Raw genomic sequence first — 144,179 nt, forward strand, 5'->3', positions numbered from 1 at the left:
CTTCCCCAAAACAGGATATGGCTAGCATTTCTAAAGCTGTTTCTGGATGTAGTTCTTGTTTGCACTGCTGTTTATATATTATTGATGCATGAATAAAGTCCTAATGCTCTAGAGTTCACTGACAGAAAAATGGCAGGTAAGTTGTTATCAGTTTCCACTACATTGGACATTGCACTTAGAAGTCTGGCAGGATTTGTTAAGCAAAGGCAGAAAGTTTAATATCTACTTAACTGAGAATAAGCTGTACTGTACACAATGGGGTTTATTCAGTCATTACATTTGCCTAGGATTATGCTGTAAACTACACCATTTTCAGAGAACACATGAATTAGCTGAACAACCTGGTACACTGAGGAATTATAAAGTGGGTTTCAGCCTATGAAATGCTAATGCTGATTTGACATGGGCCAAACTCTTTATATTATTACCGGGCTTAAGATTTGTGTGACAGTTTTGGCTCTACAGTACAATTGAAATAGTTCTCAAACTGATGTTCAGCAAATGACTTGTACCTCTCTGGCAAGCAGATGGTCAAAGCTGGATAATCAAGCCTGCCCTAGTTAAAAGGAAACAAGTTTTAAGATTTTAACTATTATAAAGTGATTCCTTCTAAGAGATTATTGACTATTAAAACTATTAAGGCATCATGGGGAGATCTTCAAAGATTTGAATCTAGTGTTGCTTCATGACCCCAGGGGTATCAAACTCATGTCGTCATGGCAATATGTCACGTGATCACAACTTTTTTCCCCTTCACTAAACTGGGCGTGGGCATGTCCAGCACATGAAGCATCTAGCCCACAGCTGCGAGTTTGACAGCCCTGATCTACCCTCATTCCCCAGCTATCAGTGGGCCCTGCCCTTTGCCCTTCAAAAGCAGTTTTTGTAATAAGAACCTCATCACAAACTATTCTCAATGTCACGCAAAGCTGGATCTGCCGGTTTCTCTTTCAGACCAGTATTAATCCTTTTGTGAACTCATAAGGACGGTGGGTTTTCAAGGCTCTCCGAAAGAACATAATGGCAAAGCACAAACCGTTTCCATCAGGAGGAGGAAAACCCAGAGCTCTAAAAGCAAACATACTCCCAACAGTCTTCCTAGGATGGATCCTGTTTACCATTCCTGATCTCGAGTAGCAGGAATTGAAAGAGAAATATTTTGAAATGAAGTTTTCAGGACGGAAGCTAAGTAAAGTAGCTGTGCCCAGAAGCACCTCACATTTTATTGCAGGCTCCACTGGTAGATTAATGTAATCAACTGATTATGTCGTAAACTTCCAAAGAGTCCAGTCCACTTCATCAGAAAAATGATGGGTTTATTACTGTGCATTTGATTAAGTGATAATAACTTGGAGAAGCATTAAAAAGATTGGCTTTTAAGGTGCCATAAGACTCTTGGCTATTTTTACTGCAACATATTAACATAGCTTCTCTGGCAACCATCCCATGGGAAAGTCCTTTGGGGCCCACCAATCAGTTGATTTATAAATAAGTTGATAAACCCCAAGCACTCTTCAAACCTTATGGCCCACTTCAAAACATCTTTGAAACCAAGCGAGCCTAAATCTGATCAGTGCCTAAATTGGGAGCCACCTTGGATTCACATGTAAACTGCCTTTACCTCTACCTATCCTAAACTTGGATACTTAATCTCTCCCACTCTTAATTCATTCAGTCATTTTTAATAACTTTTAAAAACAATCAGATTGGTCAACTCTTATCAAGCAAGATCCTTGTGGGCTGTAATGAAGAATGACGGAGCCATTTAATAAAGCCTTCGCTTTCCTAATCTTCTTTGGCCTTTGCCTGATTGCCTGTTGTAAAATGGTTCCCAAGTACAAGGCCCAGCACATTGATTTGGGGACTACATGAGGTAACCACATTATATCACACTGACAGTGAACAATACATAGAAAATGAAAGGCCGGACAGTCTTGTGGACAAATTGTTTCTCTACTTTGACCGGCATCACTTGATGAATATGAATGCAATATCGTAATTTCTTACTTGAACTTTCTGGCTAAGAATGGCACATTGGCCTTAAATGCATAGCTTGTTTTAACAATACTTCATTCTACAAACACAACCCTTGAAATTTATAGAATATGCTGGCTTGTGGTTCTAAGTTTCAAGCAGAAGCAAATGGTGTAATGCATCTCTACAGCCCCAGAAACAGAGCTAGGCTGAAAAAGAGGTCAATGGTGGTGGCCAATGGTGGTGGCCAGTTTCTCCTACATGTTGCTGTATCAATCTTATTTTCAATTCTGGTTGAGTATTGACATGGCTCTGCTCACCTAATTTGGCAGGAAAAAAAAAACAATTGCAGGTAAGATGGTAATTTCTATCATCCTGAAGTCTGATATATTATTCAGCCCAACAGTCAGAGACAGAAGCTCATCTATTCTTATTTGGAGAGTGGAAAAATATTGTATGTGTCGGTGTGTTATTTGTATTACATAAGCCAGCTGCTGGCCTTGGATTTACAGCTCTCACTATACTCCAGTTAAAGTTATAAATTAAATTATAAAACTAGAGAGATTAGCTAATCTCATGCAGACTTCAACTTTCACATACACTGTGGCCTGTGTATGTGGCTTTACAAAAAAAAAATCATCCTTAATTTTAAATAAGCACGCAAAATCAAGGCAGCATTTTGCTCTAGTAAACAGATTCTCTTACATTTGACATCAAACATTAATCAAGGAACACAAAAACAAAACAAAAATTTATGGAAGAGGAATGATTTTTATACTATACACACATACAGGGAAATGAGCCATAATTAGAAAACAATTCCAGAAATGAAACACTATTATCAGTAAGTTGTTAATTAATCGTGATTATTGAAAACCCTGATTTGGCTCCATTTCTGGAGTAAATAGAGGACAGGATATTATCCTTGTGTGCTTTCAACTGCTGCATTAGGTACGACTCCTTACCACATCCCCTACCCAGAAGGAAAAGAATCTCACAGGCTGGCTGCTACAACAGCTTTCAATTATTCCTCTTCCCACACTTTGAAACCTCCAAAGCACAAAGCAAGAAGTATTGGGTCTGGCCTAATAAGCCCTTTCTCGCAGTGGCAATCCAGGAATGTCTTTACCAGAAAAGAGAGAAGATGACATGAGCATCAGAAATGTTTCTCTCCACTCATAGCAAAGCAGTTCCTTGAATAGAGGACAGAGGAACTGCCCCACAAAAGGATGTTCATTTGTAATCAAATTAGGAATTAAAGGTACTCTATGCAAGCTTAGACTATAGTCCTGATAGGACATCGTCTGGAATAGTTCAATCAGCATCCAATATGATTTCTCTGAAGAAAGCCAGTTGAGATCTACAGGGATTAATGGTTTTACATGTTTAACTTCAACTATCTTAAAAGAGTTAACGGACCTACAGTACAGCTATGCCTCACACTGTCCCCTTTTTCAGTGTGGCACCTGACATATTATATCCTTGTCCTGTGCATACATTCTTTTTATATAGAGATATGCGTATGTGTCTTATACTACAGATCCAACAGCGACACCAAATTCATTTTGGATTCACATCCGCAAGCTATCTTAAGCTATTCATAGAGGGTATATGAAAATGTCTCATTGTCCTCTTTAAATACAACTGCTTCTCCAAAATAGTGCAGGCAGAATGATCAGGCCAAGTGTTTGCCCTTTCAGGGGACCCAGGGCAAGACAAGATCTTGCATCTACATTTCCAAGCAAAGGGAGAGAAGGAGAGAAGAAGGGCAAGGAAATGTATCTAGGGGACCGGAATGCTTAGGAGAAGGGAAAGTGGGTGGGGGGAGGCATGGTCTGGCCAGATTTCTCAGTATTGCCTTTATATCACCTCCCAGCTTGAGGGTCGGGGGGTGGTTCACAGATTGCTAAAGAGTTCGTTTTTCTTGCTCCAGTCCATTTGCGGTGCTCGTTTGCTGGTACGTTTCTGGTGGGCGCGCTCTTTGGCTACTGCCAGTGGGATGTCCAGGTCAAGAATGGGATCGGATGTGGTGCTGAGTTTGTCCTCTTTCTCATGAGAGTACAGCTGTAAGAACGAAAGGGTGCAAAAACAGACAATAGAGTACCCAACAGTTATCAGCTATTCTGCTGAAACAGCATCTGTCTTATGCATGACCCCAAAAAAGCCCAGGCACTTATTGCCAGGTGCATTTACATGACACAACCCTCTATAGCTTGGAGTAGGCATGAGTATGAAGCCTATGAAGGGACCTAGCAGGCAGATTATTTTCATCTCCTAGTATTAAAGGGCCTGGGATATTTTGGTTTGCTGCAGGATGGGAACAGATTAACTGTAAAACGGTTACTTTTTATATTGTACAGAACTTATTGTGAACTTATGAAAAAGGGAGCAGCCAAGTGACACTGGAAAAACTGCAGCAGAAGCAAATGTGGCTTGTGGTCCTTTTCTGCTGTCCTGCTCTGTGACCATAGGCTGGAGGGTCAGAGAGCAGTGAGGTAGGTCACTGTTCTTTAATTTCCTGTCTGGGTTCAGGAACTCACACAGCCACGACTATAAGACATGACCGGTTAATGCTTTATCTTAATACCCACATCCTTTCAAAGGTCGCTGTAACCCTGATTCATGTTTCATTTAGCATGCAAACACATCTATGGATTGCTATTAAATTGTTAATTTTGTTTTTTTTTTAAAAATACTTTAAATGCAGGTAGCTTTAGGCTGATCAAAGGAAATCGAAGTAAAAGTCAGTTTGGTCTTAGTGTTTAAGCCACACAGCAATGCCCAAGTTGTTCTGCAAGATCACAACACCAACATAATTTGCAAAAAGATTCCTATCCACTTTGGGAGCCTGCAGAGAAAAAGCCTGTAAGGCTAGGCTAAATAACTCTCTTTTAGGCATTCATAGAATTCAGCCTCATCCACTTTCAGGATCCTAAAAGCCACACTCACACAGTATTAGAATATGCCAGATTTGGGGTTTTCCACTGGATATATGCAGAAACGGCTTGGGTGACTCTGCCTAGTATCAAATTTGCTTTAGTAGTCCCCCTTTTTTTTAACAAAATATAATTCTCAAAGAAAAGTAGAGATATGCAGTTCCAGTTTGACATCATATCCACAATCTAAATTGGAACCTCACGCTATTGCTCCTGAAATCTCTCCCTGGACACAACTAGATCCTTCAATTAGTGTTGGGTACAAATAGCAAATCACTTCCCTTCACCTGTTTTCAGTAGGAACACCTTACAGTTCCTAATCCATTACTAAATCGCCAATAACTATTTCTCACCAAATAAAAAGTAGAAGTATTAACAAACTTCTTTTTTAAAAAAAAATATGGGTAATGTAATCTTCCCAAGCAGCCACAAAAATAAACTGCAGAAGTTTTCATTGTTATCACTGAGTAATGGTGGTGCCACGATTAGAATGCGGTACTGCAGGCTGACTCTGCCCACAGCCAGGAGTTTGATCCTGATCAGTTCAAGGGTTGACTCAGCCTTCCATCTTTCCAAGGTTGGTAAAATGAGGAGACAGATTGTTGGGGGCAATAGGCTGACTCTGTAAACTAATCAGAGAGGGCTGTAAAGCACTATGAAGCAATAAATAGGTCTAAGTGCTAGTGCTGACTTATTAAGAGAAAAAATGTTTCTTCTACCAAGCAAACTGGGACCTAGCTTCTCCATCACTGCAAAATAGTACCATAGGCATCCGTCTGGTCTTTGAGACAGTCAAAGGAATATTTACCTATACCTCTCATTGGATTATCCACACATCACTCATCACTCCCATTTGCCTACTACACCCAGACTGTGTTCATACCTCAATGGAAGGTTCACTCAGAGTTGAAGAAGGAGACACGGTCATAGGGCTAGAAGGGCTTTCAGAATTAATCTCCGTTTGTTCATCTCTAAGGTTCTCCTAGAAGTAAGAAAGAAAAAACTTAAAATTTAATGGCAGGAGGGGGCTCTTTAAGTAGTAGGCACAGCATTATTTCAAATTAAAGGCACACATTTTATTGCAATCCTTTCTTTCCAGCCAGTCATGATGATCTCATAGTCCTACTTCCCAACTGAATTGTTAACTGCTATCCCACAGTGGCTTCCCATATGGGACTGGTCTGTCTGTCTGTCTAGTAATCACACTGTGTCCATTCTTCTTAAAACCATTGTTTGCTGTATCATTTAAATACTCCCCCGAGCTGCTGGCAACAAAGCCAGAAAAATTCTTGTTAACATACAATACAAGGATAACAAGTTGATTCAAAAGAAATTTTCTTACAGAATTCTGAGTTGTGGGGGCAGTAGCAAATCCTCACTTTCCCTGGGAACTTTTAGTAGGGGGAGTGTTTCTTTATTTGACAAGGAATCTGTGTGGGCTATCTTTTTTCTGGTGACCAATCACTTGGAGGGCATTAGAAACAATACAAAATTAGAAAGTGAAACAGAATGGATGCCACATAAGTTATTCTAGAAAACAGGTGACAATCCAATAAGTCCATGCCCAGCAGCTATTCTTTTCCTCCTCTTTTTGGAAAGAAGCAAATAAACCAGCAGCAGCATAATTCCTCAAGCTAAGTTAGAGCAGATTCCCCTTCCGTGTTGCTTGCCTTTGGATCAATAAATTTTGTATCCACCTGGGAGAACATTTTCTTCAATTGTTCTTACACAAGGGTCTGACGCTAAACATGACCAAGTATTATTACAATGAGCCACTCCCTATCCAGTTCTTCTGCTTCCCCTATTTATAAGAGTTCATCATGCCACCATAAACTCTAAAACATGATTCTTGATTAGAAAAAACAAGCCAATTTGATAATTTCTGTCTTGCTTGTTTCCACAAAATATAATTAAGACTAACCACAATTTGTCTACATTTGAATGATAAGCAAATAGTTCATTAAAAACTCCTTGCAGCAGCCTTGTTTTGGGTGTTCTCATAGCACCAGATTTCACCTTATGTACACAATTTAATCAGTCAGTTTTTGCTAAAATGCTATGCATGTATTGAGGTTTTGTTAAACTTTGAAAATTCTGGGTAAGAGATAAGCTGGACAAATTGGGAGAGCAATTTCTGTGAAAGAGAAAAATTGAAAGACTGAAAGATCTTGAATCTTGAATTCTGTTGAAATGTTGTCCTAAGGAATATTTGCATTTCAGAGTCATTTAAAACAAGAGAGTCTCTCTCTGAGTAAGATGGGAGAGTCAGAAATGTGAGATATAAATACATGAATACAAATGTAAATAAATATTCTATATTAGGTTCTATAGAGGTATATGAAATGATTCTGAAAGTGATTACTTGCATTACATCATATGGCAGACTTATTCAACAGTGGTGCAGAACAGCGACTATTTCTATATCGGCTTGCAATTAGCATTCAGCCCAATTAGGGAAAAATGACATTGAATGACATATCTATCCTGTTTACCCATAGTCTGGCAACATCCTCATCCTGCCTCTGAATGTATATTCCAATGTTTTTAAAAAGCCCAGCCCTTTTTTAAAAAAAAGTTTTGCAATGATGTTTTCTTTCTTCTCTTACTTTAATTAGGCTTTGTTTTTTCAAAGTAGACTGGAAGTAACTTGGCCTTTTAAAAGATGTGAGATTCCACCCATTGGGTGAAGGATGGGCCATTTTATTCAGTGACAAGAGGCAGGCTCTGGAATGAGTGACAGGCCTTCCAAGGCATCAGCGCTCCCTCTCCTCAGTTTGCTTTTCTCTACGGGAACATCAAGAGCATAGCCCACCTTCCTTTCCCAATTTAGGAAGATTTCACCCTTTTGATCTGGCAGCTAGTCAAGGGCTGCTCTGAGCAGTTTGTACAGAGAAGGTGTTTTTAAAAAAACAACAACCAGGGGGAAAGAAAATATCTTACAACTATTTGAAGACAATCTTGGCGCATGCAATGCTTCTGTATTATCTCCGGTGTGAATGTATTGGAAAACTAGGGCCAGTTAAAATTTCCTAACAATGTAGACTCGGAAGGCATAAGAGTCGTTCAGTAATCGGTTGATGCTCCCCACCACCACCAATAACAACACAGGTAGAGCAGAGGAATCTGCAGTGTTGAACGTTGGGTCTTAACACATCTATCAAGGAACCATGGGATTGGCAGTAATTTTTACCTTCTCCACATCACCATTGGCAACTGGTTCTGGTAAAAGACCTGAGGGGAAAGGAATAGAACAAACAAACAAAAAAAGGAAGTGAATAAGTTTAGTTTCTTCTAGCAGTTTTTCTACAACCCCATTGCAATACTAATCAGCATATCCCGTAACCACCAACAGGCTGAATAAAGGCTCATTACTCCCTCTGGGATCTCCTAGTTTTGCTACAGAAATATATTCCATCATCAGAACCCAGCTCTCTCTCTCTCCCTCTGTTTCTCTTCCTCTCTCACACAGACAGACACACACGTGCATGTGTAAAGAAACACACCCTCCTCTGCAGTCACTTCCACAGAGCAATGTATGTCAAAAATTGACCTTTTTTGTCTTTGGGAATTAGTTAAAGGAGTAGGAGAGGTTAAAGGACAGATAATATTAGACATCATCAGATTGGGTAGGTGATCACTGTTAGAGTTTATTTTATGTATGTATGTACGTATGTATGCATGTATGTATTCCCCTGCACACTTTTATCCACGGACTCAAGTACTTTACATGGGGACTATTAGGGGTTAAGGGCAGTGGTGGGATTCAATTTTTTTTACTACCAGTTCTATGGGCATGGCTTGGTGGGCATGGCAGGGGAAGGATACTGTAAAATCTCCAGTCAGAGGTGGTATTTGCTGGTCCTCTGATCTACTCAAAATTTCCTCTACCGGTTCTCCAGAACTGGTCAGAACCTGCTGAATACCACCTCTGGTTAAGGGGTCAAATTAGTGCCTTCCAGTTGCTTAAAACATCAATTTGGCCCTTAGATTCCTCCAAAACTGGCCCAGAGTGTATGGTTTTCAGTGAGTGCCTTGTACCATTATAATCTCTCACAATTTTGTGTTAGGCAAGTAGTACCAGCACTGCCTCTGGCCTACATGCCATAGAGGTAGACATGAATTGCAAAACCATTCTAGGCAGTATCAGCCACAGGAATTTTCCCTTCTCAATCGCCCAATAGGCAGGGGATCAGATTGAAACACCGATACCATTATTCCTGCCTACATTACAGAGATTTGCTACATTTTCAATTATAGCACAGCTGCCTTCAAGGAGAATTGAGAGCAACTGTGGTTTTACTCCTGCCTTTGTGTTATTTTCACAGAAACTCTGCAAAGCAAGCTGTGGTGAGAGAGAGCACTGAGATCTTCCGGTGAACATTGTAGCTAATCCATATCCCCTCCAACTTAACATGACTCTCCCATTTCACGTGTCCAACATGCTCAAATTTCTGGAGTGTGCAGCTGCGCACTGCAATTTAACCAACGGTGCCAAATAAATGCATGAGATTTCATACATTTCATGCAGAACTTTCTCTACAATTTTATAGAAAACATCTGGGGCAGCTCATAAACTGAAGAAGTATATCATGAGCCATGGAATGTAGAGCAAGCACACTTCTCCCTAGCACAATCTCACCTTGTTGTCTCTGTGCCATTCATGCTTTTACTGCACACCTCATGGGATACCCCAAAAGTGAGACTAGGAAGAGCTGCTTTAATGTAGTGACAGGTGAGTGAACGGCATTCTTCCGTGGAGCAGTAGCAGCAAGATATTAATTTCTATCCATTTCCCCGAGCTTTCTTGGAGTTGATAACACCATCTAAATGGCCAGTAAGGTGGAGGGCAATGATTTGGGATGGGCATGGGTTCATACCTGGCAAACCTTTCACAAGACCTGCATGTTGTCCAACGATTTGGATTTTAGCTTTGTTACCAAGGCTGTTTTGACCAGAAATGCCTGTCTGCCACTAGTTTTAAAACTCAACTGTGTAGTTGTTAAAACACTTTAATAATGCAACGATGAAACAGAACCGATTATTGCAGATTATTTCATTTCTGCAAGTTGTGTTTCGCTTTGTTTTTTTCCTTCAGTAAACTTCAAAAGGTTCATGAATATAAGCTAATGTTATGTAAGAATAGGAGCCATTTACATACACCATAAACCCTGACATCTTTGTAGTCATCTTTTCAGTTCTTCTAAGTAACTGCCGATGCCAAATCCTCTGTTCCTGCCCCAAGCTTTTTCTTGCTTAACTCTGTCTAGTCTTTTATCAGATATGCTGTTCTAACCTAAATCTTCATCCGGACATCTCTATCCACTCTCAGAGTTAGTATTCCTCTGCATCAGGGGTCCCCAAACTTGGCAACTTTAAGACTTGTGGACTTCAACTCCCAGAATTCCTCAGCCAGCATAGCTGAGCTGAAGTCCACAAGTCTTAAAGTTGTCAAGTTTGGAGACCTCTGCTCTACAGTATTCATATTTTTCTCTTATTTTGCACATGATTCAAATAGTTGATATCTAACTTTTTGACACATTTCAACCGCTGGCCTTATTGTTTTATGGAATTAATTCAAAAGAAAAAGTGTGGCGGAATAATTAACTGTTTCATAAAAGTTGAATTGAGTTCAACTCTTGGAAAGTCATTAGAGGAAGTGACTCAGGGTCTAGAGCTGTAAGTCGGTGGTGCAACACCCGCTCTGCATGCTGGAGGATCCAGGAACTGTTCCTGGCATTTCCAGGAAAATGGGGGAAGAAGCAAAGGATGGAGAGCCGCTGCTAAGCAGGACAATTACTCTCCATCAGACTGAGGCTTGATCTGGATTAAAGCAACTTTTCCGTGCATTCCGTGCATCCACATTATAAAAAAGATGGTGAGACTCTAGAAAAAGTACAGAGAAGAGCAACCAGGATGATGAGGGGACTGGAGGCTAAAACATACAATGAACTATTGCAGGAGCTGGGCTTGGCTAGTCTAGTCTAGTAAAGAGAAGGACCAGGGGAGACATGATAGCGGTCTTCCAATATTTGAGGGGCTGCCACAGAGAGGAAGGGGTCAAGCTATTTTCTAAAGCGTCTGTAGACCAGACAAGGAATAATGGATGGAAACTGAACAAAGAGAGATTTAACCTATCATTGAGACTTTCAAGAAGAGATTGGAGTGCCATTTGTCAGAAATGGTGTAGGGTCTCCCGCTTGGGCAGGGGGTTGGACTAGATGACCTACAAGGTACCTTCCAACTCTGGTTATCTGTTATCTGCTAATGGGGGGGGGGGGGGGAAGAGCACACTCACAAACCCAGTAATCTGTAAAACAATCTGCAAAATTCAGAATGGTACCTCAATGAAAACTTTGAAAACTGCAAAAGCAAGCTGTTGAATTAAATTTGTGATATATTCAAAGAGACCTGTTAAGACCTGGTTGCTATGAAACCAACACAGTGGCCAGATTTACATATTACACTACAGCAGGGGTCTTCAAACTTGACAGCTTTAAGACTTGTGGACTTCAACTCCCAGAATTCCTCCTCCAGTCATGAAGGAGCTCAGGAATTCTGGGAGTTGAAGTCCACAAGTTTTAAACTTGCCAAGTCTGAAGACCCTTGCATGCCAACCTGCCCCCCCTCCCCGCTTGCATGTAACCCAGAGGCACAAACAGAGGAATACCCAGGATCTGATCCAGAATCATGGCATAAACCACGTCCCTTTTTGTGTGTGTGATGTCACAATAGACATAAAAAAGGGATGGCACTTGCACGGCAACTGTGTAATGCTTATCATTTAACTCCTCCTCCTGACCGACATGGCAGGGGAATCGGATCAGATTCAAAGCACAGAGCGGAAGTGGGAGCCACATGACCATAAGTTACCACAAGTCAAGATAGGAAGAGAAAAATGTTAGCTCAGCAGTGGGGAAAGACCACAAGTCACAATGAGCTGCATTTCATTTTGGTTTAAAAGTAAAGTATGACCCAGGCCACTAGGGCTTCTTCAGTAATCCTCATTTGGCATCACATGAAAGTTCAGCCAAGGTGCCCCAGTTGTCCAACTGGTTTCCACAAGTCTCCAGATTCTGTCAATCTTCACAAATGACAGTGGAAATAGTGTACTCAGTCCAAGAATAGAAAAAAAGTCTCTTGTTCGTGCTCATCTACTTAGGATCCAAATATCTGCTTCCTGATTTACTTCCTCTCCCTTTCTAAAAATTCACACACACCCCCAATGCAACAACTTTCACGCAAGACCAGCTCTAAGTCTCAACCATGTTTGCTAAGAAATTATATAAGAGCAGCAGGCAGAATCCATTTCTTTTCTGGCTTGGATACTGTGCTGTGGTCAAAAGAAAAAGAAAAGGCAGTTAGCTGGCGTTGGAGTTGTGGTTTAGCAACAATCACAGAGATAATTCTGAGGTGTACTTGCCAAAGACACAAACAATGCACAAGAACTGAAGGAAATGGCAGTTGGTGGCTGGTGCCACAACAATGAATCCTTTGTTATAGGGAAGGAGAGAAAAAAAAACCATGTCCCCATGTTGCCTTAAACAAAAAACTAGACCAAGCTGGAAAGCCTGCTGAACTCTTTAGACCCTGGCTCCCCTTCCAATTATAGCATGTTGCACATAATTGCAAAATATTAGGACACCTTTAATTAAAACAAATGGCCATCTTTCATAATCCAAGTATAGTTTTGGCTCTGGTTTAGGTGAGACAAAACTCAGAGCCAAACTAGAAGCACAGGCAGTCTCCATCCAGAATAGTCCTCAGGAACAAAGAGAACATCAGCTGGATACAGGGTTGCTATCAGCTAAGAGAGAATGTCATTCCTTTCCAGCTCGAGTTTTGCATGTCACACTGCAATATCACCAGGAGTCCTTGTGGTGCAAGCCAGAGAAAGAGCAGCGTAATATTGCCACTTCTGTAGGTTCATTCCCCAGATGTCAAGCCGGATAGAGTTGCCTCAGTGAGATGGGCAGCAGAGACATTGGAGAGAGAGGGAAGGAGAGGGAGGGAGGGAGGGAAAGAGAAAGGAAGGAAGGAAGGAAGGAAGGAAGGAAGGAAGGAAGGAAGGAAGGAAGGAAGGAAGGAAGGAAGGAGGGGAAGGAAGGAAGGAAGGAAGGAAGGAAGGAAGGAAGGAAGGAAGGAAGGAAGGAAGGAAGGAAGGAAGGAAGGAAGGGAGGAAGGAAGGAAGGAAGGAAGGAAGGAAGGAAGGAAGGGAAGGGAGGGAGGGAAGGGAGGAAGGAAGGAAGAAGGAAGGGAAGGAAGGAAGGAAGAGAGAGAGAGAGAGAGAGAGAGAAAGAAAGAAAGAAAGAAAGAAAGAAAGAAAGAAAGAAAGAAAGAAAGAAAGAAAGAAAGAAAGAAAGAAAGAAAAGGTACTGCAAATGCAGAGGTCCTACACTGGAAGGCGTGAATGTGTGAATCTCGAATGTGATCCAAATATGGATAGCTTGAGAATAAGAGGAACAAGGCACTGAGATTAGGAACAAGATGTCTATGAAAAGTTCTCAATTATTTAGGCCATGGTTGTCCCAAGGGTGTTTGGGACAACCATGGCCTATTACTACTACTAAGAGAAATAGAAGAATATGGAAAGGTGGCAGGGTTAAAAATTAACAAAGGAAAAACAAAAGTGTTAACAAAAAACTGTATAAAGGAGCAGAAGGAAGAACTAGCAAACAAATTAGGTATGGAGGTGGTAAATAAAGCAAAATACCTAGGAATCTGGTTGACTGCTAGATGTTCGTCGATTAAAAAAGATAACTATGATAATAATGCAAATAATTAAAGATTTAGATAATTGGGCCAAACTGCAGCTATCGTTATTGGGACGTATTTGGACTGTAAAAATGAATATTTTGCCAAAACTGTTGTTCCTGTTTCAGACAGTGCCAATCAAGTTGGAAAAGAATTTTTTGTAGAATTAAACAAATGTATATCTAAATTTATATGGCAGAGGAAAAAACCCAGAGTGAAATATAAACTATTACAGGATGCCAAGAAAAAAGGAGGATTTGGCCTTTCAGATTTTGAATTATATTATGATGCTTCTATAGTAAACTGGCTTAAGGATTGGGTTAAATTAGAAAATAGAAGGTTATTAGTATTGGAAGGTTTTGATCTCCAACTTGGCTGGCACGCCTTCATGTGGGATGGAAAATCTAAACAACATTCATATTTCCAAAGGCACCATGTAAGAAATGTGTTGTTCAATATCTGGGAAAAGATTTTAAAAAACTACTACCCAAAGGTTCCATTGTGGCTATCTATATTGGAAGCAGTAACATATCCAAACTATTGGATTATGAAAATATTGTCAGGTATAAAGATTTACTATATGATACTGGAGAGCTTAAAAATAAGAACCAAATACAAATTCAAGGAAAGGAGATAGCATGGTGGCCCTTTGCACAAATACAAACCCATTATAAAAAAAGATAGAGAACAATTTGGCTTTAATATGATCCCACAAGATTAGATAAAATATGGCTAGGAGAGGAAAAGAAAACAATTAGTAAAACATATAAATATCTTTTGGATTACAAATTAAAAGAAGAAATAGTCACAGAATCTATGATAATTGGGGCTAAAAACGTGGGTCATAGTATTGAATTAGATAAGTGGGAACACATCTGGCAAACAAATTACAAATTAACCATGTCAGTCTCATATAAAGAAAACTTATATAAAATGGTTCATCTCTGGCACTTACCTCCTGCGAGACTGGCTAACCTACCACCCAACTGTTACGCACAAGGAACATATTCTCACATGTGGTGGACTTGCCCATGTGCTCAGAAGTTTTGGAGAAATATTAGAAATTGGATTTTAAATATAACAAAACAAAATTTAAAACTTGAACCCGAAACCTTTCTGCTAAGTATGATAGATTTAAACATGGAGAAAAAATATCAATATTTAATTTTGCACATCATAACTAAAGCCAGAATAACCTACGCACAAAACTGGAAACAGTCTTTCATTCCTTCAGAGGATATGGTAATTAAAAAAATACATGAATGTGCTGAGATAGATAGCCTAAACAAATTGTTAAAAAATAAACAAGATAGTGACAAGTATGAAATATGGAACATTTGGTATGATTGGTTAAAGAAAAGGTAATATTTGATATTTGGATAAGTTATGGAAATGACAGAAGACATGCATTTAATTATAAACTATATAGAGAAATTAAAACATTAAAAGAATGAAGGAGTTATTGTAACAAGGCAGATCATGTCAATGATAAAGAAAAAGAAAAAAAAATTAACCATTGCTCAATATACGCTATATATATATGTCTGTTTTAAATGTATGTCAAATAATGTTTTTTTCTAGAATAAAAAAAAAAGTTCTCAATTATTTAGGCCATGGTTGTCCCAAGGGTGCTTTTTCCAAAAAGCAACTGGATTTTTTTTTGGAGTGGGTGGTTTCTTTGAAAATGTTTCACTTCTTATCCAAGAAGCTCCTTCAGTTTTGACTGGAGAACTGTTAGAACTGAAGAAGCTTCTTGGATGAGGAGTGAAACCTTTTCATAGGGAAAAAACCCAAGAAAGTCTAGTTGCATTTTGGAAAAATACCTTTGGGACATTAAGAACAAGGTTTGCAGTAGATCCAGAGCTTAAGCATTCTATGCCCCTGAAAAAAGGGGAAACAAAAAGCCTTTGGGAAGAATCCAGAACTTTCTTAGGTTGCTCCTTAGCAATCTGTTGGGCATTTGGCAAGTACAGCCTAAGGATACAGAAAAACTCTTTGCAGCCCATCCCGTCCATCTCCAGAGCAGTAAATTGGAACTAGGAAGGGAATTTCATCATTACCATGCGCACATTCTTCTGTGCTTGACTTGAGCTTATGCCATCTGGCACCTTCCATATTTTCAAATAGGTTTTGCTGCTTTACACATTAGAAATTGCTCTATGGGTATTGTGTCTGAAGACGAACACTTCTCTTTAACCATTTAGAATACTTTAGATACTTTTCCAAATGCTAACACTTTATATTTATATCCATCTGTCCTATAGAAGAGAATATCTGCAGCTCAGGGTTGAACCGTGCAATCCTTGGTGCTCTCTGAACTTGATTGTTTGCTTGCAGACATTTTGTTACCCAACTAGAGAACATCATCATGCTGGTGAGTGTGAGGTTTTCTCCCTGTTTATATGCAGGAATTTTGCCCTGTCGGTGTTGCTGGGTGTATGTTTTTCTCCCTGGTGGTTTCTTGATTAGGCTGTTGGTTAGTGCTTGATTGCTTGTCTAGTGCTATTCTCTCTTCATCTGAGTGTTGGTTGCTGGAAGGAGTGTATCATAGCCCATCCTTAGCTTTTTGTTGTCTCTTTTGAATGTGTGTAAATATGGTTTATTTCTGTGGTCTACTGATGGCTGATTTAGGGAGTCAAGGAAGACACTTAGGGACAGCATCCAAGCAGTTGTCTTGGCAATCTTACGGGTTGCCTTTTTCTAGGATGATTCTTCAACTTCTCGGCCAAGTGGTTGTTTTAGCCAAGGACCAGCCAAGACCAAACCTTGCTTACCTTGTTAGAACAATCAAAATAAACTAGGTGCGGCCACCTGCTAAAAAGCAACAAATTCTATTTAGAAGAGGAGAAGAGATTCCAAAGAGCACGATTCCTTCTTCTTGGGTAACTGATCCCGTCCCACTGATGCTCCACAAACGTTTCCCTCCTTTTGCCACCCATAACTATCCCTTCATAGGATCCCAAAGCAGGCAATCCAAACTGAAAAAGATGTGTAAGAGATGTCAATTGGAGGGTGCATCCACATGGAAAGAGATCAAGCTCTTGAAAACCTAAATTCAATACAGAGCATCCCCAGCACTGTAGTGCTCTAAATCAAGTGAATTAGTTGTGTGATAAAGGCCAGCTTTGGTCCAGGGAATCGTAAAATAGGACGCTCTTCTTTCTTGGACTACTCCTGCCTTATGAACCTTCCCCAATCTGGATTCTCAATGAGAGACAATGTTTAATGGGACGATTGGTCATTAATTAGATCCTAGTACAAATCAGAAGTGAAATATATGTATACATGTCCCATATGTTAAATTGGAAGATAGTTCTACATACTGACTCAGTGCTAGACAGCCATGTAAACTAAGAGGTGTAGAACTGCTCGGGTTCTTAAAAACCAATAATTAGCCTTTGAAAGTTGTTTAAATAATTTAGTAATTAGATGACTCAGTGCTGTTGTGCCTTTTCATCTCAGAGCTATTGAGCAAAACAGAACATTTTATTTGGCAAAAAGGCTGCTTGTTGGAAGGTCCCTGAAGGTGAGATGTCAATACCGTATTGAATTTCTTTCCCCATGCCTCACTCCTCTGATTCAAGGATCTGGGGTTGGAGGACTCTTCTCTTTAATCTCTTCCCTCTTGCAAAACTACTCTGTATTCCTCTCTCTATGGAGCAGAGGGACTTGGGATGGTCCTTTCCTTGAGCCTTGTGAAGTGGAATCTTGAATGACGGTGACTAATATATGCCCTACTAGAGATAGAACAACTAGACACAAGGACAGTTTTTCCCTGAATGCCATCACTCTGCTAAATAAATAATTCCCTCAACACTGTCCAACTATTTACAAAATCTGCACTACTATTAATTTTCACATCACTCCTTATTACCCATCCCCTCCCACTTGTAACTGTATGACTGTAACTTTGTCACTTGTATCCTTACGAGTTATATTGACTGTTTCCTAGTATGATTTGATTGCTTACTTGTACCCTATGACTATTATTAAGTGTTGTACCTTATGAATCTTGACTCTTGAAAAAACTATCTTTTCTTTTATGTACACTGAGAGCATTTACACCAAGACAAATTCTTTGTGTGTCCAATCACACTTGGCCAATAAAGAATTCTATTCTGTGTCTTAAATCCTGACTTAAGGATTTCCAAAGTGATTTAATTGTTGATCCAGTTCCTTTCTTCCCAATACAGCAGACAAAATACGCACAATACCATCAAGCCCAGGTCAGATGTTTTTCCCCAGATGTTCCTTTCTTTAAAAACTAGATTACCATGATCATAAAAATTATGTTTAACCTAGAAACCTACTTTTTCCAAGTACCTGAAAATAGTTTCCACTTATATATGGATGTCAAACTTATTTGACACTGGCCACATACTAATGAAGGATTTAATTGTTTCTAATAACGTCACGTAAGGAAATGGATTGGGCGATGTATTAAAATAAGCCATTCCTAGCCACTCCTCAAAATCCAAGCATCTCCCTCATTATGCATTGTGGTAGCTATTACTATTTAGTTAATGGTAAGGCCCTCTATTTTGACATTATTTAATCACCATTAAAAAGATCTCATCCCCTGAATTACTTCTTCCTGCCCAATTAACTTTGAACTAGAATATACAATGACTCCATAGAACAAAATGGCTATATGGATTCTTTTTGCATTACGGAACTATTTCTACTGCCCCTTCCATAAATGAAGCCTCCTGCAGACAAAAACACAAAAATTTATGTGGGTTGATAAGAGGAAGAATGTGGTCTTGCTAGAAGAAGCGCCCTCACACAGGAGGAATAACTTATTCTGCAGTTAAAATGGACAGCAATCTCTTCTGCCCCCGCACACACATATAGCCCCAGCTTGTTCACACCAGAACAAAAATCCTTTCCAAGGTCTGTTGATCCATTTGTATAAACTAGCACAGGTAGTCCAGAATTTACAACAGTTAATTTGGGGACCGTTCAAATTTGCAACGGCACTGACAAAAGTGACTTACGACCATTTTCCACACATACAACTGTTGCAGCATGATTGTGATCACGTGATCAACCCCGTGATCACATGATCAAAATTCAGGCACTTGGCCCCTGACTCTTATTGATGACAGCTGCATTGTCCTGGGGTTTTTTGCAACCTTCTGGCAAGCAAAGTCAATGGGGAAGGCAGATTCACCACCATGTTACTAATTTAACAACTACAGTGATTCACTTAACAACTCTGACAAGAAAGGTCATAAAATGGGGCAAAATTATCTAAACAAATATCAGAGATTTTTATATGAGGACCCCTCCTTAGAAAAACTCCTTCCTTCCTTCCTTCCTTCCTTCCTTCCTTCCTCCCTCCCTCCCTCCCTTCCTTCCACAGGTTTTTAATCCAAGAATTACACCGCATAGAGAGAAACAGACTATATTTTAGATCAGGGGTGTCAAACTGGCGGCCCACGGGCCGAATGCATCACTCCAGGCCACAGCCACAAAGGGAAAAAACATTGCGATACGTCACGTGACAGCAATATGATGCGGCGAGTTTAACACCCATGTTCTAAACTAAAGCAAGGCTCTTCAAACTTGGCAAGTTTAAGACTTGTGGACTTCAACACCCAGAATTCCTGAACTAACGTGACTGGAGGAGGAATTCTGGGAGTTGAAGTCCACAAGTCTTAAAACTGTCAAGTTTGAAGACCCTCCTCTAGACAGAAGCCTAAGCAAGTAATTGCCAGGATCCAAGTTCCATCGCTGTATCCATCCTATGAGCCCCATCTGTAAATCTATCTGAATTACACACACGATGCCTTGGACATCTTTTAAAGGCGCAGAATCCACCCCATTCATCCACTAATCTTAATCCTGTTCAGGAGACACAGGGAATTCTCCCTCCAGGACATAGATGATTTGGAAAGCTCTCGTTGTATGCCAGGCATGATCTCCAAAGGCCAAATTTCAAAGGCCAGAATCTACAGCAGGGATGGGCAACCTGCAGGTCATATGTACTCCCCACCACGCTCATGAATGCCCTGTTAATGTTAACATTGCCTGCTGCTGCTGCTGCTGCTTTGATAAAATAAAGATTAAAACAGGGGTACAACAACCCTGCCAGCTTAATTCAGAAATGGTTGACCTCCAAAAACACAAATCAATAATCCTGGCGGCAACATTCCCTGAGCCTCCCAGTTTTTAATCAACACTCAAAGAGTAAGATTGCAAAGTACAGCAGGCCCTGCCCCAAACCTATTGTCTACAGATCTCAACAACAATACAAGCTCTAATTTGACATCTGGGCGCCAAGAGCATGTGAAAAGGGTGAGCCGGCATGTGTCTCCCGTCTTCTTGGGGTTTTTTTTTTTTATCCTTTCATTGCTGGGATGCTGGGGACCCCAATGCAAGGGTAGAGAGCTTGATGTGCCTCAAATGTGTTTTGTGCTAGTTCATCACAATCAATTTAAACTGGCATGGCTTAAATGTCTGTCTGGTTTTTTTTTAGGGAAATTCTATTTTGTGTCTGGGTGTAGAGAGCAAGAAGGATAGAGAAAGACTCTTATTTGTATGGAAAGAAGGCAGGCATTCCCAAGACTGGTTCCCAGTTACCAACGTATGCTTTTCAAGGACAGGCCTACTGGGTTCATATATCCAACATTTTAATTTCATTTATATGAAATTTAGCATTCATTTCTCTGCAGAACCAGGCCAGCATTTCAGAACGGTAACCCAGAGTTTGGGGGAGAGGGGTGTCTTTGTTCTATTATTGAGGGAAAATATACCCCTCAATAGTACAGCACATGCTTTGAATTCAGAAAAAAAATCTAACTTCAATCCTTTCAGGACTGTCCTGGATGGGCAAACTGTCCTGAACCATGGACGGCAGCTACCAGTCTGTACCCATAATTCTGGGCTCAATAAACCAAGAGGGCGATTCAAAACTAAGCAGCTTCTTACATTCCTAAAGATGGAAGAACATCTTGTAACTCATTTAACAATGAACTCAGCCTTTCTGAATGAGCCAATGACGTGCTTCCACTTCTTTTCTAGCACTTGTATGCCAAATACCCCAACTAATGAAGATGTTCACACAGCACATTGTTCTTGGCCATTCCGCATTACTGGGATTTATTTAATGTTTAAAGGGATTGCTAATTCCTGTCTTGTTTCTGGTGAGATCAGTCAGTGACGGATTAAGTCTCACTGCTGCCCTAAGCACTGACAAATCTTGTGCCTCCTTTGTACAAACCAAGCCATATTCTCAACTTTGTGGTGCCCCCTTTGGGCCTGGTGCCATAAGAACGTGCTTATAGTCTGCTTAATGTTTAATACACCACTGAGATCAGTTATTTCCACTCAAGACTCAGACATAGCCACATACACCGCACCATTCTCCTCCAACAGAAGGGTCAGGACTCTAAGGCAAAAAATGAGAAGGGTCAGGGGCTCTTTGCTAGCCTATCCAGTAGGCCCATGCTCATCTCACACTTGCATTCCAACACACTCACAGCATCTCTGTCTAGGAAGGAATTGTTCTTTAAATCTCACCCAAACCACAATAATATCTTCTTGAGCAAATGGATGCCATACCTTTCAGATGTGCTTCAGAGGGGATGACTTTGCACTTCTTGAAGAATTCATCTGTTAAACTATCCACCACCAGCAACTTGGTCTCATCTCCACCAGACTTTATGGCTGAAACAACATCTGAGTGTTGCTTGCCTTCCATACATTGCCCATTCACCTGCCAGGAAAGAAACATGTTTCTGAGCCCAAAGAAAGAAACAAATATTCAGGAGGGCGCCCAACAATATTGAGATTTTAGAAATGTGGGCGTCTACCCCACAACAACCAGTAGCACCCCGCAAAAACAGCAAGTACAGGACTAATATGGTATCTTATGAACTATTTCCCACAAAAGCAATAGGAATCATCACAGCTGAGTCTTTTGCCAATGTCATCGGATACTTAAAACTGTCACACTCTATCATTTGGAATTAGGTTTAACTATCTAAATTACATATAGTAAATGCCTTTCTGTGGGGACATAAATGTCCCTCAAACAATCTTCCTCAATCTTGTATGCTCCAAATGTATCAAACTACAATTCTCAACATCCTTAACCAGCGTGTTTTAGTGTTTAACATTTCCTGTGAACAAGGATATTTAGGTTATGACTCTGCCTTGTGAGCAAAATAATGCCAAGATGAAAGGCTGCTTTAGAGCTTCGCTGCCTTTCCAAATTTAGCAGTTTGTGTGAACACGAGGTAGATGGATCTAAATCATGGCTCTGCTCCATCTTCAAGGAGCTGCATTTCTATTAAAACCCAGTTCCTTATACCTTACATTAATTCCTCACATATATTGCAAGAGGTCATGGAGCATAATCCTTGAAGACCAGGTTACTTCTGATGGACAAACAGATTTCTCCCAAAAGTTGTCCAATAACAAACATTATTAATGAAAATTCTCCCATAGGTTTCCAAAGAAGTGCAAAGGTCCACACAAGAGAGTGAGAACATCAGATCAACAGATGCGGTCTATTAAATCCAGTGCCCATGTAGTGTCATTCAAGAGTAGCTCTATGATCCTAGGATACCTATCTTTAGGAGGGCTCTGGGGTAGGCCTTTCAGTAGGAACCATCAATGATTCCTTACCATTTCCACAAAACTAAAAATAGTCCCTGGGTTACTTTAAATTTCAAGTAAGCCACTGCTCAGAAAGTCAACCTAGCAAAAACATAACAATGTTCTGTATTTAGACGAGCTTAAATTTTGCCCTATCTGAAGGTTCAAGAAGGAAGGAAATATGGCCATTAAATTCTGCTGCAGATTATATTATCATTCAAAAATACCATGTTTGTGGTTTCTGAATTTCTTAACGAATATGGCCAGGGACTATTTTGGCCAGGAATATAAGGCTACATTGTGGTTATTATCTTAAAAGACAAGTGCCTTGTGTAAAACAGCAAACAGGCCAGGAATGGATATGGCTAGATTGCAGCAACAGTAGTATAAAAATGACTGTAGCCAGAGCTTAATAAGCACCCATGTGCTGAAAGGCAATCTACAAATCATAAAAAATAAATTACAACATGTATCAGAATTTTAATTAGACTGAAAGTGGATACTCCCAGCTCTGACCTTTAGTTGATGCCATTACTCTTGCTCACTATTCTGAAGTTATTCTTATTAGTGAGTATGACTTGACAGCAGAGAATAAGAAAATAGGCTGTATTTATTTATTCATGTTTACTTTTACCCCACCTTTATTGTCCTTATAAATAATTTTACACTCAAGGTAGTTTTAAAAGAAAGTACAAAATGCACTCACAGTGGGTATATGGGTATATGACTTGCATATTATAACCCTTATATTAATTTCACTTTGAGCTAAAAGGTTTCCTGTTTTGTTTCCAAACAAAATACCGTTTCCCCTAAAATACGACCTACCCTGAAAGTAAGTCCTAGTGTCAACTTGTAAAACATCCCTATGCTTGTTTTTTTTACATGTGTGCCCTATATAAGCCCTACCACCCAAAATAAGCCCTAATTAAGATCCTGCCCACTCCGGAGTGGACAGGTAAAAATTAAACTAGGGTGGGGATGGGGGACTGGAGCTGCCCTACTGCTTACCTTTGGACAATTGTAGCCAGGCCTCGCATCACCCCAACACCTTCTTCTGCAGCCAGCAAGGCTGGCAAGTCTTTCCTGAAGGCCTCTAGAGCTGATAACACAGCTCTGGATAGATCCTATAGGCTGCAGAGACCTTCAGGAAAGCGTTGCTGGCTGCAGAAGAAGAAATTCCTGAAGATAGCGAAAAGGAGGCCAGGGGCGACGCACACAAGTTAGGTTAGTCAGTGGATGACATCCCCCCAAAATAAGACCTGGTGCTTTTTTTGGTGGCAACAAAAATATAAGACAGGGTCTTATTTTGGGGAAAACACAATAGGCACCTATAGCAGCAGTCCCCAATCTTTATGGCTTTGCAGACCGGCCAGGGTAGCGGTGGGGAGAGAGATAGTTCCCCAGAAGTGGCAAGCGCGTGTGCAGCTCCATTTGTCTGGGGGTGGGCCCACGCGCCTGCTGTTTGTGCAAATGGAGCTGCACGCACATACTTGCCTGCTGCTGGCACAAGTTTGAACTCTGTATGCATGCTTCCCCACTGTTTCCGTGGCCCGGTTCCAAATGGGCCATTGCCTGGTATTGGGCCGTGGCCTGGGGGCTTGGAACCCCTGGTCCATAGCAGCTCACTGCTTAAATCAGAATTCCCCTTTGGGAGCTTTCAGTACATGCAACATAGCAACGCATGGAGAAAAGGGATGGGACTCACATCGTGATGCTGCAGCACTGCTCTGCGCAGCCTGACTTCCCTTGCCCTCCCTACCCACCCCCATCCATTTGCAAAGCCAGCTTGATAATTCAATGCAAGGTCAGCAATAAAGAGCTTGTGAGCACCAGCATCCTTCTGACACCTCCCTCCGTGTCGGCAAACTTCTTATTTTGCTTCAAAGGATCTCTTAATTAAAACATAATAGAAGCGGAGCTGGCATGCTGCATAGCAAGTACCAACTCTATCATCATCTTTATTTACCAAAATGCCTCTAGGGCCCCAAAGGCTTTATGACTGGGCACATGCAAAATGTCGCATGTAGCACAAAAGATACACCCAGGGCTTCCACAACACCGACCAATCAAGACTGCCCAAACCTGGTTTCGTGACACACCGAAGAAACAAATAACCTAGTTTCTCGCTCTCCTTTCTGTGCAGTTGATCTGTAGAAGCCTAAACTAAGCACACTTTAGGGTAAAAATAGCATGCATTAAAAATAATGGGCTATGCAACCTTTGGCCTTAGGCTTATCTTTTTATAGGAGTAAAATACTAACGGGTCTGTAAACATATACAAAGTAGGAGCTGTATGCGGTTCATCTCTCTCCCTTTCCTAGCTTACACATTGGCACAATATGAGGAATTGCCTTCACCTTCCACTCCGTGTGGCTAAACTCATACCCTCCCAAAAGTGCAATCTGTGCTCATTTCTCCCCGAAGACTGAACAGAATTTCATGCTATGAAGGCATCTATGCAAGTGGGCAGTTGGGAGTCGGTATAAAATGTCACATATCTACACTGTTGCTTAGCTTCATCTCTAGCCATGCGTGCCTCACAGCATTGATTGTGCAATCCAATGGTGACTGAGGAAAATCTCATTCCTGTACTAATCCCGAGATAGTGTGGAGAAATTATCTTTGTTTAACTTAGCCCTTCCAAAGCCTTTCTGTGAAATGACCCAGTGCAGCAGATCTATTTGTCTTTGGTGCCTAGACTTGGTCATAACTTCCTTACCATGGGCGTTTCCCCCTCTGATCTTTAAAAGAGGCTATTTGGAATGAAACTGAGCCTGGGTTATCAACATCCAATCTATCCCATTGTGCTTATGACACCGTCCATCAAGAAATTCAGGCTTTAAGCTCATGGTGTGAAACCAGTGTCAAGACTCAATAATATTCTTTTAAATCATAAGCCTATTCTTCCCCTGCGACCTTTGCCCCCAACATCTTTTTATTGCTTTCCCATGCTCCAATTTAATTGGCAAATTCCTCCGGGCAGGGACATGCCTTGCTGGATGGTGCTGTAATTAGTGATGACAATTTGAAGATTCTGAAACAAGCATCATGGAGGTGGATCCACTGAACTCCTATGCCAAAAGCATCCAGGTGAACCCTGCCACCAGGTGAGATTGCAATAGTAAGAGGAGTCCAGGAATGAAGGTCTTAATTTATATTAAAATATGTTAAAAATAGTCTACAAGGATTTTTAAGGAAATGGTCTTAGACAAGAAATGGAATTCTATTTATTTCCAAGGTAAAGGCATTTGGGAAAGACAGAGTTACAGTTTTTATGGCAGGGTAGAGAAATACTATATAACCATAATTACTCTCAAATCAGACAATGGGTATTTTAATCCTCCAATTTCACTGGCTTCAAAACAAGCAAGGTATATGAGGTGATTTTGAAAAGCCCATAAAATGGCTAAGCTGGCACAACTCTTGGATCACAACTTCCGTTTAATCAGTTCTCTTTGAGTCTAGGTGAGTCAAATGTTAATTAATGTGGAACAAACAGTGCATTCCCCCCAGTACATACCTCAATGATACGGTCTTGAGGCTGCAGCCCTGAAGTTTCAGCTGGAGAATCTGGATCCACAGCCCGGACATATTGGCCTGGTTTTGTCTTATCACTGTGGAGGTTGAACCCATAGCCATTGGGGCCCTTCTTCATGTGGCAGAGACGAGGTCTCAACTCTTTCTAAAGCAGAGAAACAATAAAAGGCATTTGGGACGTCAGTTTTCAGTTATTGTCACCGAATTGGTTTCTTTTTGATCAGCATCTGAGACTTGCCATCGGCAGTCCTAATATCCAATAATGCAAATTTGGGCTCTCTAGAGGAGTGGGTTATGTCCTTGACGGGCTGGATTTCATAGCCTGGTGCACATTCCCAGATATATTAGCAATACAATCACTTACAAAGCCTGCCTAATAAGCCAACACCAAAAGCAGTAAAGAAGGAGGAAAAAAATTATCTGCTACTATGGACTGATATGCCCTTCTAGTTTATTATACCTTTCTCATTGCCTGCAAGTGATATTTATGGAGGAAGGGGAAAAAAACCAGCCAAAGGCCGGGACTGTTCAATTACTTCTCAAATTCTTTCTTCAAGGCTGAGGGCATTTTGTCTCTTAACCTTCTCTCCACCCATTCCATGGGTGCTCCTGGAACTGAATGTTCTGGTATATATACAGCATATTTCATGGTAGCACATAAGATTTCTATTTAACAAACGATGGATTTGTGCAGAACTGCATCACATAAAATGCTTACGTGCGTTTACATAACACAGGCAAATAGCTCAACCCAGAGAAAGCCCTCCTTTTTGCAGCAAGGCCTTTCCGAAAAAATACAGCATACATGCTAACAGGAACAAAGAAGAACAATTCACATAGGTGAACATCAGTAGAAGGTCATTGAAAAGTGACTGTCTCTGGGAGTATTTATAAGGGGAAGCAGTTTGGTCTTTGGGGCTAATTAAGACTTCTCAAGGACAGCCCCAGTTGAATGTTTACTAATAGTTCCAATGACATTTGCAGGAACACATATTGTAAGCAGCCTTCCCCTTACAGCATTCTTCTATTTGACTGGGTCGCTTCCAGATGCTACTCTGTTCCGGGTTTCTTTCTTGATTACAAACAGAACAGTGGAGGATAGAACATGGCAGTAGGAGCTCTTACCACACGCTAAAGGTGTCCAGAAGAAAGGAGAAGCTGGCACACCCAATCTCCCACACAGCAATTTCAACCTCATCAGATACTGAAGCCAAGCCCAATGACGGAATAGGTGAGGTTTCTGGAGAAGCAAACATTCACAAAACTCCACCAGCAACAAGATTGTGCTGAGATCCTGCCAGAGGTATCTCACACATCAACATAGTGTGGCTTATTTACATCAGAAGAATAAAGCCAAAGTGTATCAGATGTCATGTGTACCAATGATCCCCCCACCCAACGTGATCAGATTAATTTACCTAGTTCTGCTACTCTCTGGTTTGAAAAGATAATCTCCTTCAGGTGGAGTTCAACTTCTAGTGATTTCATGGACACAGCCACACAGATTTCTTAGCAGCAATGCAAATGTTTTTCAAATGCCCAATTTAGCCTACAACCCAGTTATTCTCTGGAGATTGCCTAGTCAACCACTAACCAGATCTGACCCTGCTTAGCTTCCAGTCAGCTTACCTTATCTTAATTATAGAACCATTAAGAAAAAAATGAAGCACGTTCTCTCAAAGATAGTATAAACCAGGGGTCTCCAACCTCGGCAACTTTAAGACTTGCGGACTTCAACTTTCAGTTGAAGTTTGGGAGTTGAAGTCCACAAGTCTTAAAGTTGCCAAGGTTGGAGACCCCTGGTATAAATCACCAGCAGTTGTTTGAGCTGGATGATATAAACATATTGCCTGGCAAACCCCACCTACTAATGAACTTCCTAAAAAAGGAACAGAAAGCAAACGTTGCATAACTTCATTATTGGGGAGGAAGAAAAGACCAATTCTAGGATTTTTCCCATGGGTAGATTTGGTGTTTTATACTGGAGAAAGGAGGGCATGAATTACACATATAAAACAAGCCCTGAAAGTCTAAGGAATTTGGTTCCTTCCGGAGCCGCCTTGGTGAGATAGGCGGCATAGAAGTCTAGTTAGTAAGTAAGCAAGCAAGCAAGCAAGCAACCAAGCAAACAAACAAACAAACAAATACATAACTTGTGTTGGCTACAACTCCTGTTACCTCCAGTTCACATAGCCATGTTTTTCAGCCTGAGGAATCCTCAAATGCCATACCTGGAAAAACTCTCGGCAATTCAGACAACCTGATCTAAGGCAGGTTGGGGCAGACCATTCATGATATTTTTTCATGCATGACAGATCACAGATGCATGTGCACAAATTATTAGGGAAATATTGTTCCCCCTCGGTTGGGGGCTGAATACATTTGGAATCAATCTGTTTAACAGTTGTCTGTCAGTTAGAAGAGACAGTCGAAGGTAGCCTCGGTCTAAGCCACTGTCAAAAGGTTCTGGGATTTTACCCATATTGTCTTTTTTGTCTGCTGAGTGGGAATCAACTACCATGTCAGAGACTTGGATTGATTCTTGCTCCCTAACTCTTATTCTTATGCATGGACTCTGCTCTTTTCCATAACAGCCTCGTCTGCATTCAAGAAGTCTACAGCTAGGACACATCTCTTCAATGTAACCTCCTCCTTGCCCTAAATGCTCTTCTTAAGCAGTTATTACACAAGGCAATCTGTATGATCTTTTATTAGAAACCTAGTTCTGATTTGCTAAGCATGCTAATGGATTCGCCATCCTTCCCACCATGATGAACGACCTACTTAACATTCGGTGGTTAATTATGACTTCAAGCAAAACCAAATATTTAAGAAAAGCAGCATCGTGATCATCATCACCTTAGCTATTATTAAAGGATACAGACAAAAGTTCAGAAGAGCCCAATGGAAAAATATACAACAGGAAGACAACTGCTGCAAGCACACATACTCACAGGATGCGAGCTGGTATTAAGAATCCTGATCATCCCATATGAAAAGGAAAAGTTATACTGGGAGCTCCAATACGTAAGGGGGCAAGTAAAATCTTTATAGAGGCCTTTGTCCCACATTATACTAAGGGGCGAAGCTCAAGAACTTTGGCCACCAAATGAGAAGAGGGGACTCATTGGAAAAGACTCTGATGCTGGGAAAGATTGAAGGCAAAAGGAGAAGAGGACAGCAGAGAATGAGATGGTTAGATAGTGTCACCCATGTAGTGGAGTAAGTTTGGACAGACTCAGGGAGACAACGGAGGACTGGGGAGCCTGGCGTGCTGCAGTCCATGGTGTCACGAAGAGACAAACACAGCAACTAAAGAACAATATTAAGGGCCACCCGGCCACACTATGCCTTCTTTGTCTTTTCAACAGACAGCCGTTTTATTTACCCAGTAATCTGGATCTGGAATCCCTTTTTAAAAAAAAATCTCAAAAACCAAATGCACCTTCTAAAATATGCTGGCAGATACAAGAAAACAAACAACCCATATTAGAGGCACATTTTTACACAAACCAAAGAATACCCAATGACAGAAGGGGCTTTCTTTGAGATTCCAACTCTTCCCACAGCTTTTTAAATGTAAGAATCAAAGGACTAGCAATATGGAGTTTCAGCTTAATTTTCCATACGCCTGGCATACCCGTTACTTTTATGCATACCCGTTTACTCTTATTCTTATGCACGGACTGTGCTCTTTTCCATAACAGCCTCAAGAAGTCTCCAGCTATGACATATCTCTTCAGTGTAACCTCCTCCTTGCCCTAAATGCTCTTCTTACACAGTTATTACGCAAGGCAATCTGTAGGATCTTTTATTAGAAACCTAGCTCTGATTTGCTAAGCATGCTAATGGATTCACCGTCCTTCCCACCATGAGGATCGACCTACAGCAGGATGAAAAGGGAAGAAGGGAAGAAGACCAAGAAAAGTGTCTTGGGGGATATATTTGGATTACTTCCATCTCTCTGGAATGATTGCTGGGAACGAAGACATGGACATAGGGCAATTGGTATTCACCACCCAAACTTCTCTGAGCAGGCGCACGCCGCCGCTCAGAAACAAAAAAGCTTTATGTTGTCAAAGGTCAAAAGACATGGGTGAATATTATTTTTTGTTTGTTTACTTGTTAGACACATACAAGGAAAGTCTTCTTTTTTTTCCAGAATGGCATTAAATTAAAAAAAAATTGTTTAGGTTTTCTTGTTGACAGGAATGGTAAAAGAACAGGCCACTGTTCTGATAATGGTTACGGTAGCAGTTGCCAGTCATTCCTTCTAAAATGCACCCACCACTTGTGCAGGTAATCCTCAACTTATGACCACAATTGAGCCCAACATTTGTGCTACTAAACAAGACATTAGTGAAATGAACGTTGCTCCATTTTATGACTTTTCTTTCCACCGTTGTTAAGCGAATCACTGCAGCAGTTACAGTAAGTGAATCTGGCTTCCCCATTGACTTTGCTCATCAGTCAAGGTCGCAAAAGATGATCACATGACCCCGGGATACTGCAACCGTTGTAAACGTGAATCCTTTGCCAGTTTTGATCACATGACCATGGGGATGGCTGTAAGTTTGACAATCACTTTTTTCAGTGCTGCTGTAACTTTGAACGGTCATTAAATGAACTGTTGCAAATCGAGGACTACCTGGTTACCAAAGAAAAATGGCAACCACCACAAAACACACAAAATGCCCATTACTTCATTTTGTCAAGCAATAAGAGTTTTGCTTGGATCAGATTCAAAACAATCTGAGCATCTAATCACTCCACATTTTTTATTTAATTTTTTAAGATTACATTTTAAACATACCAGTTTCATTCCAATAGCCAAATTCACTAAAGATGCTTTTTAAAAATCCCTTTATTCCACAAATTGAAAGATACTTTCATTTTTTTAAAAAAATGTTTTACCTTCTGTGGAGATTAGATACAGATGGCCAAGCTAAGCCTTGTGCAATGTATACCATACTTCCAACCATCCCAGCATAACTTTAGCCAATAAATAAATGGCTTTGCTTTGTCCTCTCTCTTTCTGCAAAACTGTAATTGAGATTGGACTGATTTCCTCACTCAAACAGTTCATCTCCTCATCCATTCTTTGGGCATCTCTGGGTTTCAAACTATTCCAGAGATTGTGGAATCTTTTTTTGTCCCAGAAACAAACATATCTAATTTGTGTTTTATCACCAATGGTGGCATTCCATTTTTTTTACTAACTGTTCTGTAGGCGTGGCTTGGTGGGCGTGGCAGGGGAAGGATACTGTAAAATCTCCAGTCAGCGGTGGTATTTGCCAGTTCTCCGAACTACTCAAAATTTCCACTACCAGTTCTCCAGAACTGGTCAGAACCTGCTGAATACCAACTCTGTTCAATCACTCAAATTTTGCGGGGGAGGAGAGGGAAATGAGTGGTAGTGACAACACTGGAGGAAACAACACTGGTATTCTAAAGAAAGCATCTTGCTCAATATTCCTTCTATGGTCATCAGAGTTATGCAATCAGATTTTAACAATGAAATGTCAGAGGGGCTTTTTTTTTTTTTTAATGTGGCAAATTTGTTTCTTTGAAGTACCTTTTTAATGGCTTTGAAATGGCAGAGGCAAGTAGAGTCCAACCCCCGCCCAAAAAAGCTCCAGCACTTGAAATTTGGCTTCTTTGTTTCCAAATTTACTAGAATGGAGTCTGATGAACTTTGAATGCCAAAGTGAAAGTCTGAAAACTGTGACTGGTTAAATAAGGCAGAGAAAATATTGTGCTGACCTCCAACAACCTTTTGAAACAGAACAATCCCAAACTCTTACCACGCAATTCTCATGCGCCCTGATCAGGCCTGATGTCTTGTGGTTGAGAAAAACATACTGGTTACTTACATAACTGGCATGTTAGGAAAGCAAACGAGACAGAGGGACCAGTTTGCATGCAGTACTAAGCCAGCCACTGATGGAGCAAGAGGTGATTTATCTGCTCTGGCTGTCAAGAGGAACCAAGCAGAAAAATTATAGAGCAAATACCAGTTGAAGCTCACTTGTTCCTGCTAAAATCAGTGTTCTGGTTTCTTGATATGAGTGACTGGCCCATTGTTCTAGCGGTAGGTGTGACTTCCTTCTGTCCAGCCTGATATTTCTAAACTAGATTTCTAAAATGAACTACATGGAACCACCCCCCACCTCGCTAAAAAAAAGGTCTATGGGTACTCTATAGCAATAGGCTTAATGTAGCCAACATGTAAGAGCCAAAATTTTGAAAAATAAAGGGTGGTGAAAGGGGAAAAAAATGCTTTTGAGTCTCTTCTGATGACCCTGTAGAATGGACACATCCTTGAAGTTTTCTAGGTAGCAGTACAGAAGTGCTTTACATTATCTTTTTCTGCAGTGGGAAAGCAGGGGGGTGTTCCACAGTGGTGAGATTCAAAAAATTTTGCTACTGGTTCTATGGGTGTGGCTTGGTGCATGTAGTATGGCTTGGTGGGCATGGCTTAGTATGCGTGGCAGGGGAAGGATATGCAAAATCCCCGTTCACTCCCCACTCCTGGAGGGAGGTTACTGCAAAATCTCCATTTCCTCCCCATCCCACTAACCTGCTTTCCAGCTCTGTTCTCCTATGCAACCAAAGAAGACCCAACCGATCAGCTGAGACTCGGGAGGCAAAGAAGAGATGGGGGCGGGACCAGTCAGACACGGTATTTGCTGGTTCTCCAAACTACTTACAATTTCCACTACCAGTTCTCCAGAACTGATCAGAACCTGCTGAATACCACCTCTGGTGTTTCAGGCTAGTCCATGGCCCTAGAATAGGCTAGTCCATGGCCCTAGAATACGCCCTTCCAAGTACTAAAGGTTACTCTTGCTTAGCTTCAGAACCTAGGCCAAGGGTCTCTAAACTTGGCAAATTTAAGACTTGTAGATTTCATATCCCAGAATTCCTCAGCCAGCTGTGGGAGTTGAAGTCTACAAGTCATAAAGTTGCCAAAGTTGGAGACCCCGATCTAGATTTTATCAACTTTACATTATCATCTGCATACCTTTCTCTTTCTCTCCCTCCCCTACATCTTAACAGTGGAACAAACCAGCAACAAAGAACAATTTATAAAATTGAGAGTGAGTGAGAACATTTGCATCTGGCAATGGTGCCTTTCAGACTTCTTGCATTACAAATGCCATAACTCTCAATCAACATGTGAAGGATGCAAGATATAGTCCAATATGCATGCAAGATACTAGGTTGGGGGAAACTGGCTTATAGCTCTTGTTTATTATGAAATCAAATTGTTGCCTCATCAGCATTTTGCAGGCATGTTACATCTGGAATTGAATATCCAAGCCAAACCTTTCCAGAGGCAGCAAGTCCAATGATTTTAAACTGGGATTATTAAAGTAATTCCAATTTAATAACATGCCATTTTGTGCATGGCTTTTAGATCTTCACTACGGGTTTCTGCCTTAATCTCTTTGGTTGCATAAAGTTGTAAGTACAGCAATGATCATACTGTTCACATTTGCTTTCATGCAATTTATGTATGATTATATAAATAACCAGCATGAATCAAGAAGTACAGCCTAAAGTTGTAATTTCAGCAAACCTCTGGTTACCTTAACCTTTGATCTCAGAAGACACCCCAAATTCTAGCCTATTTAAAAACTAAAGCATTTGACATCTTAAAATCCTCAATTAAACATCATTTCAAAATAATGTGTATCCTTAGGTTTCTGGAAACTGAGGTGGCTAAATCCCCTGTCTAGTACCTGCAGATGCCTGAAGGCATCTACTCTACAATATATCCTGCTTTAAGCCCTGGCATTTCAATGGGAAAAACAAAGCATCAAAGTGAAATTCATTCTCCACTTTCTCTAGTTCTTCGCACAATGCCTTAGCTAAGCTATGCCTATTCGGTCCCCTCTGGCATCAAGGTTCTCCACATCACAAGAAGTAATTTCTTTAGAGTATCCTTCAACGCTATTTGAGGGAGAAATCTATTCATACAAATTTTTAATGATAAAGAAGGAAGAACTACCATCCGGTGTTGCGGCCATATGTTAGTGATAAAGGTTCTAAGACAATTTCTGCCATTTGACAAATTTACTATTTGTAGACTCAAAAGACAGAAGACCATAATGATTGTACCAAACCACTTACTTTCATGCCTGCCACTCAGTGCAAAAATAAAAGAAAATATCAATTTATCACATTCTGACTGGGCTCCCTGTAGTTGCCAGACATGAGTGTGCACATCTGCACTCTGTCCATAACTAATGACATGAAACCACTGCCACACATATCAACATGTTTTATATATTTCCTATTGCAAATTCCAGCTTGGTGGTATGCAGTGGTTTTAAATGCCCATGTTGGCATTAAAAAGGCTAGCTATGGCTAAGGAACATGTAGACTCAGGAACTTTCAAACTGGATGACCCAGTGTCATTGGCATTAATGGCCATATCTCTATCAAATAACCAAGCAACGAAGGGCACTAGAATCTGCTTCAAATCTTAATAAAATCTTGATAGAAGAGTCACAGTGTCCCATGCTGAGTGAAGTCGGTAAACATCTCTGTCACACTAGTCAGAATGCGTAAACACGCAATGTACAAAAAATACATGTACATGAACAATGGACTAACTCCTTGGCTCCAGAGACCCAATTTGGATTTAGCAAAAAAATTTCCAGGGCTTTGCTGCAAGGATATTCCATGATTATTTATTTATTTATATTTTTTGTATGTATGTATTAATTACGTTTATATTGTTGCTCATCTCATAACAAGCAATCATGGGTGGGTCTTCTACTGAAAATCAACGAGTATACACAGAAAACCACTACCAATGTACTTGCTTCCTAGACTAACTTAGCTGTACAAATAAGTATTTTCATTGGAAGATTTTGAAAATAAAAACCTTTATTATCTCTGATCTTTTAATCAAATAGAAATCTACAAAGTACAGGCTACACTGTAGAAGTCTACAAATATTGCAAAGTAGAGGAGAAATTTGTTTTCTTTCTCCTTCATGGAATATGAGATTCATTAAAGACAGGAAATATTCCTTCAGATCATATATCACTCTGGAATTTGTTTTGAATATCCACCAAAAGTCTCACTTTCACAAGAAATGTTCATACAAATCTTCTGAGAATAAAGCCCTTAAGCTAAAGATGTATTCACCTATATGAGGGCTACAGTATATATACTATCTTTGGAATCACAAGCAGCATAATTCTGAATATAAAAAGTGAATGGTTTTTATATACTGCAATGCCAGAATGGAAGCAAATCCAAATCTGGACAGCCATTTTAAGAACTGTGGTGTGAAATTACTCTCCTACCTTGTGGCAGTTGGATTATGTAGTCCCTCAGTCTTCATTTTATCCCCTTGCTTCTTTAAATTCGATCTGAAACTACAGGGTGAGGTAATCCAAAGATGTCAACTAAGATGACATCGATATGCAGATGACATCAGCTCTGCCTCTCCTTATCAACAAAGGTGTAACAGTTGGTATTCTGAACCAGTCATGTATTGGATGAGGGCCAAAGCCAATCTACTCAAGATGAAAAAAATTTTTGTGAAGGGTGTCCAGTTGAGTGCTGTGGGGTGGAGGGGTATATATTCATTGAAGGGAACAAGTTCGTAGTCTGGGGATGCTCCTAGACACTTCATTGTCACTCCAAGTCTATCGCCTTGGTGGCATGAAGTGCCTTGTATCACCAACCATAACTCTACCTGGACAGATAAAACTTCACAACAGTTATTGGTAGCTTCCCAATCAGATTATTGCAATACATTGTACAAGGAACTGCCTTCAAAATGATCTTGCAACTTCAGTTGTTTCAAAATAGAGCAGCTAAACTATTTGCCAGACTTGGCGGATACAAACATATTATGCCACTCCTTCAACATCTACACTAACTTATCAGTCTGTTTCCAGACTCATTCAAAGTGCTTATCATTTTGGCACCAGATGAAGACTTTTCTATTTTCCTTTGACTTTTGGACATTTTTGTTAAAAAAAATCTAAATAAATAAAGCAACCTAGTACTAACAAGAAATGTATTGACAGTGAGAAAAATTAGTGGAATGACTTGCCATCAGAAGTTGTGGATGCTCCAACACTGGAAGTTTTTAAGAAAAGATGGACAACCTCTTGTCTGAAATGGAATAGGATTTTCTGCCTGAGAAGGGGTTGGACTAGAAGACCTTCAAGGTTCCTTCCAACTCAGTTATTGTGTTATAATTCCATTGCATAAATCCAAAGATTACACACTCTTATTTCCTTGTTTGAAAATACCCTTTTCACACGACGTTTAAATCAATGCATAGCTTCTTGGTTCAAAAAATATTTAAAATATCAAATGGGTAGAACTAAATACTGAAATAATTTCTCAACTTCTTTTTTAAAAAAAACCATGTCTTTACAAAACATACCAGCTTGAATTTAGGAAGCGAGTCCAATGAATTTTTACAGCTTTCCTAAACTGCCACCACCAAGTAAGTCAAACATTTCATATTCACTTCTTGATTTTGAAAGGTGGTAACATACAGAATAAAACCTCCAACGCAGGTCCAAAACCCCCCAAAAGCTGATAAGGAGATAAGGATCTTTGTGGTTGTCGTCTCAAGAGCAATCCTCCTCCCCAACAGGTGTTCTTCATAGGCTGCTGAGACTGCAGATCGCATAATCTTCAAGGTTTGACAATCTCTCCATATTTAGCAGATGCCAGATGGGGGAAGCCTGGTGCTGACAGTTCAGACTTTAAATCTGGAAGAAGATAATCAAATGATGGTAGAATAGAGCTAGAAAGACATGTTTGAATGGTTGGCACCAGATAAAAGACCGCCTTTCATATTTCTGAGCAGCTGAAGTTTCTGGCTGGTTCTAAAAAGATAGTCACATAAGCATGAGAGCATTGCAAGGGAGCATGAAAGCAATCAACACATAGATGATAGCAAGAGATGCTGCCTGCAGCTAGTAAATAAAAGCAAGCAGATAAAAGGCCTATAGATAACTTCCCCAGTGGAGCTTTTCAGAGGAGTGTTGGATTGAGAGAGGACTCTCAAGCTACGCTATTGCTCCTTGAATGGGAATGCAATCCCATTCAGGAGCAGGGGGGAAAAAAATATCTTCATTGATCAGAAGACCTTCTTCATAATAGACAAGGACCATTCATCTGGATTTTGCTTCATTAGGCCAACTCTTCAATTTGGCATGGGCAACTTCTTCCATTGCTAACAGGTTTTCAACATGTAAAATGGAACCTCCATTCTTTGTCAATCTTATGCGCACTTCCTCCTCTTTTCTTCCGTTCTTAAATTCTGATGCATATTGACTTTTGATAGCAATGTTGATTTTAAGAGGAAGGCTTTTTTGACACACGAATGGTCCAGGCAGAGTTTTGCAAAAGTGCCATTCCTTGGAAAAGGTACTTGACTTCAGTCAAATCCTAGAAACAAACTTTCCCAACTAAGTGCTAGACTCCTATACGCTGCGATATGTCGACTTGCTCTGATTTATCTATAGATTAAATACCTGTATTGTAAAATATCTAGAAGCTAACCATTTGGAGAAGTCTGATAAGAATTGATTTCTGTACTGTACCTTTGTTCAGACTTTTTAATTGAATATCTTTTTCTGTGTCCAGATTTTTAACTTCAACTGATTATTTTCTGACCATTTTTATCCAGTCTTTAGTTTATTTTTGAATGTTAATAGTTCATTTAGCCAAACCCTTTATTTAAAAAGTACATAATCATTACTAATAAATTAATACAATACTACTCAAAAGAGACAATACACCAACAGTTAGACCTGGTTTAAAGCCAAATGCAATAATTAGAGACAGAAACTTAAATGATTCCAATTTGAGAGAGAGAGCACTTGGCCCAATTCAGACATTCCCTTTACTCTGCAGGGGAGGGCCGAGGGGAAAGACCAGAAATCTGCCAGAATTATAAAGGACAGAATGGATTCCTTAAAAGTTGCAGGAGTTTAAGATAACTGTTTTAGTGGGGGAAGTATCTTAAACGTTCTTTCTAGACATAGTCCTTCTCTCCCCGGTTCTTCTATACATCTGGATAACATACAGAGTTAAGCTTAAATTACATTAACAGTGTGGGTTGTTCAATTTTACTCCCGCTATTAAAGGCATTTTTTTTTAATTATAGAGAATTCTTTTTATTTGAATGTTAACATAAGCTACTTGAAAACACAGGAGCAGAAGACATCCAAACCATCGGATATCACAGTGGCCAACCTTATGGACCAAGCAAACCTAATATACTCTTTGGAATATTTGAGCAGTGGCAACAATGGTGCAAGGACAAAGAACAAGCTAGCTAGGAGGAGATCCACCTCTCTTCCAACACAAGGAGTAGTTTTCTCTGCATCACACACACACATCTGTTTCTGACTTTCTATGCACTATGAGCAACATCTGCACTTCTGCCTACACTCTGATCTCTAACCGCTGCCACAAATTTAAAGGGAAGCTCAGCATTTGAAAATCCAACCACATTGCCAAGCCAGATGTTCCTGCTTTCAAGACGCTAGTGCTTCCTCTGTAATCTGTCCTTCCTCAGGTCTGCCCAGGGATTTCCAGAGGTGCTATTCTTTCAAACTAGCTTATTTTTTAAAAAGGATTTTGTAGAATAGGAGTGGGCAGATGTCAGGCTTGTGGGATCTATTTTGTTGTTCTTGGTGGTTATGGTTTTGTTCTATTCCGGTAGAATAGACCCAGCAATTGGAGACTAACACAAAAAGCCACACAACACCTAGAAGAAATAATTCCCAAACTTAGGAATTTGTTCAGAGTAAATAAAGGCCCCAAGCCCTTACCACAAATCCCACATTTTTATTTTAATAATATAATGTAAGAGGGAAGGTATTTTCTTGTTATGGCTATTAAGTAACTGGGAATGAAGAATCTTTTGTAATATACCTAGACCAGGGGTGTCAAACTCACAGCCCGTCGATGTGTCACACCCACCCCAGTTTTAGTAAAGAGAGAAAAAGTCCTGATATGTCATGTGATGATGTGAGTTTGACACCTCTGACCTAGACTCATCCTATTATCTACTTTCAAACTCAGAATCTGCGATCCGCTTTTTCACTAAAACCTCTAGCAGTGCAGATTAAAAACCCATTAACTCTCACAGTAAAAAGAAACTGGCTAACTTTGCATTGGCTTGTGGCCGCCTTTCCTAACTAAGGTACCCTCCAGATGTTTTAGTTCAAGACCCAGAATTCCCCTGCTACCATAACCATTGTTTGAAGGGGAAATCTGGAAGTTGGAACCCACACATCTGGACTGCATTCAGGTCAGAGAAGCCAAAGCTATGCAACCTCAAGCATAGTTGAAAGTTGGTGATGAAAGAGATTAATTGGCCCCTCAGACACTGAGGACTTCAGAAACCAAAAGTTTGTCATGGATTGAAATGGAAAACAAGCAGCATATCCATCCTGATTGTATTTCAACACTCCTGTCATCCTTGGAAGTCTCAGATAAATTTGCAGGCATTTCCACACCACTGTCCTGACAACTGAGTGTGATCCAATCAGAGCTCTTCCCTCCATCAATGAAGGAATGACCAATGGTGGCCTTGTCTGAGCCTTGTCTTTCCATAGGGCTGTCTACATTGGGGGGTGGGGGGAACCACCCTACAGTTGCTAAATCATTGAAGCCCAATGCTAAGACACAAAGGCTGATGGTGGCTTAGCTGGATTATTCCATACAACTGACATGTTCACAAAAACCAATGTTTTGCTGATTTCTGGCAGAAGAAAATAATTTTAGCTTGCCGAGGTTCGTGGCAATATAGGAACAAAGGAGCGTGACCCCATTGCCAAAACTGATAGCAGAAGTAATAATGGCAATAATCATTCCCCCATTCCCCAATTTAGGCTTGTTGAGCTCTGATCTGAAGACTATTTTATAGCCTGACTGATTATGAGATATGATCTAGTTTAAAGAAATAGACTTTTGGTTCCACTTGAGTTCAAAAAAGGACCATCTTTGTTTGCTTTCCATGCTAGCTATGTGCTAGATCGGCAGCAGCCTTGATGCCTGCAATAAAAATGGGAAAAGACAGTATGTGGACAGGTTGAGTCCCAGAATAGGCAAGTAGTTGGCAGGCTCGCACCACTGCTGCATATTGTCTCCACCGATAAGAGCTCTAAAAACATCTGGCTTTTTACTTCCAGGCTGAGGTGCATCTACCTATAAGATGGTTTGCTAAGATCCTAACTTATTCCAGTTCTATGCAACTGTTCACACAGAAGAAAGATGAGGACCTGTGTTAAGCTCTACACCTTTAGAAAAAAATAAATAATAATCTGCAGGCTTGTCATGCTTCCTTTCCAGGTTACAGATGAAAGAGGCAGAATGGAACTCTCACACAATTGGACATATCCTCCCACAATGCTCTCATAAAGCTTTTAAATGCAAACCAACTACAGCACCAGATTCATTGCTAATAAAGGGGAAGTGTGTGTGGGTAACATGCCCCATGAAGGCATCTTATAAAAATAAAACAATTTCAAGGAGGCTATTTTCATGGAAGACTTTGACTGTGGGCACACTTGGTCAGAAAGTAAAAATCAAACTAAACTGCTTTCAGCTAGGCTACTGTGTTTATTCAGCTAATAGAGGGATTCTTGCCAATTTCTACAAACATCAAATGGGAGCATGCTACTTTTGTTACATAAAGGAGAACTGCCTGGAAGTTGAGTCATGCAACTGGACTTCTTTTCTTGCCATGACTCAATTACCAGTCAACTCTACCTGAATCACTGAGAATCTTCATCAATATAAAGGAAGGATTGTTAAGATGTAGTCTATGGCTTCTCATTGACAGTTTTGCCTGAGACTTTGAAGGCAAGTAATAGTAGGAAAGAGCATATGCTTATTGAACTATAGTTTGCTCAATAAAATTCAATGGGTATTTTATTTAGCTTTATGCCATATAATCCAACTAACTGGCTGAATTTTTATATCATGCTATATCTGAAATATCAAGCTAAGTGTGAAATAAGGGGCACTATGGCTCAATGGTTAAAGATGCTGAGCTTGACAACCCAGGTTTGAGACCTGGGCTGCATGATGGGGTGAGTTCCCATTACTTGCCTCAGCTTTTGCCCACCTAGCAGTTTGAAAGCATGCAAATGCGAGTAGATAAATAGGTACCTCTTCGGTGGGAAGCTAACAGCATTCCGTGCACCTTGGCATGTAGTCATACTGGCCACGTAACCACGGAAGTGTTTTTGGACAATGCTGGCTCCCTCGGCCCCCAGGTAACTGAGATGAGCACTGCTCCCTAGAGTCGGACTTGACTGCCAAGGGAAACCTTTACCTTTAAGTCTGAAATAATGGTGTATATGATTCATGCAAAGCACACCAAGGCAAAAACAATGCTGATGAGTTATCACAGTCCCAGGTGCTAATGCACACAAGGTAGCTTTTAAGCAAAGAGTATTTGAAAGTCGACTCATTCTAGAAACAATGGTTAGAGGTGAGGTAGGTGGGTGGATGTGCAAGAAACACCCAGGCCAGCTTTTGTATTGATTTTTTGGTCAGATCAGCATTTCCTTAAGCTGACAGAAGAATCTTCATTTACATCTGCTTGCAAATGCTCTCCAGTTCTGGGCCTCTGCTTTTAATCCCAGAAGGAAAGGGCAAAGTTCAGACATTCTAAATAAAGACTTTAACTTCTTCAGTTCTCTCTGATCTAGTTTTCAAAGGCTAGGAGGAAATTCATAGTAGATGTATTCTTATTTCCATCCATCCTGCAAGCTATTCCTCCACAATGGAAACTCATCAACTGCCAACCTAGACAAAGGCACAATTTAACTATTAGGAGCAGAGATCAAGGTACTCAGGAAGTTGGCTGGGATGGCAAGGGCAACAGAGCTGTGTTCTCATCATGGCACCTGAGCCCAGAAAACAATATAAGAGTTGAAAAAGATGTGCTTAAGAAGTTTACAAGAGCAGAGATCACCGGAAAGCTGACTTGTAGCCACTAAAACCTCCCAATAAACCAACCCCCAGCAGAGAGATTTTTACAAAGCTTTCTGTCCCCCATTAATTTGCATGAAAAAAGAGGCAGGTAGATACCGTCCTTTCAAATGTCCCCTCCGACAACACTGAAAAAGAGCTGCCCTCTTCTCTTTGCTGTTTCACCACAATTATAAGCAAGTCAGCCAATTCTTGGAGAGAAGGAAAGAGCTGCCACCTAAGAACAAGCTGCATTGTTTTAATTGTTTACAGGCCCCCATCCAGTACTTTGTTAGCAGCCTTTTCCAAGATAGGTTTGACAAAGGTGCATACAATTCCCACCTGGAAGTCCTCATGATCTCTGAAACCTGTCCAGGAAGTTAGAACATTCCAACTAACCTAGACCAGCAGTAGAAATGCCACGCAGCCATTAGCAGGAAGGATATACATTCCGCTTTTCCTTTTGTTTTCAATTTAGGTTAGACAGGTAGTCTTCTGCTTACGATCACAATTGAGCCCCAAAATTTCTGTGGTTAAGTGTCAAGACATTGGTTAAGTGAGTTTTGCCCCATTTTACAACCTTTCTTGCCACAGTTGTTAAGTGAATCACTGCAGTTGACAAGTTAATAACCCAATCGTTATGTGAATCAGCTTTCCCATTGACTTTGCTTGTCAGAAATGGGATCCCTGCAAATGGTCATAAATAAATAAATGGTTCACAAGCATCTGGATTTTGATCCCATGGGATCATGGGGATGCTGCAAAGGTCGTTAATTGTGAAAAACGGCCCTAAGTCACATTTTTCAGTGCTGTTGTAACTTTGAACAGCCACTAAATGAACTGCCACTAAATCGAGGACCACCTTTATTGAAGATCTCCCAGAAAAGCAGCAAAGTTATATCAGGTACGAAAAAGAGGAAGGTAGGTACCAAATGACCCATCCTTTCAAAGGTCCCCTCCGAATGGGGCCCTTTGGGGTTTTAAAATGCTTTTAAAACATGGCTCCTATGTTAATGAATTGTGGGAAACTAGCAATGATTCATAAAGAGGTACAACAGAGAAGAGCTGTGATTTTGATGATGATTAGGTTTACATCTCACCTTTGTTTTGTGCCATTGAAGGCAGTATGCATAATGCTCCTGCTTCCGATTTCCCTCACAACATCATCCCTGGGAGACAAACTGGTCTAAGAGAGAGCAGGTGGGCCAAAATCTCCCAGATGGCTTTCATAGCGAAGACAGGACTAGGAGTCACAGCCTCCCAACTTCAAATCCAGGGTCTTTAAACACTACAGTATATACCAAACTGGCTTATTTTAATAAAACCGTGTGTGTGTGTGTGTGTGTGTGTGTGTGTGTAGTGATGGATATTTTAAAAAGAAATTGATTTGAAATAAATTTCAGTTTAATGCAAAATCACAATTCTCAGAAAGTCAGCTAATGATTCTCCACAATCTATGCATACAGAATTAATTAAATTCCAGTATTTGAGGAGCTGCCACAAAGAAGGGGAGGGACATCTTATTGTCCAAAGCACCAGAAGGCAAGACGAGAAACAACAGATGGAAACCAATCAAGGAGAGAAGCTACCTGGAATTAAGGAGAAACTTCCTAAGTGTGAAAACAATTAACCCTTGGAACAACTTGTCTTCAGAAATTGTGTGTGCTTCCTCACTGGAGGTTTTAAAGAAGAGACTGGACAGCCACTTGTCTGAAATGGTGTAGGGTCTCCTGCTTGAGCAGGGGGCTGGACTAGATGACCTCTAAGGTCCCTTCCAGCTCTATTCTGATTGATATCTGTTATTCTATTTAGAAGGAAAAATGCATAAGAGTTAAAATCAATCATTGTAAACAAGATCCAACCAGCTAAACTTGTATTCATACTAGAAATCCATTAATTTCATAATTTCTCCTTTGTTTCCGAGTCTGGAAACTATAAAAAATGGTATATGGATTGTATGACCTAATGTTTCAGATTCTGCTCCTAGGTATAAATATTTTAGTTTAGTTGCAGCCAAATAAGTTCAACTTTACCAATTATTAAACATGCTAATCAAGGATTCTACTAAATGGGAATGGATTTAAATTGGTTTTTTTTCTGTTTCTTCCCTATTTGCATATTAAAAACCACCAGCTTGGTGTAAACTGTTCTGTAAATGCCTATCAATGGATGCAGAAAATGCATTATAAGAGCTAAAAGTATTTCCACTTCTACTTAAGAACTGTTTATACATTGTTGGAGTTCCAAAGATTAAAATTCCACTGGGGATTTTAAAGATTAACCAACCTTACACCAATATAGAGTGGAACTATTCATGGTTTTCTTTTAGCTGTGACAAATCAAGATTTTATTTACAGCTTTGGTAGATGGTAAACCATTCAATCACAATAGCACTAATTCTTACAATATCAGTTTTGGGGGTACACAGTATATTCCAACAAATATTTACACTAATAGTTATCTCTTCATCTCCAGACCTGATATAGGTCTTGGGAGGTGAGGGGAGGGGAATAAAAAGATATGACCTACTAAAGAGTAATGAAATCTCCACATTTGATATGATGCTTCAAAATATCTCACAGAAATACTGCAGTAAAGTTACATTTTTGCCTATTTTCAGTTAAGTGCAGTAGAAGAAGCAAGGCTGCTGGAAATAGCGATAGCACTTAGACTCATGTGCCACTCCATAGTGCTTTACAACATTGTCTGAGCAGTTTACAATTGTCAGCATTTTGCCGCCAACAATCTGGACCTTCATTTTACCAACCTCATAAGCATGGACGGTTGAGTCAACCTTGAGCCGGTCAGGATTGAACCCCTGACAGTGGGCACAATTAGCCTGCAATACTGCATTCTAACTACTTCACCACCAAGACTCATCTCATTGAAATTCCATTTCTGGTGTGCAGGCTAATTGAACACAATAGCCTTGTTTAGTTTTGGATATCTCATTGTATAGAGAAGACCATTGCTGGCCGGCTGAGCAAACGTTTAGAAGCTTGACTGAAATATAAGTACTGTACACACATTTGCTATATTTGGATAAAGACTGCTTTTCCTTTCTTGAGAAAGTAAATATTCCCAAATTCAAAATATAGCTCTAGATTTCAGTGACTTTCAAAGTCAGGAAAGATTCCTTGTGAATTATGACCACACAAAAGGCTGTTAGTTACACGAAGAGGAAAAATGAAGAGCTGCTTAAAAGATTATTGACTCTCTAGTCAAAACACCAAGAAAGGCTTTCATATCAAACCTCTCCCCTCTCTGTTAATTCCCCTCTATTTTTATTTTAGCTCTCTTAACAGGAGGTGTGTGGCCGGAATTCAAGGTATCCCATTTACCTACTCATCAAGTTATGTTCTTATTACTTTCTAATCGTCAACGTATCCTGACATTCTGCTGAGAAATTTAACCAGCTATCAAAGAAATGTTGACCATTAGAGGCTGTCTCTTTTCATCTTAATGTATTTTTTAATACGAACACAAATTGAATATTTGAATTAAATTCAACTCTCAATCTTCACTGGCCTCCTGCAGGCAAACTCAGCTCTCTGATTTTCTTCTGGAAGAAGCTGCCAAACTGATAATACAAGTTTTTGCAGACTCATAACCACCAAGGTCAGTGGTGGTATTCAGCAGGTTCTGACCAGTTCTGGAGAACCGGTAGCGGAAATGTTGAGTCATTCGGAGAACGGCAAATACCACCTCTGACTGGAGATTTTACAGTGTCCTTCCCCTGCCACACCCACCAAGCCACGTCCACAGAACCTGTAGTAAAAAAAAAATGTGAATCCTACCACTGACCATGGTTATTTACCAAAACTCCTTAGAGCTCTTGGTGATTTTCTTTTACATTTTTATCCTGTTCTGGCCAAGGGTTATAGCCAGACAATTTGCCAAGCAGTGACAAGATGACAAGTCAAATTTGGTTTAAAGAGGGCACACATATCCATCCATTATTGGGAGAAAAACAAATTTAGGACAGGAACGGGCAGTATTTATAAAGACCACCAATATCCTTCTTCATCTCCCATCTCAATATGCTGATGATATTTAAAGCTGAATTTTAGACACCTCATTCCATCTCTCATGCTATTACAAAAAAAACACATACACACTCCAAACCCCATGAACTTTCCAAATGTGTGCCACTCAGGACAATTCTTTATGAAGCAGGGTGATGGGCTAGGACCCAAATTTTCATAAATCATGAGTGTGCCTATGGAGCCAGTTGTCTGTTGTGCCTTGGTAGAATCCACATTCCAATTAGCCCTGCAGATAATTTCATGGGTCTCTCCAAGAGTATCCATCTAACACAATACAAATGGAGCAATGATGCAGAAATGTACTAGTGCTGTTACCTACCCTCTTAAGAACCCACCCCAAAGCCCAACATGATCCACGGAGACAGCTGAGATGGATGCCTCCAAAGAAACAAAATACCTCCAAAATTTACTTACTCCCCCATTTCAAATTGAGCACTAAACATGCTTTGCAAGGAGATATTTGGCAAACATGGAGTAGTCCCCAGCATATCAGTCTTGGGAAAACTGAAAAGAGGCGCCTGCATAGCTTCCAAAACCAGAATGCAAAAGTTGCCCATGGCTTGAGTTCTTTCATCAGCAAAATGTGAATCAGCCACTACACAACATTCTAGCAGGAGGGGAAAAATGCTTCAAGCTTGTTAAGCAAACAAAAGCCAAGGCTATCCTTATAAAGTAAACAGGACTCTAATATATGCAAATATCCCAGCTAGCAAGCAGGAGTTCAAAAGGATATTAGACTCTCAAGCCAGAGGAACGTGGCATGTACCTCAGATGATACACACAGCTGTTCATCCCAACTTCATGTGTGCTGCACCCTAGCTTTATGACTAGCCTCAAGAATGACAGCTTCTAAAAAAGGCAAAGAAAGGATCTGCAAATGCACTTTTTCAGTATATGGACTGATACAGGGGTAGGCTTCAAAAAATTTAGCAACCAGTTGCCTGGTTGCTGGGTAGGCATGGCCTAGTCAGCCTCCTGCACTGTGGCGGGGGCCATTTTCACCCTCCCTGAGCTCTGGAGGCTTTCTTTGAGCCTCCAGGAGGGCAAAAATGGCCTCCCCGGGCTCCAGAGGCTGGAAACAGGCCTGTTTCCGGCCTTCCAGAACTTCCAGGATGCCAGTTTTTCACCCTCCCCTGGCTCTGGAGGCTTTCCTCGAGCCTCCCGGATGGTAAAAACTCCCTTCATGGGTTCCAGAGTCTCTTTGGAGCCTGGAAATGGGCCTGTTTCTGACCTTGTGGAGCCTCTGTGAGGCCCGTTTTTTGCCTTCCCTGTGCCTCCACGTGGGCCCTGAACCTACTTGGGATCCAAAATGGGCCGTGTGGAGACTCCTGGGAGGGGTAGGGTGGTGGGCCAGCCAGTTGTTGCGACTACTGGTTCGGTGAACCAGATATAAAATTAACATCCGGTTCATCCGAACAAGTAGCAGCCCATCCCTGGACTGATGACAATCCAGCAGAAGCGATTTCAAGCCCAGAGCACAGAGATGCAAGGTCTGGGATATAGCAACCAGCAACTGATAATTTCTTTCTCCAACATAGTGGCTCCCAGAAACACAGAGCAATAATGCTTCTCATGGAATTGATAGAGTGTTTAGCCTGGGAAAAACTGGGGCATATTACAAACATCTCCTGTCATTAATCAAAAATTCAGAACTCTGTCACCTACAATAATCAGATCCCCACCCAGGTTCTGCACTTCCTCACTGTGTGAACAAATGCAATAGATTATTCCTGGAAGCTTCTTCTGAAACTGGGATTTGGTATGTATGGTATGTAACAGAGGTCCCAAAGGAAATTGAGTAACCTACAGTATTCTGAATAGCAGAAACTATTCCAAAATATAAAAAGTGAAACTGAACTAACATGTACCAAGCTGCTTCAGTAAAAATGCAAAGCAAGTCACTCACGGGACAGCACTCACTATTCAAACTCTCAAGTCAAGATGGGAAAACTTGCTTAGGAATGCTGGCTCTGAGAACTGTCACAAAATGACATAGTAATGGACCTCACCTCACAGCCTGAGAGAGGAGGCTTCTAGTTTCTTGGACATACAGGAAGTGGGAATCTCAGCTGGAGGTAACCCTTTGGCATTGAAGCCTTGTGAAGTGTTGCTTGTGTTAAGCTTCAAGAAAAGAAAAGCTTTCCATAAACTTCGCCCAACCCCCAACCCCCCTTTCCAATAACCAAAAGCAGCCACATTCCCACAGTAAATAAAGCATGGCAATTCTCCTATAATCTCTTCTCTCTCAATGATGATTGAAGTGTGACTTTAGAATGTTACCACAAGCAAAGTCCTGAACTTGAAAAAAAGATAGTGTAGCCTTAGTCTAGGACTAGGTCGTGAACATCTAGCTAAGAGGTGGATCAAATGGGATTCAGAATCTAGAATGCCCTCAGCACGTACTAGATAGCAGTTAGTTCACATGAAAGCAGAATGCTCTATGTAATTCTGTCCTGAGGTCATATTACAAAATTATAGAATAACAGAGTTGAAGTCTCCTAGTTCAGACAGGAGGCCCTATACCATTCTGGACAAAGAATGGTCCGATCGCTTCTTAAGAACCTCCAGGGACGGAGCTTCTACAATTTCTGGAAACAAGCTGTTCTACTGATCAATTGTTCTCACTGTCTCCTTAGTTCTAGGTTGGCTTTTTTCTCTCTGATACGCTTCCATAGCTGCTTCACCTATAATGCTAGGGAAGAGAGGATAGACTTCATTTTCAACTGTGCCCATGGAGGTTCCCACCTGAGGAGAAATCTCAAGAAAATACCAGACTGCCTCACCATGCACCAATGAATTTCTGCAGGTACAGTTATTCATAAAACACCTCCTTCCTCCATGCTGCCTGTATAGAAGGTTGGACAAAACCAATATAATGCGTGCAACAATGAGGGCAGGGCACTTCAACCTCTTCATCAAGCCTCCCTCTTTCCTTCTGGGCTTTGTCCGGATCCTGATGGAAGAGATCCAATTCAATCCAGTCCAATTCAATTCTACATGGAGTTAGAATGCTTTGGTTTGTACCAGCACTGCAACATCTGGAGAACCAGAGCCACATTCCTTCATCCTTCTTGAAAGGTGAACCATCCACTTTCCTAAGATATCTGCTGTGAGAGCAGGCAGTGGAACAGGGGAAAGTTCATCTTCAGCAATTGCCTTGGGAATGATTTAACAGTGAAACTATTAACCAGGTTCCTGGGAGAACATTGTGCAGATTCAGCTGTTCCTTGTCTCTTGCTGCTGCTACTTTTTAACCCTCTGCCTAACCATTCTTGACCCTTTGGCACCACCACCTTGGGTGGAGGAAGGACCTTTGTTCCTCAGCTGCAATAAAAAGTGTAGCAAAGGACAAGGACATCATTAACCACCTGTTGATAAGGATGTGTATCTTAAGCCACTTTTAATTAGCATTATCTCCCTTAATAGTCCTTAGAGGAAGCTGTGCTGCTAGCTGGAGAGAATGAGAATTGCCATCGCCAGCAGCAGAAGACACATCCTGGAAGTTTATTTATCAGGAAGATCTCTGGCAACGTCTTCTGTTCTCCTGATATCTTGAGTTTGCTCGCATGGCAGATTTTGAGGGAGTTTGGCATAGTCCATAGATTGCCCTCATTAAGTGGTTACACGCTTTCAGTGCTGGTTACCAACAAGATATAGAATACTTTACTTGTTAAAATCCCACATGACAGAAGTTTGAATATCATGGGTGTTTGATGGAGTTATGCAACTTAACACTGCTTAGTGTCCCAGCATCACCAAAGCCAACAATTATAAGAAATGTGAACTTGATGATACAATCACCAAGAAAGGGAAAAAAAACACCAACATTTTCTGGTTCTGCTAATTGTACTGCTCTCTTACACACAGACAGACAAGTCACCAGAATATAAACTGGCAGCAAAGCTGGGAAGTAACTCTGCAGCAGTAACTCTGCAGCAGTCACTCAGCCCAGCCTAATTCATAGAGTTATTTGTGAGAGGAATAATAGACAGGAGCTCCAATGTTGTCTTGATTTCCTGAATGAAAGGCAGAATAAACCTGATAAGTAATTGTTGTTGTTTTTTTTAAAAAAAGAGTTGGGTGATGTAAGCAGAACAAGGGGTGCAACATTACATAAGTGAAGAATTATGTCCTGCTTTGTCAAGAAACCATTCTCAAAGCAATTTGAATCTGAGACCCTCCCATTTTGTTCTGTTCCATTTTTATCTTGCCCTTCCCTCTGAAAAGTTCTGAATTGTCAACTGAGCCCAACTTTTCGATGTGTCGGATGAACAAGGCACCTCCCATTAGCCCAATCTCTACAATGATCCTGTATGGGCAATTCATTTCTTACATTTCAGTGTGCAAGGAACAGAGAGTAGTCCCTTTGCTCTTTAGGTTGCGACACTGTGATGTCAGAAAACAGCCAGTGGACTGTGGAAGTGGTGCAATTATTTGAGCAAAGCACCTTCACATATGCTCCCACCTGGGTTAGAAATCTATAGAATTCCAACAGGTGCCTGAATCAAAACTCCCCATTGCATGCAATTATACTGTACTGGTTGAGATTCACTCTTGAGTGGCAAGACTAACATGACATTAGATCGTCCCAAACAGTGGTGAGATTCAATTTTTTTACTACCGGTTCTGAGGGCGTCGCTTGGTGGGCGTGGCAGGGGAAGGATACTGTAAAATCTCTAGTCAGAGGTGGTATTTGTCAGTTCTCTGAACTACTCAAAATTTCTGCTACTGGTTCTCCAGAACTGGTCAGAACCTGCTGAATACCACCTCTGGCCCCAAAGGTGTTTTTCAAAAGGCAACTGGACTTTCTTAGGTTTTTTTTTTCCTTGAAAACATTTTGCTTTTCATCCAAGAAGCTTCTTCAGTTCAGACGAGAAGCGAAATTTTTTCAAAGGAAAAAAAAAACCTAAAGAAGTCCAGTTGCCTTTTGAAAAGCACCTTTGGGAGAACTATGACCTGGATGATTGAGAATCTTCATAGACATGACATTAGATCGTTCAAGTCATTAATAATGTCCCTTAATGCCACTCAGCCATAACAGAGAGAGGATATAAAGCCAGGCTTTATTCCTTTCAGAATACAAATCTAAAAGCTGTAAGAGAAAATGGCTTGTTGCTCATCATTCTTCATGTGATGAATTCTCCATGACACTAAATAGGGCTAATTATCCTAAAAACAATGTGATGAAAATGGGTACTTGAAAACTGCCACCTAACATAAAGTTACTCCTCAAACTTTATGGCTAAGAGCAGATTTTAAACTGGGTTTTCCTAACCGTATTCTAACATCCTACCCAGTGGCAGACCAGTAATCGCATATATCACAATGTAATTCACAGAAGTGTCTATCCCCATAACCAAAGATAAGGGAACTGGTTGTTATCTCTCCATTATATAGAGCAGAATTTCACTTCTCTTTTTCCCTCTGATTTCTCTCTGCTATCAATTTCAATGCCCTGCTAAGCATCAAAGTCTTCCACCAAGAAATGTAGCTGCCACTCCTAATGAAGAGGTCAGGATGGACAAAGGGAAGGAGCCATAAATGTTTGAGAACGATTAACAGACCTAGAGACAGTCCCTAGCGGGGAAAAGGAGAAAGTGATGACTCAGTAGCTATGAAAGCAAGATCCGTTTACTCCTTCCTATCACTGCCCTAAAGAAACCCCCTTATGCTTAGGCAACATATTTTGAGGTAAAGTGGCTTCTATCTATACGAAAAGTGAATCCACATAACCACGAAGCTATAGCTTGTTTATTTTGTTAAAATAAACACCAATGGTTTTTTAAACATCAATGGTTTATTAATCATTTATTAAATACCAAAGCAGTCAAAAATGATTCTCATTAAATAAACACCAAAACCAGCCAAAAATGATATGGATAATAATTATGGAAGATTACCTCAGGCTAGAGAAATACTGGCACACTGCACATAATCTCAGGGAGTAATTGGAACAAATCATGGCCCCGGAACACACAAAAACACTAACTGCTACCATCAAGACTATATCTAGGACAAGCTGAAAAAAAAGGAAAACGAAACTCCAAACCAAACTGCTCAAGCTAAACCCCAGAAGCAAAGAGCTACCTGAACCCAAATGAGTAGTCAACACTCCAGCTACCCACTACCTACCACAAAACATATCCTCCAGAAAGACCTCAATTATAATATAGACAATACAAATCAGTTAGAATATTTTGCAGCCTTAGAAGCAGCATTTGAAATCATAAAGATGCAAGAAAACTTAAGGCAGGCAATCAGGGGTGGGATCCGACAGGTTTAACTACCGTTTTGGTGATTTACGATGTATTCTGCACGCATGTAAATCTTCATCAGCTTGCTGCCTGGACAGCTGAGCAGAGCTCCGTGCAGGGAAGCAGCATTTGAAAAGGCACTTTTTTCCTGCTTTTTCAACCGCAGCTGTGCCTTGAATGGCAGCTGAGGTTGAAAAAGCAGGAAATAAAGGGTCAGATAAGAGCTCGGGAAGGCGGGTGGGCCAAAACAGCAGCAGACATAGAACCAGTTCTATGTCTGCTGCTCTTCAGAACTACCGGTTCTACAGAGCTGGACAGAACCGGTAGAATCCTACCCCTGCAGGCATTCAACCCACAGACCAGAAGAACACAAAAGCGGAACCAACTCAAAGCTGAGGAAAGAAACATAAGGAACATAAGGAAGGACCAAACCATCACCATCTTCCCAGCAGATAAAGGTCAAACTACAATTATCATGTACAAGAGACGAGACATACAAAGAACCAAATAATTACTGGAGGACTACCTCCCAATAAATACCAACCCAATAAAGAAACTGGACAACCTGATCAGGAGAATCTCCAATGACCTAATCAAGAAAAGTTAAATCACAAAAGAAGAACAATGGCCTATCAAAAGTTGTGGAAACTGTCCTCCCATACTTCTATAGATGCCACAAAACACACAAACCTGATATATCACGTTGTAGATCCAACCAAAAGTTAAGCACCCATAGCTTCAACTGAGAAACTGAACATCATTTTTTTTTCTTTCAATCATATCCAATTCTTGGAGATTGCCTGGACATGTCCCTGCAGTCTTCTTGGCAAGGTTTTTCAGAAGTGGCTTGCTATTGCCTCCTTCCTAGGGCTGAGAGAAAGTGACTGGCCCAAGGTCATCACCTTGGCTTTATGCCTAACATGGAACTAACATTTACAGTCTCCCGGTTTCTAGGCAGATACCTTAACTACTACACCAAACTGACTCCAAGCTAAACCACCAAACACTAAGGAATTCTGAAATTGCTTGGCATTTCCACAAATCAGCCATCAAAAGACACCCAGAAACAAACCATACTTATACTCAATTTAAAACAAAAAATAAAAAAGCAAAGAAGGAAACAAAAAGACCCGAACACATCCCCTCCAGCAGCCAACACCCCAGTAAGCAGGGATTAACACCAGGCAAACAATCAAGCTGAAAAACAACACTTTACTCAAGGAACTACCAAGGAGAAAAGTATACCTTCCCCAAAAGAGCAAGCTATTCTATGTGTTAACATTGTTAACATTCTAAGTAGTTTGGAGAACTGGTTGTTAGAAGAAATTACTGGCCTAATCCTGTAAGGAAGGCAGGAAGGAAGCATTCTGGTGTTGCTTACAGAAACTGCCTCCCCGTTAACCCTTATTACATTCTTGGCAGGACTAGACTTCCTGTCTCTGGAACTTCTCTGGAGTTTTTTAACATTCCTTCCTGGTACTTTGCTTGTAGCCCTTAAACCATACTTTATAATTTCACTAAGCCAAATGCCTCTGAATAACCCTGAACAGCGTCCATTTCTGGCTAACTTAAACCAGAATTTGAAATCATGTTAAGTTCAAAAAATTCTGATTTATATAACATTCGAATGAATCATTTGGAGAAAATGTGGTTAAATAATCTGAAATTCACGTTATCTTACTATTTAAAAGAAAACATTTTAAAAAATGATATCTGACACCAGAGAAATTGTCTGAAAGTACTGTGGTACTTCTAATCACTGTCAGAAATGTGAAACTGAAGGAACATTTTATCATGTATGGTGTATTTGTAAAAAAAAAAAAAAAAAGTGAAAAGATACTGGATGCTAATAGATATGATGGTAGAGAGTTTTAAAAATTAACATTCAGATGAAACTGGAACATTTTTTATTAATATTTACAGACATTTAGCTAGAAAAGGCTGATGGACGATTGGTTTTACATATGATAACTCAGCAATATGCACAAAATTTCAAAATTAAAATGCACCAACGGATGGATTGTGAAGATTGCTGAGTTTGCAGAAATGGCTATATTGACTTGTTTGATTAAGGAGAAAACTACAGCTACTGGAAAAAGAAACAGAAACACTTTACAGATTTATTTGTTGAAAATTGATAAAAGCAAATTGTTGGTTTTGGAATGTATTAATTAATTTTTTTTGTTGATGGGAAGAAGGAAATTACAATGTGCAATAAGGGAAAGCAGAGATGGTAACTGCTGTATTTGTAACTGCTGCAAAAAAAATTAGAAATAACTGACTTAGGTATTTATTTTTTAGTGTTTTTTGTTATCTTTTGTGTTTTTTGTTACTTTTCTTTTACCTTCTTTCCTCTTTTACATTTCCATTGTTTTTTAATTTCTTAAATGTTTGAATAAGAATTATTCATAAAAAGAAAATTATCATGAATAATTAGAAATGGCAACGGAGCGCCTTCAAGTACAAGCAATATGCTTACTCTTATGTAAGCCATACTAACATGTTGTCAAAATAGGAAAGATGGAAAGGCAAACAATTCTGCTTACTTACTGGTAAGGATTAGGTGTGCTAGATCAGTGTTTTTCAACCTCAGCAACTTTAAAATGTGTGGACTGGCTGCTATGGAATTCTGAGAACTGAAGCCCACCCATATTAAAGTTGCTGAAGTTGAGAAACATGATGCTACGTTAAGATGACTTCTGGGACTTTCACCATCCCAAAAACTGACCATTGGTGACTGGGGCACTTTGAAGAAACCTAGTATTGGATAGCATACATCAATTACCAGCTATGCTCAGTTTCACACACATTTCTGAACAAACAATGACATGCTTTATATAGTAAGCCTTAAAAAGGGTTTCTTTGATCTGAGTTCAGCATGTTGTACGAAGCCAGGCTTTGTGGTTTGGAAATCATGGTTTATACAACTATTCCCAACTTGGATGATCGGTACATGCGTGGATCTGAATTTCCAGAATTCCCCCATTAGCAAAGTTATCACTGAGAATTCTGAGAATTGAGGTCCACTTATCTAGAGCATACCCAAAGTACAAGAAAGAAAGGCTGTTGCTGACACAACTCAATGTATGCACTCAGTGTATGCCATTTTTATTTAAATTATGCACTTATTAATTATAAGTGAAATTCAGGGTGGGTCTCAATAACACACGCATTGAAAATATGTTCACACTACACGAACAGGCTAAAAATGCCCACATACCTTTCTTCCCTAATCAACTTCCAATGTTATAAGAGACCTTGCAATTGGAGCAGTGGAAATTAATGCTTGCTGCTCAGCCAGATGAAAAGTGTACTGTATAAATTGGGAGTCCATTAGAGGAAGAGGAATAAGCAGGGAAAAAATGGACTTCTTAAAACTTAGTGACAAACAGCTATCTTTGCCAACAGCAAAAAAAGTATTATTAAATCATTTACATCCCAGGAAAAGCTTGATTGACTTACTAGTGTATCTCTATTCTTCAGTCAGTCCCCCAAAGAATTTAGTAAACTATTTTGCTACCTCTCATAGATCAGTTTTCAAAACCCTACCTAGTACATGGGCAATTTTCTTAGGGTGTTGCATAACAAAGCTGCATATCCATGGATTTTATTTACATACAACTGACCTAGCCCAGTAAAAGCGACCCAGGTTAAGAATATGGAGCTTATCACAATCCCTTCCTGGGAAGCAGGCCTTCCCAGGAAATGTAGGATTCTGAACCTGCATGAAGCTCTCTTGTGCAAAGTTAATCCTAGACACAAGAGGGACATCCAACAGAAAGCAAAAATTCTCAGAAGGACTGTGGCATGTAAGCAGAACTACCTGTTACAGGCAAATGTGAGTAAATAGTTTTACTTTGTCCCATAATAGCACTGAAGGAGCAGAAAGAGTAATAAATTCCTGCCTGCTTCCTCGATCTTCTCTTTCAAATGGGAATAAAAATGGGAAGCTCACAGCTCCCAGATGTGCTTTCTGGGTCCCGCAGAAGACTTCTTAGAAAATAAAAATGACGAGTAGCTGCAGGACATTGCTTTATTGAAAACGAACTGGCATGCTCAGAGTAAAGAGAAAATGAGGCAGTAATTTAGGCTTATTAGGGGGAGGGGTCAAAAATGTTGCAGGGAACAAATGTACCACATTTGCTTTCCTGCAACCTTCGCATAAATGGGTGTTTGTGGGCTAGCTCATCCCCTCCCTAGCAGCCATTTTATGAGAACGCCCATAATGCACTTTCAAAATTCCAGATGCCTAGCAGCTCCAAATAATCAAGGACCCCTGCTTGTTGGCAATGGCGAGAATCCTCTCCCTTTGCCTCCCCTCAAGAAGTAACCCTTCACTAAGGCAGATTTGACTATCTGCTTCCAGCGATTTGCATATGGTTTCTAACCTATCAAGCCCAAAGAGGCAGTAATCAAATTAAAAAGGTACTGTAATGAGATATTATAGGCGGTAGCATATTAAGGGTATTTCTTTAATATTTTTTTTAAAAATAGATCATAGTGGAGTCTGTAAGATTTCATGCTCCAATCAAACAGCCTCTGCTTTGGCTGTTCCTACTACAATATTCAGAGGGATTGGGTCTTCCCCCAATTCTTCATCAACTTTCCATGCCGCTGCAGCTTTTCATGTCACTGTGTACTCTCACTAACTCTTGTGTCTATTCAAATCAGGAAATCTACTATTTGAATGTCCATCTAATTTTTTAAAAAAACCAGTTTGATTCAATCTGCACATTCAAATCAAGATGTCAAATCAGGTCAGTTTCATTTGGATTTCCAAAGTGTGTGTGGGCCGGGGGGGGGGGAGGGGGGACACACACAAGTTTCTCAAATGCACTAAAATGTCCATATCATCTAAGCTGATTGGAAGGCATCTAAACTTCTAAAATCTCAAAATATCAATTCAGCTTAGATATGTCCTTCACATTGAACAGGCATACAGTTGTATGTTTGCGACTGGAGCTGATATTGGTACTAATAGAACTAGAAAATCTATTCCTGGATAAAATCTACCTACCAGTGTGTTGTTGCTAAGAGTTTGGTTTGATGGCCCATAAACAATCAGTCAATCTATGCTGCAGCCAAGAATGCAGAATGGGTAGGAATGTGGCAAAGGATTTATATTAGACTGAAATCAAGAATGAAGAAGCAGGAATGTTTAGAAGCCAACTTGGCCAATGCTGAGGTTCAGTGACAGGTCCAAATTTGCAACTTGAGAACTGTTGTTCTGGATGACTGGGATCCCTTCAGTTAATGCCAAATCTGTTCCCTTCCCCAACCTTTTGGAGTATAGGCAAGATTACTCCAGTAGGGATTGTGGCAGCTGTGGTCCAAAATATTTAAAAAGTACCAGACTGCCCATCTGTATTAAAACATTCCAGCAAAGCTGACTCAAGTCCAAATTGTGTCCTTTCTAATTCCACATTTGCTGTACATTTCGAACGTCCCTGCTGGCCTTTATCTATATATCCATTTCTCCACAAATATGAATCCAGTCAAAGTCAGGTATTTGCTCGCTCCACAGCCGACATTTACAACTTAAACTAATCTAATCAAGCTTTGCATTACAGCACTTATCGCAATCACTTGATTTGTTCATGGGAAGACTGTACTTCACCCTTTTCTACATTCCCTATATGTACAGCTTTCCCTTATTTTTTTTTCTTTAGGCAAATTACTTCTCTATTTCACAGAAGGTTGTTGCTGGTCATATTGCTCTAAGTCCAGTTTGAGCAACGCTTAATAGTAAACACATTCTCAGTATTGGCCAGAGCTCCAAAGGGCCTGCCTTTTGCTTGGTCTACTCACATCCGGGACTTCAAATACCCTAATCCTTTCAAACATAAAGGGTCACGTGCATATTACCCTGCATTGCAACAAGCTTTTCAACAAGGGTTCATATCCATATTCCTAAGCCTCCTTTCAAGCAAAATCAGAAACAGAAAGCAGCACAAGATCAAAGTCTTGGAATATAAAGGGAGTTACTATTGACCTGACAAAGGTCTAATTGCTGGTTTTATTGGCAACCTTTCTTTGATTGCTTCAGTTTTTAAAACTCAATTTAATGGTTTCAGTGAATCGCTACATTTGTTTTCGGAGCTATCTCAACAAAGGTTCATACAAAACAGAAGCCCATCATCTCTCCCTCAAAAGTTGATTGTTAACAAGAGAAGTCACAAAATGCACCACTACAAATCTATAAGCAGACCTATATCTACCTCGGAACCTCAGTGGAAACAACATTGTAGATTTCCAAGATAGAGAAATGCTTCTCAATCAAAATTATTTTAATAGGATTTTAAAGTAAAAGAACTTTTTTATCATTATCTTCTTTCTTATATATTTGGAGGCTGTGGAGAAAACCTTATTATATTAATCCATGTTAAGTATCAGTTAAAAAAAACTTGTTAGGCCTCAATAGTTGAATGAGCATGTTGGTCCCTAAACTATGATCTCCTAAAGATATAATGGTTTATCCTTAGCAGAGGCTAAGCTCGTGGATATAGCAAACAGGGCCTTTTTGGTTACAGCCACCATTGGTTGAACCTTCTCCCCAAAGTCAGCTTAGCTTCAAGTTTCAGCAAGTTGACCAAACCATCTTCTTCCTCAAGTTCATATATATGGGTCGTGACCAGCAATACTTGGTCCTACCAGTCTTGAAATTAAATCTACCTCTCAGATCAGTGGGACAGATTTAATTTCTCTATAAATCAATCCAAAAGATATAAAAGCAGAAAAGATCTGAGCTCACTAAATTATCTAGGGAAATGAAAAAAAATTGAACAGGTTTATGTTTAAAAAATGGGGAGGAAAACAAGATTTAGTTTCAAGAAGCAACAATTCCAGCCTGTTGTTCAGATAACTGGGTTTCTTTTTTTCTACCCCTCTGATTTTAAAACTTCAAAGTTTTCTGTGCCCTGCTGGCCTCAAGATGGGGCCAGTTTCACTGAGACAATTAAAAATTCACCAAATGTTTAATACCAGGTTATGGTAGCTCAATAAGCAGTAAGTACTTGATTTGATTTATTCTATGCCTTCCAGAGTTTAAGAAGTGTGCAGGAAAGTGCTAATTATTTTTAAAGCTTTGTTTAAAACAATTAATGAGTTTATCTTTTGATTTAGCAAAGTAACAAGGGAGGAAAGAAATTGGCATACATGAACCTAAGGTGGCAGCCCCATTTATCACATAAAAGCACCTTTACTTTTGATAGAATGCGATGACATAATGAAGTAAAATAAAGTGACCTAACTACATTTGTGGAGTAAAGCACCCCACGGGTGATTTAAGTGTAGGCAACACCCCATTTTTTTCTAGTATCTTCTGGCCTTTTTTTAATAGCACACACTTCCTCGAATTCCGAACACAATTCCCAAATGTAGCTTTGGCACATCTGGGAATGGAGCAGATTGATGTAGGTTGGTCCAAGGGGATTTCAGCTTCCATGTGTACCATAAAAAAAAAAAAGTTTTACAGGGGAGGTGGAGTTGTTACAAAGAGTACCAGGCACCACTTAATCTCATAATTCAGGTACAGGGGAACACTGACACGATCAAGCAGCGAAGCCCAAATTCTTCCAGCGTTCTTTCCGCTTGGCTGATCTAACACTGGGAGATGTTGACAACGCCCCCTTCCCCGATCTTTTCAAAGAACACCCCGAACTAGATGTGGGCCTCCGGGTCACAGGAATGCCCGGTTCTCTTCCCACGGGGGAGTATCTCTGAAGTCTGAGAAGGCAGCAGACACCCGAGACTGGCCAGGCTCACATTGCACAGCCTCGTCTCCTACATTTTCCACCGAAGTCTACTCTCGGCTTCTCCGCAAGCCCCGAGGCGAGGGCAAGCGCTACGCAACAGTGCGGCTGCCAGCAGGACTCACGCTCGGCTCTCACCCGGCGGAAACCACCCACAGCTTTCCCGGATCGGGGTGGCCGGGGTGGGGGGAGAAAGGGTCACAACAAAACTTGTTGCTTTCACTTGGGTTTCTCTCCCTCCGCGTCCTCCTCCCCCCTCTCCAGTCAACATGGCTTCTTTGCCTTTTAAATAGGAACGCAGTTTGTCGATCACAAACAGAAACCACCTTCTCCATATCGCACCAAGGGGATTGAAAGATCAAGAAGGGGGTTGGGACTTGGGGTTTTGCCATTCATCAACAAAAGGCGAAAACTTTTCATTCGCTCCTTCCTACTACTTCTAGGCGCACCTACTTGCCGTGCCAGATGTGCTTAGGAACACACACTAAACAGTTGTTAAACGTGCTTTCTTGGTTCTCCCCGTGAGGAATCCTCGCCTAACCCACTTAATTGTATAATTAGCCTAATTTTCCTTTATTCCCCCATACACACATCCAACAGAGATTTTGTGCTTTTTTCTTTTAACATGATTGGCAGAAATTCAATCGGGTGTAAGGTAGTTCCGCCGGCCACCGCAGTGCCACGTTCGAAAAACCTCACGCAAAGGCCGGGGGGCGGAGAGGAAACAACCCAAAGAAGTGAGCCCTGACCGGATTCGGTGATGGGAAGTCCTGGCCAGTTGAATTTCTGCCTTGCGCGTTTGCAGATCAACCTTTCGACCTCCTGCATCGGTAAGCTCCCACACCCCACTCCACCCCACCCCGGAATGAGACCTAGACTTTTACCCGCTGGGCAGCGTGATGGTTTTCCTCTCCATCCGCTTTCATGTCGTTCTGGTCCTGCCGGGTAGCCTCCTGCTCGCCGCTCCTTGCCTCGGGTTTCTCAGGCAGCCCTCGAATGAATTCTTCGCGGCATTGGAGGCCCAGCTTCTGCAGATGCTGGTCGGTCTCCGAGTCGACTACCAGTAAGCGCACCGACCCGGGCGAATTTCGGATGCGGTTCACTACTTGCTGGTGACTTTCCTTCTCTACGTTGTCTCCGTTCACTTCTATCAAGCGGTCGCCAGCCTTCAGACCGGATTGCTCGGCCGGGGAGTCGGGCTCCACCAACCGGATGAACTGGCCCGTTTTGCTCTTCTCCCCGTGTAGATGGAAGCCGTAACCGTTCGGCCCCTTTTCTGGGCAGCACAATCGAGGCAAGAGCCGCAGTTCGTTCCCTCCCCCGTTGTCCATACTTCGTCCTTCGATGGATCAAATGTCCCAAGAACCTCAAACAGGAAGCGAAAGCGTTCCGAGTTACTTGAAGGATGCCAAAAGTCTTTGGAAGCGAGTAACTTCGAAGGGACCAGCTTAGCCCGAAGCACTCCGGCAGTCCCGCTTCGGAGCGGTAGCAGGTGTTTCCCAGGGCGGGCCCGGAACGATTTGAGAGCAACCGGATCCCCGATTGCGAATATATTAAGAAGCCTCTTGCTCCGCCAATCACAACATTCATCGGCGTCTGGGCGTTCCAGAATATCATTGACATTTTATCAAGAGGGGCGGGGCACTCTGACGACTGATGTCGCCGGACCAATGATATTCGAGAGAAAGGAGTTGCAAGGCCCTTAAGCACGCCTCTCGAAGGCGAAGGCAAATCGGAAATGAGAAGGGAGGCGGAAACATGCAAATAAGAAGCCCGCCCCTTGTTCTTCATTGTATTTCTTTATTGGCCGCCCAGGTGGTACAAAAATAATTGCCCCCAAAAAAAAAAAAACACCTTTCTTCCACGAAGCGCGGTTGCTGCTTGGAGTGTCTATACTATCTTAGAAGGTAAATATGAATTTTCTTTTATGAAAAACAGCTCTTTGGGGACGGAAAGTCACGATCGACTTCGATGGCATGTAAACCTCATTACGTTTAATGAAATAAAACAAACTTCCCAGTTAATTGAGGACACAAATTAAGCACGGGGCGGCCTCACAATGTGTATCTACTTAACCTGGGAAAGAAAAGAACAAGGAACTGGACGACGGAAATGACTTTCGGCCACCCCAAATCGAACACCCATCGCTGAAAAAAGTCTGTTGCCACCTGTTTTGGGAGCTCCGTCATGGGGAATCAAACGTGTTTTGTCCTAAACAGATACAGACATCTGCATGCCACAAACACCTTCCGGTACCTTAAATGACACTCCCACAACACGTCCAGGAGATAAAACCTTATGAGACAAAATGGATCTTATTCAGTCCAAAGCTTGGTAAGAGACCATCTGAGCTAATGTTTCCACTAAGGTAAATGGAAAGGTAGTTCGAGTCTCTGAGTCACAAATGTAACATATCTGTATGGGATCTCTTGCTCGCTGGTGTTTTGTTCAGAACTCCAGTGTTCTTTTCATATATTTTATGTATTTTTTGGGTGCCTTGGGATCAGTATTGTCTTTGGCAATTGCCAAAGGCAAGTCTCTGCAGTTTTCTTGGCCAAGGTTTTCAGACATGGTTTGCCATCGCTTCCTTCCTAGAGCTAAGGGAAAGTGGCTGGCCTAAGGTCATCCAGCTGGCTTTGTGCCTAAGGCAGAACTAACACCCGGTCTCCCAGTTTCTAGTCAATACCTCTAGCGCTTCAGCAAACTGCCTCTGCGTCATATTTTAGCATATAATAAATACAGATACTCCTTGATTTCCATCCAGTCGTTTAATGACCGTTTAAAGTTATGGCAGTGCTGAAGAAAATAGACGTACAACCAGTCCCCCAAGTCACATCCATTGCAGCACCCCTGCAGTCTCATAATTGCAGGGCAGGCAGTCAGGTGCCCAGCTTATGATTATAACATCGCAGGGAGTTGCAGGTATGTGATCACATGGTTTTTTTTAACCTTCCCTGCCAGCTTCACCCAAGCAAAATCAATAGGGAAGTTGGCAGGGATTGCAAGTCACTCTGGTAAATCAATCCCACTTTTTCTCCCGTCCAAAGCACCTATCTGTACATGGCCTACATAGACCCTCTCCTAAATTTTGTGTAATCTGTGTTTGCCTTCCCAGCCCCTCAATCACATTCACTCATGACACCCCACCCCTGTCCCACAGCAACCCCAGCCTCTTTACCTGAGACTTTTGCCTCTTGCTTAATGACCACCTCAGGCATACAGCAGCAACTAGGACTGCTAAGATGGTTGCCACTAAGTAATACAGTCATGTGACAAGTTGCTTCATGACCGCATTGTTTAACAATGGCAGTCCTGGTCCCAGTTACTAAACCCAATTATTCCATGTATAAAATACCCATCAAGGTGTTGGACTAGGTAAATAAACCCATATTTAACTGCTTTCTCAGCCATGGAAGTTCTCTAGGTGCCTTTGGACCAGACAATTTTTTTCAACCCAACTTATCTCACAAGGTTTTTGTGAGGAAAAATTGGAGGAAGGACTCCCCCTTGTATACAACCTAGAAATCCTGGAAGGAAGATGGACTGTAATAAATAATATTTTCATCTACATTCCTGAGCAAAGCATTAGAGAAGGCCTGCCTTCTGTTCGCCTTATCCATCTCAGCTTCTCCTTTCTGATCCCCAGCTAATAGCTCTTGGGCATGCAACCTCTTTTTTATTTTAAAGTCCAATCCTATTATAACATGGCAATAATTTGGAGACCAAGAATGGATTGTTCTTGGGGAACCCGAAACTTGGTTTCTAGTTTCCTCTTGCTGGTTGAATGCTAAATGACTTAAGGTCTTCTTAAGAGCCTGCATCTCCTGCTAAGAAATTGGGGTAGACAAGGAGCTGATCCTTTGTTGACAAGGTAAGAGACATTTTCTCAGGCTGCAAAATACAGTTGTGTTTGATCCCTACTCTTTAGGAAATTCATAAAGCCACATCTTTCCTTTGAGGGGAAATCCTTAAAGCCACATCTCTCCTTTGATCTACCTGTTTGACTTTTTATTATGTTGTTTTAAGTTTTGTTATTTGGCATGACTTTCATCAGAGTAGAAAGAGAGAGCACAAATCTGACATACACATACATTCATGGGAATTTCTCAGAGATTGACCTCGTGACTTCCTAATCTCAGTCTAAGGATTTCCTGCAGCAGAGCTTTTTCTGATATCTGAATCTTACTCTGAGGCCAGTTCAGGGCCAGCAATGACCCTCACTGCTTCAAGTCACAGGATATTATATTGGAGCAATATTAGTACCTAGGAGGTGAGCTCAATCATCTAATTTCCCAAGAAACAGCAAAATTATATAGGAAAATACAATCTGTAAAGCAATCCTTTCTATATAGTATTCAAAACTAGAAAGTTTATAGCAATAGCTTAAACAGAAACTAAATTAAGTGTTTCTTGACTGATTAATTAGATAATTTACAGTAGATTGTATCTCTCTTCATTTCTGACCTCCCTCCCTTTTTTGTATATCATAAAAATAAAAAGGCTGGGCTGCATCTACACTTTTTGTGTTTCTTGAAACATCTGAGCCCATGCACCAATTAGATCTTCTGTACTAGCAGGAGTCAGTTTAAAAGAAATGGAACCAGTTAAATCAATCTGAGTCTTCCCTACCTCTCCAGGAAACTATCCTGTCCTCTAGCCCCTTCATAGACTTGACATTCCCTGTTCACCCAGAACTGAACAGTTCTGCAGAGGAAAGCTGAGTTGCTAGTGGCTATGAGCGTAGGAGCATTGCATCTGGACCACAACAATCAATGTGATCCCTAAGTCAGGGTCAAGAGTGTGGTGATTTTTGTCTCTTTGTTTCCTTCTAGTGGAAGTCTGGATGGTTGCAGAAATTCCAGAAAGCCCAGAAATTCATGGGAATTTCCCTAAGTCTGGTTGAGAACTTTCCATCTTTGGGCCTTCAGTTCTTGCAGCATGGGAAGAAGTAACAATATCCTTCCCGTCTGTCTGTCTGTCTGTCTGTCTGTCTGTCTGTCTGTCATCTATGTCTATCAACTAATATCCATCTATCATTTATCATCTATCATCTCTATCTATCTGTCTATCTATCTATCTATCTATCTATCTATCTATCTATCTATCAACTGCCCATCTTCCTCAGAGTTGTTCTACTTCAGCCCCTTCTCTTGGTTCTGTCTGGCGGAGTGGTCTGCTCCCTTAGTTTGCCCTTGAAATAGTTCAATGGAGTGACAGCATATTTTTTGCCCCATACTTACATTGTTTTTCAACTTCCTTGCTCAAACTAGTATAAAGTGTTTGAAAGTCTGCTATTCTGTTCTAGTCCTGAGAGCTTAGGCTTTGAAATATCTGAACGGTTTCAGTTTTACTTGTGAAGATGTCTTGGTTTATGAGCGTTCTTCTTTACCCAATTCTGTCTGGCAGGTGATGCTGCAGGAAATGAGGTCGGTGTATGTCGGGTTCCCTGGTGTTCACCCTTAAATCCATTCCATCTCATTAGCACATCAGTCTGCAAATCTTTCTGTTGGAAAGGAGCTAAGTTGATACTAATGCTGTTACTTTACTTCTGTATTGTATTGTTCTTCCCTCACCCCAAGTAGGTTACATGAGAAAAAAAGATTAAAAACAACTAAAATGTGCAATAGTTAAAATTAATAACACCACACTGTTCCCTTTCAGAGGAAGAAAAAGAAAGGAGAGGGAAATAATAAACTAAAGAAATTAAAGACATGAGGTAAAAAAAAGTGGGAAACATGCCTAAAAGTCATAATGGGATTAGGCAGCTTTGAATTTAACAAAAGCAAGCAAGCAATAAATAAATAAATAAATTTAATGTACACCAACAGTATTCACTAAATCTCCCCATATCTTTTATGTTTGCAAATTGTTCTGGCTTCCATTATGTCCATACGTTGCTTCATATATTGTGTTTTGTTCCTTAAACGTCTCACCTCTCTCTTTTTCGGGACCTCACCCACACATTACGTATCTGTTTTGCTCTTAACCCACTCTTTTCCCCCACATACTTGTTTTGAAATGAGTTTCTCCTTTGTTCTCTTAATTGCTTTGGGAGCGGGAAAAGTTGTTAAACCAGTGCATTGTCTGCCTTAACAGACATGTTGACTGAGGGAACATCTCTATTTTGTTGAGTTCTCATCAGAAATCTCTGGATATAGGATCAATTCTCCCTCCTACCCCCCATCCCCCCACCCAAAAAAAATCTGCCTCAGTGGTGATCAGCAATTCTCCTGTACTGATACACAGAAATTTCCTGTAATGAAAGAAATGAAATTCCTTTGTAGCTGTTTGATTTGGATCTTCCGTAATGATTTAAATGGGCCTTTGTTGTGTTGTCTGTTTGCATCAGTCAGTGGCATCCACTCACCTGATCTGAAGGTGCTTTCAGGGCCTTTGTACTGCTATCCATTCCAATTGGTAATTCAGCAGTGTTGACTCATAAGGAATCTACATTCTTTGCCCTGCCTTGCCCTGCTTGAAGGTAAGCTCCCTACCCATAAGCTGGACTAATCTGATTTCCAGATGGCTCTTTTAAATCAAGTGCTTCTTGTCTGGATTACATCAAAAGGCTGACAGGCCGAGAAGTTATACATCAACAACAGGTAAATTTTATTGCTTATCTTCAATCACCTTGCCTTAATGCTTCATTTGTTTGGCCCCAACATTTGTTGGGCCTGCTGTCTTAGCTCTAAAGAGTTAGACTCTCCAAGTTGATGCAGGTAAGAGCTTTTTTTTTTCTATTGAAAACATCTGGATTCCATGACATTTCTTTCCTCCTATTTGCAACATTCTGACATGCTAAGACTTCCCTAATTCTAGATGCCTTTCCATCTCAGTTTGAGTAAAATTACTTCTTAGAAAGGCTTGTCCAGACTTCTTATTATCTATGCCACATTTAGCTGTTCTCAAATGCTAATCTGCCTTATCTTGCATGCTTTATCTTCTTACAAAGTGTGTGTGTGCACACCTACGTATAGGGGTGAGCATTTCTCTCTCTCTCTCTGTGTATAGATATGGTTATACACATACATTTAGGCACGCCTGTGCACACACACACACACACACACACACACACAAACTAGTGGCAGTTTGTTATAAACAATAAGCATTTTTTTTCAAAGTGTAACCAACAACAGAAAAATTTCCTACTGAATGTGCATGTTGTACACCATAGAATGTTCAGCAAGATTGGTTGCAATTATCCCGTTAGTGATGAAAAAAAAAGGATTTGGAGATAAGTGTATCTTTTGTTTTGGGACTTTTCTTCTACTTGTTATAAGTTGACATTGAAAATCATACAAATTATTTTAGAGCTGTTGATGCTTGTCAAAGCTGCCTACTAGTGTCTTGACATTTTTTCCAGTATTTGGAATCTATTAAGGAATCAAGAATTATTGATCCATTGTGCAAGAAACAATATAACTACAATGATATGTAAGATTGGATGGATAGATAGATGCCTGATTTATAGCAGTTGCATTTTGCTTTTTTCTGGTCCATTTGTTTTTTTCAGTAGATGAAAAAGAGGACTTCTAAGAAAATGTCATGTTATATATGGTTGTTAATAGTATTACAGTGTAGAACATTTGATTAATATCTTTGCATAATCCAAAGATTAATTTGATATTGTTATTTTTAGGTCTTATCATTTAAAAAGGCTCCTTATTTCCTTTGTGTGATTTATCATGCTAGCATTTAATTGTCTGCCTTATTTATGTCTTGATTTACACTTTAATCTTAGCTCTTCATTTTTTTAATATCTCAAAGAAATTATTCAGATAGCCAGGTTTTTTTACATGCATAAATGCCTGTATGCATTTTAAATAAGCAAGTTCATTTTCAAGGAACTTGTGTTATTACTGAATAATATGCATGAGAAAACCCTACCTCAAGATTTAAAAATAAAAAAATTAGCAAGCATGCATTAGAACATGATCTAAGATCTGACAACAATTCTGAAATAAATATGTTAACTCATCATTGGGACATCTGGAAGAAAAATGCCATTTGCTTTGGATAGAACTGCAAATACTGTTGGATCAAACAGTGGATAACTGCTGCCAGCTGTTTTAAATAATTTTTAGCACACTAAATTTTGTTCCCATTATTTCCAATATTTATTTATAACCAGCAATTCCCGACCTTCTTAAGAGGGTCAGTGCAACTGTAACGTTTAGAATATATAGTAATTGCTCTCAAAGACTCACTTGGGAGAGAATTAGATCCCCACTCACAGAATGGACAGCTCTAACTACTTGTTTTTATTTTTAAAGAAACGCATAAAGCTCAAGCCTATATCTTTTGTGTGTACGTGGCTTTGAGTCAGTTTTAACCCCTGGCAACTGCCTGGATGATTCCCAGCAGTTTTCTTGGTGAGGCCTTTAGGAATAGAATAGAATTAGAATTAGAATTAGAATTAGAATTAGAATTAGAATAGAATAGAATAGAATAGAATAGAATAGAATAGAATAGAATAACAGAGTTGGAAGGGACCTTTTAGGTCATTTAGTCCAACCTGCTCAAACAGGAGACCCTAAACCATTTCAGTCCAATCTCTTCTTGTAAGCCTCCAGTGATGAATCTCCCACAACTTCCGAAGGCAAGATGTTCCATTGGTTGGTTGATCTCACTGTCAGATAATTTCTCCTTATTTCTAGGTTGAATCTCTCCTTGATCTTTTTCCATCCATTGTTCCTTGTCTGGATTTTAGGTGCTTTGGAAAATAAGTTGTCCCCCTCCTTTCTGTGACAGCCCATCAAATGTTGGAAGACTGCTATCATGTCTCCCCTGGTCCTTCTCTTCACTAGAGTAGCCATGCCCAGTTCTTGCAACCCTTCTTCATATGTATTAGCCTCCAGTTCCCAAATCATTTTTGTTGCTTGCTCTTGTGGCTTACCCTTGCCTTCTTTCTAGCCCTGAAAGTGATCGGCCCAAGATCACCCACCTAGCCTTTGTGCCTAGCATGAGACTAGAGTTCACTGTCTCCTGGTTTGGGAGTGGGGGCTAATATTAAGGCCACAGTCTAACTGTATCTAGCTTCATTTGTAACACCATACATCACGAACCAGAATCCATCATTGCCTCCTGTATGTGTACATTTTTGTCACACAAGTGTGGCATCTGATCCGCTCCCACCCTCTTATAAGAGCTTCAAAATCTGGTTCTGCCAGTTGCCCTGGCGCTCCAATGAGGGAATCTCATGCTTGAAGTAGTTGATAGATTAATAACAGACCCACTTCCCCCCCTCACATCCACTTCCCACCCTACCCAACTTTTAGTTACAGTTGATAACTTATACTTCTATAGTATTTTATTTGTATTATATACATGATTTGTATAGTTCTATCCTTTTTAACATTGTAAGCTGTCCAGTTTACAAATTTAAGATGGGTGGCAAACAAATTTAATAAAAATAATAATAAATATGCAGTGTATTCTTGAATCTATAATACAGAATGAGGGTTTGATTTTGTACTAACATGCCACTACTATTGTTTCTCAACCTTGCAGCTTTGAGATGTGTGGACTTCAACTTCCAGAACGGCTGACTGGGGAATTCTGGGAGTTGAAGTCCAGCCAACCTAGATGCCAAGGTTGAGAAATGCTACTATGGATTGATGGGCAAAGTACAGGCCCAAAGTACATTGAACTTCCTCCTGCTGCTTTTTTCCACCAATGGATTTCTTACTACCGTGTTTCTCACAAAATAAGGCCGGGCCTTATTTTTTCTTTTTGAGCCCCGAAAAAACGGCTAGGACGTCTTTTTGGGGGTGAATTAATTTCTCTTCTCCCCCCCATGTTATCCCCAATAACAGCGGCAGCAGCTGCGGGAACCATGGAAGCATTTCAGCCACTTCTCGGGTGGGGAGCTGCCTCCATAACTTTCACGGTTACCGCCGCTGCTGCCGCTGTTATTGGAGATGGTGCTGGCGAGAGAGGAACAGCTGCAGCTCGGCCTGGGCGCTTGGAATGCAGGAACAGGCTGCGCACCAGGACTTTTGCAAACCTGCAGAGCCCGAGGCTGGAGCACCAAGGGTAGCAGCAGCAGAGACGCTCGCTCGGCTCTTCTCACGCCCACCCAGCCGCTCGGGATTAAACCAAAATGCAGCGCGCGGCGCTCCCAGGTACCTCAAAAAAAAATTTTTTTCCTGTTGTTACGGGGACGGGGAGAAAGCGGGACTGACTCAGATGCTGTTGTTGGAGATGGCGCTGGTGAGAGAGGCGCCAGCATCAGTGGGAACCGTGGAAGCTATGGAGGCCTGAGAAGCGGCTGAAACGCTGCTGGACATCCGAACTGACGCTGCCCGCCTGCTGACCCGGGTAAGGGAGGGATAAGGGAGCCCTCCGTGCTCCACCATGGTGTTAGGAGCGGCTGATGATGAGGCGTAGCTGCCCGCGGGGCACTCCTAATGGCAAGTTCCCCGCCTGCCTCCCCCCCCCCCAATTTCGCATGTTTTAAACTAGGCCTAAATTTGGGGGGAGGGGCTTAATTTCATTTTATGCCTAGAAAACATGCTGGGTCTTCCTATTGGGGGGGGCATATTGTTGGAGAAACACGGTATGTTGTTGAACCTGCCTGTGGGGTATTGTAGAGATCCCGCTTGTAATTTCTGAGTCAATCCACAATTTAAAAAATTCTGAGCATGGGGTAGGTGTATAGTGTAGCTGTTTTTTTCTGAACATTTCCAAGAATAGCTCAGCATATTAATACCTACAATATAATCACATTGACTAAAGAGAGGCTTTTTTTAAAAAAAAAATGTACAAAATGTATACACGTTCATATGGTATGAAAAGAAAGATTTCTTTTTTTGGCCTCTTGAACAAATTGCTGTCTTGGGAAAATATTGCTGGCTTGATAAGTCACTAACTCCACCCATCTCCTCCTCCAACAGATTAGAGAAGAAAAGAAGATAAAAAGTCACTGATAGGAGACAATAACCAGCATTGCTGAGTTATTCTGATCATTAGGGCAGATGCTGAGATCAGGCAAGGCCATAACCCATAATTGTACTTTGTTTGGCTTTGTCTTAGTATGTTACATAAACCTACTCATTGCACTTTGCAAATTGAGGTGCATGGACTTGGATTTGTGGGCATGTAGACAATTGCAATGATTTCATAAACCAAGGATTTAGCCCTCTTTGGACAAAATTCCTCTCCTGAGATCTGGTTAACGCCCCCCCCCGCCCCCCCCAAATGATTGCATTGTAATTTGTTTTATGGTTGTGAGCCATCCAGAGTCATTGAGAATTGGGTGGCATACAAGGTTAATTTTATTATGATTGGTTGCATAATCAGCCAGACATTTGGACTGGATTTGGCATTTTTTATCCATCTAATGAGTTCTTCCCAAGGACTTGGGTCAGGCAAATGTTTATTTTAATTTTCATTTATTTATTTTATTTGTCAAACACTTACAATATAATAGAAATAAGAATAAACATAAGTTTAAATACATGAAATAGGAACTAATGATTGGGTACAATAGGACAGGGAGGGTAGGCACAATTGTGCGCTTATGCACGCCCCTTACAGACCTCTTAGGAATGGGGTGAGGTCAATAGAGGTTAGTTTGAAGGTAAACAAGTGAGGGTTTGAGCATGTGACAACAGAATCAGGTAGTGAGTTCCAGACATTGACCATTCTGTTGCTGAAATCGTACTTCCTGCAATCAAGTTTGGAGTGGTTTACATTTAGTTTATATCTGTTGTGTGCTCTTGTGTTGTTGTGGTTAAAGCTGAAATATTCATTAACTGGTAAGACATTGTAACATATGATTTTATGTACTATGCTTAAGTCCAATCTTAGCCGGCGTAGTTCAAGGATGTCTAAGCCTAGAATCTCAAGCCTGGTGGTGTAGGGTATTCTGTTGTGAACAGAGGAGTGTAGTACCCTTCTTGTAAAATACTTCTGGACTCACTCAATTATATTAATGTCTGATATACGGTGCGGATTCCAGACCGTGGAGTTGTATTCAAGTATTGGTCTGGCAAAGGTTTTGTACGCCCTACTTTGCAAATCAGCATTACCAAAGGAGAAGCTTCATAAGATTAGATTTACAACTAACTCTTAAAGCCTTTTTGGCAATGCTGTTACAGTGAGCTCTGGCGATTAGGTCATTTGATATGAGTACTCCAAGGTCCTTGACAGAGTGAGGGTTGTCAACGAGGTCATATCTGTCTAGCTTGTATTTGGTGTATTGATTTTTTTTACCAATGTGTAGGGCAGAGCATTTGTTGGTTGAGATTTGGAGTTGCCAACTGTTTGACATTCAGACACATAATCAAGGTCGCTTTGAAGGATGGTAGCATTGTCAGTGGTGTTAAATAGTTTTACGTTATCAGCGAAGAGGATGCAATTGCTTATAAGGTGATCACAAAGGTCATTTATATAGAGTGTAAAGAGTGTGGGTCTTAGAACGCTCCCGTGGGGGACACCGCTGTTAACTGGTGCAAGGTTTGAATGTTGTTGTTAAAGGTATCATCATAAGATGTAAGCAGTTCCAAGCAAACCTGCCTTTGGCAGTTGACTGATGGTGATTTGGTCAATGCCAACGGTATTCAAGTGGTGCTCCAAATATTTAGGGATTGTACCCAAGGTACCTATTTTGTACTATTATGCCTATTGCTACTATCTTTTTGCCACAGTCATTCTACTTCTATTTGCAGGTCTTTGTATTCCTCTATTCTGCTGTCTCCAAGTACAACCAGGTCCATTATCCAGACTTTTTTGTCTTTCTTATAGAAAATAGTTAAGTCTGGGGTGTTATGTGGCAGGTGCCTATCTGTTTGAATTCTAAAGTCCCAGAGCAATTTAGCTTTTTCATTTTCTTTGATATTCTCCATTTTATGAACAGATAATACAGAAGGAGGCTTGCTTGCAGGCAAATGATATTTCTTGCAGATTTTCCAGTGTACCATTGTTGCTACTTTGTCATGCCATTGCTTGTAGTCAGTCTGTGCCGTTTTCTTATATCACCTTACCAGGTGGTCCACTGTTTCTTCAGTTTCTTTGCATAGGTGGCACTTGCTATCTCCTCAATTCTGGCTTTGTATGCATTTGTTCTTAAGGCTTGTTCTTGTGCATCCAGAATTAGTACCTTGGTCTGCTTCTTCAACTTTGTTATTATAATTGGTGCTATTAATGTGTGAACCCAGCCCATGTGAGGGAGGGCTCTCAGACAGCAGAAGAGTGGGGCTAGATTAAGAAGGTGGAACTGGGAATTTTCTGTACCAGAATGTTTGCCCAGGGCTTCCTAATCTTCTTTGCTGCTCTCCTTGTATTTGATAAAGAATGCTGTTCTGCTGAGAAAAAAGATTCAGAGGTTAAGCCATTTGTGCATGAAATGGGAAAGGAAATGCTATTCTGTATTTTTCTACAGTAGCAAAAGATGTTTGATGATACTTAGCTGCTGCATTCTTGCCAGAGAAAGCCTTGCTCAAATATATTTTCTGACTCAGAACTTGTGCTAATAACTCAACCCTGCAGCTACTTTTTATATGAGCTGTGATAGATATCAGGAATAATCACTTGGTCCTTCAGTTTATGAGATGACTTGGGTGGGTTGAAATACCTTGATTTGGTGCTCCTAAACGCTACATTACACACTTGAAGCTGCCACAATTGCCTCTTTTGCATAATCAAAGGTCCAGAAGCGCACAATTGCTTTACTAACTTGAACATTATGGGTTAAATTACAGAAAAGATTAAATCAAACCACATTTTAACACAGGCTCTGCAAAACGGGCTTTAGCTTCACACAAAGGGAGGAATGTAATTCTGCTTAAAAGCACAACAAAAGAAATTCATAGCAGCTCATCTCGGTAAAAGATTTGTACAAATTGAAAATGTGGTTAATATACATAAAATAATTCATCAACATGTCCTGCATTATGCATAAAGGGAGGGGTGTCTGCTTTGGTTCCTTTTTAAGGGATAGGAGAAAAAAGGAAGCACGGTAAACTTTTATAGGCTTCAGATATTTTTTAAACATTTTACATACTTGCCTGGGTTTGCATAAAACAAAGTGCATTATAATGTTGCCCAATCCATGCCCAAGCTCTTAAAGGAGAAGATTGAAATGGTAACGCATTCCATTATGAAGCTGATTAACCACTAAAGAAAAGGCAAGTATCGACTAAGTACTACTAAAAAAAAGGAATTTTAAAAAAATACAAAAGGGAGAAAAGTGGAATAATTATACGTTAAGTAACCATTCATGGCCAGAGTCCAAGGAGTCTTTTGAATTTAAACAAGGAAGCATAAAAAGCCTCAACTAAGCTTTCCCTGCTGGTTACCTACAGCCATAATAAGAAGGTGATTCTCAAGGCAAGCCTAAAATTCCCAAAATATCATTTTGGATTTTGAAGGAAAGATTTGGGCCATAAAAAGAATCCAAATTAGCACCATTTTCTCTACTCTGGCCAAGTCTGGATCTGAGTGGCTTCTAAAAAGGGATTGGTGGAGTTCAGGATTATCCTGGGCAAATGGGGCCTCCCACTAGAGCAGCGGGTTGGACTAGAAGACCTCCAGGGTCCCTTCTAACTCTGTTATTCTGTTAGTTTGGAGACTCAGGACTACTTTTGATCTATGGACAGCATGTCTTCAAATATCAATTGCGGGGAGCATCTGCAATGGTGGTGGTGGGGAGAAATCTCTTCAGGTCCTGCTTACAAGCAGCCCAGAAGGATCCTCTTGGCCCCTTGAGAAACAAAATGCTAGCCTAGATGGATGTCGGCCTGAATAGTTCTGTTCAAGTGAGGCTCCCAGGCGTTACCAATCTGCAGTGTAAAGAGGCAGGGAAGAAAAAAGTCTTCTGGACTGCAATCACGTGTTTTTTTTTCTCTTCCTGTTCTACTCCCCTTTGAAGTCCAGTATGTTGCCTCCAAACCTAAGGCAGAGACGGGACAAACCCTCAAACTATCCGAACTACCCAGCCAATTACAAACGCCTTTGGAGTGAGTATATTAAGGCTTCGGGGGGAAGAAGGAAGGCAAGTAAATAAAAAGGCTTCTCAATTAAGTGTGTACCCGTCAAACAGAGAATCAGCAAATTTACTTCCTCTCCAGCGTGTTTGATGATCGGCTAAAATCTCAAAGGAACAAATTTAACCTTGTTCCCAGAGCGAGCTGGGGGGGGGGGGCAGGGCAGGACGGAGTGGGGGGGTTGATGGTGACAAACAGCCAATCAAGTGAGCACACATCTCTGGGGAGGGGGGGAAAAGAGAGGCTTTTCCATGCTGCCCTTGAGGTAAGGCATGCCCGTCCTCACGTAGGCAAAGAGCCCCCACTGAATGCCCGGTTTACATTTGAAGATCCAGAGCAACTGTACTGGGTGTGTGTGTGTGTGTGTTGAGAAAAGAGTGGTTCTGTTCCCCCTTGTGCTCCCCCTCAAAACTCCTCCTTGTGCTCCCCCCTTCGGAACAAATCCGAACAGGCCAGCAGGGAGGTCTGTAGCTCAAAATGTGTCCCTTGATGGAAGGCTTTTGCTAGCCGCAGGGTGCATTGGTGCCAGGTTTCATGGACCATTCAGGGACCCTTGAAATCACAATAGCACCATAGGCCCCAATCTCCTCCTCCTTGGTGGGGAAGCTGGCAGAAAACAGACAGGGCAGGGCAGCATGGTTGAATGGGATAGATTTCTTGTGGGTTTCCAAGGAGACAGGCTGGAGGGAAGGGGCAAGGAATTACGTCCACCCTGGATAATTGGGGACTTGTTTTTTTAATCATGGAGTGTACAGTGTGTACAGTGAATATTCTCCTTATTGTGGGCTTGGTGAGCCCTTCTTATTTTATTTTTTTAAAGGACTAAAAGACCTCCAAGTTCTCTTCCAGTTCTGCTTTTGCTGTATTCTGCAGATGTTTTTATCCCTCCTTTATAAAGTAACTCAAGGTGGCAAGTATACCTAATATTCCTTCCTCCTCCTCTCTTCCCCACAACAACCCTGTAAGGTGGGTTGGGCTGAGAGATTGACTACTTCAATTGACTTTCATGCCTGAGGTGGGACTAGAACTCACTGTGGCTTGATTTCTGGCCTTGATTCCCTTAATCGTTGCTCTAAACTGGCTCTCAAAACTTCAGTCTCCCTGCCTGAACCATTCCTAAGAAGAACTTTAATGGCCTTAAAAACAAACTCTGGGTCTGTTTTCATCGGCAGTGATCTCTGAATAATGATGATGACAATGATGCTAACGATAAACTGAGCTGCAAGAATTACATTCACAAGCTTAAAAGAGCCTTTTCTCAGAAGCCCAGGCAATACTGTTTGGGCAGCCTAAGCTGCAGTCCAGCAACAGCCACAAGGCCACCAGTGGGATGCTAAAGGCATTTGGAGAATGTTAAAGTCTGCAGTAAAAGAATAGTGGGAGAAAGAGGAGGAGGAGAAAGGTTTTAATTTAACAGATTATGTTTACTTTTCCTCTTCACCTTTGGACCATGAAACAAGTCAGTGAAACTCTGGGTGCTTATTACTTGGAAGAGGCATTGTGCACCCAGATTCTCCCACACCCACTCACCACAGCAGAGCAAATTCCAGTCAGGAGAAGCCTCTCCCTCATGACTGAAATTCTGTGCATATTTACTGAGATGTATGACCCAAAGACAGTGTGGTGTAGTTGATAAAAAGTTCTTGAGCTGGGACTGGAGAGAGCCAAATCAATGGTTGCAGAAGCTCCCGGGGCGACTTCTCTCTCAACTCATCTTGTCTCTCAGGGTGGTTGCAGGAGCAAAATGGGAAGAAGGCATACAATTCACCGGAGCTGGAGCAACTAGTGTAATCAGTGGTGGAAGAAAGATGACTAATAAAGTGAATCTTCTTCCCCTTCTTCCTAGGGAACACAAAGTTCAGCTGCATACCTGGGTTGTTGGAAGCCAGCCCCACTGTACTCAAGTGTGATTTATTCTGTGTGCATAGCAGTGCAGTCATTCCTACCACTCATTCCAAAGTGAATGCAGATGTGAAATCCTAACCAGATTAGCTTGGGCAGTAAAAAAAAAAATTCTAAGAGCTCCATGCAGTGTAATGATGGGAAAGTTGTTGTCAGCAGCAGAGAAAGCAGAAGTGAATCTGGGAATAAAAAGTTGAATGAAAATGACAAGAGATTTGCTAAAACATTGCAGTTAAAATCGGAACTGCGCATTCCACCTCTACGGGCAGTTTTGTTGGGATAGATCTGGTAATCATCATGCACCAAATCATCTGACAAATGGACTAATGAAAAATCCACGCTTTAGGGTAGAAGGCCATCAGTAATGACTAGGCAGTTGAGCTCAGTGGCTGGATTTACCCATTCCACTAATCTATAAAAGGATTTGATTCATTTTAGCCTAACATGTCGCATGAATCTATCACTGAATTTTAAGTCTTAAAGTAGAGAACATTGCAGCCTAAATTAAAGAATTTCCAAAGCCAGCAAAACCCTATTTTTTAATCTAATATATACCTACAGCCAATGTAACATATTTCAGAATAAGTATGTTTAGGATTAGGGTACATGATTTTAAACTGCTGGGTCAGAGAATATAAATCAGATTGACTGAGGTGAAATAGGGAAGATCTTTTTGCCTTAAAAAAATCCTTTGTTATAAATCAAAAACCATGTTTTTTGTTGTTCAGAAAGGGATGCATTTCTGAACAACAAACACGTTTTTTGTATGTGTTTCATTACAAGTGAAATAGGCTCTTCTCAGAAAAACCAGGATCAAATCAGACTAGCACTTGGATGTAAAACTATCCAGGAATAGCTTAGGAAGTGACAAAACAGGATCCTACATGAAAGTGCTCACAAACCACACATGTATTGTTGTCAAGAAAACTACTGGGCATGTTGATGAATCAAGTTTGACTAGAAGAAGACTTAACCTTTGAGGGATCTTTGTCTGCACTTAACATAGATCCACCAAGTGAGTTCCTGGTAAACTTATGCAGTTAGGTCATTGCTTCAGATTCTTATTGCAATTTATAACTAGAGTCCAGTCTAATTTGCCCTTCCTTGCCATATGTCTCCATTCTTCTTATCAGATCCCTGATTGCTAAGGAAGGTCATAGTAAGAGGACTTAGCTGCTCAGTTGACCTGAATAGGTAATTTCAACAGTATTCAACTATCCACACAACAGATGAAGCACATTTTATTCAATTTTTTAAACTGTTTATGGGTGATTATGATATCATTGGCATCAATAAACTAATCAACAGCAGGGTAGTAAGGGTTGAATGTATAGATTAATGCAGTATTTTGATATTTCTGTTTGGCAAAACATGCTTGAAGAGTTACCAGAGATCTGGGCTACCAAAATCTGAATTGCCTCTAGAAAGAAAGAAAAATATTTGAGTTTTCTGTGTTTTCTATTTACTAGTTGCCCACAATATTGTAGACCTTTAAGATAAAACTCTTGAAAAACAATGTCTTGTGTGTTTCTTTGAAGATACTGTCTTCATTGGTCTTGTATTAGGTAGTCTATACTTGGGATTCAAATTTCTGCTGCTAAGCAAGGAAGTTGTTAAGTGAGTCACATCCAATTTTACAACTTTTGTTTTGCCAGAGTTAAATGAATCCCTGCAGTTGTTAGGTGAATCACAGAGTTGTTAATCGAATCAGACTTCTTCATGGACTTTACCTTTTGGAAGCTGGCTGGGAAGGTCGCAAATGGTGATCATATGACCTTAGGATGCTGCAACTGTTTTAAGAACAGGCCATTGCCAAGCACCTGAATTCTGCTCACATAACCATGGGGATAGCAACAGTACTTAGACTTACCGCTTTACAGCCCTCTCTAAGCAGAGTCAGCACCAGAGGTGGTATTCAGCAGGTTCTGACCAGTTCTGGAGAACTGGTAGCGGAAATGTTGAGTAGTTTGGAGAACCAGCAAATATCTCTGGCTGGAGATTTTACAGTATCCTTCCCCTGCCACGCCCACTAAGCCACGGCTACAGAACTGGTAGTAAAAAAAAATTGAATCCCACTGAGTCAGCATATTGCCCCCAACAATCTGGGTCCTCATTTTACCCATTTCAGAAGAATGGAAGGCTGAGTCAACCTTGAGCCTGGTGAGATTTGAACTGCCAAATTGCCGGCAGTCAGAAGTAGCCTGCAGTACTGCACTCTAACCACTGCTCCACCATGACTCAACTAGAGTTGTTAAGGACTGGTCACATGTCATTTTTTTCAGTGCTGTAGTAACTTCTAATGGTCACTAAATGAATGTCTGTAAGTTGAAGACTACTTGTAGAGCTCTACACCATGAGAGGGAGGGAGTTTCTCAAGTCCTGCAGACTAGTAGAGTTTATCCCAAACCTAAAAAGTATTTCATCAGAAGACATCTTAACACAGAGTTTTTGTAAAAAAAAAATGCAGAAATGTATCAAGGGCTTTCTTTCCAGCAAACAAAATGACTGTAAGTTCTTTTTAAAGTAGGAAGCAATTTTCTTTATTTTTATAGGGGATGTTAGGGGTATAAAGCTATATACAATCATCTATAATTTATTTTTGTACGCTGCCATTCAAAAACAGGTTTCCCCAGAGTAGTTCACAACAAAATCAATCACCTCAAAATGCAGATCAACCTTTTTTTTTTTTAAACCAACAACCTGTTGTACAATCAAATACTCTATCCCACATTCCTCATGTCCCCTTTTAATTCTTTGGAAAATTGATCCCTCTAATGTCTGGTGAATCAGACAAAAAGATTTGTTATGCCAAAAAAAAAAAAATGCAGAAAGGAAGCTTAACAACAAAAGCAAAGGAGGGTGCGTACATTTTCTCTCCTGTTCCAATGTATGGCTACACAATCTTTGTCACCCAAATGACACCCATTTATCACCCTTTCATATAATGATTAACATTATAGCTAGTTACAAGGTAGTTGCAGGTAGTTCTTAACCATGTAATCATATTTCTTTCTAATATTCTTATTATTATTCTCAAATTAAGGCCAAAGCAGTGGATAAGGCTTATTTCAAAATATATTCTCCAATTTTCAGAAAACACACAGTGCAGAAATGAAAGTGCTGGTCTATACCATCCCTTACTATTCTATAAGCTTCTCCCAAGGTTTTAGGCAGCAGCCTTAACCGAACAATGTTACCTGAGATTCTTTGCAGGGGGTAGATCAAGTTGGAGTACACTTGGCAGATGCTTTTTAAAAAAATAAATAAAATAAAATTGACAAGTTGCAAAGCAATGTCCCAGCTTCAAACATAGCATTTATTTGCTGCAATACCTTCAGGCCTGCAAAGGTGTAGATCACCTCAGTAATTTTGTGAACAGGGGATCTGTGCAGGGCAGCCCATTCTTAAAGAAACCTGAACCAAAATTTTCTAACGTGCGGTGGACCCAAAGGATTGTCTTCTGTTGCTATATAGCCTACATGTATTCGGTCACAATTGCACAGGTCTGTTAACAATTTTAACATGGAAAAACATGTGCCTTCCCACAGACATTAAAAAAAGAGAGCTGAATTTCTGATCAGAGAAAAAAGGATGAGCAGATCCAGGAAAGGACAATGATGATGATGAAGATATTCTTTTCCCCATAACATTATTCCTTTCGTTGATCTCGAGGTACTTAAGCTTGTACAAAGATCTGCAAAGATCATGCATTCGTCAGGAAAGGTGCAGGCAATATGGAACTATGCTCCGTTTGGCTAGAATCCGCCTCCCTCTCTTAAATCCTGGCACACTTGCTGTTGTTTTTCTGGGAAACTCTGCATGCTGCCAGGGCAACAAATATGTGGGCTTTGCTAGGAAGAGCTCTCTTTCAGCGATAAGGCCTCCATTTCTTGCCACAGTGCTGCTGCACCTGCCTCGCATAATGTATAAGGAGCATGGCCGGCTACAGTTAGCTCTTGCCTAACCCACGCGGATTAAAGAAACCAGGAAATGGGAGGGAGGGATACACTGTGTTGGGGACGATCAGTAAGAGTAAGGGTCTTCAAACTTGGCAAGTTTAAGACTTGTGGCACTTCAACTCCCAGAATTCCTGAGTGGAGTTGAAGTCCACAAGTCTTAAAGCTGTCAAGTTTGAAGACCCCTGAGTAAGATTTGTCTGCCTGTCTTCAGGTACACCACACCAAGTCAAAATCCATTGCACGGTGTGGTGTACCTGAAGACAAGCAGATCACATTTTGGAACTTTAGAAAGGAAAAAGAAAAATATAAATAAAAGGAGCTTTAAAAAGAAACAAAAGGCCGCCCCTGCTATGCTAGATCAGCAAAGCTCAATCAACCTAGACCAGGAGCTCCCCAACCCCTGGGCCGCAGCCCACCTCCAGGCCTTGAGCCGTTTGGAACCAGATCGTAGAAATGGTGGGTGAGCACACCTGTGCATGCACGCATCCCCATGGACAGTTGTCCATGCCCACCACTTGTGCAAATGGAGCTGTGTTTGTGTGCGCACATGAGTGCTTGCCCACTGCTCACATGGAACCATCTCCTCTCCTCCCCCTGTCCCCCCCCGCTAGCCTGCAAAGTCGAAAAGGTGAGGGAACTCTGATCTAGACACAATCCACTGGTTGCTTACTTCCAGAAGCAGGGGAGAAGAGAGACAGCCGTGAGCTAGGTGACAAGTTAAATTTGTAAGGGAATTTCAAGTCAAAAATGCATTGCACGGTGTGGTGGGTACCTGAAGACAGGCAGACAAAGCCATTTGGTCTTGGATATTTCTCTGTGCTGTCTCAGCCTAATACCAAAGCATCCCTGACCCATCACAGACTGCTCCTGGGCCCTAGGCTCACCCAACCAATCATTTCCTCTCCCTGCTGTCTTCCTCGCATCCAAATGCAGCCGACCAGTTTATATGTTACCCCTCACTGTCTGGAAGAAGGGCTCCCCATCTTCCTCCCTCCTGGAAAGAAGTCTGCAAACGGATCTGGTTGAGATTCTCTAAGCTGAACAGCTGTTGGGAACAGCTTGCAATAACCTGCCAACCCAATGGAAAGAGATGCAGCAGGGTGTTGTAAAGGACAGAAGGATCACTGAATGCCATCCAGAACCAACTCACTACGGAGAAATCCTAGTGCAACCCAATGTTACAGTCTCCTCATCTGGAGGGAAACATGCTTCACATATATATGTATATTTATAGGCTGGCAATGCATGCAGTTTTCTCTGGGTTGTACCTGTTGGTGTGAATGTATGTGGTTGGGTGTACTGGAATGATGGCGAAATACCCAGCCTATTCTAAATGACATGTGCTTATAAAACAGGGTTATGTGACAGAAATGAGCTTAGTTCAAACATAAGTTTCCCCCTTCCAGAATTTTTGGGATCAAATACTTGATGAGAATTATAAAAAGGTTCACTTCTTCTGAAGAATCCCAAGATGTGCTTGTAGGAAGGGACCAAAAACTCAAAGGAGCAACCACTTCTTAGTATGGATCTACCACTGGTTATTTTCTGAGGAAATAAGACTCAGAAGCAGGCTTGTTCATCTGAAGGGCAGAGGCTAAGGCTTTCTGGCCTGTTACACCAGCATGCTGACTTTTCTTTTTCCCCCAGATGGGTCTTTCATCGCCCCATCAAAACAAACAGTCCACTTTCTAACACTTCCCTTTGTTTATGGTCATAAAAGTATAGTGGTCTCTCTCTTTCTCCCCCACCTAACTCCAGTCAGCAGCATTTTCTTGATGTTCCAGCCAGGACAAAAGACACACACAGATCCCCAGAGTCCCTTCCTTGGGCAGAGGGAGGAAGGGAGGAGAAGCAAAGCAAGATCCTGGCAGGATCTTTGGGTGTGGGAAGCAGGAAAGGCCAGAGGTCAAAGGAAATCGGTCTACTTTTACTAGACGGAATATTCCTGCTGGTTTCAGTATTCATACAAACCATGGCTTTTTAGGGCAATACCTCCCATGGCCTTTGAAAGAGAGAGACCGCCTGTGTAGCTCCCAGTCAACCCTCCCTCTTTTTTCAAGGCAAAGCGCAGGGCTGTGAGAGTTAAGAAAAAGCTTGATTTGCTTTGGTGTGGGCCATACTTTCCTTCTTACCAGTGAATGATAGGCCTGAGTAATACTATAGAACCTGATTGCCTTTGCATACTTTCACACATGCATTCTTAGCTCTTCCTTCACATCCACACATGGCAATCAACAGCAGACCTATACTTCTTATGTACAGTCTCTAAAAGGATTCTCTAAAAAGTCATGTCTTTGGAGTAGATCCCCCAAATTTCTTTCCTTCCTTCCCTGCATCTTCTGGGTGGCACTCTGCTCCTTGGTCTCTTTAGCGTTCGGTCATTCAGACTGCCTTAGTATCTTCTTCCTTCAGAGGAAAGTACAGCAGTTGGACCGCCTCTTCTCTGACTCAATGTAGTCATGGATTTGGAACCTGGGCTCGTCCAGCTGCTTCACAGCTCGTTGCTTGAGCTCTCTGGAAAGCAAAGGGTCAAAGCGCTGCTCAGACATTATTTCAAAAGAGAAATGTTTTCCGGGACTTCTAGGAGAATATTTAATCTTTCTTAAAATGCAGGACTCGGAATAAGCATATTAATATCTCTGCCCCAAAAGAGATGCTACTCACAACTCTTTCCAAATCTGCTGTGACCTTGAAAACCAGCTACAGTACACCATTTCTTGGATGTTTCATTTCAACACAAAGATTACGAAGCGTTCCAGAAAGAACAGAACGAATTGTTCTGTCTTAAGTAGGCAGCAAAAGGGAGGGAAAAAATGGTGAGGTGTTTGTGAAACATCCAAGAGAAAAAGTGTTAGGAGAGGGAGATGGATGAACTCCCATTGAAAACCTCACAAAGGTATGTAATTTTGGTTGCCCCATTTAACACTTCTGCCGAGGGATTGAATAATTCTCTGATTATGAATACTAGAGAGAATTCCTTACATTTTTGAACGTTGAGTTTTATTTGGTCTCACCTCTGATAGCCTTTTCTTAAGAAAGTTCATAGCAACCCAATGACCAATTACCTTGGGTTTCCTGAATCCCTCTTTCCCAAATTCTCCTGAGGTTTCGGAGCTCATTCCTACCAGTCCCACCAGGATGACCCAAGTGGTCTGGCTCTTACTATCCAAAACCTCTTAAGGCACCAGCCTTGAGTCCTGGAAGGGCTTGGTAAAATGAAATCAAGGAGGCTCAACGTCTTCTCCAAATGCGGTTATATTTTTGAAGGCAAACTATCCGCAGCCTGTTACTCACTTTGCAATGGCCAGAAATGCCAGTTCCACATTCATACCAGTCTTGGCACTAGTCTCCATGAAAGGCACTCCATATTCCTGGAATGAAAACAGAGCAGAAAAAGTGGCAACATCTTGCCAGCAAACATGATGAATCCTTTTTGATAAGGTTCCTGTGCTGGAACCTTAACAAAAGCCCTGGAACTTTAAAAATACTAGTCCCAAAGAGGAGGTGGAAAATCTTGCTATTTGGTTCAGTTAAGCCGATGACCAAGATACTGCCTGCTCTGCATCAACAGGAGGAGATGCTTACTGATCCAGTTGGCTTTTTCTGAAATTGGCCAGAGAGTTTGGATCGCCTACCTCAGCTATGCTGCAAGACAGTCACACTTGGACTTGTTCACTTACCCTGGCTAAGGATTCCCCATCCTCTGTTCTGATAACTCGCTCACTGCTCATGTCAGCCTGCAGACAGAAAGACAGGAAGGGTGGGGAAGAGCAAGGAAGAATGCTGAATCACATATAAGCAGGAGATACCTCAGTAGTGCATTTCCAGTGGGAGGGGGGAGGGTTAAAAAAGAGACAAAATAAACGTTTTAAAATATCCTAGGCAGAAGATAGATAGGTTTTCCCCTAAAATGCCTATCTTAGTCTCACTCTACTTCTTCTGATTTTGTTCTAAAATTCCCATTTGAAAAAGAAATGCATTCGGAAGAAAAGCAACAGAATTAGGCTCCCAGCAGAAGTTTGCTCTCAGGTTTGTCTGTCTGTCTGTCTGTCTCTGCATGCATGCATCCATCCATCCATCATCTATATCATCTCTCTCCCTATATCTCTATCATCTTTCAGTTTATATTGCCACTCATCTTAAATTCATGGCTCTGGGCACCTAACAGCACTTAAAGACACCATACAACAATCTATAACAATAAAGTATGCATAAATAATTGACAACTGAGGTAAATCACCAAAGGAGCAAAAACAAATTTCTCTACTGCAGTCGATTCTATCACTGATACAGTGTTGACTCCAAATGGAGTTCAGGAAGAGTGAAAGCCAACCTTCCGCCAGGATTTTAATGCTTTGCTTCATTATTTTTAAAAGTTTGAGCATTATGTGTTGGTTATGCCATTTGTTTGGTCTGTGTTCTGTTCAGTTCCATTTGCTATTCAGTTTTACTTTGTAAATTGCCTCGGTTCTCAAAGAGAAAGAAAGTTAGGCTATCAATTCAATAAATAAATTTCTAATTAAATAAATAAATAGTTTGGTTTTAAGCCATTCAGAAAATAGGCCTTCCTGTGCAGCACTGAAGCAGGATAGACTTTTGTATGCCAGAGAGGAGCAGGAGAGAATTACAAAGCTTTCTGCCAACAGGAAAGGCTGGGATGAGGGACGTCCACATTGGGGAGCATAAAGGAGTCCTGACATATTTTTCTCCCAGATCTTCCTTTGGCAACAGGGGAGACACCATTACCGAGTGGTGCTTGTGCCAATAGGGCAAAAAAGTAAGTTATTTCCAAATTGAGCTTATCTTCCGATGCTTGACAAGAACGCATTCTGATATTCCAAGGCTGGACAGTTGTTGGCCTTTCCAGGTATGGGTGCCTCTGTTTTTGAGGATGGAGGGATTGGGAGGGGGAGGAGGGCATGTCTTAAATCATGGGTCTCCAACCTTGGCAACTTTAAGACTTGTGGACTTCAACTCCCAGAATTCCTCAGCCAGCTGAGGAATTCTGGGAGTTGAAGTCCAAACGTCTTAAAATTGCCACAGTTGGCGACCCCTGTCTTAAATTGTCCCCTACTTCCAGGGCAATTCCAGAGGTGTGAAGTTACAGGCTTGGAGTGCCCCCTGCTGGCTCACCTTGGTCAGCAAAGGGGCAAGCTACAAAAATGCATCAACGGATTTTTTACCTTTAATATTATTTTGCCATCCACCTACAAGCCACCACCCCAAAAATCATTTTTTACTGAAAGGTTGGCCCCCATTCACAAAAATCCCCGTTCATTTTCTGTTCTTCTTTCTTTTTTATGGTTGAGTGTGTCCATTCAGTTTTCACAATGAAACGGTTTTTGTGCACTTCCAGCCCACCATTCTGCCAAACTGGAATGGCAACACAATATTTTTACTGTCAAGAGACCTATTTCCTCAGGCATAATCTTCCGGGGAGCACATGGTGGCCAGAAGGGAGGCAAATTCCAAGCTCTGAGGGATTGTGGTTCTCTGTGCAAGTCTCAAGTTCTTTCTCTTACTGATCCATCTCCTCCTCCCAAGCAGCAGGATTCAAAGAGAGGCATTAAACTTAGGAAATCTGGCCTGGTCTTTTGCATAGGGATTTTGCAATCACAGCACAAAATCCATACTTAAGTCCGTGGGTTGCATTATCCTACTTTATAGTATCTGCCACGCAACATTGTTTCATCTAAACTATTTAATGAATTGAGGGCGGTTTCATCAGACGTGGATTGCAAAATTTCAGATGATCAGAAGGCATGCAATAAAGAGTTGGCAGTTTCTGTGTCTTTTGATGATCGACTAGACCTCCATGGAGTGAGGGTGGAGGTTCATCCTCCAAGCTTGTAGGTTGGTTTCTGAATGTTTTGTTCCCAGGCTAGGTAACATCTTCAGAGGAATATAGGGATGTCATTGTTGGTGTTCTTCTACTTATAAGGGCTTCTGTGGTGAGTAGGTCTTGTGATGGGGAGATCATGTCAGGTGAGAGTCTTGTGATGAGTCAAGTGAGAGTCTTGTGATGGATCAGAAGCTACAGGTGTTCACTCTATGAAATGCCCAAATCCAAAAATGACTCCTCAGCAAAGGGCCTGGGTACTTTCCCTCCCCCTCTCTGCCCTTTGCCTCAGCACTCCATTTCCCCCTAATTTATTCTTTCCATACCTGCTCTAGGGCTGTTTTCCCTCTTTCTTTCTTTCTTTCCTGAAGAGTTGAGCACCCTAGTAGAGCACCAATGGGGCTCGGCATGTTGATTTCACCAGAATGGTCCTGGGTCCCCCTTGTCTTTGCTTTGTGCCAGGAATAAGGGATGCTTCCTCAAAAACATCCCCTTATCTCTCGGGATGTGGTTTGGCAAATTAAAAAAAAAAGTTGTGATGCCAACATCAACTGGGGCCCCCCCTATAACTGTGCAACCTGAGATCTGCATCTGAGCAGCTAACGACCGGGAAGTTTTGCTAGCAGTTTTTAAAAACGTTTTTTCTTCAATTTTTGTCTTATATAAACCACGGGTGATATTTTTAACACCAACAGTTGCACATTGTCTTTTCAGAGCAAATGAGGCGATACGCATTGACCCTCTGACACAATGCAGGAGTTGTGTGAAACGACCCTTGGTCTCATGGAATGAGGTAATTAAGGGTTATGTCGTATATCTAAACTGGAGCTGTCACTTCTTGCAAAGGAAAAAAAAAGGGGGGGGGAAGCAGCCATTTGTTTGGGAGGCTTCATGATTTAAAGCAAAGCAGAGTTAAAATAAAATGTTACATTCAGAAAACCGATGTTTTTTTGTGCGTATGAGTGTATAAATATATTCAGCTGAGCCTCTTTCAAATAAGCCAAATCTAAGCTCTATTTCCCAATCACGGGCATAAACTTTTCAATTTCCTGGAAGGGGAGCAAAGGCAGAGTGCAGTTGAATAACAGGTGTCAAAAAAACATTTCATAGGTTTTCATGAAAATTCAAAATAATAGAAAAGGTAAATCAGTCATTTTAGTGCTTTTATTTGTATGTTGGTTTGATTGTACCCCGCCTTTATTATTTTTGCAAATTATCCAATGTACTTTCCTCTTCCTCCTCCTCCCTCCCCCAGAACAACCCTGTGAGGTGGGTTGGGCCAAGAGAGAGTGACTGGCCAAAGTCACCTGGGTACCCTTCATAGCCAAAGAGGACTAGAATTCACAATCTCCTGGTTTCTAACCTGGTGTCTTAATCACTAGGTCAAACTGGCTCTTGGAGAGTTGAAGGACACATCATCTGAATGAAACAAGGATGCCTTAGTGCAAGGCTGTCAAACTCCTGGCCCGCGGGCCAGATGCGTCACGCACTGGCCACACCCATGCCCGGTTTAGCAAAGGGGGGGAAAGCCCCAATATGTAATGTGACACCACTGTGACGTCAGTTTGACACCCCTGCCTTGGTGGGATATGGTTTGCTGAGCTGGTGCTTGCAGACGTTTGATGACCCTTAGCTGGCTTAGCAGCCCTTCTTCCCTGCTTCCCTAAAGTGCTCATCCATGTTCCCAGTAGTCCAAGGCTTAACAGGTCTGCTGTGATGCTATCTTTCCCATTATTCTTGGAACCATCTTGTTCGGAATACAATCTAATGTCACCCTGCATAATTATTATCCTAGATGTATTTGGTCTGAGGAAAAAAAATGTCTCAAGAGTCTTATATTTCATGCCTTTTTGATTTCACTAGTTGAAAACTACTACTTCTTTTTAGATCCCATGTCTTCTACGATTATTATGCACAATGATCTTCTATTAATGGTTGGAATAAGCCTCTGCAAATCATCCCACAAGCTGCTTTCCAAGCAATTATTCCAGGGGAAATGTCACCTATGAAGCCTCCCAACAGGTCAAGCCACTGCTTTGCAGCTTTCAAGAACTGCATCCGAAATCATTTTGCTGAAAGACTGCACAGACCTGCTGCCGAACTATTGTTTATTTGTTTATTAAATTTACATGCTGCCCATCTCACTATCCAAAGTGACTTACAATGCCATGAAAGCATATAGATATGGTTATTTACAAATAAATATAATTCTCAGCAAGGTTAGAAAACTGCATCTGATGTACTGAAAAGTTGAGGACTATAACGTACAAAGCAACTGAGAAACAAATAGCAGTCCCAAGAAAACTCATAATGTACCCAAGAGTAGGAAGCCTCTTCATTCACTAGCCATGAAGCAGAAATGGGATGAAAAATTCCTTTGTCAAAGGGATGGGGAATTTATGGCTCTCCAAATGTTGCTGAATTACAAGTTAGCTATGCTGATTTGAATTAGTTCACCATTATCAAAAAGATCCAGGTTCCTCAATCTTGGGTTATGAGCTGATCACAGTAGAGAAATATGCAAAGCACAGTATGATTAATTAAACCCAAGGACACCATTAAGAGCCAAAAAAGTTGGAAAGTGTCTTCAAGACAGCACAAATTTGTATTCCCATCCAAAGTTGCATACCTTATTACCTAGGAGCATGATAACCACATCCTTTTGGGCATATTCATGGATTTCTGTGAGCCAAGCCTGCAAGGGAATGTTGAATGTGATGAGATGAAACATAGCTGAGAAGAAACATCAAACATCAAGACTTGACTGAGCTCACTCATACTGTCCTGCCACCTTGGTGCTTGTTTGCCTTTGGCACACAGCAATTGTATCAGCTCGGCCACTGTGATTTGTAAATCTTGGCATATGTCTTACTGTGTGGTATGAACCTGATCAGATATGTGGGTTTGCTCAGTGTAGCACAATTAAGCAATTCATAGTTTAGTGCAGTTTTTGGAACCAGCCACTGAATTACATGAGCTCTCAGCATTTAAGCAGAGAAGAGACAGGACAGGCCCTCTTGCTCTGATAAGAAGTAGCTCAAATAATCCTCAGGATGGGTATCCTTGAAGTTCCAATGAAGACCTCTTAGTCTCACACCGTTTGGGGTACTGTCCCTTTTGGCAATTGAGCCAGTTTTGCATCAGGTGTGCTGGGGCTTGGGAGGGGGCAGTTCCCCATTGGAAGGAACTTTAAAATTACATCCATTTCCCAGACTTCCCATAGCTCCCACAGAGCTTAACGTATCAGTGTGCCATACTGCCCTTTCAGCTGTCTACTTGGCCAAGGAGGCAGACATTTCACAGGTCTCCTACCCAGTAACTAGGCTCATTTTCCAAAATATCACTCAGCCTAAAGTAGGGCAAGGATCAGAAACAGAATCCTATCTGGACACCCATTTTTTTGTAATCTCCTTAGCAGTCAGCTGTTGACTACTTAGCATTTTGTGCATGCTGGCTATTAGAATTGCAAAGTATCTCAAACATCATTCTGAAGGTTTGGAGCAGGAATGGGGTAGCTACATGGAAGCACCCATATTCCTGACAACTAATTGCAAATATGAAATGTATGGTTTCTCTTTTTGTTTTTAGCCTGATTTTCCCTTTTCTTCATCATCTGCCTTCTGACAACTTGTAGTCTGCTATTTCTTTGGGGCAGAGATGTTTTCTCTTTGTGAAGTGTGAAGCACAGAGATATAGCACATATTTCTAGGCCAAGTAAAGTTTATATCATACGGTAAAAAGCTAAAAGTTTCACCTGTCCAGTTGTATCTGACTCTAAGCTCATCTCCTTTTCTTAGCTAGGAGTGCCAGCATTCTCTGAAGATATTTCCGTGATCATGTGGCCAGCATGACTATATGCTGAAGCACATGGAACAGTGTTACCTTCCCACTAAAGTGGCACCTATTTCTCTAGTCACATTTGAATGCTCTTGAACTGCTAGGTTGGCAGGAGCTGGAGCAAGTAATGGGAGCTCACTCCATCATACATGGCTTTTCAAGGGCAGGTGATCCTTTTTGTCTCTTTGCTGATTCCTGTACAACCCAGTGCATTTAGACACTGAGACACAAGAACATCTCAGTCAAACTGGGATATATTTACTAATCAGATTACAACTTTAGTTTGCTATTTGACTCCTGTGTGAGCAAAGGCTGGGAGACCATCTTGAATCAACATAGGCATGGTATACCCACCCGAATACTGTCAAAGGAGACTTTGTTGGTGATATCGTAAAGGAGGAGGAGAGCTGCAAAAAAAGGAGGAATATGTGTTATTTGATGATTTTGTAATTTTCTAAAATTACATGAGGTCACACAGAACAATTCAAACTATGAATTCCTTTATCCTGAACTTCGATTATCTAAAACTGTTGACAATCTCAATCCACAGGCACATCCCCATCCTTCCTCAACATAATCTATTTGATGGAAAACCATGGGGTTTAAAATCTAATATTGTCTATACACAAGTCATAGCTATACCAGCCATTCTCAACGTAGTGCCTGGATTTCAATTGTCATGCATTTCAAAGAAGATACAAAGATTAATGGAGAGATGAGCTATGTCATAAATGTAGTAGGATGCAGACGAAACAGAAAATATCTTGAGCTTGATACAAAATAATCCACTTAAAGCATTCCGATGAAATACTCAAAGTAGGTTTGTTCTTGCTCTTAACAACCCCCCCCCCACACACACACATACACACACACACACACACTGTTTTAAACTTGGAACACTCTAAAGGCCTTTTCGAACTCAAAATATTGCACACTGCTAATACATCAGGCAATATAGTTCTATATATCAAACAGTGGCATTATCACTTGGTGTTAGATCTGAACAATGAAAGATCTACTCCGCTTATCACCCCAACTCTGATTCAATCTGAGATGAAGGAAGGCAGCATTCTAGAGGACCAACCTTGTGCATCACGATAGTATGCATGTGTTACACTCCGGAACCTTTCCTGACCAGCTGTGTCCCAAATCTGCAATAAGGCAAAGACAGAAAACCAAGGAAACAGTCTTTACTGTATTTCATTAGAGAGGCCCAGATGTGAAACAAATATTACTGCAACTAAAATTCACGGACAGTATGTGCAAAATGATATTCTTGGATAGTTCTCTGAATTATGTCTATTAGAATCAAGATACTTCTTCCAAACATAAGAGAATAAAAATGAACTATGTGGTAGCATTACAGAATTCAGTTCAGCATATGGAAGTGATAATGTAAACGTAAAAGACTTAAATACAACTATCTCATGAATCCCCCAGGATTTCTTTTTGATCCAGAAATTTGCAAATAAATAACTCTCATATTCTCAGATCCACCAGTACCAATATATAAAATGGTTCATATACATCAGAGCTATCAAACTTGAATTCATTGAGGGCTACATCAGTGAGGACTGGGGTGTGTGACCAGTGTGGGCATGACCAGCTCAACATCACTCCAGCGGTCTAGTTTCTATTAAATTACATCCCCGATGGGATTCAGGAAGCAAGCTTTTTTCAGATTTTTTTCAGAATTTCTGCATTTGTTTTGTTCCAAAATGTACAGTGCATTGTTCTTATTTTGATTTCTATTGTTTTTAATGATGTACATTGCCCCAGAATCTTCTGGCATTGGGCAATCCTATAAATGTTAAAAAATATTTAAGTAAATCTCATGAATAATAGGTTGGTTATCTGATAAAAAGAAAGATAAACATCAACTGAATGATGAGGAAGAGACCGCACAAGAGGTAAAACAAAATCATATATATTACCTCTATAAAAACACAATCTTGTATAGGGAAATTTTCACACAATTTGAGTACATCTATAAGCTGGTAGCAACCCTCCCTCCCAAAAAAACAAACGAACAAACAAGGTGCTGAGCGAACAGCTTCCAACTAATTTCAAGGGCTCTTGGATGACACGGATTTCCTGTTTCCATTTTAATTTGGATTCAGGGCTGATTTTGCCACATGGGATTAGCAAAGAGCCGATACAGAGAATGCTTTGTTGGAAAGCAGGATTTCTTTGGAAGTAAGCCACATCTATGGCTTTTACTTCCACATGCCTAGGGGAAATGTAATTGCTGAAGCCTTGAATGGAGAAAAAATGGCTTGTCTCACTGTAACTGAATATATAGGAGGCCTTTTTCAGAATAGAAAAAAAAAAAACCAGAGCCAAGTGTACCTAGTTAGAGGACTTCACAGGAAATGCAACTTTGGTGTATCAATCAGACCTACCTGCAGTTTCACTTTTACATCATCCACTGTTACCACTTTATTCTGTAAGGAACAAAAAGACCCCACATTTATATAGAGCAAATTAACAAGAAAAAGCTTTCAGTTTTTTAGATCACCTGGAAGAAAACAAGCAACTAAGGTCCTTTCTCATGATTTTCTATAACTTCCAGTTTAAAATTCCATGGAACAATCACTAATAGCTAGAAGGTAATAAGCTTCACGCATGTCCTAAAGGTGCTTTTCCCCCCCCCAAGAGGTAACTGGACTTTCTGGTTTTTCTTTGAAGGTGTTTTGCTTATCATCCAAGAAGCTTCTTCAAAGAAAAACCAAGAAAGTCCAGTTACCTCTTGGAAAAAAAAGCACCTTTGGGACAACAATGACCTGGATGACTGAGAATCTCCATAGAGATTAAGCTGCATGCATATTGCTGACATAACTGGTACACTGAGATTTTAGGTAAGACTGTAAGCAACATATCTGAACAAATATTATACATTTAGTTGTCGCTCTTTGCCTGCAATTTGGGGATCAGAAGTATCATATTTACTGGGATTGCATGCAAAGCAACCCTATCAGCTAAGCCAATGCTTGTTCAGCTGATTGTCAGCAATTGTTAGTACAACTAAAATGCCTTAAATTTCTTCCACGTATTATATTTTGTCAAAGTAATGATGACTGCATTAATAGCAAATAATATTTTATAGATTATCAAGTGCTGCACAGATTCATTGTTCATTTTTTTCATCATTCACCACACAAAGAAATTAGCACAACTTTGGGTACTACATTTGTGGCAACTTAGATGTACAAATATTCATGGATCAATGGAATATGATGTGTAAACGCTTGTACAATTACATCTTAAAGGACCAAAAGTGTTTTTTTGCTGCACTAAACCAACGTAGTTATCATTTTAAAAACAGAGAGACAAAATAGTCAGTTGGATAGAGTAGGCAACAATGTATTTTGCTATGAAATCCACAATCAAAACATTGCACTATATAAACAGCGACAAGGGAGATGCATCTTCCTTTGTAAATTCTCACTACTGTATTCAAGGGATTGTGTTCCCCAGGCCATACTAGTCAGATAGTGATTACAATATAGAGGCCAAGGCTCCACAAGTTATTTAGAACAAGTGGAACACACAGTAAATAACAAATGTGGTCCAGGAAGACCATGAGAAATGCTGAATAATGGAACCCACTGAAGAACTTTGGACCACATCACTTTCTCTCAGCCTAATGCAGCTCATAAGATTATTATTTAGGAAATAAAATGATTATTGCCACATCATCTGTCTCAAGCTCCAAAAGGACTGGGATACAAATGCTCATCATCACATTCATTCATCATTCATCCACCCACTGTTATTCCCTCTTCTTTAACCATTTCACCCTATATGCTTTGCAAAGTTTTCAGAGCAGTTGAAGCAGATGCCTAGTTTGCAAGTCTCGTGTGGCTGTTTCAAAAACTTCCCCTAGGTCTTTTTCCACATGACCGTGGAGCCACTGTGCTTTAAAAAAATTCAAGGAGAAGTGCTTCAAAATGCCTAGGAACACAAAAGGTTCTGTATACCACATTCTTTATACTCTGGAGCAACTACGGAGAAAAAAAATGGAACGGTATTAAAAAAAAAGTAAAAAAGGAATATAGTGAGCCTTCATCTCCCACCCATCAATCCTCCCTACAATGGCTTCCTCTCCTGGCACTTAGGATTACAAGGCAAGGATGGAGCAAGCAGCTTTGTCCTTAAATAGACAAGACACTCATGGTTATACTAGTGTGAGGTTTTTTTTGTATGAGAATGGCAGGCTACTGCAATATGTTGATGAGTTAGGGGGAATCCTAACAGCATAGGGCCCAGCAGGATAGCAGCACCAGCCATGGCTGATATCAAGACGCTAAGGCAAGCCTGGTTAGTATTTAGAATGGGTGACCATTAGGAAGATCCTATAGGCTACACTGTGAAGTGGGAAAAACACTCTGGAAGAAGGCAGAGGAAAACCACTTCTGTACTTCAGGTGACATGCCTGCAGTCACCAGAAGTCCAGCTCAACTTGAGGAAGACTTTAGTTTTTCAACATGAAGATATGGGGATGCTATATGGGAAACAGGAGGAAGAGCCACAGCTTAGACCACGAGTATCATACTTACCATGTCACGTTGGCGTCACGTGACCTTTCGCAATGTTTTTCTCCTTCACAGAGCTGGGGTGGGCATGGCCCGCACTTGGTGTATCTGGCCTGAGCTGTCAGTTTGACACCCCTGGCCTTAGACAATAGTCATGCAAAAGATATCTCAACCCACAAAAGGAAAGGGGGCATGGGAACTATGTCAGAAGGAGCCCTTCCTAGTTTGGGGGAAAATAAAAGTACAGAAGAGCAGAAATTCTTTCAAACTTGCAAGATTCTGCTATTATAACTTAACAATAAAGTTAGCATTACTACTCATGGTTTGTGCTTCTGTCTGGACAACCTCAAAGGGCTGTCGCACATCTCACTATAATGAACGTAGAATATAGCTACCTAATATAATTTAGGGAGGAAAATAATGTGTTCTGTATGAATTTGATATGATATGGAAAAGTTTGATGAGATTCAGCGCAATCAGAGCCTAAACATTATTTTGGAGCACAAAGAAGAACAGCTTAGAGGCACCTCCACAAATTACTTGTTGCTTTGCTTTAAAATGCCCAGTAATATCCCACAATATTATACGTTATTACAACATTCTTCTTAAACTATTATGAACAATTTCCTAGGACCAGTTACTCTTTCCCAATAGTCTATTCTACATGAATTGGAGCTATCATTGGCCATATAAACTGGGAATTCTAGAACTTACCCATTTGGAGGAAGTCAGCTTAATCTAGATTGTCCACATAGTCAATATTATGAACAAATAGGTGGTTTTGATTAGTCTCAGAAAACTAAGCGTGAGAAAGACAGTACATGCCACAAATTACCTAGTTGTAACATATAATTCAGTACCATTTTTTCTCTATAATTCATCAAACAAAAATGTTATTTATCACTGTACACTATCTGACATTCCATTGTGAGTTTATCATGTTTCCTACATATTGAGATAATGTTAATTGACTATATTTATCACTTACATAACAAAGAGATGCATACTAATCCTTGGAAAAAGATACCCAAGTTATGCATAAAGTATATTTTAGAGATATTTTAAAACACAACAATTAACCAGACTGTTACCATTCTGTTACCATTCTGTTAGTTTCTATTTTGAACCAAGAGCTTTGATCAAAACATTCCAGTGTTGAGTTATCATTGGTTTAGTTGCCAAAAGGAAGAAGCTGAATGCAGTATTCCAAGTGTGGCCTTACCAAGGATGATAGAAACTTTCCCTCTAGGACTGCCAGCAGCTCTGAAAATGTGTGTGTGTGTGTGCGTATGCGTGTGCGTGTAAACGGAAGAGGAAGAGAGGACAGAATAATGGAATCACACGGCAGAGAGGTGTTCTATTCCAAACGCTGCCCAAGCCAGGAGCTCTTATACCAGTGGTCCCCGACCTTTCCGGCTTTGCGGACCATTAGGGATGGGTGGGGAGAGGGGATTTTTCAGTGTGAGCAAAAGGCGAGCATGTGCATGCCGCTCCATTTGCACGAGTGGCAGGCACACGCACTTGCCAGCTGCTCAAATGGAGCTTCATACATGCGTTCACTCTCTGCTCGCACAAACGGGGCTATGCATGGATGCGCATGCTCGCCTGTGGCTTCCACGGGCAGGTTCCAAATGGGCCACAGCCTGGTACTGGGCTGCAGCCTGGGAGTTGGGGACCCCTGCCTTACACCATCCCAGACAAATGGCTGTCCTATCATTTCTTGAAACCTCCAGTGATGGAACACCCACAACTCTGAGAGGCTATTGATAGATTGCACGAAAGACCATTTGGGTTTTTTGTTTTACTACAGCCACAGCAGATAGGAATAGGATGAGGCCCCTGGGTCTCCACATACTGGACTCCTGATCCAGCTACTGAAAGATCAAAACCAGGCATGACAAATGATTGCATCCATGTGATGTTCTTCAGCTTGTATTGTGCTTAGCTCAGAGGTCTACTGCAAGATTTCCAACACACTTCTCTGCTGTGGCAAACTATCTCCAGCATTAACAGTGGCCTCACCCGGAAGTCTATCCCGACAGTAGCTATGAAGGTCCCAGAGAGGAAGGCTCCATCTTTGAACTGGACAAGGAAGCAGGTCTTTCCCACACCTGAATCTCCAAGCAGCATCACCTACAAGATGAGGTGCAAAAGCCCATTAATATGGCTGGTTGGGGTTATACTGACATTCATGGGGGTGTGGGGGGGTTTGCCTCATGTTTTCTTATTAAAGAAGTCTCTCTCTCTCTCTCTCCTGTCAACAGTGATCTAATTTAGCAAGCAGAACTACCAGTCTATAAAGAGAAGAACAAACAAATAGCAATATCTCATCTTCATCTTACTTTAGCCATTGTGACCGGGAGTCATTCATTGTCTGCTCCACTATAACCGCCTTATTCTATCAACGCTGGTGGTAACTCAAGGTGGATAACTTAACAGAAAATCAGGAACCTGACAGCACTTTTTCAGATTAATAAATATTATTAAAAACCTTACATTTTCATAAAAATCCCTGATTTTTTGCCACTATAGAACAGTGTTTCTCAACTGTGGCAACTTTAAGATGCGTAGACTTGTTACATTGGCTGGGAAATCTGGGAATTGAAGTCCCCAATTTGCCAAGGTAGAGAAACGCTGCCACAGACTTAACAAGGCGTATAATTATTTTTTTGAAAAATGCTTTAGATCTCCTTTAAGCACAGCTCCTCTCTTCAACTAATCGAAGTACCTCAACTTTTTTCAGGGTTCTATGTGAGCCTGAAAGAAAAGATGCCACATCTTTAAGAAGCCAACTTCTTAATGCAACTCACTGCATTGAGATTATTTTGTTCAGATTTGCAGAAGAGTAAAAAAGTTGGACTGTTGTGATAAATAGCAGAATAGTCTTGTGCATGCATGAAGTCCACAGCAATACTTGGGAAATCATCTTTAAAGTGGGCACCCCTTTCTGCTTATCACCCTCTTTAGTTACAGCAAACTTACAAGGACAGTGTTAGGACAAACTCCCCACCACCACCACCACCACCAATGTTCTCCTGAGATGCTGAAGGCACCACTTGGTTGGGAATTGTGGTAATTTAAATTAAACAAATCTGGACATCACCAAATTGAAAAAGGGTGTTTTAAAATGTTTCCAAATGGAGGGTATTTTGCTAACCTTTCAGGAAGGTTTAGCTCAAGGATAACCATCCATGATCTCCCTTTCTATTCCCACCTCTGTGTCCTGGCAAAATAAATTCCTATGCTTTCATCTCTCTCTAGTGTATGCTAAAGCAATGGTGGAAAGGAACTCCAGAATATACCGTAGTTGTTTGCTTGGTGGGAAATGATTGGCAAGTCTTCCTTCCTATTGTGCTCCCTCAAGAGATGTTCTCCCACAATAGGTGAACATTTTTGAGGGATATCCATCCACCATCCTGATTCTCAGAAAGAGTTTGGAGTTCATTTCTGAGCTGGCTCCACACTCCTTTCTCCGGAATGATGAAAGGTTAACTCTCCATAACTTCTTGTCCTTATTTTCATCATTACTAAAAGCACATCTTCCTTGTCAGTGTTTCCTCTCTTCCGCACAAAAGATAAGGAGATCAGCTTGTAGCTACTCTATGTACCAGCTGCTGTTTCCAATGCAAACAAACAATCCATTTATATTTACACCTCATGCCATATGCTCCAACTTCTGCCTTTGCTTAGCCTTCTAGCTAGGCTACTCTGGACAAATTTCATCTCTGGAAGCACAGGAGCCATATGCCTTGTTCAAGGACTTAAGTATCTTCCTGAAATGTCAGGGCAGCTGTCTATGGGGTAATGAAGTACAATCTTGGCAATTTTTAGATGTGCAGACTTCAATTCCCATAATTCCCCAGCCAGCTGAGAAGCCACTGAGCTAGTATGACAGGACCTAAATCTTCTGATTGCTACTGAGTTATTGCTCCTCAATTTAGGAATTATATATTACAGTTCCTTACTTAGGATTTATTCCAGTTTAAGGGACCTTCTGTAGAGCCTACAAGAGCTTTTTGGCTCCATTTATGGGAGTCCTGCCTTCTGCTGCCTCGGGCCCTCTTCAGTTGTCACTGCCAGCATGACTATGTTCACTCAAGACAGTTAGAATATCATCCTATCTGTGCTCTTATCTGGGAATAAGTTTCTTCACTAAAACTACTTTCACAGAAACATGCACAGGATCAGTAGTTTTATGCACTGAAACATACTGTGGAGAGGTCACCCAATGCTCTGGGAAGCCCTTGTGAGGGGTCAGAAACCCAGCTAAGAGGGAGCTACAATCCTCATCTTTGCCCTACGCAAGGGAGTAGTCCATTAGCTAATGTTACCTCAGCCTAATCCAAATATTCTACTAATCCTCCAACTAATCCTCAAAAGGCACAGTTCAAACCCAGCCTCTTTCTTCACACTCCCTGGAACCAGATTTGTCATTGATCTATGATGTTATATAGACAAAGGGTGGAGAAAGAAGGAACTGTTTGTTGCTAATACACTTGATTAAATCTGAAGTATATTTCTAACAACCAGTTCTTTCCTTCACGGGCGTTTGTCTATTTCCTTCGATGTCACTGTGACCATAAGCACACAGAGTCCATGAGTTAGATCAGGAGTGAGGAATCTTGGCCCTTTTATGACTTGTGGACTTCAACTCCCAGAATTTCTGAACCAGCCTTGTTGGGTCAGGAATTCTGAGAGTTGAAGTCCACAAGTCATAAAAGGACCAAGGTAACCCATCCCTCAAGACCTGACAGGTACCATTATAACCCATGCCAAGTATCAGGAGAAGATCCGTAAGCTCTGGGGCTCCCTTCCTTTCTTGCCGCTGCCTCACCTCTGTCGCAAGACAGCAGAGTAAATAGGTAAGCCAGTATCCACTCCTTCTAAGCAAACAGACTTTCAGTTTAAAAGCCACAGCTTGGTTGGATTCCCTATTTACCTCAGGCAATGAAAAGCAATAACTGAGGCTATTCTGATTAGTTAGAAAGAAATTGCCATATAGCATCTTAAGGGTTGATTGTGGTGTAAGATTTTGTGGCCATTGTCATTTAAGGTGTTCTGGTCCACAAAAGGGAGAACACGTGAGCGCCTGCACGCACGCGCACACACACACTTTCTCGCCTTTCTGGAATTTATCCCTGTGAGAAATGTAGATTAGCCAGCATTTGTCCTCCTACAAAAAATGAGCCCACCCAGCTCAGAGATAAAAGCAATCATTAGGGGAAAATCCATCAACACCCCTGACAGAACAACAAACACTGGACTCTTAGCAGTCCAGACTTGAAAAGTAGTTCTTCAAAGAAAAGGAAACAAACTAAGGAAAGAAGGCAAACGTGTGTTGCAAGACCAAATCTGGGTCGGACACTGGGACCAGAGGCTTAGTCTTCTGAGCTTTCAAACTCAGGCTGGAATCCATCCTCAAGGAACTTCTCTCTCACACATCTGGTGTGAGAGAAGAGGATGGGCTTCAGCAGGACTCCGAAACTTCAGAAGACTAAACCTCTGTTCCCAGTGACCAACCCAGATTGGATCCTGAAACGAAGTAAATTTAGATTCAGGACAAGGAACATCTGTGAAGTAATGGTTTGCCCTTCACCTTAGGAAATCTGCTACCCAGCTCTCCTGAACTGCTGTTCTTCAACCGGAGACAGCAGTATTTCCCAGAGAGCTGAAACTTACTTCTCCTATTTCCAAAGGGGGAAAAAAAAACACTTGATATGCCAATGTCATCTTCCAGGAACTGCAACTTGCCAAACCCTCAGCCAGCCTTTGGGCACACAAATTGAAAAAAGTGGGAAGCTGCAACACACCCCAACTGAAAAGAACCAAGTTTGGGAAAGCTGCTGCCACTGCTTTCACTTTAAGAAAGAGGAAGAGAAAATGTCCTCTCTCTGCATTTTTGTATGGAGGGAATGTTGGTTTAATAGAATGCAGAAGTCCCAGAACAGGGACTCATGCAGGGAAGAACCATGTAGATTTTCCTGCCTGAGGCAGCTCTTTCAATGTATCTGAAGTTGTAATCCATGTGAGTTGTAGTCCACTTGTCCCAAAAACTGCCATGCAGGGGAAGGAAGATAGAACAAGCCAGGAATGTTGGCTGTGACCGAATGGCTCAGGACCCAGAACCAATTTGCAAAGTCTCTTTGATTGTTGTGTTACTCCTTCTCAGGGTGTGTCAGGAAAAGGGAGAAGCCGCGGCAGTTCCAGACTCCAGTGGACTGGAGAACAAAGGACCACCAATGAAAAGAACAATTGACAGCTACATTACAGTAACTGGGAGACAGCAGGGATCTCTGGGTGGAGACCTGCTATTATCCTTTTCGAGGATCTCTTCCCAGAAGGAATCTGGAAGTGGACTTACGGAGTAAGCGGCATTAAACAGGGGTTTTTGGATGTAAGGTTGCAAGAGATCTGGTAGACAAAATGTTTTCTTTCACTTCCAAGCCCAGCACCCTGATTCCTATCGGCAAAAATATAGGGCCAATCTATAACCTTGCCTTAGTACAGATACTCCTCAACTTACAACCATTCATTCAGTGACCGTTCAAAGTTTAAAAAGTGACTTATGACATAGGTTTTTCCACAGTTCTCCATGGTCATGTGATCAAAATTTGGATGCTTGGCAAATGCCATGTATTATGACGGTGGCCGTGAGACCTTCTGACAAGCAAAATCGATGGAGAAGCCAGTTTCACTTAACAACAGTGTTACTAACTTAACAATGGCAGTGATTCACTTAACAACTGTGGCAAGAAAGGTCATACAATGAGGCAAAACTTACTTCACAACTGTTTTGCTTAGCAACAGAAACTTTGGGCTCAACTGTGGTTGTAAGTTGAGGACTATATGCAATATGAACTCTCCTATAATTTGTAAAATAGTTATGGCTTAGCATGTAATATATCTCCAGCCAATTGTGGCTCATACACTAAGCTATTTATTAAATCAACCATGGCTTAGGCCAGGGGCGTCAAACTCACGTTGTCATTGTGGTGTCATGTGATGTACCGGTACTTTCCCCCCTTCGCTAAACTGGGTGTGGGTGTGGCCAGCACATGATGCATCCAGCCTGCAGGCCGGTGAGTTTGACAGCCCTGGCTTAGGGTGCCATGAGAGCCAAGTCATTAGCAGAGGAAGAAGATGAATGTTCTGTCTTCATTGCAATTAAATATCCTTCATGCCCTCAAGACTCTACTTTCACTAGGAAGTGGTGAGGCAGTGGGTTCAAGCCTTTGCTACCCCAAAGCATAAAATATATGCTTAGCCAGGCATTTTTTTCCCCCTCCAAATGAAGGCCAGCACAGGACCTTCGTTCTACGGGGAACAAAATCAGTAACGGCAAGGAAAGGTACTAGTTATTGTGTGCAGATAATTTGAGTTGTTCTTGAGTGTGTCCCTTGTGCCATTTGGGGCAGTGGTTTTATATCATGGGACAGCCAACAATGTTTTAAGTTTCCAATGCGATTATGGAGCGATCCTTCCTTCAAGAGAAAGTTTCACTTGATTTCTGTTGTATTTTGGCTTGTCATGCATACAGGTAGTCCTTGACTTACGACAACTGAGCCCAGCCTTTATGTTGCCAAGTCAGAAATTTGTTAAATGGCTTTTGCCCCATTTTACGACTTTTCTTGCCACATTCGTTAAGTGAATCACTGCAGTTCTTAAGTTAGTAACCTGGTTGTTAAGTGAACGTGGCTTCCCCATTGACTTTGCTTGTCAGAGGGTCACAAGACCCCGGAACACTGCAACCGTCATAAATATGAGCCATTTGCCAAGCACCCGAATGTAAATCACGTGACCATGGAGATGCTGCTGCAACGGTCATAAAGTATGAAAAATTGGTCATAAGTCACTTTTTTCAGTGCCATTGTAACATTGGTCACTAAATGAACTGTTGTAAGTCGAGGACTACCTGTATTTCTATTGATTAGAATACCGATCTACTGTCCAACTCCGATGGAAACACGGATATCAGCACTGGAATCCCATGCTGCATTATAATTCCTCATGTATGGGAAACCCAAGGATACTTAAGATATATTCACAGCACTGCTTTGCTAGCTGTAATAACACTTCTTCAGCTGCCTTCTTGTGGCAAGCTGGTTCTTTATGCCACACCAAGCAGGCAGTTTTGCACGGACCAACACGGAGGAGGCTTATGATGGCCCAAAGGAACACAGGATGCAAATGAAATAAAGAACTGGCAATGTCAACAGAGGAACACTGTATCTGCCGGTCCCCAGTAGTGCTCTTCCTGCTTTCTGCAGCATGATTGCTGGAAACTCCTATCCCAGCTGAGGAGATCTGTGTGCAAGCTCTGAGTGTGAGGCAGTGCACTTCGCTGCCTTGCCAAAACCCTTCCCCCATCCTGGCTTGCCTTCTGAGATGCGCCTTCTTCCCCGCTTTAGCTGCTTCCTCCCAATGTGGTTTGAATAGCAACAGCTACAGCTGCTGCTGCAAAGAAGAAGGAGAAGAACAGTGCAACGCTTGTTTTATTGGCCATGGATTTTAACAAGGGGTTTTGCTAAAGAGGAACCAACCTCTGCAATCATCCCGCACCTCTAAAGCATTCGGGTGCTTTAGAGACAGGCCTTGACTTACAGCACTTCATTTAGTGACCGTTCAAAGTTGCCACATGGCACTGAACAAAACGGACTTAGAACCTTTTCACCCTCAGGACCCTTGAAGGAACCCCGTGGTCACGTGATCAAATTTTAGCAAGGGACTCATATTTATGATGGCTGCTATAACCAGGGATCGTGTGATCGCCTTGTGAGACCTTCCGACAAGCAAAGTCAACGGGGAAGCCACATTCACTTAACAACCGGGTCACTAAATGAACAGCTGCGGCAACTCACTTAATGGCTGAAAGGTGGCAAAGTGGGGCAAAACCCGCTGAGCAGCTGTCTTGCTTAGCAACAGAAATGTCGGGCCCGACTGTGGCCGTGAGTGGAGGACTACCTGCATTGTCTACGGAGGCAGAGCTCGACCTGCAAATGAGACTGGTACAGTTGCAACCAGGAATTAACCGGGACTCAGAAAAGAGGCCATTTTCAGGGCCATAGAGGCTTCCGCCCTTTGAGGGGTAGATTTATAAGCCCGTGAATGACAGGAAAAAACATATCCAGCAAGCTGCATTGCTCCTGGCGGTGCTCTTCCCCATCTAAAGAAACGACCTGTTGAATTTCTGCCCACTAGGCATCTGTTAAGGGTGTAGGAACACAATTGCCTGTTGGTAAGAATGGCAAATACTAAAACCATAATTCAGTCTTCAAACACGAAGGAAAGAAAAAAAACGGCCTTGGTCTTTTTTTCCCCTCACACACACATATAACCATCCGAAAGAGACTTTCCAAGCAGACCTGAGCCCCACCCTCGTTTCCCTCTCCCCCACTACCCCGCCGCCAAAATTAGGCCGGCTAATTTGCCCCTTTTCTTGTTTCTTGGTCGTCTTTATCGAGAACCAAGTTCGTGGGCGAAGTTGAACCCTTTTGGAGCCGTTGGGTGAGGGAGCCAGCAAGGAGAGCGCGAAAGGGGGAGGGGTATCACTCCTCCTCCCCTCCCGCGCCCGCTTCTTCTCCAAGAGAATTTGGGGAAAGGGGAGCGGGTTTAGACCCATCGGCCTTATTTGCCCGCCTTGCCTTAGCCCGCGACGACAGCCACGAAGGTTTCCCCCACCCTCCACGCTCCCTGCCCTCTCTTGTGCCCCCTGGTGCCCAATCGGGGCAGGCCCACACCTTGCCGGAGACGTCGTAACTCTTGCCGAGCAACAAGGGCTTCACCGCCGGCGGAAGGGCGCCGGGGGCTCCGTTGCGCGCCGGAACGGCGCCCTCATTGCCTGCTCCGTTGCTGGTCATGGTGGCTCCCGCGCAGGGAGCAGGAACTGCCCGGGTAGTTTCGAGAGCTCCGGCCACGCTGCTTCGGCCCCCCCTCCTCCTCCTGCCCACGCGCGGAACCGCCCCTTTCTGGCGCTCAGGAAGGGAGAGAGAGAGAGAGAGAGAGACCGAGCGGTCGGCCAGGGCCGGACCGAAGGGGGGACGCGGAGCTAGGCGAGCACTTTCGCCTGCCTGGGCGTTGGTGGCTTCGGGACTTGACTTCTCACCAGCGCTTCTTGCCGCTGTTGTGGTTGCATCTTTACAACCGCGCATTTGGCTGAAGGCAAATTAAGCGGTTTGGGTGATGAGTGGTAAGCCGGTTTGCAAAACGGCTGCAGCTTGGAAAAGGAATTGTTTCCCTTTGATGAGGATGTGGCTGCGGGACAGCCTTGTGCTGGCAACGTGCCTCTTTCTGTTTCCGTGTAACTCCACTTCAGGTCCGGTCAGCCTTATTTTTCTGCCATACACATTCAGGAACATGCGTGGTCTGCCTGCTCTGGTCCCTGGAGGCAGTTCTCCGGAGCTTCATTCTTGACAGGGTAGCAGGAGAATCTGGGTCTTTCCAAGTGGGCTCTACTTTAGTACTATACAGCAGATCCCCCCACAAAAGAGCCAGGGTTTTGGCTTTGGAAAAGCGATCAGCCAGAGATCTGGCTTTAAAAGAGATCAGCCTGAGGGAGGGATCAGTTGAACAGAGAGGGTGAGATGGAGGGGCTGCATGGTCCAGGGAGAGGAAAAAATATTTCTCATGGCACCCCTGTTCAACGATCTACTTCTTAAAACAGGTTTGATGCTCTTCTGGATTACAGACTAGTTTATATCACTTTACGGCTAGTCTTCTAGTCAGGGCAAGCAGAAATACAGAAAGGTTCCTATTTTATTTTAGCAGAAGTGAAACAAGCAGGCATGAGTGATACAGTAAATGAGGGAGGTGCCTCTGGTACTTTCTGCCATGCAGCAAAGTAGCAAAATGAGAATGGAAGCCAGTTTGGTCTAGTGGTTAAAGTTCTGGCCTAGGAACTAGGAGACCCTGGAGTATAGTCTCACCTTAAGCATGAAGCCAACTGTGTGATCTAAGGCCAGTCACTTTCTCCCAGCCTACCTACCCAACCTACCTTGTGGGAAAAATAAGAGAAGGAAGAAGTATGTCTGTTGCCTTGAATTACTTACAAAGTAATAAAGATGGGATAAAAATCTAATTAATTAAATGGGGCCATATAGCAACTTGGAATAGTTCCCTTTTTAAGGAATCTCACATGCTTTCTGGAGAAATCAAGTTCACATTTTCAGCAGTGGAATTCACACACTCACACACACACACCGTCACATAGTCCTTTGGATTACATCCCATACTCAGCAAAGTTATGTAATTTCTAGAAATTTCCAAAACTATAAATCTCCTGAGATGGAATGTGTTGAATAATTCCCACACTAAATTAATTTACATATTTGTGAAACTAGCCAGCACTTAAAGTAAAAGTCTTCAAAAAAAAGGTGTTGTTTTTCTTTAGTTTGACCTCTGGCCTCTATAGATAAATGAATTCTTTAATTACATATGTTTTGGAAATAGAACAATATCTTGATAAAACTAGATCAGATGCCACAAATACTATCAGATTTCACTGAATCTCCTCTAATCTGAGAAAATCCAGTGATTAAATACAATGAAAGGAACAAAAAAAGAATTCATTTGTTTTGGAACTGCCAGTAATTCTTCCATTTGCTCAGTGGTAAAAGATTATCTTATTTCAATAATCCCATTAGCTAACCTATTATAAAATGAGGTTCTTTGCCTTGTTATAATCTTGCTCATGGGACTTACAAAGTATAACTTCCCCAGCTTCTGTTGATTCTCCTCCCCTTTCTAGGTACCGAAGGAGCCCCCAACGCTTAGTCACTGAAACTAGATATTCATCTTTGAATAGAATCAGATCTTCCTCATATGATAAACCAAGTAGGTATTTGATGACTGGAAGACATACTTAATATTGGGAGGAAAGCTGAGAATCACAAGGTTCTTAGGGGGTTTCCTGGTTTTGGAAAGAGCTTTTAAACAGGAGCTTTGTTTTTTAAGCTCCAGTGAGACTATTTTAATATGAGATTTGCATTTTCCAAATGACAAAGAAACATGCCACTGTTCTGATCCAAGGGATCAGAAAGTTACAATGGCACTGAAAAAAGTGACTTATGACCATTGTAGCCTCCCCATGTCATGTGATCAAATTCAGATGCTTGGCAACGTGGTCGTAAGCCGAGGACCAGCTGTACTTTATTTGCAGCCCCATGAGTCTAACATGAATAGATCTATATGGTACAATTTTAGAAAAGCATAAAGCTACCTATCCATTACCTTCATGACTGATCCTGACTACAGATAACTTCTTGAGGTTTGATAGGTGTTCAGTACCACAAATCCATTGGAATTCATCCAATTGAAATCCCAAATCATCTTCCCAGATATTTTCACAATATTTTGTGTTAGTACAAGTGTTATATAACAATAAGATTCCTTTGCTGTTAAATTTTGATTATATCTTACCTCAGATATTGTTAATGTTTTCAAAATTAATGGGACCTGGCTGTTTTACTTACTTGAATCCAGTTGGTTCTTTTGGTTACTTCTGTTGTAAACTGTATTGTATTAATTATAGGTTCTTTAAAGTCTTCTCCCTGTTCCTTGCACTGGACACATTTGTTCTTGTGATCAAGAAAAAATGTTAAAGGAATCGGAGAAGAGGGAAAAAAGTCAGGAGCCAAAGATTGTTCCTTTCATTTGAAGTAGTAGGTATCTTTTTCTTAGTGGAATGTTCAGCACCAAACAAGGAATAAGATAACAATGTGTATTGATCCTTTCATTGTTAAATCCATGGTGGAGATGGACAGTTAAGAAGTTTGATAAATGAATGGGGGGGGGAAACAGGGTCACAGGTGACTGTAAATTACATATGCCAGAATTGGCTTCATACAGGGCAATGCCAGTATGCCGCCTCTAATAAATTCTTTGAAGTTTTTTGAAGTTTGGCTCGAGAATCATGATTTAATTAGGGTGATTGCTGGAATACTAACAGAATGAATGAAGGAAGGAAGGAAGGAAGGAAGGAAGGAAGGAAGTATGGAAAGAAAGAAAGAAAGAAAGAAAGAAAGAAAGAAAGAAAGAAAGAAAGAAAGAAAGAAAGAAAGAAAGAAAGAAAGAAAGAAAGAAAGAAAGAAAGAAAGAGAAAGAAAGAAAGAAAGAAAGATGTATAAGAAATGCTTTTGCATTAGAAATGTATTGATTGGTGATTAATTCCACCTGGACTCTTGTAATATACTGTATGTAAAGTTGCCCAGGAAAACCATTCAGAAGCTATAACTAGTATGGACTGAAAAAATCTGGCTACTAGGGCAATCTACTTTAGTAGAGCAACATCTATTTTAAAGTTTCTGCCCTTTGTGATTTGGGGGTTTTCTGAGCCAAAGTGCTAGTTATTACATATAAGAAGTAAAGATAAAGGATTCCCTGTCTAACTCTGGAGGGCGGTACTCATCTCCATTTCTTAGCTGGGAGAGCCGGTGTTGTCCAAAGATATTTCCATGGTCACATGGCCAGCATGACTATATGCCAAGTTGCATGGAATGTTTTATCTTTCCACTGAAGTGGTACCTATTTATCTACTTACATTTGCATGCTTTCAAACTGCTAGGTTGTTAGGAGCTGGGACAAGAGCGGAGCTCACCCCTTCATGTACTTTAGGTCTCGAACTGCCTACCGTCTGGTTGACAAGCCCAGCATCTTAACTGCTAGGCCACCATACCCCTTCAGTTATTACATATATATTTTACTATTTTAAATGCTTCTATTGTTTTAATTGCTTTTATAGTTTTGGAATTGGAACCGTACATCACTATAGAAAACCATTCAACACATAAAATGCCAGACCAAATGGGATAATTAAAAAAAGGGAACTTCACTCAAATTGGACCCAGATTCTTGGAGGAAAATTCTTCACAGTGAGGACTCGCTATATATGGACAGGAGGAGGCTTCATTCCAGAGGATAAGATTGTTGTGTTTGACTGGAAAATCAAAATGAATTATTGGAGATTGCAGATAGCAAGAAGATAGTGCAAATAAATGAATTTCTGCACATTGGTAGATTGCTTACTCAATATGTAAACTGGATTGAGACATTTTAAGAGGTGCAAATGCTTGTAACAATGTAGCCTATTGTCTGATATAAATAATGAGTGTTCATCAAAGTAATTGAAAATGCTCGAGTAGAAAAATAAATTTCTACAAATGAGGTGGGAATGAGAGACTACAAAGTGAAACTGTAAAACGGGGTTGGATCAAGAATGAATGTGAAGTGAATAGAAATGAGTGTGAAAGAAACATGGAAGTGCTTGATCAAAAACAGAATGAATGGATTGAGACGGATGCAAATCTGAAGGGATACTTAAAAATGAATGGTGAAAAGTTCAAGAACAAAATAACAGAATGAAGGAGTGTACGGGTGGAGTGGAAGAAGGGACAGTTTGCAAGAATTGAAAGGTGTGGGAGTTGAAATGAATTATGTTGATGTAAACTAGATTTTCTTCTTCCTTATTTCTTGGGTTTAATTGCTTTTGTCTATTGCTTCTCACACTTCTTCTGCGCTTTGCATAACTTTGCTTACTCCAAAAGAAGGTAATACAATCACCATATATGTATGGGTGTGATCTTGCTGTCTGGGAGAAATGGTGCTACCCTAACCAGTAAGGAATTATAGTTTGTACCCAATGAATACTGTTTGACTACTTTTTGATAAGAAATAGCACTGAGATTTCAAATGTTTAAACTTCTATTGTGCTTTATTTGCCTAGTCATGAAGGAAGATGTTTATTTAGATATAAATGAAGAAATAATTGTCATACATAACAACCAAATAATAGAAAAGGGAAATAGGAGAGCTTGTACTTAATTAATAAAAGGTAGTAAAAAAAGAATGTTGGGAAATATAGTCATTTTAACTGCAACAAGTGAGGTTGTTTTCTCCTACATTTAGCAATGTTTTGTCTAGAAAGTAATGGTGCCTGCAAATTCCTTGCCCTGCAAATACAAGGTAGATGGCATATCCAGATAAAGTTTTTTTTTTCCGCCCTAACAATGTTTCCAGGTCTCCACAACCTTTTATATTAGCTCTGGTTTTTCACTACCCCCTGCTAGAGAAACCTGTATATCCAGTCCCTGTTAACAATGCTATGGAAAATATTCAAGAAAAATAAATTCACAGGATTCAGAAAACTGACCATAAATTAGATCATTGATAGGTCTGAGGTGCTTCTGCAATTTTCCAGATGATTTAATACAAATGGGGTGGGGTGGGGGTTGCAAGTAGTATGATGTGAGGGTGGGGGGACTGAAGGGAGGGATGGAGAGGGTAAACTAAGTAAATGTTCAGGTAATTGCATGAGAAAAGAAGCTTTCTCTTCCCAAAGAGCTGGGGCTGTCAAACTGGACATGTCTTTTATCTCAAGGTGCTGTCAGATAACATGGCAACATCTTCCTCATAAATCCAGTGTCTTCCAGTTCCAGTCAATAAGCCAAAACCAGCTTCATCTCAGAATGATCCTTTTGAAGAAAAGGACATGTGGTTAATATCCATCACTGACGTCCATCACTCTTGATGAAAAGGGTAATGCAGAGACAGGTCCCGCTATCTTCAGGTGTCCTGTATTTCAGAGGCCCCCAACCTTTTGGGCACCAGGGACCGGTTTTCTGGAGAGAGGGTTTTCCGTGGACCAGAGGGGGCATGGTTTCTTGTGCTGCTCCATCCTACCGATGGGGCTTTGCTTATTTGCACGGCCCAGTTTCTGGCATGCCACAGACCAGTGACGGTCCAGGGAAGCGTGTGCCCACAGAACCAGTAGTAAAATATTTTGAATTCCACCACTCCTCATAAATTCATTTAGAGTGCTCTAAACCTAAATTCAGCTTCTGCATAAGGCACCTTTAAATGGAAGGGAAGAAGCTTTTTCCTCAAAACAAAACAAAATTCCTATATTCAAAGAGCTATATATGCAATATGTTATTTCAATAATCCTTGCAACCGCTGTGGTTTTATGTCTGTTCAGTAGATATAAGAGAAGTAAGACTGATCTTATTTAATGACTTCTCCTAGATGAATTAAAAAGACTTGGAATGAAGAACTTCCTGGTTCAAATAGTTCAGTTTCTTGGGCAATGAAGGACAGCCAGCACAGCAAAAAAGGGAGAAAAAAAACCTCTTTCAAATTTAAGATTTATTACCACAGCTCTGGCCTCTGGCCGCAGCAAAGTCTGCAATCTTTCATTCATTCCAAAGTAAATTCTCTTCTAAACAACCTGCCACTTGAAGACTTTTACTTATCTACAGCCTCCCTTGATCCAAAGATATCCTTTGCCTTGTTTATTTTGCTCTCATTTAAAAGGATAAGATGTAAACATAAGGCTGGCTTTTCCCACAGGAGTCTTTTTAAACTTATGGCAACACCTTTCTCCCTGCTGAAGACCTTCTCCCAAATGGATGATTAATTAGGAGTTGCAGACAGGCACGTACACAAATGAACGTTCTATCCAGGGAAAAATACGTAGCCAATTGTTGCTGGTGCCAATGAGTCTCCCTCCCCACCTACCACATACAGGTAATTTTGCCTCCTCTGCCCCTTAAGTTCTCAGGCCTGATAATTTCTGGAATCTTCCAAACAACAACAACACCCCAAACAAACACTACTTAACCTGTTCTAAACAATCCCAGTTCTCAGAATATCAACCTATTTTCCTCTGGTGTTAATTTTGAAATACCTGCCTCCATATGGCTCTGCTAGGGATTTTGGAATAACTAGGAATAGTGTAACAAAGTAACAGGGTTGGAAGAGACCGTTGAGGTCTTCTAGCCCAACCCACTGCTAAAGCCGGAGTCCCTGTCCCAGTGGTCCCCAACCTTTGTGGCTTGGTGGCTCAGCCCCTTGGTGGGGAGAGGGAATCAGGCCACACGAGCAGCGGGCTGGCATGCACATGCATGCACACACAGCTTAACTTGCATAAACAGAGCTGTGTGCACATGTGCTCACACAGCCCGGTTGTGAATAGGCCATGGCCCAGTAGTGGGCTGCAGCCTGGGGGTTGGGGACCCTTGCCCTGTAACATTTCAGGTAAATGGTTATCTAATTTCTTCTTACAAACTTCCAGGGTTGGAGCACACACAACTTTTGGAGTCAAACCGTTCCACTGATTAATGGTTACAACAGTCCGGAAATTTATCCTTATTTTTAGGTTGCTTCTCTCCTTGATTGGTTTTCATCCATTGCATCTTGCTCTGCCCTCAGGTGCTTTGGAGAATAGCCTGACTTCCTCTTCTTTGTGGGAGCCTCTGAGATATTGGAACACTGCTATCATGTCACTCCCTACCCGTCCTTTTCACTAGACTAGACATGTACAATTCCAGCAATCGTTCTTCATATGTTTTAGCCTCCAGTCCCCTAATCATCTTTGTTGCTCTTCTCTGCACTCTTTCTAGAGTCTCAACATCCTTTTCATATCACAGTGGCCAAAATTAGCCTTTCCTAAGCTTCTTTATGGATTTAGAGAAAACCCTCTATCACAGGGGTCTTCAAACTTGGCAGCTTTGAGACTTGTGGACTTCAACTCCCAGAATTCCTCCTCCAGTCATGTTAGCTCAGGAATTCTGGGAGTTGAAGTCCACAAGTCTTAACCTTGCCAAGTTTGAAGACCCTTGCTCTATCATCACAACCACTATATGTAATGAACAGGACAACATATTCACACCATCCCTGCAGAATTGCTAAGGCTTGTACCATCCCAGCCTTGTGCCAGAAAATTTGGAAAATGAACACATGCACACAGGATTAGAAACGATCAGTGTTCTGATCATTTAGAAAATACTTGTAGCTCAGGTTTTAGATTTTGGCAGTAGTTTGCTCTCCGAGCTTGTTTCCATTTAGTTCCAGAACATTTCATTAGCATATGAATACATAAGAAATGAGACCATTTGAACAACCAATCGGCAAGAGAACAAATGAACTGCTCAGAATTTAATTATAGCTCCAAACAAACAACCCATCACATGGCCAACTGGCCACACCAGCACACAAGACATATATAAGGTAAAGAGGAATAGGACAAGAAAATCCCTCTGATGATATTACTTGGGGTGGTAATAACATTTTCGGGAATTAAATGGAAACAAGCTTGTAGAACAAACCATTGCCAAAATGATCAGTGTTCATCCCATGGCCAAAAAAAGGCCGAGTCAAAATATTGCTGTAATTACTGCCCCATTGTCCTCATTACTCACACTAGCAAGATTGTCCTTGAGATCATACAACAACATCTGGTGCTATCTGTTGAAAGGGAATTGCCAGATGTTCCAACTGCATTGCACTTGGGATAATATTGCCCATAGCTGCTTCCAAAAGAACAAAAGAACATCTACATCTGCTTTATCGGTTGTATTGATTGTGACAAGTTGTAGAGAGCCCTAAGGAAACCTGGGGGTGTCGACTAATTTGGTCAAGTTGGTGCAATTACTATACATAAATCAGGGAACCACTGTGCGAACACCATATGGAGTTGCTGAGTGGTTCAAGATAGAGAAAGGGAGTACAAGTCAAGATAGAGAAACATGTGTGGAAAAGAATGCAGCAACGGAAAGAAGCAGTACAAGACTGGAGAATGTGAAAAAAGAGCTGGCCCATGGAATTGCCAAGAATTGGACACCATTGAATGGACTCCTCATCAGCAAATTGGAGGAGTTCATATACCTTATTTTTCAATCCCATCTCAGAGATATGGTTTAAATCAGTGGCCCCCAACCATTTGGGCACTAGCGACCGGTTATGTGGAGTGAGGTTTTTTTGCAGACCTGAGGGAATGTGGCTTTGTGAGCTGCCTGAAGCCTGCAGCCTGAGGATGGGGCTTTGTTTGTTTGGCCCAGTTTCTGGCATGCCACAGCTCAGTGCCAGTCCACAGACTATGGGTTGGGGACCCCTAGTGTAAATTACCCATGAACCCTCCCATTTCTTAACAAAGAATAATTACTTCAGTCTTGGGTTCTGCACTCTTCAACATTTTTCTTAATAATTTGATGGAGGGAATGGAGAAATTTGTAGGGCCAGTCAGCTAATAAAGCATCTTAGAGACATGGGATAGAAATAACAAAATGAAATTTAATAGATTCCCATGCAAAATTCTTCATGCAAGAAACAGAAACCACTTGAGAATAACTTGCGGATACTGGGCACGGTAATGGTCATAATGGAAAAGATCTTGAAATAATAATTGGTTGCAATCTCAATAGGGCAGTGCAATGCAGTTGCAAAGGAAAATGCAATCTTAGGTGGCATCAATAGAAATATAGCCTTCAAATCATAGGAAACAATGCAGTAAAGCCAATATATTCTATACTGGCAAGATTCCATTTGCATCAAATTTTAAGAAGGATTGAAACAAACTGGAACAAATTTGTTAAGAGTGAAAGGTAACAGCAACTAGAAAGATCCAGTGATTAAAAACTCTTTGAAATTCTACAAAAAGAGATGGAAGTAACCAGGAATGTTACTGGAAGAGACAGCAGAGGGAGGGGAGATCTCAGGAACATGAAAGGATGTCACGCAAGTCTATATACATACTCCGGTACAGTATATCTGCACACACTCAGACCTGTTTTTTCATAATTCCAAAATGTAGAAAAAAATGGGATCAAGCTATCAACTGTGTATGCCAATTATTTATCTGCTTCACCTCTTCCACAATTTTGACCATATTTTTTTTTAAATATCAGCATTTTCTTTTTGTAATCTTTCAGAATCCCCAATGTTTCTTTTTCATAATCTCACAATTTAACGATTTTTCTGGTCCTTAGAAAGAGAAAAGATTGCCTAGTAACTGCCACTAGGGGGAGATATTGCCCTTTGAAGCTCCTCCTTAGAATCAATGTTGTGTTTTCTATATACACTATATACCTCAGTACAGGGTGTACCAGTTGTGATCCTGTGGTCACAGTTTGTATGTTTAGATATCTACAGTGGTGCTGCCCTCCTATGAGATATCATCAACAGGTTTAGGAAATGCAAAAATGCTTAGATGGAAAGGAAACCCAAAGCAGTCTAGGGTTAGCCTATCCCAAGTATGCCACTATGTTTGTGGTAAAACATAGCCAATTTTGACTGCTCTCAAAATGCAGGGTTACACTTGATAAGGACCCGGGCAGGAGGCCAGCAGGAAATCTATGCTTCATTGGGAAGTTAAAAACGAAAACATGACAGAGGCATATCACTTCTGTAGTGATGCCAAAGAATAACACGGGTGAACGCTGACCCAGTGCCCAGAGTTTGTCCCTCATCTTAATAGTAAAAAATGCAGAAAACACTGGAAACTTTTCCTGCACCCAATGAAGGCCAAAATAATTTCATGCATGGAACAGAAAATACAACCTGGAAAAAAAAGTAATTAAAAATATTTAAATCATTTTAAACTAGTGTTTCTCAGCCTTGGCAATTTGAGGATGTGCAAATTTCAACTACCAGAATTCCACATGTCTTCATGGTGCCAAGATTGGGAAACATTGCCAAACAGTTCTCTTTTCTGCACGAAAATAGAGGTAGGTACCCCTTCCTCTTTTTCTCTCCTCCAACCTCATCTCTTATTATAGGATCTGAGGCTGATTTGGGAACAGATTCACTGAGAGTTGTAACATTGTACTGCTAACATTGTATTGCTAACCAGGGCATACAAACCTTTGCCAGACCAATTCTTGAATACAGCTCATCCACCTGGAACCTGCACTGTCTAGCGGACAGCAACACGATTGAGTAGGTTCAGAAGTATTTCTCAAGAAGCAGAAAGTTCTCCACTCCTCCACTCACAATAGAATTCGCTATGCCTCCAGGCTCGAAATTTTGGGCTTGGACAATCTCAAACTACGCTGCCTGCGGTCTGATCTAAGCATAGTACACAAAATTGCCTGCTACAACATCTTGCCTGTCAATGACTTCTTCAGCTTCAACCACAATAATACATGGGCAAACAACTGATACAAACTCAAGGCAAACCGCTTCAAACTCGATCGCGGAAAATACGACTCAGCAACAGAGTGGTCAACGCCTGGAACACCCAACCCGACTCTGTTGTTCCAGCTTCAACCCCTCACAGCTTCAATCTCAAACTGTCTACCGGGGATCTCACCCTGTTCCTAAGAGGTCCTTAAAGGAGGCGTGCATAAGCGCATCAGAGTGCCTACCATCCCTGTCTTATTGTCCCCATTTATCTGTATTCACTTCCTTCGTTCAGGTTTATTTTTATATTTATATCTGCTATCTTGTACATGTTTGACCAAACAACAAATAAATAAATAAATAAAAGTTGCATTTTTGTTGTAAGTTACATCTTCCAAAGGCTCAGCCTCTCAGTCTGGAAACCGTATCAACCCCATAGGATCACTGCCCAGTCTGATAAGTAACTTCATCCATCAGCTTCCCAAGGCACTTAAGAGGACTTCTCTAGTAAAACAGGACACGGCTTTCCATTACATAGTAATAAAAGTGACAAGAAAGTAAAAAAATAAATAAAAAAGAAGGAAACTAGCAGAGGGAGCACAGAGGGTTTGCTTGAGGAGGGTGATTGATAGGAACAAAGAAAGTAATACTTTTATCCGCCACACTCATCTGTTTAGTTCTGAGAATAAGCTTTCTTAATTTGAGACATTTCACTAGGATGCGTAAAGAAAGATCAGGCTATTGTTACTTTAGGTTTAAAAAATGAAAAATACTGCAAGGCAAAATTGCAACCTACAGCCTAATCTTTTCTTAGGCCTATGTTGTTTCCTTAGAAAATAAAAACAGTTCAGAATAAGTTACAGAGACATACTAGGTAAAAACGGTTCTGTTAAGGCCTAAGATTACAAATTGTAATCTTAGGCCTTGACAGAACAGTTTTCATGACCATCCATACCCATCACACTCCCCAGTTTTTGAGAAGACATGCAATACAGGTAGTCTTCAACTTACAAACATTCATTTAGTGACCGTTCAAAATTACAACAGCGCTGAAAAAAGCGACTTATGTGCCATGGTACCACAGTGGTTAGAGTACAGCCCTGCAGGCTACTTCTGCTGATTTCCAGCTGCCAGCAGTTTGGCAGTTCAAATCCCACCAGGCTCAAGGTTGACTCAGCCTTTCATCCTTCCAAGGTGGGTAAAATGAGGATCCAAATTGTTGGCAGCAATAAGCTGAATCTGTGAACCACTTAGAGAGACCTGTAAAGCACTGTAAAGCAATATATCAGTCGAAGTACAATTGCTATTTTGCACACTTATGACTTGATCACATGGTCATGTGATCAAAATTTGGACACTTGGCAAAAGGTTCACATTTATGATGGTTGCAAGTGTCCCGGGATCATGTGATCACTTTTTGCAACTTTTGGACAACCAAAGTCAATGGGGAAGCCAGATCCACTTAACAACCAAGTTAGTAACTTAACAACTGCAGTGATTCACTTAACAACCGTGTCAGGAAAGGTCATAAAATGGGGCAAAATTCACTTAACCAATGTTTCACTTAGCAACAGAAATGCTGGGGCTCAGTTGTGGTTGTAAGTTGGGATTACACTCTTAAAGCCAGTTTGGTGTAGGTTTTAAGGCACCAGGCTTTAGTAGTTAGGAGTAGTATTTAGTAGTTATTAGTAGTTCTCTCTCACTCCAAGGAAGCAAACAAGGGCAAATCACATCTGAAAATCTTTCCAAATCAACTTCAGGGACTTGTCCAGGAGGAACTCACACTCAACCAAAAAGAAGACCTAGCCATCCCTAGTGCAGAGATACCCTAAATTCCAACATAACACATTTATCACAGTACCACATTACTTGTCATACTGGTTTTTCTCTAGTTTTTCGGTCTGCTTGAATGTATTTACTATGACCGTCTGTGGAGTTCTTGTATCAGAAGCCAGACAGCAAAACTTCCAGAGTAAACTTGTCAGGATTCTGACACTTAACCCCATTTAAATCATGAGTCTCTAGCCAAACTCCAAAAAGATTTATTGGGGATTAAAAGATGCAGCATTGCCTGGGTGTAGCTGACTCTGAGACACATAATTCATTGTCACCCTTGGCCCTGGTTTTCCCCCACCCCCAGGTGTATAATTCATATTCTCCAATGGGACACATCCATAGCCAAGAGTCCTCAATCATGCCCTCCAGGTGGAATTTTGCACAGCAGAAACCTCAGTCACCTAGAAATTATCTTTGAAAACATTTATGGAATTCAAGCTGCCCACAGCTTCCCCTCCCTTTCTGTTGGCAACTCTAAAAGACCACAGAAATATTTTATGAGTTGACAAATCCATTCCCCAACAGATGCGGCACCCGAGTGGTCCTTACGGTAAATCCGATGCCAACCGTCGCAGAGAAAGAGCCGGGGATGAATTTGCCCTGGTCAAACTGGACCAACAGTGACGTCTTCCCCACTCCACTGTCTCCCACCAGGATGGTCTGCAGAAAATCAGACAGAAAACCAGATTAGCATTTTGGAATGAATAACGAGCCAAATGAAAACTGGAGATGTTCCACCTTCTATATTGTGGCCACTAGCCAAATCATCTCTGCCTTACAGTTCTGCAGAGAAACACAGGCATGGATTTGAAACAGAACAACAGAATTACAGAGTTGGAAGGGACCTTGGAGGTCTTCTAGTCCAACCCCCCTGCTCAGTCAAGAAATCCTATACCATTTCAGACAAATGGTTCTCCAATCTCTTCTTTAAAATCTCCTGTGTTGGAGCACACACGACTTCTGGAGGCAAGTTGTCCCACGGATTACTTGTTCTAACTGTCAGGAAATTTATCCTTATTTCTAAGTTGATTCTGTCTTTGATTAGTTTACATCCATTGCTTCTTGCTCTGCCTTCTTGGAGAATAGCTTGACTCCCTCTTCTTTGTGGCAGCCGCTGAAATACCAGAACACTGTTATCATGTCACCCCTAATCCTTCATTTCATTAAAGTAGACATACCCAATTCCAGTAGGTCAACCCCCTCTTTCTGTTGCAGCCTCTTAGATATTAGAAACACATTAATGGCAGAGCAACTTAGGTTTCATTAGATAGTGAAGTAAAAATCATGCTAACATTTTTCAAGAATCAGCTTGTTTTCGTTGCTCAATACTCCTGAACCTAAAGACAGGGGTGTCCAACCTTGGCACCTTTAAGACTTGTGGACTTCAACTTCCAGAATTCCTTAGCCTGCCATGCTGGGATCACTCTCAATTCTTGAAAGTTTTTAATTAAAGGCTTTTAGTCAAGGACAGATTAAAGCCAATGGATGCCCAAAGTACAGACCAACAACAGTGCCCCTCGGCCTTTCCATTGTTTCACTGACCAGCCATTAATGTCAATAAATGCGGAAGGTGAAATAAGAGATTAAAAATTAAAGCTTTCTCCCAGGTCATTCCCTAGACTGGATCCTGCAAGCCTATTAAATATAAACTTTTAAAAAATAACACTAAATATAATAGCCAAAATAAGAAAATTATTTATTTATAACTAGGGCATAGGAAAAAGAAATGCAGATTTTCAATACTTTTGAATGTCTGTTGCAATTAAATTGTTATATAAGTGGGGGAAATAGAAATATGAGAATGTACTGAAATGTGGCAGTGAGAGAGCTAAGGCAGGGGTGTCAAAATGGCAGCCCATGGGCTGGATGCATCACACTTAGGCCACACCTACCCCAGCTCAGCGAATGGGAAAAATGTCACAAAATGTCATGTGACAGCAATGTGATGCTGCAAATTTGACACCCATGAGCTAAGGGCATGATAACTGGCGGGGGTGGGTGGATTTTGGTGCTCCCCTTTCCTCGGTGAACTGATCACGGGCTTAATTTGTCGAATAGTTAATCCAGGGCTGCTTCTGCTGATCCATTTAGAATTAGCTAGCTCTACATACATTATATTCAGATTCAAAGTAAGAGGCCCAATGTCAGAATGAAGAGATAATCTGGAGCTAGAATGCTACAACTACTTTAGATGTTTTGTTTTAAAGACCAGCAATTGTTCTGGGGAAAATAATCTATAATTTATACTTTGGCAATATTTTAGTTAGAAACAATCAACATGATGCTACAGAGTTGCAGTTTGTTTTTCTTACTTCATCTAAAAAAATTATCATGTCTGGTGGCAAAAAGTGATTTGGTAAAAAAGAAAAAAAAGTGTGGAGACCTTGAAATTTAGGAAAGCGAATCATTTTGGTTGACCCTAATAAAGATAATAACCAACAATAAATCTACTTTACTCAACCACAGACCAGCGGAATATAAATTATTGAAATATGTATCCATCTTTAAAGCAAGAAGGGGCTGTTTGGCAGTAACAATTTGAATTCCAGCAACTGAAAAGTTTACAGTGAATTAATTATGAATGTACACTATGTTGGAAAATTATTATGGGTTATCCTCAGTTGGTTTCTACCCAACAGCCTCCTAGTCAATCCCTTTATCTAGATCAGAGCAAGTACACACATCACTCAGTTCAACCAACAAAAATATGTTTATTTATTAAACATCCATATATATGATTTTTTATTAAAAAACTGGCAAAAGCGGGAGGAAGGTAGGGAGAGAGAGAGAGAGAGAGAGAGAGAGAGAGAGAGAAGCCTGCACAATGAGCAAGAATTTACGTTAGATGTTTATATCAAAAGGCGCAGAATTTTCCAGAGGCACTGGAAACAATGGGATGATTAATTAGTAGAGAAAGTCTCAAAGGGAGGATTCTTTGATTAGTCCAGCTTTAATCTTTTTATGCATGTAGAGCAGCAGAACAGAGACGGAAAGTAGAACACCAAGTCTATTCTGCACCTTAAAGAGAATGTTTTGATGGATGGGGGTGATGTATCCAACACACTAGTGATGGTTCTCAATGTGTGTGTGTGTGTGTGTGTGTAGCTTATCACAGTTTTTTGGCAACTCATAAAAGTATATGCCTTTTAATAAAACATGACTTTTTACTACCATATACTAACATAGTCCTTCTTTTGCAACTCAAGCACAATGCTTGAAGGGCCTTCCCTATATCCCTATCATGGCCCATTCGCCCTAGTTCAGGGGTTTCAAACTCAAGGCTGGCAGGCAGGATCTGGCCCATGGGGTGCTTAGATATGGCCCCCAGGGCCACCTGGAAACAGTGAAGGACCAGCCCGTGGTGCCTCTATCAGTGAAAACAGAGATGCCACAGGTGATCCCAACATGAGTGATGTCGAGCTGGCCACATTCACCCTGACCACACCCTGAGGTCAAATACAACCCTGATGTGGCCCTCAACGAAATTGAGTTTGACAACCCTGCCCTTAGTTTGAAAGAGATGATACAATCACCAAGACCTTTCCTCCCTCCTTTCCTGCATTTTTATTTTCCAGGAACTAAGGATGGTGGTGGTGAAATGCTTAAATGACAAGCCGGATTTCAATTAATTCATAAATCTACTCCTTTAAGTTCTTCCTGAGAATGGTCCTTTATATGACTACAACTTTTAGTTACTTCCTTGTTCTTCCTAGGAAGCCGGACAAATTCAGGCTGGGTTAAAGGCAGCTTTCTCAAACCAGATCCTCCTGAGATTGGTTGGATGGAATGATTTGAGTTCTCACTCAACTCTGTTGAGGATATGAGGCTGGGAATGTCATCCTTAGCCATCTGTTCATATTCTTATGCACTTTTGAAAAGGAATGAAGTGATAGGAATGTTGCACGCAATCTTTCTAGATATGGTGGCCTTTCATGCATCTTGGAGAGCCTTAGGCATCAGTGTTGACATCCTTCAGCTATCAGACTTTATCTTGAAATGTTCATGTCTGAGACAGTGTGATTGACAAAGCTCCTAATTGGGCCTTCTCTTTTCTATTCCATTTGGCAGGTCTTTGTCCTGGTCTGAATGTAACCAAGATGGTAGATGACCATGGGCTACCTGCTTATCCTTTTAACAGTTTAACTCATGGCATTTCCCAACTCAGCTTCCTCAAGATGGCTTCTGTTACAACTTGTATTAAAATGCTGCTGCAGAACTTAGTCTCTTATCTTCCTGCTGACAAAGAGCATCAGGACTTCCCTCAGAACATTTCTTAATTTCTTAATTTTGTATTTATTCTATAAATATTGTCTAATTCTGCCCCTGTGTCCTGTTCCTCTCATTCCTTAAAAAAGCAAAATTCCTAGTCTCTCAACTCCAATAATGCCAGTTTATCAAATCTCTTTCCCTCTCTCCATTTCTAACTTCTGTCTCATTTTCCAGATTTTCCTCTTTGTCATTTTGTCCAGTGACTTGTTTTACAGTGCTTCCCATCTTCTTAACTTCTTCTTTTATCTTTTCTTTTATCTTTATAAGTCTTTCGTCCATTCTCTCTTCAAAAGCTATCAATTGAGTGTTGTGATTTAGACAACCTTTTACCTAATTCCTGAAACATTTTCTGAAAACAACTCTGTGTAATTCCTTTCTTCCTGTTGTTCTAACAATCCTCTTTTCTCTTCTGCTGTTTTTGTGGCTTTCCTGGTAGCTGTCATTCTAATACTCTAATCCAAATGAATGTGTATGAATTACAAGAGGCAGGCTAAAAGGTAGGCTTTCCCCCTCCCCCCTCTTGAACTGCAAATTGATTATATCCTATAATGAATACGAAAGTGAGGCTTTTGTGAACTTTGTGTCCAGTTAGGCTGTGTTACAGTTGTGAACTTAACTGAAATCCATCAATTTCTAGTCTTTTGACTCATGAGTTCGTCACAAAAACTTCAGTTCCTGCAGTCTCATACAAGGAACAATTGTCTAGAGTGCTAGTGGGTGATCTCATAATCTTTCCTTGTCAGGAGAGCTGACTCCAGTCAGAATTCACCATCTATCCACCAATCTCTGCCGCAATATATGTGCTCCTCTTGTTGTGAAGGAGCATGATGTTAGGTGTATAATGAAAGCGGTAAACTCTAGAAAAGCTGCAGGACCTGATAACATTCCTGGTTGTGTAGTAAAAGAATGTGCGGATCAGTTAGCCGGGGTGTGGACTGAGATTTTCAATCGTTCTTTGCTACAGTCTATTGTTCCAACTTGTCTGAAGGCTTCTATTATTGTTCCAGTACCCAAGAAGTCACCTGCAAATGCTTTAAATAACTTCAGGCCGGTGGCATTGACTTCTGTGATAATGAAGTGCTTCGAGCAGTTAGTTTGGAAATATATTATTTCTTGCCTTCCTGTTACCTTTGACAATTATCAGTTTGCTTATAGAACAAACAGATCTACTGAGGATGCTGTCAATACTGTTCTTCATACTGCCCTATCTCACTTGGAGAAAAAAGGAACGTACGTCAGAATATTATTTGTTGACTTTAGTTCTGCTTTCAACACAATATTACCCCACAGATTGATGTCTAAGCTTAATGATCTGAAGCTACCAGACTCCATATGTTGGTGGATTCTGAATTTTTTATCACATCGTTTGCAAAGGGTTAGGATGAATGAACATATCTCTTCTGTGGAGATCCTCAATACTGGCACTCCTCAGGGCTGTGTATTGAGTCCACTTTTATTCACTATTTATACGTCTGATTGGACCTCTATTCATCTGAGTAATAAGATCATTAAGTTTGCAGATGATATAACGTTGGTGGGGCTCATTTCTGAAAATGATGAGTCTGCGTACAGGGATGAAGTTCATCAGCTGTCCCTCTGGTGCAAAGTAAACAATCATATTTTTAATATAAATAAGACGAAGGAATTCATAGTGGATTACAGGAAGAGCAGTTCGGATATCCAGCTGTTGTATATCAATGGTGTTTTGGTAGAACAGGTGGCAGAATGTAAGTTTTTAGGTATCACCCTGAAACAAGATCTAACATGGGGGGCAAATATTTTAGCCCTAGAAAAAAAGGCTCATCAATGACTGTATTTTTTAAAACTTTTAAGATCACAACAACTGCCAGAGAGTTTGTTGGTTGCCTTTTATCGAAGCTCTATAGAGAGCATTTTATCTTATTGCCTCTGTGTGTGGTTTAGGAGTTGTACAGAGGCGGAAAAAAGGGCACAAAAGATCAGCAGATGTCCTCTTCCCTCATTGGAGGATTTGTATAACATGGGATGTAGAAGGAAGATACAGAAGATCTTCGCATCCAGGCCTCTCGTTGTTTGAGATCCTACCATCAGGAAGACGATATAGAGTGCTGAAAGCCAGGACAAGTAGATTTAAACATAGCTTTTACCCAAGTGCTGTGATCAGGTTAAATGCAGAGTTATGAATCTGGTGGTCTTAACATATATATATCCTGGTTGTACAGTTTTTAACTGTTATTGTTTTAATTTGTTTTACATTGTTATTTGTATATGTCTTTTGGTGTTGTTCAGTTGTATGTTGTGGAAGAGCACCTTATTTCGTTGTTCTCAGGTTTCTGAGTACAATGACAATAAATTTATCTTATCTTATCTTAATTCCAGTGTGTTGCAGGCTAATCTGAATAGTTTTTTTTTTTTAAAAAAAGCAGTTCCTTTTGAGTGCTGCTGAATTTTTGCCCTTGTAAAAGAGGGCTGTGAAAATATTTACAGACCCCTCACATCCCAGACATAAACTGTTTCAACTCCTTCCCTCAAAACGATGCTATAGAGCACTGTACACCAGAAAAGATTTTTCCTGAAAGCCATCACTCTGCTAAACAAATAATTCCCTCAACACTGTTCAACTATTTACAAAGTGTGCACTACTTTCACTGTTAATCTTCTCATCACTCATTATCATCCATCCCCTCCCACTTGTGATTGTAGGTATCACGACTCCAATAAAGAATGGACTGGAGCCAAGACAGCCAGGATGTGATATGACCATAGTCTTTTACTTGCCTTGTGTTAACAGATGGACGTTATGATGAATATTCTTCAAATAACTGACATCGGCTTCCTGACAAGGAGTGGTGCAATAATAATGATTCATGGCTGGATGTCAAGGGGTGGTGTTGTAATAATGATACGAGACAAATGGGGGTAACATGGACTCATCGAGCAGGGGAAAGGTGCAGTTACCATGTTTCCTTAATTAAAGGATGCCGGATGTGAGGCAGTGAAGGCGGCCGGAAGGTGGTTATAGTAATTATGTTGTTATCAAAAATAACAGTATAAATACAACTCTGGGTTGCAACGAAACCCAGAGCTGACTTTAAACATAATTTGATCGCTGTTACCTGTTGTTCTGGTGTGGGAGACGAATAAAAAACTTCACTGAAGCTACGCGAGTGAGTTGCTATCTTATTGTTCACCCCCTCAACCTCGGAAGAACAGCTGACAGTAGGACTGTAACTTTGTCGCTTGTATCCTTACAATTTATATTGACTGTTTTCTAGTATGATTTGATTGCTGATTGTACCCTATGACTATCATTAAGTGTTGTACGTTATGATTCTTGATTCTTAACGAATGTATCTTTTCTTTTATGTACACTGAAAGCATTTATACCAAGACAAATTCCTTGTGTGTCCAACCACACTTGGCCAATAAAGTATTCTAAATTGTGGAGATTGTTTGTGAGGGTGGCTTTGAGTGGACTTGGATATGAGAGACTTTCTCAACAAATTTGTAGAAAATCTGTTGTTCATCACCAAGGATGTTACTCATTCTGCTCCTTTTTGCCAATAAAACGTGTTTATTTCCAGCACACTTATAGTATTTGCCTCTACCGTACCTACATGGAAGCTGAAGTCCTCAGGCCTTCTGTACTTATTTGAAGGATTGCAAGTTAATGCACATGGTAAACTGCAGACTCTTCTTATTTTAGATCCCCCTATTTCCTTCCTGTCATATTCAGACAAGATGCTTGAAAAACTGGACTTGTAAATTATTGGTGGTGGACTTCTGCTTCCTCTTTCTTCATCATGAGCAAGAAGAATTTTCATAACTGAGTGGAAAAAGCAGAAGTAATGGTGTTTCAATTTGATTTCAAGTATGTGCTATGCAAATGATAGAAGGGGGAAATGCTTTTCTAAAGAGATTTTTGGTGGCAGTCAAACCAACAGGTAGAAGTTAAAGGAGAATGCGAGTGTGCAGTGAAGGACAGCATGCTACAGCAGCACCTGACCCTGGGACTGTTCCTCTTTTCTGATCTCTTCCTAAAAGGTGAGGGATTTATATTAGTTTACACTAGGGGATCATAACAGGAAGGGATAGTTGGATCTAGATATCTCAGCAAATTCCTAGAATCTGAGGCATTAAAGTCATAAAAAGGAGGAGTTTTATGAGTTAATAGTGGTAAAATGTAACAGGTGAGTGTTTTCTAGTCTAAAGAAGAAGAAGCTAACAGAATAAGAGAGTTGGAAGGGACTTTGGAGGTCTTCTAGTCCAAACCCCTGCTCAAGCAGGAGACTATACCATTTCAGAAAAATGGTTGTCCAATTGCTGCTAAAAAAAAACAAAACTTCCAGTATTGGAGCATCCACAACTTCTGGAAGCAAAATGTTCCACTGATTAATTGTTCTGTCCGGAAATTTATCCTTAGTTCTGGGTTGGTTCTCTCCTTGATTACTTTCCATCCATTGCTTCTTGTTCTTTCTTTGGGTGCTTTGGAGAATAGGTTTACCCCCACATCTCTGTGGCACTCCCTTAGATATTGGAACACTGCTATCATGTCTTTCTTTTCGTTAAACTAGACATAATTCTTGCAACAGTTGTTCATATGCTGTAACTTCCAGCCTCTTAATTGTCTTCGTCTTCTCTGCACTTTTTCTAGAGTCTCAACATCTTTTTTTTATATCAGGGCAACCAAAACTAGATATAATATTCCAAGTGCAGACATACCAAGGTATTATAAAGTAATATTAACATTTCATGTGATCTTGATTTTATCCTTTTGTTAATGCAACCTAGATCTGCCTTGGCTTTTTTTGGCAACTGAAGCACCCTGCTGGCTCATATATAAGTGATTGTCCATTAGGACTCTAGGATCCCTCTCACAGTTACTATTATTGAGTTAATTGAAGATTCCAGTTAACTTTTTTTTTTTTTGCATTGCTTCCATAGCTTGCATTTATTTATTATATTTTTGTAACTTTACAGAGTGGTGTAAAATTCCATCCCAAAATATTTCATTTCTGTAGTACAATGTGAATATTTTCTTTCCTTCCTTAATGTACTAGGAGCAATATCAATAAACAGTCATTAAATGTGGATATATAACGGATAAATGTTAGAAGAACTTCATTTTAGGAGAAATATTTTGTTTTATTTCTTATTGGCAGCTATTTCCAAGGAGTAATATAGTTTGGATTAAACCAGATCACATACAACTGTAGTTCAGGGTGGGTTAGGGAAAAAGCATAAGAAATTGCAAGATCTGGGAGATTGAATAAAACAAAAACAATTTAAATATTTTCAAAGTAGTATTCGGGAGCATTTTGAAGATAGCTTTTCATGTGGCTTACTGGCTTAGTTGAGACATTAGTTTCTGTGGCACTTTCATGAGAGAAGTTCTCTTCCTGGATACTGTATGTATGGTCAGCCTTTGTTCCCCTCAAATTCTGCTTTGGTCGGTCCCATTTCTGTTCTGAGGTTGAAAAGAACCAAAGATATTCAAAGTCTGGAATGCTTAGTGATCATTTGTGATGGTGTCACACAATTGTTGGCTACATGTACCACAGGAAGCCATGGTGAAATTACTGTGTAGGATACTTTATATTTACTCTTGTTATTTCTAGTGGAAGGTGATTTTGAAGGTTTTTCTCTCAAACATAGAATAGAATAGAATAGAATAGAATAGAATAGAATAGAATAGAATAGAATAGAATACTTTATTGGCCAAGTGTGGTTGTACACACAAGGAATGTGTCTTGGTGTAAATACTCTTAGTATACATAAAGAAAAGGTACATTTCCAAGTTTTCAAGAATCATAACATACAACACTTAATGATAGTCATAGGGTACAATCAACAATCAAATCATACTAGGAAACAGTCAAGTGGGAGGGGATGGGTGATAAGGAGTGGTGAGAAGATTAACAGTAATAGTAGTGTACACTTTGTAAATAGCTGAACAGCGTTGAGGGAATTATTTGTTTAGCAGAGTGATGGCTTTCAGGAAAAAAACTGTTCTTATGGCTAGTTGTTCTACTGTGCAGTGCTCTATAGCGTCATTTTGAGGGAAGGAGTTGAAACAGTTTATGTCTGGGATGTGAAGGGTCTGTAAATACTTTCACACCCTCTTTTTGACTTGTGCAGTATACAGGTCCCCAATGGAAGGCGGGTTGGTAGCCATTGTTTTTTCTGCAGTCCTAATTATCCTCTGAAGTCTGTCTCTGTCCTGTTGGGTTGCAGAACCAAACCAGACAGTTATAGAGGTGCAGATGATAGACTCAATAATTCCTCTGTAGAACTGTATCAGCAGCTCCTTGGGCAGTTTGAGCTTTCTGAGTTGGTGCAGAAAGAACATTCTTTGTTGTGCTTTTTTGATGACATTTTTGAGGTTAGGTGTCCATTTTAGGTCATGTGATATAGTAGAACCTAGAAATTTGAAGGTCTCTACTGTTGATACTGTGCTGTCTAGTATTTTTTTTTAAATAAAGTTTTATTTGGGTTTTCACACACAAAATACAAATAAAACATCTTTTTTGAAAATAGCATGGTCCTGGGTTGAACTTCTTTATACAGACACAAAACTCAATTTCATGCTCCTTTTTGTATTCTATTCCATATCTTATACTATTTTACATTTTCTATATAGTTTTTCCCCTCTTTTAATTTTCTCAATTTTGATTATCTCATCTCAATTCAAATTATTATATTTATACTTTTGTCTGTTCTGTTTCAATTTCATATTATCTTTTCTCATTAAATACATTTTCTCCTGTAGTTACTAATTGGAGTATGACACCTTTATATCTTTTAATTACATCCATTCAACTCTTATTTAAACTTCAATATATACCTTAAGTTTATGACCTTCAATATAATACATAACTTCCAATCGAATTCTGCTTGGCACAATCTTATAATTAAAATATCTTTTAAAAAAAAGAAAGATTGTAAATATATGTAACTATAAACCCTCATTCCATTCCAGTTCAGTTCTATCATTAATAATCATTAAAACCATAACATCTTTAACACTTCTTTTCAATTAAATATCATACTTCTTTAAAAACACGTATAATCTCCATAATTAATTTTTCCCTTCTCTTCACATATGTTTTATAAATCATTAAATATACCTTTTGTTGTATTTATTTATTGACGAGCATTCCACTGAATTACGATAGCTATTTTATCAGACATTTTAATCATACATTGTTTCATATTTTCTAAAATTATTTCTGCTTCTAATATAACCATACTATCTTATGTACCTTTGCAGAATTCCTTTTTCCATTAAGTTTTCACCCATTATCTCTAAACAGACCCTGTTTCTCTATATTTTGCTTCTGTCCTTTATAACTTCTTTTCCTTTCTTTCTTCCCTCTCATCTTCTCCCTCCCCTTTTTACTCCCTTGTCTCTCTACTTCTAATTCTCTCTTCTGCATTTCCCTCTTCTGTTGCTTTCTGATTTTATACTTATTTTTCACTCTATTGTTTTTTGGAGTTGTTTTTCCCAATCTTAAACCTTCCATTCTCTTTCCCCCCTTTCCTTTTTTTCCCCCATCTAAGATTATTTGTTCATTAAAGATGGCTTCTTCTTTGTTGCAATCTTCTGGTTCTGCAGGCATTTCTAGTTGTTTCTCATAATTCCAAATCTCCATTTCTAAAAACTGAAATACGAAGCCAAAAGAACCTCTCCCTTCCTGTGCATCTTCTTTGTACTTTTTAAGTTCCATTTTCAGTTCTTCTAAAAGTGGAGCCATTTTAAAAAGTTTTAAACAACCACGCGATTGATTTTTAGGTCATTCAAAACAATAACCAAGAATCCAGAAATCATAAAGTAATCCAAATAGTCCTGAGTTATATCTTCTTATTTCTTTTTCGACTTTCTCTTCCTGGGGCTTTTGTTGCGATATTTGAGTTAGAATGTATCTTTTGGAAGTCTTGTTGAGATTTTGCTGTAAGTTCTTTTTTAATTCCAGGCAGTCTCCTCCCTTCCAGATCCTACCCTTTTATTCTTTTTCTCTCCTTTCCTGTTTTCAAAAGCTTTTAATTATCCAGAAATATTTATTATCCCTTTGACTTTTTATTTTCAGTATTAAATGTCTATTAATGTCAAAGTGGATTTTTTTCCAATTTCTTGCTTAAGTCTCTTAGCTGTCAGTATAGGAAAAGGAGAAAACCAAATCTTTTTCCTTTTCTCTCTCCTTCGCAGCTTAAAAATCTTCTTAGGGAACAATGTTATTGTTTTTTAACAGTTTCAGTTCCAGGGTACCTTATTTGTTGCTTTTGCTGTTTGACCCAGTCAACCAAAACTTTCTCTTCTTACCTTCCTCTTGCACATTCTTTTCTGGTCGAGTTCTTCTTTGTGGTGGCCATTTCTGACCACTGCTGCAACCGCCTTCAGGAAAGGGAGTAATGGCCAGCTGGGGAGGAGAGATGCGGCTCTCCTCAACCCTGCTGGCAGTCTCCCCCCTCTTCACCACCTCTACAGGGTAGCTTAGCCCCGAAACCAGCCGGCTCGGGGTGCTCCAGTGGTGAGCACGGATTGAAGCCTTGCAGAGACGAGGTTTCGGTCTGTCGCTGAAGAAGCTCAAACCAGAAGTCCCTGTATTGTCTAGTACTGTAAGCGGTGGTAGTATGGGAGGGTTTCTTCTAAAGTCTACCACCATTTCTATGGTTTGAGTGTGTTCAGTTCCAGATTGTTCTGGTTACACCACGAGGCAAGTTGTATAACCTCCAGTCTGTATGCAGATTCATCGTTGTCTCGAATGAGACCAATCATTGTTGTGTCAGCAGCAAACTTCAGTATTTTAACAGATGGATCGTTTGAGATGCAGTCTTTGGTATATAGGGAGAAGAGAAGTGGAGAAAGCACACAGCCTTGGGGGGTCCCTGTGCTGATTGTATAGATATCGGATGTGATTCCGCCTAGCTTCACCTGCTGCTTCCTGTCTGTTAGGAAGCTTATGATCCACTTACAAGTGTGTTCAGGTACCACTAGATGGCTTAATTTACTTAGAAGATGTCTGGAATGATGGCATTGAATGCTGAACTGAAGTCTACAAAGTGGACCCTTGCGTAGGTATTTGGAGATTCAAGGTGTTGTAGGATGTAATGCAGAGCCATGTTAACAGCATCATCTGTCGATCTATTTGCTTGGTATGCAAACTGCATGGGATCTAACAGCGGATTCATGATAGTTTTCAGGTGGGACAGCACAAGCCTTTCAAAGATTTTCATAATTACAGATGTTAGAGCAACTGGTCTATAGTCATTTAGTTCCTTGGTGGAGGGCTTCTTTGGCACAGGGATGATGATAAAACGTTTGAAGCAGGAAGGAATGTAGCACATCTCTAGTGATCTACTGAAGATTCGGGTGAAGATGGGGGCCAATTGGTCAGCACAGACCTTTAAGCAAGAAGGAGATATCTTGTCTGGCCCTGGTGATTTTCCTGGCTTTTGTCTGTGTAATAGATCTTGCACTTCTTTTTCTGTGATCACCAGAGGTTGTGAGCCCAATGGATTGGGGCCAGTTGTAGGAGGCTTGGCTGTTGTTGGTGTGTTTGAGATGGGGGTTGTGGAGATAGGTGACTTGTTTCTTTTCAAACCTTCAGTAAAACACATTCAGCTCATCTGCTAGTTGTTGATTTCCTTCTGCCTGGGAAGGAGGTTTGCTGAAGCCAGTGATGTTTTTAAGGGTTTTCCACATGTTTGCTGGTTCATTTGTTGATAATTGATTCTTTAACTTTTCAGAGTAGCTTCTTTTTGCTGCTCTGATCTCTCTTGTTAATATGTTTCTGGCCTGGTTGTATAGCATTCTGTCACCTTTTCTGTAAGCTTCTTTTTTTGGAACGACGTAGCTGCTTAAGTTTAGCTGTGAACCAAGGTTTCTTGTTACTATATATTTTCAGGTTCCTTTTTGGTACACATAAGTCTTCGCAGAAGCTAACATTTGATGTTACAGTATCTGTGAGCTCATCTAGGTCTGCAGAGGCATCTTCAAAAACATTCCAATCAGTGCAATCCAGGCAAGCCTGAAGTTTCAGCTTTGCCTCATCTGACAAAGTCTTCACTGATTTAATTGTTGGTTTAATGGTTTTAAGACTTTGTCTGTAGGCAGGTACAAGGTGAATCATGCAGTGGTCAGAGTGTCCCACAGCTGCTCATGGTAAAGACCTATAAGCATCTTTTATTGTTGTGTAGCAGTGGTCTGAAATATTTTTGCCTCTGGTGGGACAATTTACATGCTGGAAATATTTTGGGAGCTCTTTCCTTAAATTTGCTTGATTGAAATCTTCTAAAAAGATGGGAAGGAAACCTGGGTGTTTGGCTTCAGCCTCCATAATTTGATCAGCAAGAGTTCGTAATGCCTTCTTTACACAGGCTTATGGAATAACATACACAGCTATTAGGAGAAATGACATTCACCTGTTTTAAAAATATACCTATAACCATCCCATCTTTTCAACCTTCCTCTTGAGGCAAAGAAAGTGTGATTCTCAGACAGATACATCACTGATTAGGATCATCATGGCCATAACAGCTTTAGCTTCTGTCGCTAATAAAGAAACCATGGAAGCTTTTTACTGATGTGACTTCCCCAAAAGGCAAAAACAAATGGGAAACATTATGTTTAATCGCTGCTTTTTTATTAATTGATAAGGTGCATGGGATTGAAGCCCTTGTGTGTTGTAAAGAACGTGATTTCGGATATTCATAGCTGCACTTGCTTTACAGTAACTACAATAAGGAATAAAAATAATGTAAGCGCAGGGCTCATTCACAATGTTCCAAAATTTCAGCCAAAGGATGCCTCCCTAACTGTTATTGAAGGACACATCTGGATAATGTATCCCTTTATTCCTAGTCCACAACTAGGGCTAACTGATTTTGCTTTTTTCTGATCCAGTGAGATGCTAGCATTTTATCTTCTCCCAATGCTAGTCCTGCTATATGCACAACTTGTGTGTCGCATGTATGGAGGCCTCTTGCAGCTACTACAAATTTTTTCCCTTCTCTTTGTAGCATCTGGCTTTTCCCATGACTAGACCAGGGCCTCTGTAAAACGAGCTGCTTGCTTGTCAAATCCATGTAATAATAGTCCTGACTCCATAAGTTAGAGAGGGCTTATGGCCACTACAGTGTCCATCAGAGTGTATTGCATGTTGGGGCATTCATTTCTACTGTGAATTGACAATTTGACAATCTGATTTACAGAGGGCCTGGTCAACTACTCAGAGTGGTCCAAATCTACCTTCCATTAATAGAGAAGGTGGTCCTTGTAAACCAAAGGGGGCTACACCAACCTCTTTTTTAGGTCATCTGTTTTGGAACAGGAGATCACATCAAAATGGCTAAAATGCTTATATTTAAAGGTTGGCAAGATGGATAATCCTGCCCCTCTAAAGTCAAGCAGAATGGGACAATTGCTGCCCATGGGTCAGCTTGCCACCCCTGGGTCACTCTGGCTTTTGGCTACTGAGTCCTTACTGTTGGCCCACTTCTGCTAGCTCATCCTGACCAGCTCATTCTGGCTGGCTCACCCCAGGTAATTCACCCTGAGTAAGTAGCTGAAAGATGACTTGCTCTGGGCAACTTGCCGTGTGGGACAATTCAGTACAGGTGAGATAGTTGTACTGTTATATCACCAACCCAAATTCTATAGATGAGGGCTTTTCTTTTTGGGGAGACAGTGAGTTGTCCTATACCCAGTGTCAAAATGTAGTTCCTCCCCCAGGCTCAGCTTACTTTAGTGTATATATCTTTTGTTATCTTATTTTTATTAAAATTCACAAAGTACATAAAAACTAACCCAAACTTAAAAGGGGGGGGGGCAATTGCAGACGACAGAGAACAATACACAAAAAGAAGAAATTTCCAATTTCTTCTGAAGCAAATATAAGCAAAATTACAACATTAAGTCTTACTGTATGATTACCAAAAAGAGCTCATTTTTTTCTGTTATCCAGTTTTTTCCAATAATTAAAAACACAAATTATGAATGCACTTGTTTCTTTCATGAAAAAAGTTTATAAGAAGTTTCAATCAAACATATATATATATATATATATATATATATATATATATATATATATATATATTCACTAATCAAAGAAGTTAATTTGTGCAATCTCCATCTCATCATCTTCACCAGCCATTCCTCCATTGTGAGTAGTGTCACACCTTTCCACTTTTAAACATAAAGTAGTCTCGCTGCAGTTATCACATATAAAAAGTCCCATGACTTTCTTCTGGTTGCTGTCCATTAGTTCCTGTTCTGACCCAAGCCTGGTTCAAAGCAAGCAAACACCAAACAGAAATAAAAGCAAAACTTTTTTAATGCTTCTCTGTGAATTCCGTTCATTCACAGTAAAACGCTATTAAAAACTAATTGTCCCAGATAAGAACAAGCCTTGCCAAGGTTGTGCAAGGCTGCCAAGAACACTAGATTAAATTGCAAGGAGATAATCAAAACCAAAAGTCTCCAAACACAAACCAGGATAGTCCGAATTTCCACAAGACTTGAAGTACAAGAACTTCTTTGCTTCCTGCAAAGAATCCCACCTCTGAGGGCTGGCTTTTATCCCTTAAGGGAGGACCATCACCTTGCAGCCTTATTCCCAAGTCGCCCATGCTGCTGCAGCTGCTCTTTCCCTTGAGCAGCCCTGCGTGCACGCACACTGGGCACAGGCTCCTCGGTCCTCTGCATCACTGCTGCCAGCCTCCACAAGCTCCGAGGGCAGCACTCCACTCAGATAGTCCTGGCCCCATCCCTGCATCACACAGAGGATCCTCATCCGAGTCCTCGCTCTCTGACACCTCAGCCATCTGCACCTGCTGCCAGCAAACCACAACGGTTCCACTGAGTTCCACTACCACTGAGAAAGAAAAACAAGAAATCCAAGAAGAAACCAGCATGGTTGCACAAAGATCTCTATGACAAATTGAAAGACAAAAAGGACAAATACAAAAGAATGGAAAGAAGGACATACAACTAAGGCAGGATATCAGCCTAGCCAGAATCTGAAAAGACGAAGTCAGGAAAGCAAAGGCTCAGAATGAACAAAGACTTGCAACAAAAATCAAAGATAATAATAAAAAAGTTTCTTCCAACATATAAATAACAAGTTCCAAAGGAAGTCTCTGGTTTCAGTAGTGCTTTAGCCGTGAAAATCTTTCAGATTAACATATGTATTTGTGTCCAAAATTTTTAGCTTTTTTACATTTTCATCAAACATTGTAAAATGTCCCTTCATGTTGCTATAGGCCCAGCCTACTTTTAGAAAGTGGCTACTGGAAGTTTTGTCCCACCGACAGGGAAATCCACCAATCCCTGTACATTAAAAGTCCTCTACTAACCTCCTTTAATGGTAAATCAGTCACTGGCCTGGTCACTAAGCAGAGAAAATTCCAACTGGATACAACAGTAGGCAGAATGATGCTGGCATCCTTGTGCTATGAACGGTCCCTGGCAGTGGTGGGATTCTTCTTTTTTTTTTTACTGCCGGTTCTGTGGGCATGGCTTGGTGGGCCTGGCAGGGAAAAGATACTGTAAAATCTCCAGTCAGAGGTGGAGTTTGCCAGTTCTCCGAATTACTCTAAATTTCCACTACCAGTTGTCCAGAACTGGTGAGAACCTACTGAATGCCACCCCTGGTCCCTGGTGCTCTCTGAGCTTGGTTGTTTTCTCACAGGTGTTTTGTCACCCAAGCTAGGTAACATCATTGGTGCTGATCATCAGTAACCTCATCAACGCTAGCTCTGGTGATGTTGCCTAGTTTGGGTGATGAAACCTCTGCAAGAAAACAAGCATGCTCAGAGAGCACCAAGGACCCCTCATGTCAACCCTGAGCTACAAATATTCTCCTTTATTGAGTCTTGTGTTGCCTTGTCTAACCTGGTGGGCAGAATGCTAAAACGGCTCTCAGATTGTACTCACAGCCCCGAAAGCCCATTGGGATAACATGCAAATTACTGCTCACAATGGGAATTTCCTTCTATAAAACAATTGGAAATGTATCTCTTCTTTTGATATTCTATCCTGAATTAAACTTCAAAGATGGCTATAATCTATTCAGGTAGTCCCCAACTTACAACTGAGCCCAAAATTTATGTTGTTAAAATGAGAAAGCTGTTAAGTGAGTTTCGTTCTGTGTTATGACTTTTCTTGCCACCTTTGTTAAGTGAATCAGTGCAGTTGTTAAATTAGTAACATGGTTGTTAAGTGAATCTGGCTTCCCCATGGACTTTACTTGCCAGATGGTTGCAGAAGGGGATCAAACGATTATGGGACACTGCAACTGTCATAAATGTGTGAGTCAGTTGTCAAGTATCTAAATACAAGTCAGATGACTGTGGAGATGCTGCAACGGTCATAAGGGTGACAAATGGCCATAAGTCACTTTTTTCAATGCCGTTGTAACTTCGAATAGTTACTAAATAAACTGTTGGAAGTAAAAATATCCTTTTAATATACTAAAATATCCTTTTAATATACTATTATATCCTGCACTAAATTCTACAAACTGGTTTTGTTTCCTTCTTTTTTCAGCTACCCAGTCTCAATATCAGGGATTTCTTTTGACTCAACCCATTAAAATGTCAAGAGGAGGACACCTAATTTCCCCAGACCTAAATGAAGCAGCCGTGCATGTTTATATTAAAATTAGCCCATGAAATAGCTGTCAAAACTGCTTTACTACTGATTTTAGCAGAATGCCATCCAATTTGGCAGCTCAGCATGGACGTCAGATTTCAAAGAAAGAATAGAAAAGATCTTCAGGGATTAGTTGGCCTCTCTCTGACTGATGGGGATCTCTTTTGCAAAACATACAATTGGCAATTGTATTGATGGTTTCCCATTAAGTCCTGTGTTCTGTGAGACGTTTAGCCTTGGGTTGATGTGCTTAGAGGCCCTCTCCTACCTTCTCTGATAAAACCTCAAGGAAAAGTTCTGCATCTTTTTTTAATTAAACCCAGCTTTATTTGACATCCAAACCAAAATCAGTGGCTAATTTTAATTATCATTTCCTCGAAACAAGCAAAGGTCAAGATCAAAATATAGCTCATGAATCTAATTGTTTAAATTTAACAAATTACAGTGAATGTTAATTTGATTTCAGACTACGGTAAATTATAAACTGGAATGAAAATACTGTATCCTCCTTTTTACGGCTATATTGAAGGAGCTGAGGAGAAACACAGTTAGGCTGATGTTAGTTTCATTTGAATTGTACAGAGAGAGAGAGAGAGAGAGAATAATTTCTATATTTATTTTGCTAATTCACACAATCTCCATATACCAAACAAACACCTTTTGGCTTTTAGTCTTCTAATATACTTATCAATCAGTTGTTTTATTAATAGAGAATGAATCTGCATGTCATCTTTTCATCAGAGGAAGTCAAGACTCCACAGAGTAAAACTAATGTTTCTATGGGACAGAAATATTTAGAACCCTTCTCTTCTTTGAGGTTTTTTGTTGTTGTTGTTGTTCCTGTTCCTTGTACTGCAAAACCACTTTTTCCACCTACACAGAGGATAATGGCTTGTATGTTTGCCTGAGGTTGGATGTTCCTCTTTTGCAGGTTTGACGTCTGCGGTTGAAGGCCCTTCGATGTTGAAGGCTTCGCTTGGCGAGACGCTGTGTGTAAAGTGTCGATATGAAAAATATTATTCTAACTTCGTAAAGTACTGGTGCAAAGGCTCTGATTGGAAATACTGTGAAGAGGTCATTAAGACTGACAGTACTGAGGAAGAAAAGAGAGTTGGCAGAACTGTTATCAAAGACAATCAGACGCAACTTGAATTCACAGTGAAAATGGAGAATATCACCATGGAAGATGCTGGCATTTATTGGTGTGCCATAGAGAAATCCTTTGCAGATTTCAAGTGGGAAGTAAATATTACGGTAACCGTAGGTGAGGGTTTTTTTTATATATATCAAGCACTGTAGGAAGATGAAAGCCTGTTAGAGATTATGTGAAGTGGGGGAGGGAAGGGGCAAATACATTGAATATTCATCTCAAGAAAGGCAACCCAGTACAGAGGCTGAGAGGCAGTGATGAAAGCCTCTCTAACTCACCATAACTCTTTCAGGTGCATTTCCTGAATTAGCTTTAGGGATTTCTTTTCCCATGACCTTTTTTCTTTTATTCACCAGTGAATTTCACAGAGCAAGTGAAATGTTGGACCTTCCTTCCTTCCTTCCTTATTTATTTATTTATTTGAAGATTTACATTGCCACCTGCTCACACATGGTGACTCAAGGTGGCTTACGTGGATATAAAAACCATATAAAAGAAATAAAAAGAATATAAAAGAAAAATAATAAAATTAGTAAAATAATAACTCCCCCATCTACCCCGTCCCCGTGACAACACACATTCATACAAACACTTCAATGGGCTTCATCCCGCTCTGGGTTGCCCAGGTTCACTGACAGAACCAGGTCTTCAGCGCCTTCCGGAATAGTATTAGAGAGGGGGCCATTCTAATCTCTGGGGGAATAATGTTCCAGAGAGGGGGAGCCACCACAGAGAAGGCCCTTCTTCCGAATCCCACCAGGTGTATCTCCCTCAGGGATGGGACCCACAGCATTCCCTGCATCCCCGTTTTGATTGGGTAGATGTGACCAGCAAAAGACGGTCCCTCAGGATAACATTTTCCTTCCTCCCTCCCTCCCTCCCTCCCTCCCTCCCTCCCTCACTCTCTCTCTCTCTCTCTCTCTTTCTTGAACTGGGGTAAGATTGACACAAGTTCTTCTAGTTTTTCTTTCTAGCCCCACTAGAAATTTTCTGAGCAAACAACATCCTCCTCAGGAGCCCTGAAGCTTTTTGCTTATGCACCTGATTTCAAGATGGTCAGTATAACAGACAATTCATGGACAGGGGTTCATAGGAAAGGACTTCCTCCAATGGAAAGAACATATCTTCAAAGATCCGCTTGTGGAAAAGAAGGAAATAGGGATTTGTTCCCAGCACAGATGGAGACTCTGCCCATTGGGGGCTGTGATCACTGTCATCCAGACAGAATATCCTGCCTGTCCTTTTTACCAGAGCTTGAAATCCAGCAATGCTTTTTTAAAATTAAACTCGTAGTTGGTTTTAGCATGGAAGATGAGCTGTTTAAATCTGCCATGCAGAATTGTTCTTGGTTGAGAAAGAATAAATATTTGATCACACACCTGGTATTAGTCAAAGAAAATTATATAGGAAGAGAAGAACCAAACAGTTTTTTTTAATGGCAGGCAGTGCCAGGTGGTGGATTAGGAGTAATATAGATCAAATCTCTTGTGTCCAGCAGCATTCCTGTGGGGGGGGGAGCTTTTGCCCCTCTGAAATCTGATTGATGAGAACCTTGGTTTCCATCACAGAGCTTGCTGGCAGCAGGAACAGAAGGAGAGAATTGATTGTTGCCAGGGAAATGTAAAGCATCAGTAGTAAACTGGAGTCCTTCAGGGCTGGCATATGCTCTGCCTTGGCCCTATATTTGAACTCCAGTTCTCTTCTGATCTCTTGGATTACTAGGTACGGGAATTACTGTATTATAAAGTTTGCATAGCCTGAAAAAGTGAAAGCCACACGCTTAGGTTTCTCTACTACATAATTTCTTCTATTCACAATACCCAAGCTCCCCCTTGCTTTTAGTTAAATATTTCTTCCTCATTGCAGAGAGTTATTACTAGGAAAGACAGCATAAATCTTTCTTTTTAGAGTAATTGAGATTCTGGGGTTACATTCTATCACTATTCTATTTGTTTGCTTACTTGTTTATTAATGCAGTAGGCATCTTGAAAGATTCCAAAACATTATATGTGGTTTGCACATGTAGAACCTGTGGGCAGACACATACATCCTCCACACCAAAACTAATGGGTGCAGGAGTGGCCTTTTCCAATGCATGCAGCTTTACATACTGACTCCAGTTCAACAGACTGTTCAACCTCTGTGCTGCACTAATCAGTTGAGGCTGTTGCTTTCCATTGGATCAAGTCCATGCTCTGGTACCTACTTGGAATTGCTACCTTGCCGAGAACCAAGTGTGAGACCTATTTGTGGTTTGGTTCTAAGAATCAGATGAGTTGGCTGCTATATTATGGCTTCCTGCCCAAGCTGCTTTGGTGCTGTTGACAATAGAATTCCCAGGGCTTATGGTGCTGAGGAACATCTATCTTCTTTCCCTGGGCCCAGGAGCAGAGGCAGCTCAGGAGTTCATGGCTGTCATCCTAAGAGTTTGTGGTGTTAGCTGGTTTTTCTCAAAGTCTGGTCCCAGCATCCCTGGGGATCCCTCAAGACCCTCTCAGGGCTGTGCAAATTGAAATAATTTGCCAGGCAATGTTAAAAAAAATAATACAACATTTAATTCCCATCAAACACTTGTGAGAAGTGGTAATGGCGGCAAATGCATCCATTTTAATTTAAATTCTGTAAATATTGATAAATATAACCCATACAAACAAACAAAAACTCTTTTGCTGCCCTCCTTAATTTTTTTTTTAAATAGAAAGGTTTAAAAGTTTAAGAGCCACATTGAAAATTGAAGGAAGAAGCAAAGCATTTTAACAAGGGAAGAAAATGGATTCAGTTCCCTCTCTCCCAATATTCTTGGTATAACACTATAACAAAAAGATGCCTTTCCACAGGAACACAAACTACAGACCTCCTGGCACACTGATGTTTATATTTGCAGGTTTATTTAATCTCCTTCATGAGGTTGTTTCCAAAGTTGGAGGAATTGCTACCCTCTGCCACAGTACACAGACGCCTTAGATCAGATCGGGATGGGACGATTGCCAACAAATGTTATAAGTTCCATCATTCCATACCAGTATTTCCAGGAGCCAGGTAGAAGCAAGCAAGTCTGTTGAACATTTCATTGTCAAATTGTTCCCCCTCCCCCAGGCATTAATAGGTCATCCTGAAATATCAGTTTTGTGTTCACCTAATACTTGTAGCCAACTTGAATGGAACAGAACCTCCCAGTGGAAAGTTACTCCTTATTTCTGAAGCTTGGAATTTTTCCCAACAGTGACAGGTTCATCATTGTCAGTATACATTCTTGGTATAATTTTAAGACCATGCAAGCATAGGTTAGAAAATTATGGGTTTGTACTTTTTTAATTTCTTTTTTTAGAGCTACCAACTACCAGTATTATAACAACGGAGTATTTTTCCACCACCTCAGCCTTCCCTATTGAAACTACAGGGACAAGTCCAAATAGGTAAGTTTAGATATAAATAGAGCAAGTGACAGGAATTGTCCAAACTTAAGGATATAAGGCAGGCAGTCTTAAACTTTTCACCATCACATCTCCTTCGAGCAGGGGTATCAAACTTGATTTTATTGAGGGCCTCATCAAGGTTGTGTTTGACCCTGGGGGGCCCCGGGGGGACATGGCCAAGGTCAGTGTGGCCAGCTTGATGTCACTCATGTTGGGGGCTCCTGTGGTGGCCCGAGCACCCTGCCAGCGAAAACGGGCTCCTGAGCTCCATTTTCAGCTGTGATGGCTTCCTGCAGCCCTCTGCCTGCAGCCCTTCCAAGCTCCATTTTCACTGGCAGAGGCACTGTGGGCCAGTCCTTTGCTGTTTCCAGGGCTTCCAGAATCTGTCCCCCAGGCCTTCAGTTTGACACCCCTGCCCTATAGTCTAATCTTAAAGTTCACACCTTCCCTAAAAATCCAAACACCAAAATAAAGACAAATGTGAAAACTATATAATTAAATCTAGGGAAAGCTGTATTTACTATAAGAATGTACTTTACACCTTCCCTGGACTCTGTCTATATCTCCTCAAAAATGGGAGGGAAATTGGGAAAGCCTAATCTAAGGGCATATTTACTTACTTATCATTTCAGATGCCCCTACCAGAGGTGGTATTCAGCCAGTTCAGATAGGTTCTGGTATACCAATAGTGGAAATTTTGAGTAGTTCAGAGAACCGGCAAACACCACCTCTGGCTGGCCCTACCACCACCCACCTTTTTACCCTGTCTGTCCGCTCGCTGCTCGATTGAGTGATTTTTTTTTTTAGCCCCCCACACACTTTTGTTACCCTGCACACAACGGCAAGAAATGTGACGAAGCTGAACATCAGGTAGGCAAAAAAATATTTGGGAGAAGCAAGGGCATCTGGGTGGTGGTGAGTGGGGAAAGCTCCATGGCGCGGGGCTGCAATGGCAAAACAGGCAATGGAGCGGGTGGCGCAAGGTAAGGAGGTGGCTGCTTTCCCTCTCTTCTCCCTCCTCCTCCTCCTTCCCTCGTGCTAGTCACCCATTTCCTGTTTCTACATTGCAATCGGTGGTTCCGTCGGTGGTGAAAAAAACAGCCCCATTGTGCTGCGCCTCATCCTGCCAAATGCACTCAGCTGTGTGTGGCCTTTCCTTCGCCCGCACCATTCCCTGCTTGCCTGCACTGTTCAGGAGGTAGGCCATTGGCCCCCGCAGTTTCCCGCCATTTCCCATTGTTTCCTGCTTGCCCGCGCTGTCCAGGAGGCAAAAAGCTTTTAGCTACTGCATGCTTTTAGCAACAGGTGAAAAAGCTTTTAGATATCAAACTATTGCTCAAGTATTTTGGTCCCTGTGACTTTCTAGGGTTAGTGGAATCAAAATAGAGAACTCAAAGCATCATAGGAGAAACAGATTATTTATAAACTGGCAGGAAAACAGAGTTCAATTTTGCAATTGGAGGGAGGTTAAGAAAGGCAGATATTGGTGTCTGCCCTCAGAAAGTGGTTGCTGTCCTGTTCTAACATATAAGACATGACTTCTGCTTGTGGTTTCCAACATGTTTGAGATTTGTGGTCTGTGACTAGATCCAGCCTGTACAAAAAAATGATGGTAGCACTAAGTAGTACATATGGATTTTTTCATACTGAACTTCTTTCCAACATTTGTGAATAAGTCCGTCCGTCCCCTTATTTTAAATTGTCCCTCTATATGAAGGACATCTGCAGGGCAAAAAAAAGTGGCTGTGTAAGGATTAGAAATAAAGCCTATATGGATTTTTCACACCAAGGAATTAACTCTTAGTACACCTGTGGAAGGAGGGACAAAAATGAACATTTCTCTTTAGAATTAAGAGACTTCACCTGTAGAAAATCTCCGTATAATCCTTCCGTGGAGGATTGCTCCAAGATAGAAGTTCCCAGTGCCATCCAATTTGAATGAATCTAGTTTATTCATTTGAATAACACCTAGTGCTATATGGTAAACAACCAGAAGGGAATACTAGTATAGTCCAGCGATCTCACTGATTTTCTGTTATCTGTCCCACCAGAGAACCTGACCTCATAATCCTGCTACCCGTGGTTCTTGGGTTACTGGTGCTAATTTTAGGTGGAACTACACTGTTGATGTGGAAGCTAAGGAAGAAAAAAGGTGAGTAATTTGCTAAAAGCATTTGCATCTTGATTGTTTCGTTCCTTAAATCAGGAGTGAACTATGTTTGGTGTCTGGGGAGACATATTTTTTAAAAAATTACATTATTAAGGATTTTTATCTGTATTTGTATGTTTTGTGAAAACTTAAATAAAACTTTTATTAAAAAGGATTTTACATAAAGATTTATCTTTTTAAAAAGAAAGGAAATAAAAAAGTGCAAGAAAAAAGAAAGAAACGACACTTAAGTTACTAAATACAATGATTTCAACCTTCTCTTCCATAGATAATTATAATCTTATAAATCCTTCTTCTTAGATGTTATACAAACCTCTCCTTTAATCCATATCTTTTAATCCATAAACTATCATATCATTTTTGTTTGTTTTCAGCAAAAAGTCCATATAAGGTTTCCAGACATTCAGAAAAGTATTTTTTTCTCTGACCAAATAGATCGACTTTGCCATGTCAGCAAATTCTGACATTTTCGCTATCCATCCCTCCACTGTGAGAAATTTCACTGTTCTGTCATCACTGAACATACAATAACCTTGCTGCAGTTGCCATATACAAAATCAATCTGCCGTGAATCTTTTCTAATTCCTTGTCCATACATCCCAATAAAAGAGTTCTGGTTTCTTCACAATATTTATCTTTAAAATCCTTCACATCTTTTATGAATTTGAGTGAATGGATTAAGGAATTGTTTTTCTGATCTTTGTTTCTAATTATAGAAAACCAGGACTCTGAGTAACTGCCTTATTCCATAATTTGAAAAAAATATAATTTCCCGGGAGAAAAATCTAATTTAAAAAAAGTTGGTTAGGTCATAAAAATTCACTTGGGCAAAGGAAGGAAATGATAACCATATGATAACTTTTTTTTTCAAAGCTGCTGCTTTGAATGTTGCAGCAATGCCCTAATGCTCTTTTATTGTGTGTTTTTTCC

The 144,179-nt window shown here is 40.8% G+C and overlaps 3 protein-coding genes and 3 long non-coding RNA genes across 12 annotated transcripts in view; 4 read left to right on the plus strand and 2 right to left on the minus strand.

Annotated features, from left to right (window-relative positions):
- Positions 1–2,725: 2,725 nt before the first annotated feature.
- NHERF1 (NHERF family PDZ scaffold protein 1) lies at positions 2,726–61,432 on the minus strand. Its single transcript, XM_026701940.2, has 6 exons — positions 60,719–61,432; positions 25,786–25,947; positions 21,228–21,381; positions 8,101–8,141; positions 5,794–5,892; positions 2,726–4,038 (listed from the first exon to the last, which is right to left on the minus strand). The coding sequence occupies exons 1-6, from the start codon at positions 61,163–61,165 to the stop codon at positions 3,871–3,873; spliced, it is 1,071 nt and encodes a 356-aa protein (XP_026557725.1). The 5' UTR covers positions 61,166–61,432; the 3' UTR covers positions 2,726–3,870.
- Positions 61,433–74,655: 13,223 nt separating this feature from the next.
- Positions 74,656–88,739, plus strand: LOC148127009 (uncharacterized). The gene is made up of 3 exons (XR_015741813.1): positions 74,656–74,794; positions 87,236–87,314; positions 88,409–88,739. It is a non-coding gene; the product is annotated as an uncharacterized LOC148127009 (long non-coding RNA).
- Positions 79,236–144,179, minus strand: part of RAB37 (RAB37, member RAS oncogene family) — an 83,493-nt gene continuing 18,549 nt past the window's right edge. The window contains exons 2-10 of one of the 4 annotated variants that reach the window (XM_087924908.1): positions 118,165–118,275; positions 96,916–97,026; positions 92,761–92,802; positions 91,443–91,509; positions 90,713–90,765; positions 89,151–89,216; positions 84,363–84,419; positions 83,977–84,053; positions 79,236–83,196 (exon numbers count right to left, since the gene is read on the minus strand). In XM_087924908.1, coding sequence (XP_087781034.1) covers positions 83,091–83,196; positions 83,977–84,053; positions 84,363–84,419; positions 89,151–89,216; positions 90,713–90,765; positions 91,443–91,509; positions 92,761–92,802; positions 96,916–97,026; positions 118,165–118,275 — 690 coding nt within the window. In that variant the 3' untranslated portion in view covers positions 79,236–83,090. Of the gene's footprint in view, positions 83,197–83,976; positions 84,054–84,362; positions 84,420–89,150; positions 89,217–90,712; positions 90,766–91,442; positions 91,510–92,760; positions 92,803–96,915; positions 97,027–104,630; positions 104,991–118,164; positions 118,276–144,179 lie in introns of those variants that run through there. The other 3 variants (XM_026701938.2, XM_087924906.1, XM_026701939.2) reach the window with 3 other exon arrangements.
- Positions 92,863–97,348, plus strand: LOC148127010 (uncharacterized). The gene is made up of 3 exons (XR_015741814.1): positions 92,863–93,216; positions 96,839–97,038; positions 97,158–97,348. It is a non-coding gene; the product is annotated as an uncharacterized LOC148127010 (long non-coding RNA).
- On the plus strand, positions 107,420–109,048 carry LOC148127011 (uncharacterized). The gene is made up of 2 exons (XR_015741815.1): positions 107,420–107,549; positions 108,629–109,048. It is a non-coding gene; the product is annotated as an uncharacterized LOC148127011 (long non-coding RNA).
- Positions 125,662–144,179, plus strand: part of CD300LF (CD300 molecule like family member f) — a 22,887-nt gene continuing 4,369 nt past the window's right edge. For 2 of the 4 annotated variants that reach the window (XM_087924895.1, XM_087924897.1), the window contains exons 1-5: positions 125,662–125,907; positions 137,445–137,777; positions 140,992–141,079; positions 141,887–141,949; positions 143,131–143,231. In XM_087924895.1, the coding sequence (XP_087781021.1) occupies positions 125,850–125,907; positions 137,445–137,777; positions 140,992–141,079; positions 141,887–141,949; positions 143,131–143,231 (643 nt within the window). In that variant the 5' untranslated portion in view covers positions 125,662–125,849. The remainder of the gene's footprint in view (positions 125,908–137,444; positions 137,778–140,991; positions 141,080–141,886; positions 141,950–143,130; positions 143,232–144,179) is intronic. The other 2 variants (XM_087924896.1, XM_026701937.2) reach the window with 2 other exon arrangements.

This window comes from Pseudonaja textilis, chromosome 2, assembly GCF_049901715.1.
Source record: "Pseudonaja textilis isolate UNSWEBS1 chromosome 2, rPseTex1.2, whole genome shotgun sequence".
Taxonomy (NCBI): Eukaryota; Metazoa; Chordata; class Lepidosauria; order Squamata; family Elapidae; genus Pseudonaja; species Pseudonaja textilis.

What these genes read in the sequence shown, in the direction of transcription:
- NHERF1 (XM_026701940.2), bottom strand. Translation starts at nt 61,165, where the DNA reads ATGGACAACGGGGGAGGGAACGAACTGCGGCTCTTGCCTCGATTGTGC. An exon ending in CTCTGAAGCACATCTGAAAG is followed by an intron (nt 8,142 to 21,227) that starts GTATGGCATCCA and finishes CTTTCCCCTCAG; the next exon opens with GTCTTTTACCAGAACCAGTT. An exon ending in TGAGTGAACCTTCCATTGAG is followed by an intron (nt 4,039 to 5,793) that starts GTATGAACACAG and finishes TCGTTCTTACAG; the next exon opens with CTGTACTCTCATGAGAAAGA.